General features: G+C 54.9%; 3 protein-coding genes across 4 annotated transcripts in view; 2 read left to right on the top strand and 1 right to left on the bottom strand.

The window, feature by feature from the left end:
• LOC144952016 (suppressor of tumorigenicity 14 protein homolog) overlaps positions 1 to 34,976 on the top strand; it is a 79,248-nt gene extending 44,272 nt beyond the window's left edge. The window contains 16 exon segments of the mRNA XM_078882406.1: positions 1,364 to 1,542; positions 1,983 to 2,018; positions 2,651 to 2,882; positions 7,243 to 7,373; positions 7,737 to 7,846; positions 8,349 to 8,458; positions 11,320 to 11,450; positions 13,592 to 13,696; positions 14,304 to 14,411; positions 17,511 to 17,643; positions 20,515 to 20,636; positions 22,256 to 22,439; positions 28,600 to 28,663; positions 28,665 to 28,824; positions 30,280 to 30,416; positions 32,431 to 34,976. Coding sequence (XP_078738532.1) covers positions 1,364 to 1,542; positions 1,983 to 2,018; positions 2,651 to 2,882; positions 7,243 to 7,373; positions 7,737 to 7,846; positions 8,349 to 8,458; positions 11,320 to 11,450; positions 13,592 to 13,696; positions 14,304 to 14,411; positions 17,511 to 17,643; positions 20,515 to 20,636; positions 22,256 to 22,439; positions 28,600 to 28,663; positions 28,665 to 28,824; positions 30,280 to 30,416; positions 32,431 to 32,592 — 2,104 coding nt within the window. The 3' untranslated portion in view covers positions 32,593 to 34,976.
• Positions 34,977 to 54,281: 19,305 nt separating this feature from the next.
• Positions 54,282 to 127,652, top strand: LOC144951996 (amyloid beta precursor like protein 2-like). Of its 2 annotated transcripts, XM_078882380.1 has the most exons (15): positions 54,282 to 54,861; positions 91,480 to 91,644; positions 93,078 to 93,207; positions 94,487 to 94,635; positions 97,664 to 98,265; positions 99,293 to 99,531; positions 101,236 to 101,396; positions 103,995 to 104,075; positions 105,679 to 105,837; positions 106,399 to 106,530; positions 107,603 to 107,702; positions 109,594 to 109,743; positions 111,560 to 111,606; positions 117,174 to 117,314; positions 121,934 to 127,652. In XM_078882380.1, exons 1-15 carry the CDS (start codon positions 54,796 to 54,798, stop codon positions 122,033 to 122,035), a joined length of 2,424 nt encoding a protein of 807 aa, XP_078738506.1. In that variant the 5' UTR covers positions 54,282 to 54,795; the 3' UTR covers positions 122,036 to 127,652. The 2 variants fall into 2 exon arrangements, with proteins under 2 accessions (XP_078738506.1, XP_078738505.1); XM_078882379.1 differs by lacking the exons at positions 54,282 to 54,861; positions 91,480 to 91,644 and having other exon boundaries at positions 93,052 to 93,207; positions 97,664 to 97,843; positions 97,886 to 98,265.
• Positions 127,653 to 131,240: 3,588 nt separating this feature from the next.
• LOC144951987 (uncharacterized) overlaps positions 131,241 to 143,214 on the bottom strand; it is a 62,726-nt gene continuing 50,752 nt past the window's right edge. Inside the window, exon 9 of the mRNA XM_078882363.1 lies at positions 131,241 to 131,405. Within this exon, the coding sequence (XP_078738489.1) occupies positions 131,241 to 131,405 (165 nt within the window). The remainder of the gene's footprint in view (positions 131,406 to 143,214) is intronic.

Here is a 143,214-nt window from a genome sequence, read left to right as displayed (position 1 = left end):
ACTCACACAGAGACCCGTAGACTTGTACAGAGACCCATAGACTCACCCAGAGACCCATAGACTCACTCACACAGAGATGCGTAGCCTCACACAGAGACCCATAGACACACACAGAGACCCATAGACTCACACAGAGATACTCACACAGAGACCCGTAGACTCACACAGAGACCCATAGACTCACACAGAGATACTCACACAAAGACCCTTAGACTCCCACAGAGACCCGTAGACTCCCACAGAGACCCATAGACTCACACAGAGACCCGTAGACTCACACAGAGACCCATAGACACACTCAGAGACCCATAGACTCACATAGAGATACTCACACAGAGACCCATAGACTCACATAGAGATACTCACACAGAGACCCGTAGACTCGCACAGAGACCCATAGACTCACGCAGAGACCAATAGACTCACATAGAGATACTCACACAGAGACCCATAGACTCACACAGAGACACATAGACCCATAGACTCACACAGAGACCCGTAGACTCACACAGAGACCCATAGACTCGCTCACACAGAGACCCATAGACTCACACAGAGACCCGTAGACTCACACAGAGACCCATAGACTCACACAGAGACCCTTAGACTCACACAGAGACCCTTAGACTCACACAGAGACCCTTAGACTCACACAGAGACCCTTAGACTCACACAGAGACCCTTAGACTCACACAGAGACCCTTAGACTCACACAGAGACCCTTAGACTCACACAGAGACCCTTAGACTCACACAGAGACCCTTAGACTCACACAGAGACGCGTAGACTCTGAGGCCCGTAGACTCCCACAGAGACGCGTAGACTCCCACAGAGACGCGTAGACACACACAGAGACCCATAGACCACACACAGAGACCCGTAGACTCACACAGAGATACTCACACAGAGACCCGTGGACTTACACAGAGACCCATAGACTCGCTCACACAGAGACCCGTAGACTCACACAGAGACCCGTAGACTCACACAGACGCGTAGACTCCCACAGAGACCCATAGACTTGTACAGAGACCCATAGACTCACTCACACAGAGACGCGTAGACTCGCACAGAGACCCATAGACTCGCACAGAGACGCGTAGACTCACACAGAGACGCGTAGACTCCCACAGAGACGCGTAGACTCCCACAGAGACGCGTAGACTCCCACAGAGACGCGTAGACTCCCACAGAGACGCATAGACTCCCACAGAGACCCATAGACTCACTCGCACAGAGACGCGTAGACTCCCACAGAGACCCATAGACTTGTACAGAGACCCATGGACTCACTCACACAGAGGCCCGTAGACTCCCACAGGGACGCGTAGACTCCCACAGGGCTCGTTGTGTTTGTCTGCAGTGAGGGCAGCGTCAAGGCCTACTACCTGATTCGCTTCGCCATCCCGGAAAAGGAGGAGGCGGTGCTGAGCTCCGTCGTGTCGGAGGAGGTGGTCAAGGGGGTGCTGCGCCAGCGCCTCGGCCTGTCGCGCATGCAGCCCGGACAGGGGCAGATCGACGTCGCCTCGCTCACTGTCTTCCGTAGGTCGCGGTCACGGTGGCGGTGATGGTGACGGTGACGGTGGCGGTCGCGGTGATGGTGACGGTGATGGGTGGTGGTGGCGGTGACGTTGACGGTGATGGTGACGGTGGCGGTCGCGGTGATGGTGACGGTGACGGCTGATGGGTGACGGTGACGGTGACGGTGATGGGTGATGGTGACGGTGACGGTGACGGGTGGCGGTGACGGTGACGGCTGATGGGTGACGGTGACGGTGGTGGTGGCAGTGGCGTCTGTGTTCACGTGTGTGTGTCTGTGTGTTCACGTGTGTGTGTGTCTGTGTGTGTGTGTCTGTGTTGACGTGTGTGTGTTCACGTGTGTCTGTGTTGACGTGTGTGTGTCTGTGTGTGTGTGTCTGTGTGTGTGTCTGTGTTGACGTGTGTGTGTCTGTGTGTGTGTCTGTGTGCGTGTCTCCTCACAGCCGCCAACCCCCTAAACGTCGTCCCCTTGAACTCGCGTGAGTATGGGAGCTGGGGTGGAGCTGGGGGGGGGGGAGCTGGGGGGGGGCTGGGGGGGCGGGCTGGGGGGGGCTGAGGGGGGGGGAGCTGGGGGGGGGGGGTGGCTGGGGGGGAGCGGTCGTGTCGTGGTTATCGCGCTGCGCTATGAACCCGTGTGTGGGGGTGTGGGTGGGGGTGTGGGTGGGGGTGTGGGTGGGGGTGTGGGTGGGGGTGTGGGTGGGGGTCTGGGTGTGGGTGGGGGTGTGGGTGGGGGTCTGGGTGGGGGTGGGTATGGGTGGGGTGGTGGTGTGGGTGGGGGTGGGGGTGTGGATGGGTATAGGTGGTAGGGGTATGCGAGTGTATATGGATGGTTATGGCTATGGTTGTGCGTAGACCCCCCAGTAGACCCCCCGCTAGACCCCCCTAGACCCCCCTAGACCCCCCTAGACCCCCCTAGACCCCCCTAGACCCCCCTAGACCCCCCTAGACCCCCTGCTAGACCCCCCGCTAGACCCCCCGCTAGACCCCCCTAGACACCCCCCTAGACCCCCTGCTAGACCCCCCTAGACACCCCCCTAGACCCCCCTAGACCCCCTGCTAGACCCCCGCATAGACGAGCATCGCGCCTGACCTCCCCCCCCGCCCCCCCCAGCGTGCTCCTTCCAGCTGCACGCCGTGGGCTCGACGGAGCGCTTCTTCCGTAGCCCCAACTTCGAGAACGGCGAGTACCCCTTCAACTCGCGCTGCCAGTGGCTGCTGCGTGCCGACGCGGGGAAGGTGCTGCTACTCACCTTCGTCTCCTTCATGGTGGAGGACGACTGCCGCTTCGACGCAGTCACCGTCTACGACTTCCTGAGCCCCGCCGAGAACCGCACCCTGCTGCGGTGAGTTGGTGGCGGTGTGAGTTGGTGGTGGGTGGGTGAGTTGGCGGGTGAGTTGGTGGGTGAGTTGGTGGTGGGTGGGTGGGTGACTTGGCGGGTGAGTTGGTGGGTGAGTTGGTGGGTGAGTTGGTGGGTGAGTTGGTGGGTGAGTTGGTTGGTGAGTTGGTTGGTGAGTTGGTTGGTGAGTTGGTGGGTGAGTTGGTGGGTGAGTTGGTGGTGAAGCTGGTGGGTGAGTTGATGGGTGAGTTGGTGGGTGAGTTGGTGGGTGAACCTGAGGGGTGAGTTGGCGGGTGACTTGGTGGGTGGGTGGGTGAGTTGGTGGGTGACTTGGTGGGTGAGTTGGCGGGTGAGTTGGCGGGTGAGTTGGCGGGTGAGTTGGCGGGTGACTTGGTGGGTGAGTTGGTGGGTGAGTTGGTGGGTGAGTTGGTGGGTGACCTGGTGGTGAACCTGAGGGTGACCTGGTGTGTGAGTTGGTGGGTGAGTTGGTGGGTGAGTTGGTGGTGGGTGGGTGACTTGGTGGGTGAGTTGGTGGGTGAGTTGGTGGGTGAGTTGGTGGGTGAGTTGGTGGTGGATGGGTGGGTGAGTTGGTGGGTAAGTTGGTGGGTGAGTTGTTGGTGAGTTGGTGGGTGAGTTGGTGGGTGAGTTGGTGGTGAAGCTGGTGGGTGAGTTGATGGGTGAGTTGGTGGGTGAGTTGGTGGGTGAACCTGAGGGGTGAGTTGGTGGGTGAGTTGGCGGGTGACTTGGTGGGTGGGTGGGTGAGTTGGTGGGTGACTTGGTGGGTGAGTTGGCGGGTGAGTTGGCGGGTGAGTTGGCGGGTGAGTTGGCGGGTGAGTTGTTGGTGAGTTGGTGGGTGACTTGGTGGGTGAGTTGGTGGGTGAGTTGGTTGGTGAGTTGGTGGGTGAGTTGGTGGGTGAGTTGGTGGTGAAGCTGGTGGGTGAGTTGGTGGGTGAGTTGGTGGGTGAACCTGAGGGGTGAGTTGGTGGGTGAGTTGGCGGGTGACTTGGTGGGTGGGTGGGTGAGTTGGTGGGTGAGTTGGCGGGTGAGTTGGCGGGTGAGTTGGCGGGTGACTTGGCGGGTGACTTGGCGGGTGACTTGGTGGGTGAGTTGGTGGGTGAGTTGGTGGGTGACCTGGTGGTGAACCTGAGGGTGACCTGGTGTGTGAGTTGGTGGGTGAGTTGGTGGGTGAACCTGAGGGGTGACCTGGTGGGTGACTTGGTGGGTGACTTGGTGGGTGAGTTGGTGGGTGACTTGGTGGGTGAGTTGGTGGTGAGTTGGTGGTGAGTTGGTGGGTGACCTGGTGGGTGAGTTGGTGGGTGACTTGGTGGGTGAGTTGGTGGGTGACCTGGTGGTGAACCTGAGCGTGACTTGGTGGGTGAGTTGGTGGGTGACCTGGTGTGTGAGTTGGTGGGTGAGTTGGTGGGTGAGTTGGTGGGTGAACCTGAGGGGTGAGTTGGTGGGTGAGTGGGTGGGTGAGTTGGCGGGAGAGTTGGTGGTGGGTGGGTGGGTGAGTTGGTGGGTGAGTTGGCGGGTGAGTTTGCGGGTGAGTTTGCGGGTGAGTTGGCGGGTGACTTGGCGGGTGACTTGGCGGGTGACTTGGCGGGTGACTTGGCGGGTGACTTGGCGGGTGACTTGGCGGGTGAGTTGGCGGGTGACCTGGTGGGTGACCTGGTGGGTGACTTGGTGGGTGACTTGGTGGGTGACTTGGTGGGTGAGTTGGTGGGTGAGTTGGTGGGTGACTTGGTGGGTGACTTGGTGGGTGACTTGGTGGGTGACTTGGTGGGTGACTTGGTGGGTGACTTGGTGGGTGACTTGGTGGGTGAGTTGGCGGGTGAGTTGGCGAGTGAGTTGGGTGGGTGAGTTGGTGGGTGAGTTTGTGGGTGACTTGGTGGGTGACTTGGTGGGTGACTTGGTGGGTGACTTGGTGGGTGACCTGGTGGGTGAACTTGTGGGTGAGTTGGTGGGTGAGTTTGTGGGTGACTTGGTGGGTGACTTGGTGGGTGAGTTGGTGGGTGACCTGGTGGGTGACTTGGTGGGTGACCTGGTGGGTGACTTGGTGGGTGACTTGGTGGGTGAGTTGGTGGGTGAGTTGGTGGGTGAGTTGGTGGGTGAGTTGGTGGGTGAGTGGGTGGGTGAGTGGGTAGGTGAGTTGGCAGGAGAGTTGGTGGTGGGTGGGTGGGTGAGTTGGCGGGTGAGTTTGCGGGTGAGTTGGCGGGTGAGTTGGCGGGTGACTTTGTGGGTGACTTGGTGGGTGACTTGGTGGGTGAGTTGTTGGGTGACTTGGTGGGTGAGTTGGTGGGTGAGTTGGTGGGTGAGTTGGTGGGTGAATTGGTGGGTGAGTTGTTGGGTGAGTTGTTGGGTGAGTTGGTGGGTGAGTTGGTGGGTGAGTTGGTGTGTGAGTTGGTGGGTGAGTTGGTGGGTGAGTTGGTGGGTGAACCTGAGGGGTGAGTTGGTGGGTGACTTGGTGGGTGAGTTGGTGGGTGACTTGGTGGGTGACCTGGTGGGTGAGTTGGTGGGTGAGTTGGTGGGTGACTTGGTGGGTGACTTGGTGAGTGACTTGGTGGGTGACTTGGTGGGTGACTTGGTGGGTGACTTGGTGGGTGACTTGGTGGGTGACCTGGTGAGTGACTTGGTGGGTGACTTGGTGAGTGACTTGGTGGGTGAGTTGGGTGAGTTGGTGGGTGAGTTTGTGGGTGACTTGGTGGGTGAGTTGGTGGCTGAGTTGGTGGGTGACTTGGTGGGTGACCTGGTGGGTGAACTTGTGGGTGAGTTGGTGGGTGAGTTTGTGGGTGACTTGGTGGGTGACTTGGTGGGTGACTTGGTGGGTGACCTGGTGGGTGACTTGGTGGGTGACCTGGTGAGTGACTTGGTGGGTGACTTGGTGGGTGACCTGGTGGGTGACTTGGTGGATGAGTTGGTGGGTGACTTGGTGGGTGACCTGGTGGGTGACTTGGTGGGTGAGTTGGTGGGTGACCTGGTGAGTGACTTGGTGGGTGACTTGGTGGGTGACCTGGTGGGTGACTTGGTGGGTGACCTGGTGGGTGACTTGGTGGGTGACTTGGTGGGTGACTTGGTGGGTGACTTGGTGGGTGACTTGGTGGGTGACTTGGTGGGTGACCTGGTGGGTGACCTGGTGGGTGACTTGGTGGGTGAGTTGGTGAGTGACTTGGTGGGTGACTTGGTGGGTGACCTGGTGGGTGACTTGGTGGGTGACTTGGTGGGTGACTTGGTGGGTGACCAGGTGGGTGAACCTGAGGGTGACTTGGTGGGTTAGTTGGTGGGTGAGTTGGTGGGTGAGTTGGTGGGTGAGTTGGTGGGTGACCTGGTGGGTGAGTTGGTGGGTGACCTGGTGGGTGAGTTGGTGGGTGAGTTGGTGGGTGAGTTGGTGGGTGAACCTGTGGGTGACCTGCTGAGTTGGTGGTTGAGTTGGTGGGTGAGTTGGTGGGTGAGTTGGTGGGTGACCTGGTGAGTTGGTGGGTGACTTGGTGGGTGACTCGGTGGGTGACTCGGTGGGTGACTCGGTGGGTGACTTGGTGGGTGACTTGGTGGGTGACCAGGTGGGTGAACCTGAGGGTGACTTGGTGGGAGAGTTGGTGGGTGACTTGGTGGGTGACTTGGTGGGTGAGTTGGTGGGTGAGTTGGTGGGTGAGTTGGTGGGTGAACCTGTGGGTGACCTGGTGAGTTGGTGGGTGAGTTGGTGGGTGAACCTGTGGGTGACCTGGTGAGTTGGTGGGTGAGTTGGTGGGTGAGTTGGTGGGTGACTTGGTGGGTGACTCGGTGGGTGACTCGGTCGGTGACTCGGTGGGTGACTTGGTGGGTGACTTGGTGGGTGACTTGGTGAGTGACCTGGTGCGTGATCTGGGGGTGACCCTGGTGGGGGACCTGACGGTGTTCCTGTCGGTGACGTCATGTCGTTGATGACGTCATGTCACTGAGGCGATGTCGCAGGTGATGTCACCGATGACGTTGGTAACGTTGCCGATGCCACGTCACAGTGACGCGACGTCGCTGATGATGTCGTGTTGATGATGTCACGCCGCCTGTGATGATGTTACGCCGCCTGTGATGATGTCACGCCACCTGTGATGATGTCACGCCACCTGTGATGATGTCACGCCGCCTGTGATGATGTCACGCCGCCTGTGATGATGTCACGCCGCCTGTGATGATGTCACGCCGCCTGTGATGATGTCACGCCGCCTGTGATGATGTCACGCCGCCTGTGATGATGTCACGTGGCTGATGATGATGTCACGCCGCCGGTGACGCCGCCGATGACGCCGCCGATCGTAAATTCGCCCCCCCCCTCCCCAACCATCGCCCCCCACCCTCACCCTCACCGCCGCCCCTCCCTCCCTCACCGCAGGAAGTGTGGCGTGGCCCCCGTGGCGTTCAGCCTGCTGTCGTCGGGGAACGTGATGCTCGTCACGTTCACGTCCAATGACGTGCAGAACGAGCCGGGCTTCAACGCCAAGTTCGTGCAGATCGACAAGCCCGGTAGGGGGGCCACACGGGGTGGGGGGGGGGGGTTGGGGGAGGAGGAGGATGGAGTAGGAGGGGGGAAGGAGGGGGAGGAGGAAGGGGAAGGGGGAGAGGGAGGAAGGGGAAGAAGGGGAAGGAGGGGGAGGAGGAGGGAGGGGGAGGAGGAGGGGGAGGAGGAGGAGGGGGAGGGAGGAAAATCCACTGCTGTCTCGCTGGGCAGTTTGCGGGCCGGGTGCCTCGTCACCTCGCATGGGGGGGGGGGGGGGGTGGGAGTGGGGGGGGTGGGGAGGTGGAGTTGCCCCCCCCCCCTTGTCGCGTTACGTGACATGCTCACGTCACACGTGACGTGAGCATGTTGCGTGCTGCGTGCTGCGCCAGTCTTTGGGGCCGTGACGCTGCAAGCGAGGGAGAAGGTGATGCAGAACTTCACGTCGCCAGCCTACCCCACCTACTACCCCCCCAACACGGACGCCAGCTGGGTCATCCAGGTGAGCACACGCACTCTCACACACACGCACGTGCACACGCACTCCCGCACGCTCGCACACACACGCTCACACACACGCTCGCACACACGTTCACGGGCGCACACATGCACTCGTGCACACGCTCACACACGCACTCCCACGCACTCCCACGCACACTCACACACACGCTCGCACTCGCACACACGTTCACGGGCGCACACACGCGTGCACTCGCACGTGCACACAAACACTCCCACATGCACGCAACTGCCCCTAGTCTCACAGCATACCCTTAAACCTCAACAAATCACATACCCTAGTGGTGTGGTGGAGGAAGTGCGGTGGGGAAGGTGGTCGTGGATGTGTTGGTAGTGGTGGAGGCGGTGGTGGAGGTTGTGCAGTGGTAGAGGTGGAGGTGGTGTTGGTGCAGTGGAGGTGGAGGTGGCGGCCGCGGTGACCTCTCGGGCCCAGTCGTAACGACCCCTCTCCCCGTCCCCCCTCCCCTCGTGTTCCCGCTGTGCAGACGGACGCCAACAAGCAGGTGCGTGTGACCTTCACGAGGTTCAAGATGCGCGAGCCGGGCATCCAGGAGTCCAGCTGCCTCAAGGACTACATGGAAGTCAACAAGAAGAGGTGCCGCCACTGCGGGCAGGGCGGCCATGACACCCAAGTTGACCAGGGTGGCCATGACACCCAAGTTGACCAGGGCGGCCATGACACCCAAGTTGACCAGGGCGGCCATGACACCCAAGTTGACCAGGGCGGCCATGACACCCAAGTTGACCAGGGCGGCCATGACACCCAAGTTGACCAGGGCGGCCATGACACCCAAGTTGACCAGGGCGGCCATGACACCAAGTTGACCAGGGCGGCCATGACACCCAAGTTGACCAGGGCGGCCGTGACGCCCAAGTTGACCAGGGCGGCCATGACGCCCAAGTTGACCAGGGCGGCCATGACACCCAAGTTGACCAGGGCGGCCATGACGCCCAAGTTGACCAGGGCGGCCATGACACCCAAGTTGACCAGGGCGGCCATGACACCCAAGTTGACCAGGGCGGCCGTGAAGCCCAAGTTGACCAGGGCGGCCATGACACCCAAGTTGACCAGGGCGGCCATGACACCCAAGTTGACCAGGGCGGCCATGACACCCAAGTTGACCAGGGCGGCCATGACACCAAGTTGACCAGGGCGGCCGTGACGCCCAAGTTGACCAGGGCGGCCATGACACCCAAGTTGACCAGGGCGGCCATGACACCCAAGTTGACCAGGGCGGCCATGACACCAAGTTGACCAGGGTGGCCATGACACCCAAGTTGACCAGGGCGGCCATGACACCCAAGTTGACCAGGGCGGCCATGACACCAAGTTGACCAGGGCGGCCGTGACGCCCAAGTTGACCAGGGCGGCCATGACACCCAAGTTGACCAGGGCGGCCATGACACCAAGTTGACCAGGGCGGCCATGACACCCAAGTTGACCAGGGCGGCCATGACACCCAAGTTGACCAGGGCGGCCATGACACCAAGTTGACCAGGGCGGCCATGACACCCAAGTTGACCAGGGCGGCCGTGACGCCCAAGTTGACCAGGGCGGCCATGACACCCAAGTTGACCAGGGCGGCCATGACACCCAAGTTGACCAGGGTGGCCGTGACGCCCAAGTTGACCAGGGCGGCCATGACACCCAAGTTGACCAGGGTGGCCGTGACGCCCAAGTTGACCAGGGCGGCCATGACACCCAAGTTGACCAGGGCGGCCGTGACGCCCAAGTTGACCAGGGCGGCCATGACACCCAAGTTGACCAGGGTGGCCGTGACGCCCAAGTTGACCAGGGCGGCCATGACACCCAAGTTGACCAGGGTGGCCGTGACACCCAAGTTGACCAGGGTGGCCATGACACCCAAGTTGACCAGGGCGGCCATGACGCCCAAGTTGACCAGGGTGGCCATGACACCCAAGTTGACCAGGGCGGCCATGACACCCAAGTTGACCAGGGCGGCCATGACACCCAAGTTTACCAGGGCGGCCATGACACCCAAGTTTACCAGGGCGGCCATGACACCCAAGTTTACCAGGGCGGCCATGACACCCAAGTTGACCAGGGCGGCCATGACACCCAAGTTGACCAGGGCGGCCATGACACCCAAGTTCACCAGGGCGGCCATGACACCCAAGTTGACCAGGGCGGCCATGACACCCAAGTTGACCAGGGCGGCCATGACACCCAAGTTGACCAGGGCGGCCATGACACCCAAGTTGACCAGGGCGGCCATGACACCCAAGTTGACCAGGGCGGCCATGACACCCAAGTTCACCAGGGCGGCCATGACACCCAAGTTGACCAGGGCGGCCATGACACCCAAGTTGACCAGGGCGGCCATGACACCCAAGTTGACCAGGGTGGCCGTGACGCCCAAGTTGACCAGGGCGGCCATGACACCCAAGTTGACCAGGGCGGCCGTGACGCCCAAGTTAACCAGGGCAGCCATGACACCCAAGTTGACCAGGGCAGCCATGACACCCAAGTTAACCAGGGCAGCCATGACACCCAAGTTAACCAGGGCGGCCATGACACCAAGTTGACCAGGGCGGCCATGACACCCAAGTTGACCAGGGTGGCCGTGACGCCCAAGTTGACCAGGGCGGCCATGACACCCAAGTTGACCAGGGCAGCCATGACACCCAAGTTGACCAGGGTGGCCGTGACGCCCAAGTTGACCAGGGCGGCCATGACACCCAAGTTGACCAGGGCAGCCATGACACCCAAGTTAACCAGGGCGGCCATGACACCAAGTTAACCAGGGCGGCCATGACACCCAAGTTGACCAGGGTGGCCGTGACGCCCAAGTTGACCAGTGCGGCCATGACAGCCAAGTTAACCAGGTCAGCCATGACACCTAAGTTAAACAGGGCGGCCATGATACCCAAGTTGACCAAGGCGGCCATGACACCCAAGTTAACCAGGGCGGCCGTGACGCCCAAGTTGACCAGGGCGGCCATGACACCCAAGTTAACCAGGGCGGCCGTGACGCCAAGTTGACCAGGGCGGCCCGCCAACGTCATCGTCGTTGTCATCGTCATCGGCTGATCACGATGATGATTACGATGTTGATGATGATGATCACGATGATGATCACGATGATGATCACGATGATGATCACGATGATGATGATGACGATGATGATGACGAGGATGATGATGATGATGACGACGACGATGATGACGATGATGATGCTGATGACGATGACGACGATGACGACGACGATGGTGATGCTGACGATGATGATGCTGACGATGATGATGATGACGATGATGATGCTGATGACGATGACGACAATGATGACGACGATGATGATGCTGATGATGATGATGCTGACAATGATGATGCGGACGATGATGCTGACGATGATGCTGACGATGATGACGATAATGACGATAACGACGATGATGATGATGCTGACCCTGCGTGTGTGTGTGCGCATGCGTTGCCAGGTACTGCAGCGACCAGCCCACGTTTGTGGCCATCAGCAGTGGCCCCTCGCTGGAGGTGAAGTTCCACTCGGACGAATCCTACTCGGACCGCGGCTTCGTCGCCGAGTACACGGCCTACCAGCCCGACAACCGTGAGTCCTGCCTCGCCTAGTCAGTGTGTGTGTGTGGTGTCTGTGCGTGTGTGGTGTCCGTTTGTGTGTGCATGGTGTGTGTGTATGTGCGTGGTGTGTGTGTGTGTGTATGTGCAGTGCTTGGTGTGTGTGTGCGGTGCGTGGTGTGTGTGTGTGTGTGTGGTGTCCGTATCTGGCAAAAACAAACCCCTACCACCTCGTTGGTGCCGAACGACAACGCTGTGGTGGTCAATGCCGTGGGGGGAGGGTCAATTTTAATTGGCCATTCCCCCTCATGGTGTTGTCACCACCACAGCAGCCAAATGGGGGCTCTGGACGGGTGCAAGGGGCTGGTAACCCCTCCACCTTCAATTAATTACCACAAAACCACGATTTTTAAATGTTATAAAGCTTGTGCCGGAGGCACCGGGAGGACAGGCGATTATGACGTCTCCTGGCCAAACCCCATTTGGCGGAGCCAGGAGACTGAATCCTTACTCTCGGGGCTCCTCCAGAAACAACAAAAAACCACTTTGTGTGGCCACGTGCAATGTTCGAACGCTCACTGTAGAGGAGAGGCTGCCACTCCTCCGTCGGGAGCTGGACTGGTATTGCCTGGATCTCTGTGGTTTTCAGGAGGTCCGGTGGACCGGCTCTGGCTCCTGCCACCATGTGTTGGAGAGCCAGGCCACAACAATTGCTGTCGCCTGATGAAGCTAGTCAGAATTACTGGCAAAACGTCGTGCTTAGATTGTAAATGTTGTGGCTTGGCTCTCCAGCGCACCGGTTAGTGCTGTACTAGTATACTACACTATACACTACACTATACACTACACTATACACTACACTATACACTACACTATACACTACACTATACACTACACTATACACTACACTATACACTACACTATACACTACTATACTATACACTCCACTATACACTACACTATACACTCCACTATACACTCCACTATACACTACACTATACACGACACTATACACTACACTATACACTACACTATACACTACACTATACACTACACTATACACTACACTATACACGACACTATACACGACACTATACACTACACTACTATACACTACACTATACACTACACTAAACACTACACTATACACTGCTATACACTACACTATACACTAGTGCTGTACTAGTACAGTACACTATACACGACACTATACACTCCACTATACACTACATTATACACTACACTATACACTACACTACTATACACTACACTACTATACACTACACTACACTTTACACTACGCTATACACTATACAATACACTATACACTACACTACTATACACTACACTATACACTACACTACTATACACTACACTGTACACTACACTATACACTACACTATACACTACACTATACACTGTACACTACACTATACACTACACTATACACTACACTACTATACACTACACTACTATACACTACACTACTATACACTACACTACTATACACTACACTATACACTACACTATACACTACACTATACACTACACTATACACTACACTATACACTACACTATACACTACACTATACACTACACTATACACTACACTATACACTAGTGCTGTACTAGTAACGAATTGGCATCTTCTGTTGACGTGACAACCCTTACTAGTTGGATGTGTCGGGTGGTGGTGGGTTTTAACGACACATTTAGATATTCACGCGATCTAACCCCAAAAAACGTCTATTATGGATGATATTCGTCGTGAAAGCCTACGTGTTAAACTGTGTTTGGTGTCTGTGTGTGTGTCTGTGTGTGTCTGTGTGTGTGTGTCTGTGTGTGTGGTGTCTGTGTGTGTGTTTGTGGTGTCTGTGTGTGTGTGTGGGTTGTGTGTGTGGGTTGTGTGTGTGGGTTGTGTGTGTTTGTGGTGTCTGTGTGTGTCTGTGTGTGGGTGTGTGTGTCTGTGTGTGGGTGTGTGTCTGTGTGTGGTGTCTGTGTGTGTCGTGTCTGTGTGTGTGTGTGTCTGTGTCTGTGTGTGTGTGGTGTCCGTGCCACCCACCTCCTCGTGCGCCACAGTGCCGGCCTTCATAGGTGCTACTCGCTAACAGCACTTGCCCCAACAGTCTGTTCAGGCTATAACGGGGACCTTTATCTGTTTGTGTCTGTGTGTAGCGTGTCCCGGGATGTTCACGTGCAACTCGGGACTCTGCCTGGTGCAGAGCCGCCAGTGCGACGGTTGGAACGACTGCGGAGACCTCAGCGATGAGAACAACTGCGGTGAATCATCACCTCCCCTCCCTCCCCCGCTCCCTCCCCTCCCCTCCCTCCGCTTCCTCCACTCCCTCCTTGCCTCCCTCCCCTCATCCCTCCCCTCATCCCTCCCTCCCCTCCTCCCTCCCCTCCCTCCCCTCCCTCCCTCCGCTTCCTACACTCCCTGCTTGCTTGCCTCCCTCCCCTCCTCCCTCCCTCCCGTTCTCCTTCTCGCCACTCCCTCTGCTCTCTCCACTCCCTCTTTGCCTCCCTCCCACCTCCCCTCTCTCCTTCCCCTACTCCCTCCCTCCCCTCTGCTTCCTACACTCCCTCCTTGCCTCCCTCCTCTCCTCCCTCCTCTCCTCCCTCCTCTCCTCCCTCCCCTCCTCCCTCCCTCCCCTCCTCCCTCCTTGCGCTCCCCTCCGTGTGCTTGACCGTGCGTGTGTGTCTGCGTGTGCGTGTCTGCGTGTGCGTCTGCGTGTGTCTGCGTGTCTGCATCTGCGTGTCTGCGTGTGTCTGCCTGCGTGTTTGCGTGTGTGTCTGCGTGTCTGCGTGTCTGCGTGTCTGCGTGTCTGCGTGTGCGTGTGTGCGTGTCTGCGTGTGCCCGCCCGCCTGCCTGCCGGCGCTGGCTCAGAGTGCGGGGCTGACCAGTTCTCCTGCGCCAACGGCCTGTGCAAGCCCAAGATGTGGATGTGCGACCGCGTCAACGACTGCGGAGACTTCAGCGACGAGAAAGAATGCCGTGAGCAGGGGGCCCAGGGTGGAGGGGGGGGGTCACACGTGGAGGGGGTCACGGGAGGGGGGGGGGGTCATGCAGGGGGGGGGAAGGGGACGGGGGGGGTCGCCTGGTTTACAGGAGGTCGTGGGTTCGATCCCGACTCTGACGACGCATGCTGTATAATTTGGAGTTTTCGTGTCTCTTTCTCTCTCCCCGTGGTCGCGTGGATTTTTCTCCGGGTCCTCCGGTTTTTCCCTCCACGTTTAGAATCGACGTCATCATGCGTTGAGAGTATTTGATGATGACGATGATGAAGCCGCCACTTCGTTGAACTATCATTTGTGATGACCAGGTCTCTTCTGAAAAAGGGCTGCATAGCTCAGTGAGGCTTACCTGGTAACATAAAAATGGTGGTAGTGGTGTGGCGGTGGTGGTAGTGCTGGAGGTATCATTTTGTTTGTGTGTGTGTGTTAAGCGTGTGTTGATAACCTCGCTGTGTCTGTATGTTAAGCGTGTATTGATAGGATCCCCATCTCTGCGTGTGTCTGTGCGTCTCTGTGCCTATCTCGTGGTGCCAGACAGGCAACGCTGTCGTGGGCAGTGCTGTGGGGGGAGGGCCAATTTCGATTGGCCTTTCCCCTCATGACGTTTGTGACCACCACAGCGGCCAAAAGGTTGCTCTGGACGGGTGCGAGGGGCTGGGAACCCCTCCACATTCAATTAATTACCGCTAAACCACGACAGAAAATGTTAATTAATAAGCTTGTGCCGGAGGCCCTGGGGGGACAGGCGTCTATGACGTCTCCTGGCCAAACCCCATTTGGCGGAGCCAGGAGATTGAATCCTTACCCTCGGGGCTCCTCCAGAAACAACAAAAAACCACTACGGTTGGCCACGTGGAATGTTCGAACCCTCACTGTGGAGGAGAGGCTGCCACTCTATCGGGAGCTGGACTGGTACCGCCTGGATCTCCGTGGTATTCAGGAGGTCCGGAGAACAAAAGAATGAAGGGGGCGTGGGAGCGCGGTGGTGAGGTGTGGGAAGCTGTAAGCCCCAGGCTACTTTTGGCTCGCCTTCCCATCAACTAGAGGCGAGGAGTGGTGGTTGTGGTTACTTATGCCTCCACTGAAGATGAACATCCGTGGAGGGATGCAGGCAAGGCCGATGAGTCGGATGCCTTTTATGACCTCCTATCACAGGTGCTAGCTAAAGTGGCCCCTCGTGATAGAGTAATCTTGATGGGTGACTTCAATGCCCGAGTTGGTCATGATGCTGGCACCTGGTCTGGAATGATTGGAAGGCATGGGCCAGATTAGCACAATAACAACGGCAGGAGGCTGCTAGATTTTTGTGCAGCCCATGGGCTTGTAATTACCAACACGCTGTTCTGGCATCGGTGCGTCCACACAACATCATGGATGCATGCCGGGTCCAAGCAAGAACATCAGATGGACTATATAGTGACGTAACAGTGGATGCGGGCCCATGTCGGTCCTGCACAGATGCCATATATTCTGTCCATCTGCTACAGCAGAGGTGTAGGGAATTCCAACAAGACCTACATCTCTGCTTTATTGACCTGGTCAAGGCCTATGATACCATCAGTAGGCCTGGGCTCTGGATTGTTTTTCGTGCTTTCGGAGTCCCTGACCCTCTGCTCACGGTCATTAAGGACCTTCATGATGGTGAGGGGCCCGGGTAAAACTACGTGGCCGGGAGTCGAAGCCATTCCCTGTTCACCTTGGGGTGCGACAGGGATGTCCTCTGGCTCCCACATTATTTAACATCTATTTTGACCACGTAGTTTGTGAAGCCTTCAATCGCTGTACCGGAGGAATTTCCATCTGGTACAGATACAATGGGAGACTGATCGATGCCCGGGTGCAGTCAAGGGATGGCTCCTTATTGCTCAACCACGTTATGTATGCCGATGATTTGGTAATTGCTGCTCACTCAGAGGAGGAGTTGGAGGCGCTGCTGCTGAACTTGGAGCTTGGCACCAAGAGGTGGGGCCTTACCATCAGCCCCACCAAAACTAAGCAACTGCCTGGGTATATTGTACCATCAGACACTCCACCCCCACAACTCCCATTCGGCGATGGGGCAGTAGTGGAGAGAGTGGAGAGTTTCCATTACCTGGGCATTGTGCTCATGTCCAGCTCTGGTTTAACAGCAGAGGTCTCACTCCAAATCAATCGAGTGGCATTATATTTTCATCGGTTGCATAACTCTTTGTGGAAGCTACCTGGTCTGTCGCTCCGCACGAAGCTTCAGGTCTTCTCGGCCACAGCCATTCCCTCCCTTCTCTACGCTTGTGAAACGTGGACCCCCCTAATGGAACATCTTCGCTGGTTGGAAACATTTAGGCTGGCCTGCCTACGATCCATCCTGGGTTTAACCTGCAGGCTGGATTGTGTGAGGAGCTCAAAAATCCTTGAAAGATCTGGGCAAAGTACCATCATTGAGCTCCTCCGGCAGGCAAGGCTGCGGTGGCTAGGTCATGTAGCCCGCATGCCCAGCCACCGCATGCCTAAACAGCTTTTGTTCGGCTGGATCAAGGGGGCTAAACGGGCGCGGCATGGGCTGGAGAAGAGATGGAGTGATGTGGTACAGGAGGACGTGGAGCTGAGTGGACTATCCAATGACTGGTACCAGCGGTGTTAGGATCGACCTTTTTGGAGGAGGCTCGTGAAGGACGCTACTGGCCAGTTGGAGGCAGTCGCCCTCCAACAACAACGGAGGGTGGAGGAGCGATGCTCACAACAACAAGCGGAGAGCCGGGTGGCTAAAGCACAGCAAGTTGGCACCGTAGGGGGCACAGGTGGTGCATCAGCCACTCGTCTCAGTCAGTTGACCCGTGGCATCTGGGTCTGCCCCGTGACCTCCTGCCAGCAGGTGTTTGACACTTCACGTGGCCTCAATGTGTACATAGCCTGGCACAAGCGTCGTGGTGACATCACCGCCACTTAGTGGCGAATGGCGGTATTGATGGCATCGCCGTCTCTGCGTGTGTCTGTGCGTGTCTGCGTGTGCATGCGTGTCTGCGTGTGCGTGCGTGTCTGCGTGTGTCTGTGCGTGTCTGCGTGTGCGTGCGTGTCTGCGTGTGCGTGTGTGCGTGCTCAGGATGCAACGCGACCGACTTCAAGTGCAACAACGGCAAGTGCGTGGCCAACGCGCTCAAGTGCAACAACAAGAACGACTGCGGTGACAGCAGCGATGAGGCCTCCTGCCCAGGCTGTGAGTGCCGGAGGGAGCCGTAGACTCAGCACTGCACAGTAGACTCAACGCTGCCCATAGACTCAGCACTGCACCATAGACTCAGCACTGAGACTCAGCAATGCACCATAGACTCCACACTGCCCCATAGACTCAACACTGAGACTCAGCACTGCACCATAGACTCAACACTGTACCATAGACTTAGCACTGCCCATAGACTCAGCACTGCACCGTAGACTCAACACTGCACCGTAGACTTAGCACTGCCCATAGACTCAGCACTGCACCATAGACTCAGCACTGCACCATAGACTCAGCACTGCACCATAGACTCAACACTGCACCGTAGACTCAGCGCTGCACCATAGACTCAACGCTGCACCATAGACTCAACACTGTACCATAGACTCAGCACTGCACCGTAGACTCAACACTGTACCATAGACTTAACACTGCACCATAGACTCAGCACTGCACCATAGACTCAGCACTGCACCATAGACTCAGCACTGCCAATAGACTCAATACTGCACCATAGACTCAACACTGCACCATAGACTCAACACTGCACCATAGACTCAACACTGCCCATAGCCTCAGCACTGCACCATAGACTCAACACTGCACCATAGACTCAACACTGCCCATAGACTCAGCACTGCACCATAGACTCAACACTGCCCATAGACTCAACACTGCACCATAGACTCAACACTGCCCCATAGACTCAACACTGAGACTCAGCACTGCACCATAGACTCAACACTGCACCATAGACTCAGCACTGCCCATAGACTCAGCACTGCCCATAGACTCAACACTGCCCGGAGACTCAACACTGCCCATAGACTCAACACTGCACCATAGACTCAACACTGCACCATAGACTCAGCACTGCCCATAGACTCAGCACTGCCCATAGACTCAACACTGCACCATAGACTCAAAACTGCACCATAGACTCAACACTGCACCATCGGCTCAACACTGCCCGTAGACTCAACACTGCACCATAGACTCAGCCCTGCCCATAGACTCAGCACTGCCCATAGACTCAACACTGCACCATAGACTCAGCACTGCCCATAGACTCAACACTGCACCATAGACTCAACACTGCACCATAGACTCAGCACTGCCCATAGACTCAGCACTGCCCATAGACTCAACACTGCACCATAGACTCAAAACTGCACCATAGACTCAGCACTGCCCATAGACTCAACACTGCACCATAGACTCAACACTGCACCATAGACTCAACACTGCACCATCGGCTCAACACTGCCCGTAGACTCAACACTGCCCGTAGACTCAACACGGCACCATAGACTCAACACTGCCCGGAGACTCAACACTGCCCATAGACTCAACACTGCCTATAGACTCAACACTGCACCGTAGACTCAGCACTGCCCATAGACTCAACACTGCACCATAGACTCAACACTGCACCATAGACTCAACACTGCACCATAGACTCAACACTGCACCATAGACTCAACACTGCCTATAGACTCAGCACTGCACCGTAGACTCAGCACTGCACCATAGACTCAACACTGTCCATAGACTCAACACTGTCCATAGACTCGACACTGCAGTAGTTTAGCGTACAGGAGTGTAGTGTCTAGTAGAGTATATAGTAGTGTACAGTAGTGTAGTGTACAGTAGTGTAGTGTACAGCAGTGTATAGTAGTGTACAGTAGTGTAGTGTATAGTGTAGTGTACAGTAGTGTATAGTAGTGTATAGTAGTGTACAGTAGTGTACAGTAGTGTATAGTAGTGTAAAGTAGTGTAGTGTATAGTAGTGTATAGTAGTGTGCAGTAGCGTAGTGTATAGTAGTGTACAGTAGTGTAGTGTACAGTGGTGTACAGTAGTGTAGTGTATAGTGGTGTACAGTAGTGTATAGTGGTGTACAGTAGTGTACAGTAGTGTACAGTGGTGTATAGTGGTGTACAGTAGTGTACAGTAGTGTAGTGTACAGCAGTGTATAGTAGTGTACAGTAGTGTAGTGTATAGTGTAGTGTATAGTGTAGTGTATAGTGGTGTACAGTAGTGTAGTGTATAGTGTAGTGTATAGTGGTGTACAGTAGTGTAGTGTATAGTAGTGTACAGTAGTGTAGTGTATAGTAGTGTAGTGTATAGTGTAGTGTGTAGTGTAGTGTGTAGTAGTGTAGTGCCTCCCACTTACCGACCATTCTCCTATATCCTCGTCTGATGATGATTGCTTGTGTTGCAATTGAAACGTCGTGGTTTGTTTTATCTTATTTCTACCCACGTGAATTTACTGAAAGAACCAAAGAGTATGGATTCCTGCAGTCATTGAAAGCTTCAAATCAAGATTTGACCATTCGCCTGTTAACATCAGACTGTCATAGGCACATTAAATATTAATGCATTGATTTACTGTGTTTCTCCTAATATGACGTGTTTATAATGCGGTAAGTATATTCATCGATTAATATCCACCATTTAAATATGATCAAGTACGTTTTTTTGGGCTGAAAAAAAATGGGGGGGGGGGGGGGGTGGTGGTGGTGGTTGCTTCCGATACCATTCCGATACCATCGGAACGAATGAAACCCCTCCGCTCCGTGTAACCACAATCACCGTCGTTGTGAGAAGGGCGTTCTCCTGTGCCCCACCACAATATTCTACACATGCCCAGGAGGGGGGTGGGGGGGGGGGCGGTGGCCGCAGCAGTTTCGTGGAACCAATCGTCGTCATTAAGAGGAGGAGATGGAGGAGAGGAAGATTCTCCGGAATTTTGTTGGCAGGAGTGAAGACCGCTTTGGGTTTGTCTGTCCCCCCATCCGCGCCCCCCTCCCCTGCCCCCCCTCCCCTGCACCCCTCCCCTGCCCCCCTCCCCTGCCCCCCTCACCCTGCCCCTCCGCCCGAGGGCAGCCGGGACCAGCAGTGCACGGCCTTCAACTACAAGTGCACGGACGGCAAGTGCCCCAGCAAGCTGAACCTGGAGTGTGACGGGGAGAAGGACTGCGCCGACGGCGGGGACGAAGCCAACTGCCGTGGGTCACCCCACCACAACTCACCAGCACAACCAGCACCACCAGCACCACCACCCACCACTACCACCACCGCCACCGCCACCACCACCACCATCATCCCCACCACCACCACAACCCACCAGCACCACAACCCACCGCCATCACCAGCACCACCACCACCACAACCCACCGCCATCACCAGCACCACCACCATCACCACAACCCACCGCACGACCACCGCACCACCACCACTGCCACCAGCACCCATCACCACCACCACCACTATCACCACCACCACCCGCCAGACTCGCACAGAGACGCGTAGACACACGCAGAGACCCAGAGACACACAGAGACCCATAGACACACACAGAGACCCACAGGCTCACATAGAGACCCACAGACTTGCGTAGACACACATGGACCCACAGATGCACACAGATCCAGAGACACACAGAGACCCATAGAGACACACAGAGACCCATAGAGAAACACAGAGACCCATAGAGACACACATAAACCCTCAGACACACACAGAGACCCACAGACACACACAGAGACCCACAGACTCGCACAGAGACCCACAGGACACACACAGAGACCCACAGACTTGCGTAGACACACATGGACCCACAGGTGCACACAGATCCAGAGACACACAGAGACCGACAGACACGCACAGAGACCCAGAGACCCAAAGAGACCCACAGACTCGCTCAGACACGCACAAACGACAAAGATTCCCCGTATGTCCTTGGCAGACTGTAGGGGCAAGTGCTGTTAGCGAGCACCTATGAAGGCCGGAATGGTACACGAGGGGGTGGGTGGCCAGCACCACGCCCGACCGCCTTTGTCTCCCCAATGGCGATGTTCACACATCGCACCAGGTACTCATTTGTGGCTGAGTCGACCTAGGGGAGGCCCAGGATCGGTTCAGATAATCGTCACCGGTGTTGGTCATGAGCGGGAATCGAACCCGGATCGCCGGGTTCATAGCGCAGCGTAGCGCTAACCGCTACAATACAGACACGTACAGAGACCCACAGACACACACAGACACGCACAGACACGCACAGACACGCACAGAGACCCACAGACACGCACAGACACGCACAGACACGCACAGAGACCCACAGACACCCACAGACACCCACAGACACCCACAGACACGCACAAACACCCACAGACACACCCACAGACACACCCACAGAGACCCACAGACACACAGACACACAGAGACCCACAGACACACAGAGACCCACAGACACACAGAGACCCACAGACACACAGAGACCCACAGACACACAGAGACCCACAGACACACAGAGACCCACAGACACACAGAGACCCACAGACACACAGAGACCCACAGACACACAGAGACCCACAGACACACACAGACACACAGAGACCCACAGACACACAGAGACCCACAGACACACAGAGACCCACAGACACACAGAGACCCACAGACACACAGAGACCCACAGACACACACAGACACACAGAGACCCACAGACACACACAGACATGCACAGACTCACACAGAGACCCACAGACACACACAGACTCACGCAGACTCACGCAGACTCACACAGACTCACAGCTCTCTCTCTCTCTCTCTCCGCGTGCACCTCCAGAGTGCGGCAACCGGCCGTACAAGCCGACGCGCATCGTGGGCGGCATGGACGCGGAGCTGGGCGAGTGGCCGTGGCAGGTGAGCCTGCACCTGCGGCGGCCCAACGCGGCGCCGGAGCACAGCTGCGGGGCCTCGCTCATCTCCAACCAGTGGCTCGTGTCGGCCGCTCACTGCTTCCAGGGACGGTGAGACACGCAGCGGCGCTCGCGATTCAGCCCAATGCACAACCAACACACCCCGCCGACACAACGACACTATACCTAGACACGACCACACTACCACGCACCCGCACCACCCCCCTCCACTATACCCACACCACTATACCCACACCACTACCGCACTACCACCCACGTACACGCGTACACGCGTACATGCGTACACACGCACACGCACACGTACACACACACACGTACACACACGTACACACGCACACGCACACGCACACGCACACACACGTACACACACGTACACACGTACACACACACGCACACGTACACACACACACGTACACACACGTACACACACACACGTACACACAACAACCGCCATTCGCCACTAAGTGGCGGTGACGTCACCACGACGCTTGTGCCAGGCCATGTGCACCCTGAGGCCACGTGAAGTGTCGAACGCCCGCTGGCAGGAGGTCACGGGGCAGACCCAGGCGCCACGGGTCGACTGACCGAGATGACCGAGACGACTGGCTGATGCACCACCTGTGCCCCCTACTGTGCCAACTTGCTGTGCTTTAGCCACCCGGCGCTCCGCTCGTTGTTGTGAGCGTCGCTCCTCCGCCCTCCGTTGTTGTTGGAGGGCGACTGCCTCCAACTGCCCAGTAGCGTCCTTCACGAGCCTCCTCTACTGAGGCCGATCTTGACACCGCTGGTACCAGTCATCGGCAAGTCCACTCAGCTCCACGTCCTCCTGTACCACATCACTCCATCTCTTCTCTAGCCCGTGCCGCGCCCGTTTAGCCCCCTCGATCCGGCCGAACAAAAGCTGTTTAGGCATGCGGTGGCTGGGCATGCGGGCTACATGACCCAGCCAACGCAGCCTTGCCTGCCGGAGGAGCTCACTGATGGGACTTTGCCCAGATCTTTCAAGGACTTGTGAGCTCCTCACACAATCCAGCCTGGTTAAACCCAGGATGGATCGTAGGCAGGCCAGCCTAAATGTTTCCAACCGGCGAAGATGCTCCACTAGGGGGGTCCACGTTTCGCAAGCGTAGAGAAGGGAGGGAATGACCGTGGCCGAGAAGACCTGAAGCTTCGTGCGGAGCGACAGACCAGGTAGCTTCCACACAGCGTTACGCAACCGACGAAAAGATATTGCCGCTCGACTGATTCGGAGTGAGACCTCTGCTGATAAACTGGAGCCGGTCATAAGCACACTGCCCAGGTATGGGAAACTCTCCACTCTCTCCACAACTGCCCCATCACCGATTGGGAGTTGGGGGGGTGGAGTGCCCGATGGTACAAAATACCCAGGCAGGTGCTTAGTTTTGGTGGGGCTGATGGTAAGGCCCCACCTCTTAGTGGCACGCTCCAGTCTCAGCAGCAGCGTCTCCAACTCCTCTTCTGAATGAGCAGCTATTACCAAATCATCGGCATACATAACGTGGTTGACCAATAGGGAGCCATCCCTTGATCGCACCCGGGCGTCGATCAGCCTCCCATTATATCTGTACCAAATGGTAATTCCCCCGGTACAGCTATTGAAGGCTTCACGAACTACGCAGTCGAAATAGATGTTAAATAATGTGGGAGCCAGAGGACATCCCTGTCGCACCCCAAGGTGTACAGGGAAAGGCTCCGACTCCCGGCCACGTAGTTTTACCCGGGCCCGCTCACCATCATGAAGGTCCTTAATGATCGTGAGCAGAGGGTCAGGGACTCCGAAAGCACGAAGAACAACCCAGAGCCCAGTCCGACTGATGGTATCATAGGCCTTGACCAGGTCAATAAAGCAGAGATGTAGGTCTTTTTGGAATTCCCTACACCTCTGCTGTAGCAGACGGACAGAAAATATGGCATCTGTGCAGGACCGCCCTTTCCTGAAACCGCATTGGGGCTCCGCAAGCCTCTCCTCAGCGTGCCTAGCAAGGCGATGTTGAATAATCCTTGCCAGGACCTTACCCGGCACACTGAGGAGTGAGATGCCCCTGTAGTTGTTACAGTCGGTACGGTCCCCCTTCTTAAAGAGGGTGACCACCAGGGCATCCTTCCAGTCCCTGCGGAACCCGTCCAGTGGTCCATACTGTTGTTATGATGTCATAATAGGGCAGTCTGTGCACAAACGCCACCCTCCCTCAGCATTTCGCTTGGGAGATCATCTCTGCCCGGTGCCTTCCCTGGTCTCAGACTCCGGATCGCCCTCAGTACTTCCTCAAACAGCTGGTACCTCAGCCAGCCACTCACAGGGGGTGACCTCTTCCAATATTTGAGGCACCGCAGCCTCAGCAGGGTTATCCCCCACTTTGTGCCATGATGTTTTCCTGGCGGAGAGATTTTCCCTCCCCCAGGACCTCACAGAAATGCTCAGCAAATCTGCAAACCAGTTCCTGGGGGTCGGAGATTGGATCACCGTTTTTTTCCTCTAATGATGGTAATAGGTGTGGCGCTGTAGGTTACTTTTTTGATGGAGTTAAATAGTGATTTGTGATCGCGGGCCCACTGAGGCAGACTCCATCTCCTCAGCAACCCGCGACCACCACCCATCCTTACAGCGCCTTACGGCTCTCCGAACCTCCGAGCGAAGGGCTGCGGTAAACCTCCTCATTCTCTGACGTGCGATGCTGTAGGCGATGAGAGTGGGCCCTGTCGCTTTTTCTCAATTAACCTGAACACCTCCTCCGTCAGCCAGGGTTCCCGGGGAGGTCTGGACCGCGTACCCAAAGCAGCCATTGCAGCTGCATGAGTCACAGTCTTAAACCTCGCCCATTTACCCTCGACATCAGGTGGAGTGGGGGACGATGCCAACCCCAGCTGCAAGCGATGATGAAAATTCTCGCTTGCAACTTTCATCAGTTAACTTAGACCAGGCCACTTTTGGTTGGAATGGGATCCTGGGTGTACACCCACCACCGGAGTGGAAGAATGGCAGGCGCATCTTACAGATGACTAGTCGATGGTCAGAGGGCAGATCAGCTCCACGGTAGGTCCTGGTGTCAAGGACATGGGCTCGCATCCGCTGGTCCGTCACTATGTAGTCCAGCAGATGTTCTTGCTTGGACCCGGCATGCATCCATGATGTTGTGTGGATGCGCCGATGCCGGAAGAGCGTGTTGGTAATTACAAGCCCATGGGCTGCACAAAAAATCTAGCAGCCTCCTACCGTTATTATTGAGCTGATCTGGCCCATGCCTTCCAATCACTCCAGACCAGGTGCCAGCATTCATGACCAACTCGGGCATTGAAGTCACCCAACAAGATGACTCTGTCCCGAGTGGCCACTTTAGCCAGCACCTGTGACAGGAGGTCATAGAAAGCGTCCGACTCATCGGCTTTGCCTGCATCCCTCCACGGATGTTCGTCTTCGGTGGGGGCATAAGTAACCACGACCACCACTTCCTCGCCTCTGGTTGATGGGAAGGCGAGCCCAAAGTATCCTGGGGCTTACAGCTTCCCACACCTCACCGCCACGCTCCCACGCCCCCTTCATTCTTTTGTTCAGAAGAAGAGCCACACCCTGTTGTTTGGCAGTCTCCTGCCCCGAGTAGAGGACTGTCCACCCCTCATAGTGGCAGGAGCCAGAACCGGTCCACCGGACCTCCTGAATGCCACAGAGATCCAGGCGGTACCGGTCCAGCTCCCGACAGAGGAGTGGCAGCCTCTCCTCCGCAGTGAGCGTTCAAACATTCCACGTGGCCATCCGCAATGGTTTTCGTTGTTTCTGGAGAAGCCACGGGGTTAAAATTCAATCTCCTGGCTCCGCCAAATGGGGTTTGGCCAGGAGACGTCATAAAAGCCTGACCCCCCGGGGCCTCCGGCACAAGCTTATTAATTACAGGTTTATGTTTAATTCGTAGTTTAGTGGTGGTTAATTGAAGGTGGAGGGGTTACCAGCCCCTCGCACCCGTCCAGAGCCCCCGTTTAGCCCACTGTGGTGGTCACAGACGCCATGAGGGGAGAGGCCAATGGGCATTGGCCCTCCCCCCCACAGCACTGCCCACGACAGTGTTGCCCGTCCGGCACCGCGAGGAGGTAGGAGGTTGTTTTGCCGTACACACACACACACGCACACACGTACACACACGTACACAACACGTACACACACACATGTACACACGTACACACACACACGTACACACACACATGTACACACACACACGTACACACACGCACACGCACACGTACACACACACGTACACACACACACACACGTACACACACGTACACACGTACACACACGTACACGCACACACACGTACACACACGTACACACACGTACACACACACACGTACACACACACATGTACACACACACACACGTACACACACGTACACACACACACGTACACACACACAGTTGACCGCGCGCAACCCGCCTCGTCCGTGGCAGTCGCGTTCACTCCATCCCTCACCCCCCCTAACTCCCCCCTCTCCCCCCCTCACCCCCCCTAACTCCCCCCTCTCCCCCCTCACCCCCCCTCACCCCCCCTAACTCCCCCCTCTCCCCCCCCTCACCCCCCCTAACTCCCCCCTCTCCCCCCTCACCCCCCCCTCACCCCCCCTTACCCCCCCTAACTCCCCCCTCACCCCCCCCTCACCCCCCCTCACCCCCCCTAACTCCCCCCTCACCCCCCCTCACCCCCCCCTCTCCCCCCCTCACCCCCCCTAACTCCCCCCTCACCCCCCCTAACTCCCCCTAACTCCCCCCCTCTCCCCCCCTCTCCCCCCCTCACCCGCCCTAACTCCCCCCTCACCCCCCCCTCACCCCCCTCACCCCCCTCACCCCCCCCTAACTCCCCCCCTCTCCCCCCCTCACCCCCCTCACCCCCCCTCACCCCCCGTAACTCCCCCCTCTCCCCCCCTCTCCCCCCCTCACCCCCCCTAACTCCCCCCTCTCCCCCCCCTCACCCCCCCCTCACCCCCCCTAACTCCCCCCTCTCCCCCCCTCACCCCCCCCTCACCCCCCCTCACCCCCCTAACTCCCCCCCTCTCCGCCCCTCACCCCCCCTCACCCCCCCCTTACCCCCCCTAACTCCCCCCTCACCCCCCCCCTCACCCCCCCTCACCCCCCCTAACTCCCCCCTCACCCCCCCTCACCCCCCCTCTCCCCCCCTCACCCCCCCCTAACTCCCCCCCTCACCCCCCCCTAACTCCCCCCTAACTCCCCCCTCTCCCCCCCTCTCCCCCCCTCACCCGCCCTAACTCCCCCCTCACCCCCCCTCACCCCCCCTCACCCCCCTCACCCCCCCTAACTCCCCCCCTCTCCCCCCCCTCACCCCCCTCACCCCCCCTCACCCCCCGTAACTCCCCCCTCTCCCCCCCTCTCCCCCCCTCACCCCCCCTAACTCCCCCCTCTCCCCCCCTCACCCCCCCTCACCCCCCCTAACTCCCCCCTCTCCTCCCCCTCTCCCCCCCTCACCCCCCCTCACACCCCCTAACTCCCCCCTCACCCCCCCTCACCCCCCCTCACCCCCCCTCACCCCCCCTCACCCCCCCTAACTCCCCCCTTTCCCCCCCCTCTCCCACCCCTCACTCCCCCCTCACCCCCCCTCACCCCCCCTAACTCCCCCCCTCTCCCCCCCCTCTCCCCCCCTCACCCCCCCCTAACCCCCCCTAACCCCCCCTCACCCCCCCCTAACTCCCCCCTCTCCCCCCCCTCACCCCCCTCACCCCCCCCTCACCCCCCCTCACCCCCCCCTAACTCCCCCCTCTCTCCCCCTCACCCCCCCCTCACCCCCCCTAACTCCCCCTAACTCCCCCCTCACCCCCCCTCACCCCCCCTCACCCCCCCTCACCCCCCCTAACTCCCCCCTCTCCCCCCCTCACCCCCCCTCACCCCCCCTAACTCCCCCTAACTCCCCCCTCTCCCCCCCTCACCCCCCCTCACCCCCCCCTCATCCCCCCTCACCCCCCCTCACCCCCCCTCACCCCCCCTAACTCCCCCCCTCTCCCCCCCCTCACCCCCCCTCTCCCCCCCCTCTCCCCCCCTCTCTCCCCCCTCACCCCCCCTCACCCCCCCTAACTCCCCCCTCTCCCCCCCCTCACCCCCCCTCATCCCCCCCTCACCCCCCCTAACTCCCCCCTCTCCCCCCCCTCTCCCCCCCTCACCCCCCCCTCACACCCACAGCATCAACTCGCTTCCCGAGAGCTGGTGGTGAAGCTGGGCCTGCACACGCAGAGCCGCACCGCTGGCGAGCACGGTGACGTCGTCGCTGCGCCGCGTGGTGGTGCACGACAAGTACAAACGACAACAACTACGACCACGACATCGCCGTGCTGCAGCTGGAGCAGCCCGTCGCGTTCAGCGACGTGGTGCGCCCCATCTGCCTGCCCGCCGCCACCCACGTCTTCCCCGTGGGCAAGGAGTGCTGGATCACCGGATGGGGGGCCATCACGCAGGGCGGTGAGAGGCTGGCACGTGTGTGGTGGGGGGGTGGGGGGGGAGGGGGGGTGGGGGTGTAGGGGGGGTCGGGTGAGTGGGGGAGGGTGGGTGAGTGGGGGTGGGTGGTGGGTGGTGGGGGGGAGGGGGGGGTGGGGTGTAGGGGTGTAGGGGGGGTCGGGTGAGTGGGGGAGGGTGGGTGAGTGGGGGTGGGTGGGTGGGAGGGGAGGGGGGGTGGGGGTGTAGGGGGGGGTCGGGGTGGGTGGGGGAGGGGGGGTGAGTGGGGGAGGGTGGGTGGTGGAGGGTGGGTGGGAGGGGGGGTGGGGGTGTAGGGGTTGTAGGGGGTGGTCGGGTGGGTGGGGGAGGGTGGGTGGGGAGGGTGGGTGGGGGAGGGTTGGTGGGTGGGAGTGGAGGAGGGTGGGTGGGGGAGGGGGGGGCGGAGGAGGGTGGAAGCAGGGGGAGGGTTGGGTGAGTGGGAGAGGAAGGGGGGGGTGGGGGAGGTTGGGTGGGGGAGGGAGGTTGGAGGAGGGTGGGAGCATGGTGGAGGGAGGGTGGGGGCAGGTATGGGGGAGGAGGGGGTGAAGGGGGAGGAGCGGAGGGGAGTTTGTGGGGGGGGGACAGAGGGTGGGGGAGGAAGAGGGGGGGGGGGGTTAACCTGCAGGCTGGATTGTGTGAGGAGCTCACAAATCCTTGAAAGATCTGGGCAAAGTCCCATCGGTGAGCTCCTCCGGCAGGCAAGGCTGCGTTGGCTGGGTCATGTAGCCCGCATGCCCAGCCACCGCATACCTAAACAGCTTTTGTTCGGCCGGATCGAGGGGGCTAGACGGGCGCGGCACGGGCTAGAGAAGAGATGGAGTGATGTGGTACAGGAGGACGTGGAGCTGAGTGGACTTGCCGATGACTGGTACCAGCGGTGTCAAGATCGGTCTCTGTGGAGGAGGCTCGTGAAGGACGCTACTGGGCAGTTGGAGGCAGTCGCCCTCCAATAACAATGGATGGTGGAGGAGCGACGCTCACAACAACGAGCGGCGCGCCGGGTGGCTAAAACGCAGCGAGTTGACACAGTTGGGGGGGTCTGTGCCCTCCTGCCAGTAGCGGGCGGGTGCTCCACACTTCACGCGGCACCTAGCCTGGCACGACAAGCGCCATGGTGACGTCACCGCCACTTCCTGGCGCGTGGCGGGTGTCGGTGCCCACACAGCGATTGTTCCCCTGCTCCAAGCCCCCTTCACCCTCCCTTCCCTCCCTCCCTCCCCTCACTCCCTCACTCCCTCACTCCCTCCCTCACTCCCTTCCCTCCCTCCCTCACTCCCTTTCCTTCCCTCACTCCCTCCCCTCCCTCCCCCCCTCACTCCCTCCCCCCGCTCCCTTCCCTCCCCTCCCCTCCCCTCCCCTCCCCTCCCCTCCCCCCCCTCCCTCCCTCCCTCCCCTCCCCTCCCCTCCCTCCCCTCACTCCCTCCCTCCCTCCCTCCTCCGCAGGCTCCGGCTCGAACGTGCTGCAGAAGGCGGAGGTGAAGCTCATCAACCAGACGGTGTGTAACGGGCTGCTGGACGGCAGCATCACGGCGCGCATGCTGTGCGCCGGCTTCCTCACGGGCGGCATCGACGCCTGCCAGGTGTGACCTACCCCCTCCCCCTCCGTCGCACCCGCACCCGCCCCCCCCCAACCGCGGGGACGCAGGCAGACGCCCACCGCACCGGCCAGCCGGCACGTAGACTCGCGCAGAGACACGTAGACTCGCACGTAGACTCGCGCAGAGACACGTAGACTCACACAGAGACACGTAGACTCACACAGAGACACGTAGACTCACACAGAGACATGTAGACTCACACGTAGACTCGCTCAGAGACACGTAGACTCGCGCAGAGACACGTAGACTCACACGTAGACTCACACGTAGACTCGCACAGAGACTCGCAGAGACACGATGACTCACACAGACTCACACGTTGACTCGCACAGAGACTCACACGTAGACTCACACAGAGACACGTAGACTCATGCAGACTCACACAGACTCGCACAGAGACTCGCACAGAGACTCACACGTAGACTCACACAGAGACACGTAGACTCACACAGACTCACACGTAGACTCGCACAGAGACACGTAGACTCGCACAGAGACTCACACGTAGACTCACACAGAGACACGTAGACTCGCACAGAGACACGTAGACTCATACAGACTCACACGTAGACTCGCACAGAGACACGTAGACTCGCACAGAGACTCACACGTAGACTCACACAGAGACACGTAGACTCGCGCAGAGACACGTAGACTCACACAGACTCACACGTAGACTCACACAGAGACACGTAGACTCGCACAGAGACACGTAGACTCATACAGACTCACACGTAGACTCGCACAGAAACACACAGAAACTCCATAGACTTTCACAGACTCACGTAGAAACCCTTGTCGCCAAAAACTACGTCGATCCTGTACCGTCGTGGTTATCGTCGTTATCGTTTTGTGCTTGTTGTGGTTGTTGTTGTTGTGGTGGTTGTTGTTGTTGTGGTTGTTGTTGTGGTGGTTGTTGTTGTTGTGGTGGTTGTTGTTGTTGTGGTTGTTGTTGTTGTTGTGGTTGTTGTTGTTGTTGTGGTGGTTGTTGTTGTTGTGGTGGTTGTTGTTGTTGTGGTGGTTGTTGTTGTTGTGGTGGTTGTTGTTGTTGTTGTGGTTGTTGTGGTGGTGGTTGTTGTTGTTGTTGTGGTGGTTGTTGTTGTTGTGGTTGTTGTTGTTGTGGTGGTTGTTGTTGTTGTGGTGGTGGTTGTTGTTGGTGTGGTGGTTGTTGTTGTTGTGGTGGTGGTTGTTGTTGTTGTGGTGGCGGTGATCGTTGTTGTTATTGCTGCTGGGAAGGATGACTGCGTCTTAGTTGGAACCATCGAGTTGACGAAAGTGCATGGTAAGAAAGATGTTGCACCATCGAAGAAGATGGTGACGATGGCGTAGGATGGCAAAGGATGGCAGGCCGCCATTCACTGACACAGCTAACGGTGGCGGTGTTAGTGCAGCTGTGGGGGTGGCCATTGTATTGTGAGAGATTAGCATGTCAATGTCAGAGATTTGCATATCGTAGTGTACAGTTGTGTAGTGTATCTTATATCAATGTATGTCATAGCGTATAGTAGTGTATTGTATATCAATGTATGTCGTAGTGTATAGTAGTGTAGTATATAGTTGTGTAGTGTATATCAATGTATGTCGTAGTGTATAGTAGTGTAGTGTATAGTTGTGTAGTGTATATCAATGTATGTCGTAGCGTATAGTAGTGTATTGTATATCAGTGTATAGTGTAGTGTATAGCAGTGTAGTGTATAGCTGTGTATTGTATATCAATGTATATCGTAGTGTATAGTAGTGTATTGTATATCAGTGCATAGTGTAGTGTATAGCAGTGTAGTGTATAGCTGTGTATTGTATATCAATGTATATCGTAGTGCATAGTAGTGTAGTGTATAGTAGTGTATCTTATATCAATGTATGTCGTAGCGTATGCTAGCGGAGCGTATAGCGCTACGTACGTTAGAACCCCCCGACAGCACCGTTCGTGCGCAGCCCCAGCGCGCCGCCCCCCTCTTATCGTGAGGGTCACCGTCTGCTCCCCGCCGGTCCCCAGGGCGACTCGGGCGGGCCCCTCACCTGCATGGAGAACAACGGCAAGTGGTTCCTGACGGGCGTCGTGAGCTGGGGCGAGGGCTGCGCCCAGCGCAACAAGCCGGGCGTCTACTCGCGCGTCACCGTCTTCCGCTCGTGGATCAAGGAGAAGACCGGCATCTGAGCCGGGACCCGGCAAACGGGGGGAGGGGAGCGGCCATGCCGGTGTTGGCACGGGGCAGTGCCACGTCAGTCTACGCTTAGGCCCCTGCTGGGCGCTGCTTGGCTCTGCTGGTACCTACTGGGCCCAGCTGGGCCCTGCTTGCCCCTGATTGGTCACACGCACATGCGTGTCTACACCGAATCACACCGGGAACCCAATTCACACCCCCCTCCCGCCCCGCCCTGCCCACCCCCCCCCCCACCCACCCCCCCCCCCCACTCCACCCCCTCATTGATTAGTGAAATTAACGCGTTTTTGTTTTTGGGGATGCCATTCGATTCGAGAGTCGATGTTTTATTTTTGGGTCTAATTCTCTAGCGTTCGGCCTGCGCGCGCTGTACAATTTTAGAGTTTAGTTCGTATCCCCCCTGCCCCGCCCCCCTCCGGTCCCTCCTCCCCCCCACTTTGTATCCGATAGCTCGTCAATGTGACCCGGTGGTCTCGTTGGCAAACTTTTAAACTTCGGTTGTTCGCTAAGCGTGGTCGCGATCCCACCCCATCTCCACCACCTCCACCAGTACCACCACCACCTGCATCACCATGTCAACCACCACCTCCACCGCCATCTCTGCCACCTCCACCACGTCCACCAGTACCACCACCACCTCCACCAACACCATCAGTATCACCTCCACCTCCATCACCACCTTAACCACCACCACCTCCGCCATCTCCGCCACCTCCACCATCTCCACCACGTCCACCAGTACCACTGCCACCTCCACCACCTCCACCAGTACCACCACCACCAGTATCACCACCACCTGCATCACCACCTCAACCACCACCACCTTCACCACATCCACCACATCCACCTCCACCACCTCCATCACCTCCACCAGCAGCAGTGTGGAGGGCGTACAGTGGTGGCGGGGTGGGGGTGTTGCTGGGTGTGTGGTGGATTCAATGTTCTGTGTCTAAACATCTGCATGGGTCTGCACATTTACCACGGTCGTCATCATCGTTCACGTTCATCGTCGTCATCGTCGTCGTCAGCGGTTGTTGCTTGTTGAATCTTGCCGAATGGGTCCGCGCGCACAAATGGAGGTGGAGGAAAGCGGCCGCAGGCGTTATTATTTTCGCTGCTTTGTTGCGATGGCGTTTTAAGAAAAACGGTTTTTCGAGTCGTCTCGGGTCGTCTCGCGTAGTCGTGCAAGAGAGCGAGAGAATTATCTCTCGCCCAAGCCGATCCGTGTGAATCTCGCGGAGCCTCCTGTTGCCTCTGCGCGTGGTTTATTTTATTTTTTCTTGGAGCAAGACGAACCCCCCCCCCTTACCCCCCACGTCCCCCGCCCCCCTTTTTGTTAAACGCGCTGTTTTAGTTTTAAGTCGCTCGCTGCCCCGATCCCACCTTCCACTTTTAACGGTGAGTCGATTTTTATTTTTTTATTTTTGCCACTTTCATTTTTGTTTCAACGGCTCGCGATTCCCCCCGTTGCAAGGAGGCGAAGATCGGCCGGCGAATTTTCGTTCGTTTTTTTTTTTGCCATCGCCAAGAGGTGCTGCAGCCGCCGTGCCGAAATTGTAGGCCGGGAAATTAACATCTTGGCCAAATACAGGCGTCATCAGGGTCAGGATCGAACCCACGACCTCCTGCATACCAGGCGAGGGAGTTAACATCTCGCCCAAATACAGGCATCGTCAGGATCGGGATCGAACCCACGACCTCCTGCATACCAGGCGAGGGAGTTAACATCTCCTAGCCACCGTGACGATGATGACAGAGAGGGACTAAAACTCCAAATATACAGCAGCAGGCGTCAGGTTCGGGATCGAACTCACGACCTCCTGCATACCAGGCGAGGGAGTTAACATCTCCTAGCCACTGGTGCGTGTGACTAAGTCAAGCCTTGGGATGTCCTGTTGCCACTTTTTTTGTTAACCCCTCCCCCGCAGAGACGAAAATCCAGATGCGCATCTCTAGAGTTCCTAACGATCAAACTCCAACACCAAACACCCGCCGCGCCGGTGCCAGAGAGACATCCATCATGTTTTTACGAGTCGATTTTCTTGCCCGCCACCAGATGAATTGCCAATTCTCTCAGCGGGTGCTGACAAAACCCAATTTGCCCCCTTCGGTCCTGCATCTGCAGTTGTGGTGGTGGTGGTGGAGGGTGAGTGGCTTGGTGGGTGGGTGTAGAGGGAGAGAGAGAAAGCATTTCTGCCACTGATCTCTTCCCCCCCCCCCCCCGTCACTTTCCTGCTTTTGGGAGCAGTCTGGGCAAATAATGGGGGTGGGGTGGGTGGTTGTATATAGAGAATTACTGAACGCGTGGTGATTTTTTTTATCTTGTCTTTGCTCAAGTACATTTTGTATTTTACACGAATAAAAGAAATAATATTTCCTACGTCGCCTTCTTTTGTAAAGCCGGCCGGTGACTGACGGCGGACTGCGGGGTTTGGAAGTGTTTATTTTTGGAGGATCTTTGGCAAGGGGCTCTCAACCAGCATTGGATTCAGAATAGTCATCTTTATTTAATTCTGCAGGAGGAAATCCGATGAGCTACACCGCTCGTTTTAAACAGATCTCCAGTTAAGGGGGCACGGGGTAACAACGTTACAACACAATCACAAATCGCCCAACACACACACGCACACGCGCAGACAACAACAATTCAACCATCCCCATCCTACGAGGCAAAGCGCCACTGAGGGTTGATGGCGAGGGGGCTGTGCGGGTCGGTGGAGATGATTGATTGGCATGGAGCCTTCCAAATTTCACGTGATCACCTCATGGGTGCACCTAGCCTGGCACCGGCGCCGTGTTGACGTCACCGCTACTTGGTTGCGAACTTTGTGAAAGAGCCGATGCAGAATGATCCCCCCTGGGGGTTCACGAAGCTGCTCCCAGCCCGAACACCGCATCCACTGCTGCACAAACCCTGGCAGCAGATGCTGATGATAGCTGATGATAGCTGATGATGCACACACGTGTACCGACATTCGAGTCAACCTACGGTGTGAGTGGACGAGTGGCCACGGGAGGTAATGACAGGGGAGTCAGCCTGCAGAGCGAATGGATTGGTGGCCACGGGAGGTAATAACAGTGGAGTCAGCCTGCAGTGTGAGTGGACTAGTGGCCACGGGAGGTAATAACAGTGGAGTCGGCCTGCAGAGCGAATGGACTAGTGGCCACGGGAGGTAATGACAGGGGAGTCGGCCTGCAGTGTGAGTGGACTAGTGACAACGGGAGGTAAAGACAGGGGAGTCAGCCTGCAGAGTGAATGGACTGGTGGCCACGGGAGGTAATAACAGTGGAGTCGGCCTGCAGTGTGAGTGGACTAGTGACAACGGGAGGTAATGACAGGGGAGTCAGCCTGCAGAGTGAATGGACTGGTGGCCACGGGAGGTAATAACAGTGGAGTCGGCCTGCAGTGTGAGTGGACTAGTGACAACGGGAGGTAAAGACAGGGGAGTCAGCCTGCAGAGTGAATGGACTGGTGGCCACGGGAGGTAATAACAGTGGAGTCGGCCTGCAGAGCGAATGGACTAGTGACCACGGGAGGTAATGACGGGAGTCAGCCTGCAGAGCGAATGGACTAGTGGCCACAGTAGGTATTGACAGGGGAGTCAGCCTGCAGTGCGAATGGACTGGTGGCCACGGGAGGTAATGACAGGGGAGTCAGCCTAGGCCTCGGCAAGGTAAGGTAAAAGGTAAAAAGCAACGAGCCGACCTTTACCCTACCTTTTACCCTTACCCCATACAAATTACCCGATTACAGGGTAATTACTGGGGTACTACACATGAAAAAGGTTTATAATGGTAAATGCTAGGTAGAGCGCTTTATTCATATAGAATACTCTCGATTATTCCAATTTTACACGCTTTCTTTTAACTGTTGTTGTTGTTGTTGTGTCCTCAAATCCTGTAACTTAATTTTAACCCACTTCCCAATGTGGTATCGACTGCAAACTTGCTATACTTATGTCATACTGATGACAATAGTATATTCTATCATAAAAATTGAAAACATTTTAAAACATTATTTTTCATGTTATGTTTTGGCTTGGGTCTAATTATCCACAATCAACTGGCGTTGGCTGTAATTGGCCACGGTCCCTTACGTTATGGCAAGCTTCGGGCCACTTTTTTGTTTTTAAAAAGTTTTTTTAATATTACTTATTAAATGGAGGCCACGGACTGCACCACAGAGCTTTCAGCGGTAAACAAGGCACAGTATTTACCGGGTAATACTTCGCGCTTCCTTTACCCTACTGGATAATTCTTCCGAGCTACCTTTACCCTACCCTTTACCTTACTCCTTGGCATGTCGACACCTTTTTACCCGGTAAAAAGGGTAAATTACCTTACCTTGCCGAGGCCTAAGTCAGCCTATAGAGCGAATGGACTAGTGGTCACGGGAGGTAATGACAGGGGAGTCAGCCTACAGAGCGAATGGACTAGTGGCCACGGGAGGTAATGACAGGGGAGTCGGCTTGCAATAGGAATGGACTAGTGGCCACGGGAGGTAATGACAGGGGAGTCGGCTTGCAATAAGAATGGACTGGTGGCTGCGGGAATGATCGAGAATAGGAGCGTGGCCAGGTGACGGAAGAGGACGTTGGAGTCTGCTGGTAGAGCGATCGTCGAGACCCAGCGAGAAGGTTCGGGAATGGGGGCGTGGCCTCTGACCGTATATAAAAGGGAGATGTGTGGGGGGCTCAGGGCTGTTGCAGTGGGGGTCTCCGCCTGTTCGAGTGTGAGCACGTAGCTCCTTAATAAAAGAAACGATCTCAAGACAAGTGCGTTGAAGTCGTCATGAGACGTGTAGAATTAACAACGCTCCAGTGGCAGTGGTGCGACTGTGGTTATCCAGAGCCGGGCCGTAGTACAGCGTTTAGCGACGTAATACCACGATCCACGGATACGAAGAAGGAGACATCACAGCGATGATGGTGATGATGCTGCTATCCACCACTCCGCTACTGCTCCTGCTGACGCTTGATCACGTGAATGTGACATTGTAGTCATCTCTGTAGCATCTACATCATCAGCCGTATGAAAGAAAGAGACTACTCCTATTACTACCCCTACAACTACCCCAACCCTGATCACTACCCCAATCTCTATCACTACCCCAACCCCTATCACTACCCCAACCTCTATCACTACCCCAACCCCTACCACTACCCCTATCACTACCCCAACCTCTATCACTATCCCTACCACTACACCTATCACTACACTAACTCCTACCACCACCCCTATTTTTACCCCTACCACTATCCCTATCACTACTCCTACCACCACCTCTATCACTACTTCTACCACCACCCCTATCACTACTCCTAAGACCACCCCTATCACTACCCCTACCACTATCGCTACCCCACAACGGACCAACGTATAACGACGCAACGCTCCGGATCCACAAATCACCGGAGCGGTGACGCGGTTATCCTGCACGTTGACCACGTGGAGATGCAGAGAGCAGTCTCCAGCATCGTCGGCAGCCAGTGCGAAAGCGAGAAGGAGCATGAGGGAGGAGGGAAGGAAGGAAGGAGGAAAGAAGGAAGATGGAAGGAAGGAAAGAAAGGTAAGGAGAGCAGAACGAAAAATCTTTGTTAAATCTTTCATTTAAAAAGGGGGGGGAGGTTACGTAAAGCAAAGCATTAAAAAAACCGACATGATTAACGAAACAAAGTGCCGAATACACCGAGCATCTTCTTGTTTCCTCTGATCGTAAAAGAAAGAGAGAGAGAGAGGCCTCGCTGGAGGCAACTCTACTCCAGCCCGACGCACAACCGCATCGGTGACCTCGGCTGGAGCATCGCCCACGGCACCGTCACCACCAACGCCTCCCTGGCACCCTTCACTGACACGTCCCCAGAGTGCCGGTTCTGCGGTAAAGTGGAGACGGTGGCGCACCAATACGCGGAGTGCAAGAGCCTGGACTTGTTGTTCAAGGTCCTCAAAAACATCCTCTTAAGGTTCAGCCTCCACTTCTCCCCGACGGTCCTCATCTTTGGATACCAAAAGGGCGACGGATCCCAACATCTTCAGGGGCTGGTCAACGTGCTCGTCGGCTACGCCAAGCTCGCCATACACAGGGCGAGGAAGGTGGCTCTGGAGGGGAAACGTCCGGCCAGCAGCCTGGGCATCTTCCGCGCTCTGGTCGGAGCCAGGGTATGTGGGCTGGAGTTCCGCCATGTGACGCGGCTGACCCACGCCGTGCCGGCCTTCAAGGAGCAGTGGGCGATGGAGGAGGCCGTGTGCTCGGTGGCAGATGACGGGGAGCTCTGCATGCTGATGCGAGCTACCGTCGGAGGCCGTTGGACTGCGAGAAGGGCTGCGTGCAGATGCAGCACGTGTCGTTGGTTAAAACAAAATATGAAACAAAAATAGAACGAGAGAGAGCGAGAGGGGGGGCAGAGAGGGGGGTTACATAAAGCAATGAGTGAGCGAGAGGGGGGGGGCACATTAAGCAATGCATTTAAAAAAACTAAATGACAATCGAAGCAAAGTACCGACTACACCGAGCATCTTCTTGTTTCTTCTGATCGTAAAAAATGAGAGAGAGTGAGTATTGTGCATTCCTAGATCATTCTACGTAGACTTCGAGTCTTGTCCTGACATACAACTTGCTGCGTGAGTTGCAACAGTCTGAAAACTCGTTCAAATTCCCTGTACATTTCATTTCTCTGCTTGTTTTGTACGCAGACCAGAATTTGTCGTTATTTGTTTTTACTTGCCTTAAAACTATTTAACTTCCATTGCTGGTGAAGTTGAAGATGAACAGTGACGTTTAAAATCGTTTCGCCTGTTTCACACGTTGACTTTATTGGTTGTACAAATTAATAAAGGACCATGTCTGGAAGAAAACAAGAGAGAAAGCGTGGAGAAGAGTGGAGTGAGATGAGAGGGGAGAGGCAGGAGAGAGCGTGGAGGGGAGTGGAGTGAGATGAGAGGGGAGAGATGCAGGAGAGAGCGTGGAGAAGAGTGGAGTGAGATGAGAGGGGAGAGGCAGTAGAGAGCGTGGAGGGGAGTGGAGTGAGATGAGAGGCAGGAGAGAGCGTGGAGGGGAGTGGAGTGAGATGAGAGGGGAGAGGCAGGAGAGATGCAGGAGAGAGCGTGGAGGGGAGTGGGGAGTGGAGTGAGATGAGAGAGAGATGCAGGAGAGTGTGTGGATGGAGGTGGCTCTGGGCGAGTTCACGTGAGTCATTGCGAGTCGCAGTTCGCTTTGTGCCACCTGTGACTCACATCCGTGCAGAAAAGGCCACGTCAACGCCTCCGTCATTCACCCCCCACCCCTTCACGTGCCGACTCGTCTGTGCACAGCGCTCCACTTCATTGCATCAGACTTTGTGTCAAGCCTCACTCACCTGTCACTGGCAGCGCGGTGGCTAGGAGATGTTGACTACCTCGTCTGGTGTGCAGGAGGTCGTGGGTTCGATCCAGACCCTAACGCTTGCTGCTGTGTATTTGGAGTTTGCGTGTCTCTCATCATCATCATCACGGTGGCTAGGAGATGTTAACTACCTCGCCTGGTATACAGGAGGTCGTGGGTTCGATACAGACCCTGTCGCCTGCTGCTGCTGTATATTTGTAGTTTGCGTGTCTCTCATCGTCATCATCACGGTGGCTAGGAGATGTTAACTACCTCGCCTGGTGTACAGGAGGTCGTGGGTTCGATCCAGACCCTGTCGCCTGCAGTATATTTGGAGTTTGCAGGTTCCCCCAGTTTTTCCCATTTAGAATCGACATCACGCGTTTCAGACTATTTGGATGCTACCGCTCTGAACATTTCCACGCGATCACGATGACGGTGATGACGATGATGAGCCGCAATCAATTTGTGATGGGAAGGTCCGCGAGTGATAAATAGTTGCCGCATCACAGGCGCGGTTCGTTCACTAGGGGGCGTTGGGGCACTGCCCCCACCAAACAGCTGGAGATGAGAACCGATTTGTCTAACAAGTATAACCCGTAAAAAAAAGTTTTTCACTATAAATCCTTTATATGCGTGGCGGCTAGAGTCCTCTCGTCCTCTGGCTTGAGATGGCTGCCACCTATGGGTCAGATGATTGCCTGCCACCATTAAGCAATTGGTAATTAAATATAATATTTTTGTGCTAAAAAGTGTAACATTTTGGAATTTTTTTTCACGAACATTGTCACGCACAACGAGTCTGTGTGGAAAATGTCAGCTCGATTGGATCACGGGAAGTGGGTTAAAAAACGACCGAAAGATGTGCACGGTCGTAAGCGCGCAAGCAAGCGCGCCAGTGAACTTAATATAACGGATTCAAAAATAAGTAATATTTAAAAATACTTTTTTTAAACACGCTTTAATGAAATGTACCGTACGGGTAATGGCAGAACTCCACGACTCCAGGAAGTGGCCCCGAGGTTTGCCACAACGTAAGGGACCGTGGTGATTGACAGCCAACGTGAGTTGAGCGTGGACAATTAGACCCAAGCCGAAACATAACATGTAAAAAAGATTGTTCAAAATATTTTAATTTTATTTTTTATGATAGAATATAGTATTGTCATCAGTATGACATAAGTATACCAACTTTGCAGTCGATACACATTGGGAAGTGGGTTAAAATTGAGTTACAAGATTTGAGGATACGACAACAACAGACAGTGAGTTAAATAAAATCGTCTAATAAAAATTTTTTTCTGTGAACAGGTGTCTTTTATACAGGTGTAGTGACATAGAATGGTCACTACTGTGTCGGCCTGTACGAAGGCTGGGGGCCCCAAGGGGGTGCCTGGGGGGTCACGTGCTGGAGGGATCCGGACCTTCCCAGAGGTGGGGGAAGTGAGGCGTGGCCTGGGAAGGGAGGCGTGGCCTGAAGAGAGCCAGCCACGCCGGGGCGGAGCCAGCCACGCCAAACGAGATATAAGCGTGGTGTGAATGCAGAGCAAGGCTGTTGTACTGTACTCCGAAGTGAAGACATCATCGGTCGTCAAGTCCCGAGTCGTCGTCCTGGGCCAGGCAAGCCGTTGCCTGCCTGGTCCAGTCTGTGTCGCGTTCCAGAGTGTTAGTGAGTTGAGGAAGGTGGTCACCACCTTATGTACCGTGTTATGTTACGTACCGTTTAATAAATAGTGTTGCCTCCAAGCTGCGTGTGTGTGCACCTAATTCGGTCTTACTACACAGGTAACAAGCGGAGATTAGGAGCACCCCATTTAAGAGTGTACTCCTAATCTCAGCTCGTTACCTGTATAAAAGACACCTGGGAGCCAGAAATGTTTCTGATTGAGAGGGGGTCAAATACTTATTTCCCTCATTAAAATGCAAATCAATTTATAACATTTTTGACATGCGTTTTTCTGAATTGTGTTGTTGTTATTCTGTCTCTCACTGTTCAAATAAACCTACCATTAAAATTATAGACTGATCATTTCTTTGTCAGTGGACCCCACCTCCGCCTCTGATCTCGAAACGTGATGGGGTTCAGTTTCAGTTTCATGTATTAGGTATAGCCCTGTGAGCCATTCGGCTCTTGACTCGGGTGCAACCGCAACAAACAAAAACATGAACAAAGAACATCTTAAAGTGACTACACGCAACAGAAAATCCATGAAAAAACAGCAAAGTCTTCCAGGTAAAACACCGCATTTCAACGCTGTGTGCAAAAATCTCAGTGGGATGCAAGTCAAACAATAACAACCACAAGACAATTTAGATTAAAGTTATCAGGTTAACTCTGTACTGCAACAAACAAACATGGCTAAACCAAAACGTTTTACAAAATCACCAAAATAAAGCTATAAAAACAATGTAACAGTGATCATAGGAACCGTTATTCAAAATTTACAATAAACGATATACATAACATGTACGACCATAGCTGGCAGCGTGACCCCCCCCCCCAACTCCCTCTGGAGAACAACAAAGATGACGTCACCCTGCTGCACTATTTAAGACCGGGAACAGGAGGAAAGCCTCAATATTCTGGCAAATCGGCCGAAGATGCTGGTTGTAATTTCCAGTGAAACGTGGAACTAAAATTTGGTCCCGTAATGAGCCAAGGATGTCTGTGTGTCCCGCGCGTGACGTCACTCCACGTCGGCCAGCCCCCCTCATTAATATTCATGAGCGGGTGACGTCACTCCACGTGGAACAGCCCCCCTCATTAATATTCATGAGCGGGTGACGTCACTCCACGTGGGCCATCCCCCCTCATTAATATTCATGAACAGGTGACGTCCTCCACATGGACCCCCCCCTCCCTCATTAATAACCATGAGCAGGTGACGTCACTCCACATCGAACAGCCCCCCACATTAATAATCATGAACAGGTGACGTCTTCCAAATGGACACCCCCCCCTCATTAATAATAATTAGCGGGTGACGTCACTCCACATGGGGGGGGCGAGGCGCCTCCTCCCCCCTCCTCCCCCCTCCTCGGCGTCAACTTACAACCCTCACTACAAAGGCAGAACCCTCACGTCACGTGATCTCCGTCACGCCGTTGAGACATCGAAGTGCAGTGAGTGGGTCCAAGGAGACCGGAGACTGAGCGCTTGAGGCAACACGTTGATTAGCTGTGTGTGAGCTACACGGCTCCCTGACACATAGAGGGGTAGCGGCCCCTCTACCCGGCACACAAGGAGGTACAGCCTCCGGGCGAGCGTGTCCTCATCACTGGGACTACACTCACGTTCCTGCGGCTAAGGGGACCTAGGGGGAGGCTGTCTGACCCGACCCAGCCAAGGCCCACGGGTCCCGATCACTGGCCCACTACAGCCCCGACCCTTAGAAGGACGGCGGGTTTGGGGGTTCCCAGGGTCTGACCACTGGCCCACTCAGTCCCGGCCCTTAGAAGGATGGCGGGTTTCGGGGTTCCCAGGGTTTGACCACTGGCCCACCCGGCCCTTAGAATGACAGCGGGTCTGGGGGTTCCCAGGATCTGCCCACTGGCCCACTACAGTCCCGACCCTTAGAAAGACGGCGGGTCTGGGGGTTCCCAGGGTCTGATCACTGGCCCACTACAGTCCCGACCCTTAGAATGACGGCAGGTCTGGGGGTTCCCAAGGTCTGACCACTGACTCACCCGGCCCTTAGAAGGATGGCGGGTCTGGGGGTTCCCAGGGTCCAAGCCGAGCTGGTCTTCATCTTCAGCTCGAAGAAGACTGCCAGACTTGTCCCGAGGTCCGGCTTTTATACTCGTGCCAGGGTCTCTCCACCGCTGGCCACGCCCTCCTTCTGGAACTCTCTCCGGGGCTCTGGAATAACCCCCCCCACAACCCCTCTATCTTGGGGCTGGGAAAACCTCGTGTCCCAACGGCCCCGTTCATCCTACTCATCCCGGGTTACCACCCCCAATGGACACGTGTCTACAGGTAAGTAAACGTAACAAGACGCTATACACAATGCCTGTCAACGACGCTACATCAGTAAAAAGGACGTCATGATAAACACGTTCCTTCGGAGTGGGCAGGTAGGAACTTGGTTGGACGGCGCATTCGTGCGATACATGTCACGCGGCGTAAGCTGCGTGGGGCGGTGCGTCACGTGGTGCTGAGTACAAATTGAAGGCATGGCTATGCACGACAGACAAATAATCCCTGGTGGGCAGAGTGGAACTGTTGTTCCTACCTGTATAAATAAGGGATTATACTGGTAGGAACGAAGTGGACCAGCCTACAATAGATTATATCGTCCGTCCGTCCGACCGTCCGTCCGACCGTGTAGCAACATCGCCCCCTACTGCAAACACTTGGGATGACCCTACAAAAACCTTTAGACTCAGTGACGCTTTCCTGGCTAAACAAGTGTAACATTCCCTTATAATTCCCTGAGATAGCTTTTAATTAAAACATTTAAATTAATGAGGCTTTCCTGGCTACACAAGTGTAACATTCCCTTATAATTCCCTGAGATAGCTTTTAATTAAAACTTTTAAATTCAAATTTTATAATTTAAACTTTTAAATTCAAATTTAACTCACAGAGCCCTAAAGCCTACAGCTAGGCCTAAAGCCTCGTACTACGCCTATCACTCTCCCTTCGTATCGTACCCCCGCGTGTGTGCAAGGGAGTTAATGTTTAACAATGTTACATTCCCTGATGCTTTTAAATAGAAACATTTAAATTTAAAGCTTTTACATAAATAATAAAAACATTTAATTATAAAATTAACTCACGGCGGCCTAAAGCCTACAGCTAGGCCTAAAGCCTAGAACTAGGCCTCAAACTCTCCCTTCCTATCGTACCCCCGTGTGTGTGAAAGGGAGTTAATGTTTTACAATGTTACATTCCCTGATGTTTTTAAATAGAAACATTTACATTTAAAGCTTTTACATAAATAATTAAAACATTTAAATTACAAATTAACTCACAACGGCCTAACGCCTACAGCTAGGCCTAAAGCCTAGAACTAGGCCTCACACTCTCCCTTCGTATCGTCCGATTCGGTGTAGCAACATCGCCCCCTACTGCAAACACTTGGCAGGACCCTACAAAAACCTTTAGACTCAGTGGGGCTTTCCTGGCTAAACAAGTGTAATAATACATTATGTTTATATTCTTTGGATTTTCGTTCCTACCAGCCCACCCCGCAGGGTCCTGTTAACCTTTCAATAAAATAAGTCTGTGTCACCACGGCCTTACAAGTTGCACACGAATTGATGCAATAGTAATGCGGGCGTAAACGGCCTCGCGGATATGACGTCACGGGGGGAGGGGTTATGTCACGTGGGGGAGAGGAGTAAGCTCTTAAGAGCGGAAACCGGAAGAGACGGGAGGAGAGTGTGGGAATAAAGACAGGGTGAGGCCACGCAGGGCAGAGGGTGGAGAGTGGCGAGATCGCCACGCGGTGAGACTCGGCACCGTCGGCCAGCGGTGTCCGGGCACGGGAGGAACAGAGAGCAGCGGTGGAGCTGCAGCGAGAGCAGCTGGAAGACTGCACAAGGGCGGAGAGACTGAGAGGGAAGCCTGCAGCGGAGCTGCATCGGAGTGGAGAAAAGGCTACGTGAGCGACGGCAGCTGTTAAGCTGCCAAGCGGGAAGGCTCTGAGCGAGGGCCGTGTGGGACAAGTTGTAAGAACCCAAATAAAGGACAACGGAGACAGACACAGTGAAAGAGTCCTTTATTACACTGGTGTCAGAAGTGAAACTGCATGTCAAAACAGCTCAGAAGAAAGAATATTCCAGCGCCATCATCTGCTACATCATCCGACGACGACGACCTTCCTCAGGCGGTGGACCTGCCTGCGATGGAGGAGGAGATCCGTGCGTGAACGAGTACGGGTCCGGGAGTACAAGATGTCGCCGAGTCGGTGGACCCGTCCGCGCCGGAGGACGCGGACTTACGATGGAGACAGATGGCGGCGCAGCTGGAGACCTTGAAAATCGTGCTGGCGCAACTGTGCGAGCTCGTCACGCCGAGGACGGCGTCGGGGAGGCCCGGTGGTGATCCGCAGGCCGCCGCCTTGCCTGCGCTGTCAGCGCCATCTGCCACGCGGCACGAAGACGCCATCTTGGACGTGTCAGGGGAAGAACGGCGGGAAGCCGCCATCTTGCGCTCTCCGCGGCGGGGGGCCGCCATCTTGGACACGTTGCGATGCGACATCATTTTGAATATGCCACGTGATGAGTCATCTGCTGAGGATGGCGCAGCAAGGAGTCGCAGTCGTCATCTGACAACCGTTAAAGAATTCTCCATCGGTGGCGATTCGAGTGCTTTCGCCTGCAGATTTTTGGCGGCGGTGAGCTCCACCAGGTGTACTGACGCAGAGGCATTGGAGGTTCTACCAACTCTTCTCGACGACGAGTCGGTGCGATTCTTCTGTTCTATAAAGGCCGAGAAAAAGAAAACGTTGAGAGGAGTTTTCGACGAGATGGCGGATGCATACGAGCCGCCGGATGATGCTCACCACTGGTTCATTCAATGCCAGCGAGCACCCGAGGAGTCGCCGGTGGCATACAGGGGTGCTGTCTTGGAGTTAGCCATGGCCGCATACCCGGAGACGGAGCCTGACCTACTCGAACCCCTCATTTTGGGAAAAATGCTCGAGCTGTCCCGGGATTTGGGGATCCCTATGCCGGTGTGTGGCCACAAAAAGCTGACATCCCGGGCGGCCGCAAAGTGTCTGGATGCCCAGTTTAACCGGCGCCGCTGGAAGCAAGTCACGGCGTGGACGGGGGGGCCCATCATCGAGGGAGGTACCGTGGGTTGGGATCCCAAGAAGGCGGTATACGTTCCTGACGGGGGGGGCCCGCAGGAGCTGACAGCCGCCTCTGCTCAGTGGTCGGCCCGCGGTGGACCGGGGCCGCGATCTGCGCCGCCGACGCGGGAGCGTCGGGATGGGGGGCCTGCGGCGCGGCGCAATGACATCGACTGCTTCCGCTGCGGTCGTAAGGGCCATTACGCCAGGGACTGCTGGGCCCGTATCCCAGGTCCGCCCCAGCAGAAGGCCTCAACAGCGGACGTGCCACGGAAGGATCCTCCAGGACAGGCAAGTCGGTGCGCACCAGACACCCGGCAAGGCTTGACACCTCATTCATCACCATTGTCGCGTGATCCGGGTGTTGTTAATAACGGGGGGAGGCCATCGACTGGGCCATGTCGCTCAGTAACGCAGTGGCGTAAATTGGCATGGCGGGTCGTCGCGGCCGCTACTGGTTCGTCCACTGTACCGGGTTCTATACAGGGGGTTGACGTGCGCATTTTAGTGGACTCCGGGGCGTCCGCGACCATTATATCGGATGTAATTTTCCATCTGTTGGGCATCCCACCAGAGGCCGTGCGTCCGGTTTACGATTCCTGCGTTGCGGCGAACGGGGGTAGTATGGGCATTGTGGGCCAGGTGGACGCCAATATATCTATCGGGGGAGTGTCGGCCTCGGGAATTGTGTTAATTTCGAGGACCCTTGCGGTTCCATGTTTGTTGGGAACTGATTTTCTGGCCAAAATGCCCATTCTAATTAGAATCAATGAAAACTGTATCGAATCACCGGGGGGGCGTAAAATTACATTTCTGCCGTCGCCCTGGGGACGACCTGCTCCGGTCGGCCAGGTGCAGGCGCTGTCCGAGGTATCTGTTGACATTCCACCGGGCTCACAGATGCTTATCCCCTTGCGATATCGGAAACCTCTACCTGGTCGGGAGGGAGCAACTGGGGTTTTGTTATCGCCGTCCGCTACTATAACGGGCGGATCGGCGCTCGTCGGGGCACAGACTATTATCCGGCCGGACCAGCAGCCATTTTTGCAAGTGCTTAATGGGAGTATGGAAAATGTGTGTGTGCCGGCTGGAACGGTTGTGGCACACGCCACCACAGCGTTTACGGCCCAGGACTATCTGGGCCGATGGGAAATGGTTGCCGGTGTTTCGGCCTGTGCGGCCCCAGATAATCGCTGGATAGCCGAATTGTGCAGGGAAAATTCTTCCCTTTCCGGGGAGCAATGGTTCGCGCTTCGCGCGCTATTGTTGAATTATTCGGATGTGTTTAGCTCCGACGATCTGGACATGGGACGCACCTCCTTGCTTTCTCATCATATTGACACGGGGGACGCTGCTCCTATTCGGTTGAACTCGCATCGGATGAGTCCGGCGGAGCGAGATCATGTTCGAGGGGCAGTGAACGACATGTTGGCCGCGGACATAATCTCTCCATCTAATAGCCCATGGGGTGCGCCTGTTGTCTTGGTTAAGAAGACAGGATATTGCGATTTTGTGTGGATTTTCGGAAATTGAATAAAGTGTCCAAGACAGATGCGTACCCCCTGCCGCGTATGGACGATTCCCTCGACGCCTTGTCGGGGGCCAAGTTCTTTTTGACGCTGGATCTCTCTTCGGGATTCTGGCAGCTTCCCCTCGATGAGTCCTCGCGGGAAAAGACTGCTTTCTGTACGCCGCAGGGGTTATTTCAATTTAATTGTCTCCCGATGGGATTGAATGCTGCCCCCGTCACATTTCAGAGGTTGATGGAACTGGTATTGACGGGGTTGCAGTGGGAGACATGTCTGATATATTTGGACGATATTATCGTCTTCAGCCGCACATTTGATGAACATTTACTGAGGTTGGAGGCGGTGTTCGCCAGGATGCGTTCCGCAAAATTGAAATTTAAACCTAAGAAATGTCACCTACTGCAACGGTCCGTGCGCTATTTGGGACATATCGTTAGTGCGGACGGGGTTGCCACGGATCCGGACAAGACGGCGTGCGTCCGTGACTGGCCAACCCCGGCCACGGTGGGGGATGTGCGTTGGTTTTTGGGGTTTGCCTCATATTATCGTAGGTTTGTTCCAAATTTTGCAACGATCGCGAGGCCTCAGCACCTCCTTACGGGTAAAGGACGGAAATTTGATTGTGGACCACCGGAGGAGGCGGCGTTTCAAGGCCTGCGCGATCGGTTGGCTATGGCGCCTACGTTGGATTATCCAGATTTTGATCACCCCTTCATTCTGGATACGGACGCGAGTGACACGGGCATTGGGGCCGTGTTGTCGCAGTCCAAGGGCGGTGTGGAGCGCGTGGTGGCGTACGGTAGCCGGGTTTTGTCTCCCGCCGAAACCCGCTACTGCGTCACTCGCCGGGAACTTTTGGCCATTGTTTACTTTCTCCGCCAATTTTGACCGTATCTCTACGGCCGTTCGTTTATTGTGTGCACGGATCATGCGGCCTTGCAGTATGCCCTGAAGGTCGACCAACCATCCGGCCAGCTGGCGTGGTGGTTGGACACGCTGCAGGAATTTTCATTCCAAATTCATCATCGGAAGGGGGTGCGTCACGCGAATGCGGATGCGCTCTCTAGGTTGCCACAGCGATCCCCTTGCGCGTGCGCGTCGGGGACGCATAGGTGCGCGCCGATCCATCAGCCCCCTCAGCCTGTTGCGTTGGCGGTCGAGGTGCCTGAGGCTCCAATGGGGCCGGGACCGGCTGATGGGGTTTTGAACCTTCCAAGGGCTGTATGGATTCGTGAACAAATGCTGGACGATTCATTGGGGACCCTGCGGAATCGGGCTGCGAAGGAGAGTGGGGGACCGGGGTCTGGGGGAACGCCGGGAACCGCTCTCCGCGATGGACTGCTGATGTGGAGGGAAGGGTTACAGGAACGCTGGCGTCTTGTTGTACCGGCATCCTTGCAGTACGAATTGATTAGGACTCTGCATTGTGACACGCTGTTACATCTGGGGGTGCAGAAGACCCTATTGACGTTGCAGCGAGATTACTTTTGGCACGGCATGACAACGGATGTCGTCGGGCACGATCGCGCGTGTCCCGATTGTGCCCGGCGGAAGCCGCCTAAACACCCATATGTGCCGCCGATACAGTCTATTCGGGTGTCTCGAGTTAATGAGCTGGTGGCGTTAGATATTTTGGGACCCTTCCTGCCATCCGCTAAAGGTAATAAATACTTGCTAGTTGGGGTGGAGTACCTCTCCCGCTGGCCGATGGCCTGGCCCTTGCCCGACCAGTCGGCGGCGTCCATTACAGACGCCTTTCTATTCGGGTACGTTATGGACAAGGGGGCGCCGGAGAGGCTCCTCACGGATCAGGGCAGAAATTTTTCTTCTAAATTGTTGGGGGAAGTGTGCGCGGCTCTGGGAACTAAAAAGATCTGGACATCTCCCTACCACCCGCAGACGGATGGTATGGTCGAACGGCTGAATCGGACTTTGTCCGCCATGCTGTGTCACACGGTGAGTGAAAAACAAGCAGATTGGGATTTGCATATCCCTGGGGTACTCTCGGCATACCGTATGACGCCACATGCGTCTACAGGATATTCGCCGTTTTTCCTTATGTACGGTCGCGAAAACGTGCTGCCGATGGATGTGCAGTTGGGAACAGGAGTGAGGGGACCTACCAAGCCTCTTCCTGATTACATTCAGGACACCGTTCGCCACGTCACTGAGGCGCGGGAAGGGGCCCACATGGCTACGGCCAAAGCCCAGGCCCGGAACGAACGGTGCGCTCTATGCTCTATGGGGAAGTGCCCCTGGAAGGTGGGGGACATGGCCTGGCTGCATTGCCCACAGGTGCGGCCAGGGACCTCCCCTAAATTACATAAACCATGGCAAGGGCCTGTTCGGCTCATCGAGGTTCCCAACCCACAGTCTGCACGCGTTCGGTTCGGATCTCGGCGTTGGTACGTTCACACGTCTCGCTTGAAACCATATGTGGCCCCTCGAACGGATGCGTCATCTCCTGATGTTGCCTTGCCGGGGTCTGTTGCTGCCGATGCACCCTTGCCTGTGCCTGTTGACCCTGCAAGAGCGCCTGTCGTGCCTTTTACAGACAAGCCGGTCGTGACACTGCAGGAGACAGGGGACTCTGCTCGGGGTGGGCCTACCACGGCTGCGGGGACGCCGAGCCCCGCCGCCCTTCCGACCCTGCCGCGGACACAATTGCGGGACACCCCGGACTCTGGCCCTTCGGGGATACGGGACCGTGACATTGGCGGGCCTCCAATGGCGACAGGAAGTCTTGATCCTGTCGCTCTTAAAACCCCGTCGCGTTCTCGGTCTGCAGGGGGGCCGCCGCCCGTCCGGGACGGGCCGGCGACCCGCACGCGGTCGAAGTCCCTTACGTTTGGTTGATTTATACTGTTCTTGTTCTTGTTGTTATTGTTATATTTATTGTATGCTTCGTTGTCCTTGCATGTCTGATGGTTGTTGGTCGCTCGCATTACTTGTTGTTGTTGTTGTTCAGCCGAGGACGGCTGGAATTTTCTCCACGGGGGAGGGTGGTGTAATGCGGGCGTAAACGGCCTCGAGGATATGACGTCACGGGGGGAGGGGTTAGGTCACGTGGGGGAGAGGAGTAAGCTCTTAAGGGCGGAAACCGGAAGAGACGGGAGGAGAGTGTGGGAATAAAGACAGGGTGAGGCCACGCAGGGCAGAGGGTGGAGAGTGGCGAGATCGCCACGCGGTGAGACTCGGCACCGTCGGCCAGCGGTGTCCGGGCACGGGAGGAACAGAGAGCAGCGGTGGAGCTGCAGCGAGAGCAGCTGGAAGACTGCACAAGGGCGGAGAGACTGAGAGGGAAGCCTGCAGCGGAGCTGCATCGGAGTGGAGAAAAGGCTACGTGAGCGACGGCAGCTGTCAAGCTGCCAAGCGGGAAGGCTCTGAGCGAGGGCCGTGTGGGACAAGTTGTAAGAACCCAAATAAAGGACAACGGAGACAGACACAGTGAAAGAGTCCTTTATTACACAATGACTATCAATGCCGCGGTCGGCTTGTCGCTTGCAAGTTTCAGATTTACTGAAATACACCCGGTCCTTGGACGGGCAAAAGGCTGGTTGTGAATGTTGTGGATTCACTCTTCAACACACCGGCGGGCTAAAGTAGTGAACTATTTTGTCTTTTGTCAACGTGACACTTTTTTTTACTGATTGGCCGTGTCGGGTGGTGGAGGGGTTGCGACACATTTATAAATAATAACGCGATCTCACCCAAACACCTCTATATCGATAACTAGCTTGACTACCCGGCTTCGCCCGGGACTTGGATTCACTACGCCAGGCCGCCTTTGTCCCCCCAGTGGCGATGTTGACACACCACAGCAGTTACTCGTTTGAGGCTGAGTCGACCTAGGGGAGGCCCAGGACCGGTTCAAATAATCGTCACCGGTGGTGGCCGTGAGCGGGAATCGAACTCAGGTCGCCGGGTTCGTAGCGCAGCGCGCTAACCACTACACCACCGCTCCCCCCCCCCCACACACACAGACACACAGACAGACACACATAGACACACACACAGACAGCGCGCTAACCACTACACCACCGCTCCTCCCCCCACACACACAGACACACAGACAGACACACACAGACACACAGACAGACACACACACACACAGACAGCGCGCTAACCACTACACCACCGCTCCCCCCACATACACACACATACACGCGCAGCAACGCTGCGTGAAGAACGCCTGAGACCTGCAACACGTTTGTATGGCACTTTACTCGCGCGTGACGTCACAGGCACACTGCGTGACGTCACAGGCACACTGCGTGACGCTTCCGCACACGGGTCACATGACAGATGTGACGTCACAGCTCACTTGCCGTGTAAAATAAATGCATAATTGCGCCCCCCCCCCAAAAAAAAATTACAATACAAAAGTATGTTTTAATATAATGTCTGCATGGTGTACAATCTGGAAAGAACCCACATGGCAAATTTCAAGTTTGTTGCATGTCGGGAAGTACGCTAAACATTTTGACCAGACACACATATTCACAACTTTGCCTTTTATATACATAGATAACAAAAAATATATAGTGATCGCGAAAGCCAACGTGTTAAACTGAATATAAATAGAGTACGATGACGTCGTCACTGAAGCCACCAGTTGATTGTAATTATTTTTGATTTAAAGCTTTCGTGACTGCAGGGATTCATCTTCTTGGTTCTTTCTTTAAAGTCACGAAAGCTTTAAATCGAAATTTAACCGCCACTACGGGGTGGGATTCCACAAAACTTTAAGATCCTTCAACAAACTCCGGGATACGAAGGCTCAGCTAATCAAGTCTCTCACCTTTCTGAAGAGATGCCGCGACTCTAAGGTAATACCAATCGCATTTATTATTTCCATTCTACGTGACTTTACCGAAAGAACCAAGAAGATGTTATTATTTTTGTTATTATTATTATTGACATGTAGCGTTGTCTCTTGGTTGTGTGACTCGTATTGTCGCGTGGCTCTCTCCCCCCACCCCCCACCGCTCCCCCCATATCGTAAAAAGAGCTTATCAGATTTTCGGATTGAGAGAATTTGGAGGGGAAAAAAACCTCTGACCTGGCACCGGTGGTGGGGTGGGGGGGGGGTGCTCTAGGCAGGGGGGGGGGAACCGGGTCCACCCGGTTACCAAGGGCAACACTTGAGCGGAGGAATCGATTCCTCTATTATTTAAATAAAGTTTTGGTTCGATTCTTCGATTATAATTTAGTGATTGGATCTTTAAATTTGTTGAGAGTCGAGAAAGCGCAACGAGAGGAGAGCGGACAGCCCAAGGGGGGGTGAGGGGGGGGTGAGGGGGGGGTGAGGGGGGGGGTGAGGGGGGGGTGAGGGGGGGGTGAGGGGGGGGGTGAGGGGGGGGTGAGGGGGGGGGTGAGGGGGGGGGTGAGGGGGGGGTGAGGGGGGGGGTGAGGGGGGGGGTGAGGGGGGGGGGTGAGTTTCCAGCTGGAATCGGAATGGGTCGTAAATCAGCGGAAGTCGATTCTCGCTCAAGCAAAGGGGAAAAATCGATTCCAACCACTCAAACAGAATCGATTCCAATTGTACTTTGAACTTCGATTCCGATTGTGCTCTGTACAGCGATTCCGATTGTGCTCTGTGCTTCGATTCCAATTGTACTCTGTACATCGATTCCGATTGTACTCTGTGCTTCGATTCCAATTGTACTTTGTACTTCGATTCTAATTGTACTGAGTACATCGATTCCAAATAACTCTTTGATTCGAATTGTGCATCGATTCCAATCGTATTCGGTACATCGATTCCAAATCTAAACCTTTACATTGATTCCAATCATAAACCTTTACATCGATTCCCACAGTCCTCCATATTTCGCCGAATCGAATCACCCCCCCCCCTACCTTCTCCCCCCACAGCCTCACAACTCAACGCTCCGAATCGCCACCACCATTTGCGAAAGAATCGATTCAGACCCCACCCCGTATCAACTCAGTATCGATTCCGAGTATCGACACTTGGAATCGATTCCCTCCCGCTCACACATTCCTTGGTGACGCCCCACCCGCCTCAGCCGCCTCAGAACTCCGCGAGCTGCGGACGAGGAAACTTCGTCTCCATTCTCCCTCCCTCCTCCTCGACGACTCCATCTCCTCACGCCGACTCCATCTCGCTCATCGCGACAGTCGACAGCCTCCATTCAACGTCTCTCCGTCTCTCTCTGTGTCTCTCTCTCTCCGTCTTTGACCCTCTCTCCATCTCACCTCCCCCCCTCCCTCCCTTCCCCTCGTCTCTCTCCATCCCAACTCACTCACAACTTCCATCTCTCCTCACGCCTCCCTCCCCCTCGCCTCTCTCCGTCTCTGTGTCTCTCTCCATCTCTGTGTCTCTCTCCGTCTCTCCGTCTCTGTGTGTCTCTCTCACCGTCTCTGTGTGTCTCTCTCACCGTCTCTGTCTCTCTGTGTGTCTCTCTCCGTCTCTGTGTGTCTCTCTCACCGTCTCTGTGTGTCTCTCTCCGTCTCTGTCTCTCTGTGTGTCTCTCTCTCCCGATGGCTGCCGCGGTCGTGTCGATGCGACTGCTGGCGGTGATGATGGCGGTGGTCGTCGCGGTGATGGTGAGTTTGCAAGTTTCAACTTTCTTATTATACTTGGTGGTGGTGGTGTTGTTGGTTGTGGTGGTGGTGTTGTTGGTGGTGGTGGTTGTGGTGGTGGTGGTTGTGGTGGTGGTGGTTGTGGTGGTGGTGGTTGTGGTGGTTGTGTTTAACAAGTGTAACAGGTGGGAGCACAGTCTTCATCTCTCTGTCTGTGTCTCTGTGTCTCTCTGTTTCTCTGTGTGTCTCTGTGTGTCTCTGTGTGTCTCTCTGTGTCTCTCTGTCTGTGGCTCTCTCTGTGTCTCTCTCTCTGTGTCTCTCTCTGTCTCTCTGTGTGTCTCTCTCTGTGTGTCTCTGTGTGTCTTTGTGTCTCAGTCTCTCTGTGTCTCTCTCTGTGTCTCTCTCTCTGTGTCTCTCTCTGTCTCTCTGTGTGTCTCTCTCTGTGTGTCTCTGTGTGTCTTTGTGTCTCAGTCTCTCTGTGTCTCTCTCTGTGTCTCTCTGTGTGTCTCTCTCTGTGTGTCTCTGTGTGTCTCTGTGTCTGTCTGTGTCTCAGTCTCTCTGTGGCTCTCTCTGTGTCTCTCTCTCTGTGTCTCTGTGTCTCTCTGTCTCAGTCTCTCAGTGTCTCTCTGTCTCTGTGTCTCTCTCTGTGTCTCTTTCTGTGTCTCTTTCTGTGTGTCTGCGCCTTCCCGTCACATTCAAAAATGTCGTGAGACCTTCACACGTTGCACATTTGTAGTATCAGTACTATTGTTATCACTTGTACACATTTATAGTATCAGTACTATTGTTATCACTTGTACACATTTATAGTATCAGTACTATTGTTATCACTTGTACACATTTATAGTATCAGTACTATTGTTGTGACTTGAACAAATTCATAGTATCAGTACTATTGTTATCACTTGTACACATTTATAGTATCAGTACTATTGTTGTTAAATCTTATTAACATCTACCATATTTCCATTTTACAATTGCCTCTCTTGATTTATATTTTCTTAGCTCCTATTTGTTGTTGCACAAATAACTTCAAAGCTTTGGCCTCCTCCTGCGTAAATTCTAAATAAAGATTCTTAGTTTGATTTAAACACAAAATTGCGACGTAGCTTAGTGGCGTCTTGGTTTAGTTGAGAGTTCAATGCGTTCGATGGCTGCCTCCAGAGGTGGTGATGGGGGGTGAGGGGTGAGTGGGGGGTGAGCGTGGTGAGGGGAGGGGTGAGCGTGGGGAGGGAGAGGGGTGAGCGTGGGGAGTGAGAGGGGTGAGCGTGGGGAGGAAGAGGGGTGAGCGTGGGGAGGGGTGAGCGTGGGGAGGGAGAGGGGTGAGCGTGGGGAGGGAGAGGGGTGAGCGTGGGGAGGAAGAGGGGTGAGCGTGGGGAGGAAGAGGGGTGAGCGTGGGGAGGAAGAGGGGTGAGCGTGGGGAGGAAGAGGGGTGAGCGTGGGGAGGAAGAGGGGTGAGCGTGGGGAGGAAGAGGGGTGAGCGTGGGGAGGAAGAGGGGTGAGCGTGGGGAGGAAGAGGGGTGAGCGTGGGGAGGAAGAGGGGTGAGCGTGGGGAGGAAGAGGGGTGAGCGTGGGGAGGAAGAGGGGTGAGCGTGGGGAGGAAGAGGGGTGAGCGTGGGGAGGAAGAGGGGTGAGCGTGGGGAGGAAAAGGGGTGAGCGTGGGGAGGGGAGAGCGTGGTGAGGGAGGGGTGAGCGTGGGGAGGTAGGGGTCAAGACATCTGCTTGGGGTCATGACCCCCCTTTAGGGAGGCCCTGATTGGCCGGGACGGTGTCGTGTATGTTGAACTTAATTCGCACCGAACGTATCCGACCGTGCTGATTGGAGGTGCCAACCAGGCTAATGAGAGATGCCAACCTCCAACCGTGCTAATTAGAGATGTGTCAACCGGGCTTTGAGATGCGCCAACCTCTAACCGTGCTATTCGGATGTGTCAACCTGGCTTTGAGATGTGTCAACCTCTAACCGTGCTAATCGGAGGTGCGTCACTCTACGACAGCCCGAGCCAAACTGGTGCCACGCACGCCCCTCCGCCCGCCGCGCGGCATTGTGGGAGCCGCGGGGTTCGTCTTTCCCACCCGACTAAGTCCCGGTGAAGTTATTTTTATTTCGTTTAGTTGCCCTTGCGTACGTCATCGGAACGGCATCGGACGAAAAGCTGACGATTGAACCTCGGGTGGGACTGGAGTGGGTTGGAATGCGGTGATCTTCACTCGGGTGTGTGTGGGTGCCCCCCGCCACACCACCCTGAACCATTGCGGCGGGGGTAGTGGCAGCAGAGCGATGGAGTTTTCAACGCGAGATGTCAAAGTTGCAACGGCTTCCCAACATGCGGGAGGAACGAGCGCGTTCCAGACGGCCGGGGAAGCTGTGGGAGCAGCCGGAGAGAACGACGCATCGTGTGAGTGGGGAGGGAGGGAGGGAGGGGGAAACGCTCGATCCCCTTGCGGATTGGGGATCATCCAACTTGCTGAACTGCCTTCATCTCACTGGCTACGAGCCGGATGGGATGGTGACCTCGGGCCGGTGATCTTCACTCATTTCCAGAGGGGGTTTCACGTTTCGCCGATAACACTGGTCAACAAAAAAAACATGTTTTTTCTGGCCTGGACTTTTGCAGCTGTTTTAAACTAATTTCAGGGTGCTGATTCCAAATCTGATCGCAGATTTGCTCTATCACATCTCATTTTTATGCTATACCCCATTTTCATTGATTTTACCCGAAATTAACTCTGTCACTTATGATTGCAAGTTGTTGCGAGTCAGTGACTGCTTTAGTGTTAAAATATGGTGCTGTATTTTTAGGATAGTGTGTTTATAATATCATTTTATGTAGATATCCACATTTATTTCATATTTTTCTTCCGCAGTTTTTATTGAAAATGCAATATTTGACATCTCAAATACCTGATGTGATAGACAAAAACTGATGCCACATTGGAATCGGCACCCCAAAATTACCTTAAAACCGTTGGAATACCTCGTGCCAGAAAAGTGTGTTGACCAGTGTAAGCCATCACCGGTGTGAGTGAGGGTGCTCGCCACGCCGTGTGAAACCACCGGGGGGGTGGGTTTGTGACAGCAGCACAATGACGATGAGGTGTGGAGCTTGTTCAGCATTAGTGTATTGGTGGTGTGGCGAGAGTGGGGGGCTTGTTCACCATTAGTGTATTGGTGGTGTGGCGAGAGTGGGGGGCTTGTTCAGCATTAGTGTATTGGTGGTGTGGTGAGAGTGGGGGGCTTGTTCACCATTAGTGTATTGGTGGTGCGGTGAGAGTGGGGGGGCTTGTTCACCATTAGTGTATTGGTGGTGCGGTGAGAGTGGGGGGGCTTGTTCACCATTAGTGTATTGGTGGTGCGGTGAGAGTGGGGGGCTTGTTCACCATTATTGTATTGGCGGTGTGGCGAGAGTGGGGGGCTTGTTCAGCATTAGTGTATTGGTGGTGCGGTGAGTGTTGGGGGCTTGTTCACCATTAGTGTATTGGTGGTGTGGCGAGAGTGGGGGGCTTGTTCAGCATTAGTGTATTGGTGGTGTGGTGAGAGTGGGGGGCTTGTTCACCATTAGTGTATTGGTGGTGCGGTGAGAGTGGGGGCGCTTGTTCACCATTAGTGTATTGGTGGTGCGGTGAGAGTGGGGGGGCTTGTTCACCATTAGTGTATTGGTGGTGCGGTGAGAGTGGGGGGCTTGTTCACCATTAGTGTATTGGCGGTGTGGCGAGAGTGGGGGGCTTGTTCAGCATTGGTGTATTGGTGGTGCGGTGAGAGTGGGGGGCTTGTTCAGCATTAGTGTATTGGCGGTGCGGTGAGAGTGGGGGGCTTGTTCACCATTAGTGTATTGGCGGTGAGAGTGGGGGGCTTGTTCAGCATTAGTGTATTGGTGGTGTGTTGAGAGTGGGGGGGCTTGTTCACCATTAGTGAATTGGCGGTGTGGGGGGCTTGTTCAGCGTTAGTGTATTGGCGGTGCGGTGAGAGTGGGGGGCTTGTTCACCATTAGTGTATTGGCGGTGCGGTGAGAGTGGGGGGCTTGTTCACCATTAGTGTATTGGTGGTGCGGTGAGAGTGGGGGGGCTTTTTCACCATTATTGTATTGGCGGTGTGGGGGGCTTGTTCAGCATTAGTGTATTGGCGGTATGGCGAGAGTGGGGGGGCTTGTTCACCATTAGTGTATTGGTGGTGTGGCGAGAGTGGGGGGGCTTGTTCACCATTAGTGTATTGGTGGTGCGGTGAGAGTGGGGGGCTTGTTCACCATTAGTGTATTGGTGGTGTGGTGAGAGTGGGGGGGCTTGTTCACCATTAGTGTATTGGCGGTGTGGGGGGCTTGTTCACCATTAGTGTATTGGCGGTGCGGTGAGAGTGGGGGGCTTGTTCACCATTAGTGTATTGGCGGTGTGGGGGGCTTGTTCACCATTAGTGTATTGGCGGTGCGGTGAGAGTGGGGGGCTTGTTCACCATTAGTGTATTGGTGGTGCGGTGAGAGTGGGGGGCTTGTTCACCATTAGTGTATTGGCGGTGCGGTGAGAGTGGGGGGCTTGTTCACCATTAGTGTATTGGTGGTGTGGTGAGAGTGGGGGGCTTGTTCACCATTAGTGTATTGGTGGTGTGGTGAGAGTGGGGGGGCTTGTTCACCATTAGTGTATTGGCGGTGTGGGGGGCTTGTTCACCATTAGTGTATTGGCGGTGCGGTGAGAGTGGGGGGCTTGTTCACCATTAGTGTATTGGCGGTGTGGGGGGCTTGTTCACCATTAGTGTATTGGCGGTGCGGTGAGAGTGGGGGGCTTGTTCACCATTAGTGTATTGGCGGTGTGGGGGGCTTGTTCACCATTAGTGTATTGGCGGTGCGGTGAGAGTGGGGGGCTTGTTCACCATTAGTGTATTGGTGGTGTGGTGAGAGTGGGGGGCTTGTTCACCATTAGTGTATTGGTGGTTCGGTGAGAGTGGGGGGCTTGTTCACCATTAGTGTATTGGCGGTGCGGTGAGAGTGGGGGGCTTGTTCACCATTAGTGTATTGGTGGTGTGGTGAGAGTGGGGGGCTTGTTCACCATTAGTGTATTGGCGGTGCGGTGAGAGTGGGGGGCTTGTTCACCATTAGTGTATTGGTGGTGTGGTGAGAGTGGGGGGCTTGTTCACCATTAGTGTATTGGCGGTGTGGGGAGAGTGGGGGGCTTGTTCACCATTAGTGTATTGGTGGTGTGGTGAGAGTGGGGGGCTTGTTCACCATTAGTGTATTGGCGGTGTGGTGAGAGTGGGGGGCTTGTTCACCATTAGTGTATTGGTGGTGTGGGGAGAGTGGGGGGCTTGTTCACCATTAGTGTATTGGTGGTGTGGGGAGAGTGGGGGGCTTGTTCACCATTAGTGTATTGGCGGTGTGGTGAGAGTGGGGGGCTTGTTCACCATTAGTGTATTGGCGGTGTGGTGAGAGTGGGGGGCTTGTTCACCATTAGTGTATTGGCGGTGTGGTGAGAGTGGGGGGCTTGTTCACCATTAGTGTATTGGCGGTGTGGTGAGAGTGGGGGGCCCACGGTGAGCCTTGCTCACGAAGAACGCCGGCGGTTAACAGGCGCTCGCTGACGACGCTTTGCCTCCAGCGGCCGTCTAAGCGACACGCCAGGGACGGAGACGGAGGGCGGCGAGGAGTGGGGGTGCGTGGGGGTGGGTGGTCTTTGGTCCCCAGGTGACGTGGAGGGGCCGTCCTCCCGAGGTGATCTCGAGGCCGTCGGCTCTTTGAGGCGTCGCGGTTCTTGTTCCGTGAGCGTGCGGCTCGTGCGGCTCTGCGCGGCGACCTTCTGCGGCGTAGACAAGAGGCGACCTTCTGCGGCGTAGAAGGTCGCCACGCCGCACGGACGGCTCTGCGGCTGTACCGCTGCCTTCCACGGTGGCTTAGGGGAGATGTTGACTACCTCGCCTGGTCTACAGGAGGTCGTGGGTTCGATCCCGACCCTGACGCTTGTAGTACATTTTGAGTTTGCGTGTCTCTCTCCTCGTGGTCGCGTAGATTTTGCCTCGGTTTTTCCCTTCCACGTTTAGAATCGACGTCACGCCTTCAGAGTATTTGCCCGCCGCTGTAAACATTTCCACCTGATGCTGATGATAAGCCACCTCGTGTGATCTGTGATGGCCACGTCCATTCCGAAAAGGAGCGACATTGCTCAGTGGGGCCGTGCCTGGTAACAATAAAAACTAATTTAGTTTCGCACGAGTGGAGTTTGCTTGTCTCTCTCTCTCCCCGTGGTCGCGTGGATTTTTCTCCAGGTCCTCCGGTTTTTTCCCCGTCCCACATTTACAATCGACGCCACGCGCGTTTAGAGCGTCTGGCTGCGTCACATTTCCTTGCGACGATCACGACGACGATGATGATGAGGAGCGACTTGGTGTGAGCTGCCGTCATTTGTGATGGGCAGGCCACTTATTGAAAGAGAGTTACGCAGAAGTTTTTCAGTTTCAGTTTCATTTATTAGGATTTGCCCTGTGAGCCATTCGGTGCCTCACCCGGTCAAATAGCAGTCGCACAGTTTGTCGTTCATGCGGACCCCTCAAGAGGCTTCCAGCCACGGGGAGCGAAACGTCGGACATCGTTGCCGAACAATATGCCGTGGTGGTGGTGGCGGTGGTGCTGGCGGTGGTGCTGGTGGTGGTGATGGTGGTGGTGATGGTGGTGGTGATGGTGGTGGTGAGGGAAGGTGGTGATGGTGGTGGTGATAGCGGCGGTGGTGATGGTGGTGGTGATGGTGGTGAGGGAAGGTGGTGGTGGCGGTGATGGTGGCGGTGATGGTGGCGGTGGTCGCCTGGTGGTGGTGATGGTGCTGGTGGTGGTGAGGGAAGGTGGTGGTGGCTGTGGTGGTGGCTGTGGTGGTGGCTGTGGTGGCGGTGGTGGCGTTTGTGGTGGTGGTTGTGGTGGTGGTTGTGGTGGTGAGGGAAGGTGGTGAGGGAAGGTGATGCCCACCCGCCTCACCCCCCCCCACTCGCCCCCCCCTCCACCCCAAGCCCAGCACAATGGCTCAATTGTTGCCCAATGCAAACTGTCAGGTGCTGTCAAGGCAGCTGCTTAGAGCTCCACTCGTTACCCCCCCCCGCGTCCCCCCCCACCTGATCCCCCCCCCCTCATCCCCCCCCCTCACCCCCCCCCTCATCCCCCCCCCATCCCCTCCCCCCACACCACCCAACACCTCCGCCCCTTCACCTGCTCACTCATGCGCGGCAGTGTCGTGGGTCAGGTGACGCGTGACGTCACGGCTCAGGTGAGCCGACCGGTTTACACCTTGAGAGCCTCGCCCCGTGCGTGGCCGCGACACACGGGGGGTGGGTAGGGGTGGTGGGTGGAGGTGGGTGGAGGTGGGTGGAGGTGGGTGGAGGTTGGTGGTTGGAGGTGGGTGGACGTTGGTGGGTGCAGGTGGGTGGTGGGTGGAGGTTGGTGGGTGGAGGTGGGTGCAGGTGGGTGGTGGGTGGAGCTGGGTGGAGGTTGGTGGGTGCAGGTTGGTGGGTGGAGGTGGGTGGAGGTGGGTGGAGGTGGGTGGAGGTGGGTGGGTGGAGGTGGGTGGAGGTGGGTGGTGGGTGGATGGAGGTGGATGGAGGTTGGTGGAGGTTGGTGGGTGCAGGTTGGTGGGTGGAGGTGGGTGGAGGTGGGTGGAGGTGGGTGGAGGTGGGTGGAGGTGGGTGGAGGTGGGTGGTGGGTGGATGGAGGTGGATGGAGGTTGGTGGAGGTTGGTGGGTGCAGGTTGGTGAGTGGAGGTGGGTGGAGGTGGGTGGAGGTTGGTGGGTGCAGGTTGGTGGGTGCAGGTTGGTGGGTGCAGGTTGGTGGGTGGAGGTTAGTGGGTGGAGGTGGGTGGGTGGAGGTGGGTGGAGGTGGGTGGAGGTTGGTGGGTGCAGGTTGGTGGGTGCAGGTTGGTGGGTGGAGGTTAGTGGGTGGAGGTGGGTGGGTGGAGGTGGGTGGAGGTGGGTGGAGGTGGGTGGAGGTGGGTGGAGGTGGGTGGAGGTTGGTGGGTGCAGGTTGGTGAGTGGAGGTGGGTGGAGGTTGGTGGGTGCAGGTTGGTGGGTGCAGGTTGGTGGGTGGAGGTTAGTGGGTGGGTGGAGGTGGGTGGAGGTGGGTGGAGGTGGGTGGATGGAGGTGGATGGAGGTGGATGGAGGTGGATGGAGGTTGGTGGGTGCAGGTTGGTGGGTGGAGGTGGGTGGAGGTGTGTGTAGGTGGGTGGGTTGGTGGGTGTTGGTGGGTAGGTGGTGGGTGTAGGTGGGTGGGTTGGTGGGTGTTGGTGGGTTGGTGGGTAGGTGGTGGGTGTAGGTGGGTGGGTTGGTGGGTTGGTGGGCAGGTGGTGGGTGTAGTTGGGCGTTGTGTACGGAGGATGTAGAAGTGCCTGGAGACACTGGTGCCTCTGGCTGTTGTCGAGAATTGCTGATGAGGCCGCTGCCAAGCGGAAAGGGCGGCTCGTGTGGCTCACGTGGCTCGTGTGGGTCACGTGGGTCACGTCGCTCACGTGGGTCACGTGGCTCGCGTCACCACCCCGCGTGTGTGTACAGTGTGTACAGTGTGCGCCCGCCGCACAGTGGGAGCTGACGTCTTTTATTTTCGTTTTTCTTCCGATGCCGCTACCGATGACGTACGTGGTACGCTGGTGACGTACACGTACGTCAGAGCAGTGGGAATAGGTTAATACAGTGGTGGGTGGGTGGTGGTGGGTGGTGGTGGGTAGTGGTGAGTAGTGGTGGGTTTGTGGTGGATTGTGGTGGATGGTGGGGAGTGGTGGATAGTGGTGGGTGGTGGGTAGTGGTGGGTGGTGGGTAGTGGTGGGTGGTGGGTAGTGGTGGTGGCTGGTGGGTGGTGGTGGGTGGTGGTGGGTAGTGGTGGTAGGTGGTGGGTAGTGGTGGGTGGTGGGTAGTGGTGGGTAGTGCTGGGTAGTGGTGGGTAGTGGTGTTGGGTAGTGGTGGTGGATTGTGGGTAGTGCTGGGTGGTGGTGGTAGGTGGTGGTGGTGGTGGTGAGTAGTGGTGGGTAGTGATAGTGGTGGGTAGTGGTGGTGGTGAGTAGTGGTGGGTAGTGGTGGTGGTGAGTAGTGGTGGGTAGTGGTGGTGGTGGGTAGTGGTGGTGGTGAGTAGTGGTGGGTAGTGGTGGTGGTGAGTAGTGGTGGGTAGTGGTGGTGGGTGGTGGTAGGTAGTGGTGGTGGGTGGTGGTAGGTAGTGGTGGGTAGTGGTAGTGGTGGTGGTGAGTAGTGGTGGTGGTGGGTAGTGGTGGGTGGTGGTAGGTAGTGGTGGTGGTGGGTGGTGGTAGGTAGTGGTGGTGGTGGGTGGTGGTAGGTAGTGGTGGTGGTGGGTGGTGGTAGGTAGTGGTGGTGGTGGGTGGTGGTAGGTAGGTAGTGGTGGTGGTGGGTAGTGGTGGTGGTGGGTAGTGGTGGGTAGTGGTAGTGGTGGGTAGTGGTGGTGGTGAGTAGTGGTGGTGGTGGGTAGTGGTGGTGGGTGGTGGTGGGTAGTGGTGGTGGTGGGTAGTGGTGGTGGTGGGTAGTGGTGGTGGTGAGTAGTGGTGGGTAGTGGTGGTCGTGGGTAGTGGTGGTGGTGAGTAGTGGTGGGTAGTGGTGGTGGTGAGTAGTGGTGGGTAGTGGTAGTGGTGGGTAGTGGTGGTGGTGAGTAGTGGTGGGTAGTGGTGGTAGTGGGTAGTGGTGGTGGTGAGTAGTGGTGGGTAGTGGTGGTGGTGGGTAGTGGTGGTGGTGAGTAGTGGTGGGTAGTGGTAGTGTTGGTGGTGAGTAGTGGTGGTTAGTGGTGGTGGGTGGTGGTAGGTAGTGGTGGTGGTGGGTGGTGGTAGGTAGTGGTGGTGGTGGGTAGTGGTGGTAATTGTGGGTGACTGTTGTAGTCTCCGTGTCCAACAAACAACAACAACAAGAAGCTAGAGCGGAACAACTTGAACTGAAGTTTTATTGTGGCCGGTAAATCCCCCCGTGAGCCGTGAGCGCTTTCTTTTGGAGGCGACCTGACCTCGCACACAAGACAAAGATCCCCCGTGTAGCCTTAACAGCCTGTAGGGGCAAGTGCTGTTAGCGAGCAGCACCTATGAAGGCCGGCACAGCGCACGAGGGGGTGGGTGGCCAGCACCACGCCCGGCCGCCTTTGTCTCCCCCAGTGGCGATGTTTACACACCGCACCAGGTACTCATTTGAGGCAGAGTCGACCTAGGGGAGTCCCAGGAGCGCAGTTCAGATAATCGTCAGCGGTGTTGGTGGCCGTGAGCGGGAATCGAACTCGGGTCGCCGGGTTCGTAGCGCAGCGTTGCATAAACCGCTGCACGCCGCTCCCCTTGCACGCATCACACACTCAGTGTGTGATGATAGCTCGTGTGTGCGTGTGTGATGATAGATCATTGTCGAAAGCGGCTGATCAGCCATCGCCACGTGTGGCAATTTATAGTTTGTGGCGCTAAAAAAAAATCTGTGTGACCACCACGGGGCGAAAGAGAGAGACGGAGAGAGCGAGAGACTGAGAGAGAGACTGGGAGAGAGACAGACGGAGAGAGACAGACAGAGAGAGAGAAACAGAGAGAGATAGACAGAGAGAGACAGAGACAGAGAGAGACAGAGGCAGAGAGAGACAAAGACAGAGAGAGACAAAGACAGAGAGACAAAGACAGAGAGAGACAAAGACAGAGAGAGACAAAGACAGAGAGAGACAAAGACAGAGAGACAAAGACAGAGAGAGACAAAGACAGAGAGAGACAAAGACAGAGAGAGACAAAGACAGAGAGAGACAAAGACAGAGAGAGACAAAGACAGAGAGAGACAAAGACAGAGAGAGACAAAGACAGAGAGAGACAAAGACAGAGAGAGACAAAGACAGAGAGAGACAGAGACAGAGAGAGAGAGAGACAGAGAGAGGCAGAGAGCGAGACAGAGAGAGACAGAGACACACAGAGAGAGACAGAGAGAGAGCGAGACAGAGAGAGAGCGAGACAGAGAGAGAGCGAGACAGAGAGAGAGCGAGACAGAGAGAGACACAGACAGAGAGAGAGAGACACAGACAGACAGAGAGAGAGACAGAGAGAGACAGAGAGAGACAGAGAGAGACAGAGAGAGACAGAGAGAGACAGAGAGAGACAGAGACAGAGACAGAGAGAGACAGAGAGAGACAGAGAGAGACAGAGAGAGACAGAGAGAGACAGAGAGAGACAGAGAGAGACAGAGAGAGACACAGAGAGACAGAGACAGAGAGAGACAGAGAGAGACAGAGAGAGACAGAGAGAGACAGAGAGAGACAGAGAGAGACAGAGAGAGACAGAGAGAGACAGAGAGAGACAGAGAGAGACAGAGAGAGACAGAGAGAGAGACAGAGAGAGACACCGTCTCCTCTGCACTGAGGGAGAGGTGATACATGAGGAGGAGGGGGGGGGTCGCTTGAGTAGCATCGTCTCCAGATGATCTGAAGTTGACTGCTGGAGCTGTGTGGGGGGGAGGGGCTGGTGGGGGGTGGTGGGGGGCTGGTGGGGGGGGGTGTTGGACAATGGACAAAGAGTGAGGGAGGTGGGGGGAGACGAGGCAGGAAACGAATCAGCTGGTGGGACGGTGAGAGGGCAGGTGGGCAACTGGTTCTCGGAATGGCGTGGGTGGACAATGTACCGTGGCCCCCATATACTGGGGAGTGGGTGGAGAGGTGGACAATGTACCGTGGCCCCCATATACTGGGGGAGGGGTGGAGGGGTGGACAATGTACCGTGACCCCCATATACTGGGGAGTGGGTGGAGGGGTGGGTGGAGAGGTGTGTGGAGGGGTGGGTGGGGGGAGTTGTTGAGGAGGGGTGGGTGGGTAAATGGGGTGGAGGGGTGTGTGGAGGGGTGTGTGGAGGGGTGAGGGGGTTTTTGGGTTGTTGAGGGGGGATGGGTGGGTGGGTGAGTGAGTGGGGTGGAGAGGTGGGTGGGTGAGTGGGGTGGAGGGGTGGGTGGGTGAGTGGGGTGGAGCGGTGGGTGGGCGAGTTGGGAGGAGGGGTGGGTGGGTGAGTGGGGTGGAGGGGTGGGTGGGGTGGGAGGGGTGGGTGGGTGAGTGGGGTGGAGGGGTGGGTGGGTGAGTGGGGTGGAGGGGTGGGTGAGTGAGTAGGGTGGAGGGGTGGGTGGGTGAGTGGGGTGGAGGGGTGGGTGGGTAAATGGGGTGGAGGGGTGTGTGGAGGGGTGTGTGGAGGGGTGAGGGGGTTTTTGGGTTGTTGAGGGGGGGTGGGTGGGTGGGTGAGTGGGGTGGAGAGGTGGGTGGGTGAGTGGGGTGGAGGGGTGGGTGGGGTGGAGGGGTGGGTGGGTGAGTGAGTAGGGTGGAGGGGTGGGTGGGTGAGTGGGGTGGAGGGGTGGGTGGGTGAGTGGGGTGGAGGGGTGGGTGGGGTGGAGGGGTGGGTGGGTGAGTGAGTAGGGTGGAGGGGTGGGTGGGTGAGTGGGGTGGACGGGTGGGTGGGTGAGTGGGGTGGAGGGGTGGGTGGGTGAGTGAGTAGGGTGGAGGGGTGGGTGGGTGAGTAGGGTGGAGGGGTGGGTGGGTGAGTGGGGTGGAGGGGTGGGTGGGTGAGTGAGTGGGGTGGAGGGGTGGGTGGGTGAGTGGGGTGGAGGGGTGGGTGGGTGAGTGGGGTGGAGGGGTGGGTGAGTGAGTAGGGTGAAGGGGTGAGGTGGAGGGGTTTGGGGCAACCCCTAATAGTTAGCGAAAGAATACTGTTTACGGAACTAAACTATTTATATTTTACCGGGAGGGGTCAGGCCCACTCAGCTACTCCATAGCCCTTTGTTTTCTTCCCAGAAGCGACCTGTCCACCGTGCGGGAATATCTAGCAGTGGCCAAATCCCCTAGACCACGTGGCGATGTCCATTCCTGAATGTGGCCACGGGGAGCACACATGCAGACTCCGGGCATCGTCAGGCTCAGGATCGAAGCCACGACCTCCCGTAAACCAGGCGAGGTAGTTAACATCTCATAGCCACTGTGATGGTGATGTAGTAGACCAGGCGAGGTAGTTAACATCTCATAGCCACCGTGATGTTGATGTGTAGACCAGGCGAGGTAGTTAACATCTCATAGCCACTGTGATGGTGATGTAGTAGACCAGGCGAGGTAGTTAACATCTCATAGCCACCGTGATGTTGATGTGTAGACCAGGCGAGGTAGTTAACATCTCACAGCCACCGTGATGATGATGTAGTAGACCAGGCGAGGTAGTTAACATCTCATAGCCACCGTGATGATGATGTAGTAGACCAGGCGAGGTAGTTAACATCTCATAGCCACCGTGATGGTGATGTAGTAGACCAGGCGAGGTAGTTAACATCTCATAGCCACCGTGATGATAATGTAGTATACCAGGCGAGGTAGTTAACATCTCATAGCCACCGTGATGATGATGTAGTAGACCAGGCGAGGTAGTTAACATATCATAGCCACCGTGATGGTGATGTAGTAGACCAGGCGAGGTAGTTAACATCTCTTAGCCACCGTGATGATGATGTAGTAGACCAGGCGAGGTAGTTAACATCTCATAGCCACCGTGATGGTGATGCAGTAGACCAGGCGAGGTAGTTCACATCTCATAGCCACGGTGATGATGATGTAGTAGACCAGGCGAGGTAGTTAACATCTCATAGCCACCGTGATGGTGATGTAGTAGACCAGGCGAGGTAGTTAACATCTCATAGCCACTGTAATGGTGATGTAGTAGACCAGGCGAGGTAGTTAACATCTCATAGCCACCGTGATGGTGATGTAGTAGACCAGGCGAGGTAGTGAACATCTCATAGCCACCGTGATGGTGATGTAGTAGACCAGGCGAGGTAGTGAACATCTCATAGCCACTGTAATGGTGATGTAATAGACCAGGCGAGGTAGTTAACATCTCATAGCCACCGTGATGGTGATGTAGTAGACCAGGCGAGGTAGTTAACATCTCATAGCCACTGTGATGATGATGTAGTAGACCAGGCGAGGTAGTTAACATCTCATAGCCACTGTGATGGTGATGTAGTAGACCAGGCGAGGTAGTTAACATCTCATAGCCACTGTGATGATGATGTAGTAGACCAGGCGAGGTAGTTAACATCTCACAGCCACCATGATGGTGATGTAGTAGACCAGGCGAGGTAGTTAACATCTCATAGCCACTGTGATGATGATGTAGTAGACCAGGCGAGGTAGTTAACATCTCACAGCCACCGTGATGATGATGTAGTAGACCAGGCGAGGTAGTGAACATCTCACAGCCACCGTGATGGTGATGTAGTAGACCAGGCGAGGTAGTTAACATCTCACAGCCACCGTGATGATGATGTAGTAGACCAGGCGAGGTAGTTAACGTCTTGCCACCGTGATGGTGATGTAGTAGACCAGGCGAGGTGGTTAACATCTCATAGCCACTGTAATGTTGATGTAGTAGACCAGGCGAGGTAGTTAACATCTCACAGCCACCGTGATGATGATGTAGTAGACCAGGCGAGGTAGTGAACATCTCACAGCCACCGTGATGGTGATGTAGTAGACCAGGCGAGGTAGTTAACATCTCACAGCCACCGTGATGATGATGTAGTAGACCAGGCGAGGTAGTTAACGTCTTGCCACCGTGATGGTGATGTAGTAGACCAGGCGAGGTGGTTAACATCTCATAGCCACTGTAATGTTGATGTAGTAGACCAGGCGAGGTAGTTAACATCTCACAGCCACCGTGATGGTGATGTAGTAGACCAGGCGAGGTAGTTAACATCTCATAGCCACCGCGATGGTGATGTAGTAGACCAGGCGAGGTAGTTAACATCTCATAGCCACTGTGATGGTGATGTAGTAGACCAGGCGAGGTAGTTAACATCTCATAGCCACCGTGATGGTGATGTAGTAGACCAGGCGATGTTGTTAACGTCTCATAGCCACCGTGATGGTGATGTAGTAGACCAGGCGAGGTAGTTAACGTCTTGCCACCGTAATGGGGGGTGTTGGGGGGGCCGTTGGGGGGGGGGGGGCACGGGGAGTGTTTCTCAAACTTGGTTTGGCCCGCGGTGCCACTCAACCGGCCAATGCAAACGATTCAGCAGACTGCCAACCCTTCACCCCCCCCCCTACCCCCCTTACCCCCCAACACCCCTTGTGACAAAACTCAACTCTCTCTCTCTCTCCGAATACCAAAAGTTATTCCAAAATGACGATTCGTGCTACCGCAAGCATACAACAATAACTCGTTTGTGTGGGTTTCTGTTTTTAATACGCACGCAGCTAATAAGGTTGTTTTTTGTTTTTTTTTGCGGTGAGGTGGGCGGGCGGGCGGGGAGGTATTCATAGCTTCGGGCCGGTTGCGATGCCTCCTGAAAAAGAGCTACACAGCTGAGTTGGGGGCCTTACGTGGTGTCAACAAATACAATAATAAGTAATATCCATATTTAAAATACAATCTGACTTCTTAATGTAGTTGTTTTTTTTTGGGTTGGGTTAGGTCGCGTCAATATAAATGTCACGTTAAACCCGCCACCACTCGACGCGACCAACTAGTCCGGTGTTTGTCACGTACACAAAACGCGCCGATTCGTTACGAGCGCAGCGCTTACGCCGGTTGTGTGTCGGAGAGCAAATCGGCAACGTTTACAAATCTGAGTTACCGTGACGTGTCGCCAGTAATTACATCGACAGGCCGATGTGTGGAGAAATCCTCCTGCTGTTTCGTCTCATAAATAGACGGGGGGGGGGGGGTAGATGTGATGGCATCACTCGTGAGCTCTTCGCTTTTGCGAAAGGGCTCGGTGGGTACTGGTACGGGTAGGCCGTGAGTCACTGGTGAGTCACCGTTTGTCACTCATTTCCCAACGTCTTGTCTCTTCTCACAATTCAAGTTCCTAGAATCAACCCACCCGCGCCTGCAACATGGCTACATCGCAGAGGTCGCAATCGGGTACTCGTACCCGTACCCTACCCGATACCCTTCCTGGCTTGCACGGATGTGCCCAACGCACTCCACCTTCAGCGATGCGAGTTCGACCGCCTACCGATGAAGTCTGTAGAGCGAGAGGATGCTGGGGTTCAGAGGAAACTCACAAACATCACTACTGACATTGCCAACACATTGTTGGCATGTTGCATAGTTGGGTCTCACCTTGACTATTGCAACTCCGTCCTAGTCCGGACCTCTGCTGGCAACCTAAAGAAACTCCAAAGACTACAAAACAACCTCCTAGCACGCGTCGTCATTGCCCATACTCATCCCCGTCTCGACTCACTCGCCTGTCTCCGTGCTCTCAACTGGCTACCCATCACCAGTAGGGTCACATACAAGACCGCCTGCCTCTGCCACAACGCCTTCATATCGCCTGCCCGCCGTACCTTTCTTCATTATTGACAACTTGCAGCTCAGCACACGGCAGATGCCTGCGCAGCGCGACTCACGACCTCATCTCGATACCAAGATCCAGGATGGTCATGTCTATGCGCCGCTTCTCGGTGGCAGCCCCAACAGTCTGGAACGATATCCCTCTGCACATTCGCAGCATCACCTCAATCGCCTCCTTCAAGAGACACTTAAAAACTCACCTCTATAACCACGTGCTTTCGAGCGACTCTGAGCTCGGCTCCGCGCCTCCGAGTTGCGGCCATTACGTCCGCAAAGTTGCGCGCGTTACAAACTGAACTATTATTATAATTATAAACAACGCAGAAGAACTCCTTCCTCTGGGGGTTTGCGATCGTCCACGAAGCTGCTGCTCGTGGTCCCCACCCCTGAACCGCATCCACTGCACAAATCGTGGCAAGCAGCAGCAGCAGCAGCATGCGACTCTACGTGACTCGCACGGGTGTACCCAAAGCGCTTCAGCGATGCGAGTTCAATTCCCGATGAAGTTTGGAGAGAGCGGGAGCCGAGTGGAGTTCAGAAGAAACTCGCCAACACCCCGCGCCGTCATCGCCGTTGTTACAGAGCCAACGCAGAAGATCCCACCCTGGGGGTTTGCGACCTTCCGCGAAGCTGCTGCTCGTTTTCCCCGCCCCGAACGCCGCATCTCTTGCTGCACAAACCTTGGCAAGCAGCAGATGCCGATGTTAGCTGATGATGCACAAATGAACCTTATGGCGTGACCCCGAGGTCCTATAAGTCCCCGGCTCTCGCGTAAACCGCGTTGCGACGTCATTTTATGTCAGTTGATGAAGACGAACGATACGGCAATCTATTCCTACTCTTTGGTTCTTTCGGTAAAGTCACGGAGGTAGAAATAAAACAAAAGAAATGGCGACGTTTCGAACGCAACAGAAGTGTTCGTCTTCAGGTGAAAATCGCGGTAGCCGCGATGTCTGCTGCCTTGTCGACGAGCTCCCCACGATGCGCTAATCAAAGTTTCAAAGTTTATCTTCTTGGTTCTTTCGGTAAAGTCACGTAGAAGGAAAATAATAAAATCATAAAAATAAAACATAATAAAATAATTCTCACGACGTTTCGGCCACAACGCAAGCAGCCGTCTTCAGGTGGAGAACAGGTCTGTCGAGAGAGCTGGAGAACAGGTCTGTCGACAGACCTGTTCTCCACCTGAAGACGGCTGCTTGTGTTGTGGCCGAAACGTCGTGAGAATTATTTTATTATGTTTTATTTTTATTATTTTATTATTTTCCTTCTACGTGACTTTACCGAAAGAACCAAGAAGATGAATCCCTGCAGCCACGAAAGCTTTAAATCGAAATTTCAAAGTTTAGTTTCTTCTGCGCATTCGTCCTCGCTGCTGCGCTTGGACGACACGACAACAGAACGATCCGCGTCAAGTGGGTCGAGGCGTTTATGTGCGCGGTGGGACGCAGTCGCCAAAAATAAATAAATTACCATTTTGACTTCCGTTTATTCCCGCCATGAGGTTCAAATGTAAAAACGAAAAATGTTCCACCATTTGAACCTCCTTTGCCAGTAGCAAAATATGAAAATAGTTTTTTTACCCCTTTTATCTGGCAACAAAACTGACACCTTTGGACGCCAAAAGGCGTCATCTGGTCCAACACCATGTGAGACTAGGCTCTAAGAAAAGCCGTCTCGGGTGTGGACCAATCAACTTCAAGGACAGCGCATACATTATCAGAGTTGTGTTTTTTGTTTGCATTCCGACCGCAGGTATTGTGGTCAATGCAAACATGACTCCTTGTAAAAAAAGGTGTCAGTTTTGTTGCCAGATAAAAAGGGTAAAAAAACTATTTTCATTAAAAACGTTCTCCAGTGAGTGTGCGGACTGTGGTCATCCAGAAGCGTAGAGCGTGTAGTGACGCAATGCACCGATCCGCAAATACAAAGGAGACATCGCAGCGACGACGACGATGATGATGACGACGATGGTGCTGCTACACCACCACTCTACTACTGCTCCTGCTGACGCGGATATCTAGACTTGACCACCTGCACGTGACGTTGCAGTTTTGGTCGTTGTCTCTGCGTCGACAAGAAGACGAAGGGGGGAAGACTTGTAACAGATAAGGAGGAGGAGGAGGAGGCGAAGGGGGTTATTTAAGCACGCACAAACATTGTGGTCACCGACAATAGGAAGCGAAAGCAAATCTCAACACTTTCTTTCGGAGAAGGGTGGAGAGACGCAGCACGCAAATTACCCAGAGGCACTCGATGGAGGAAGGGGGGAGGTGGGGGAGGGAGGGAAGGCGTAGGTCGCCTGCTGTATATTTTTATATTTTGCGGGTCTCTTTCTCATCATGATCATCACAGTGACGAGATGTTAACTACTTTGCTTGGTATACAGGGGATTATGGGTTCGATCCCGACCCTGATGCCTGCTGTATATTTATATTTTGCGGGTCTCTTTCTCATCATGATCATCACAGTGACGAGATGTTAACTACTTTGCTTGGTATACAGGGGATTATGGGTTCGATCCCGACCCTGATGCCTGCTGTATATTTATATTTTGCGGGTCTCTTTCTCATCATGATCATCACAGTGACGAGATGTTAACTACTTTGCTTGGTATACAGGGGATTATGGGTTCGATCCCGACCCTGATGCCTGCTGTATATTTATATTTTGCGGGTCTCTTTCTCATCATGATCATCACAGTGACGAGATGTTAACTACTTTGCTTGGTATACAGGGGATTATGGGTTCGATCCCGACCCTGATGCCTGCTGTATATTTATATTTTGCATGTCTCTTTCTCATCATGATCATCACAGTGACGAGATGTTAACTACTTTGCTTGGTATACAGGGGATTATGGGTTCGATCCCGACCCTGATGCCTGCTGTATATTTATATTTTGCATGTCTCTTTCTCATCATGATCATCACAGTGACGAGATGTTAACTCCCTTGCTTGGTATACAAGCGGTTGTGGGTTCCAATCCGACCGTGACGCCTGCTGTAGATTTGGAGTTTGCACGTCTCTTTCCCATCAATATCATTATCACGGTGATGGGATGTTGACTACCTCGCCAGGTGTACAGGAGGTCGTTGGTTCCAATCCGACCCTGACGCCGGCTGTATATTTGGAGTTTGCATTTCTCTTTCTCATCATCATCATCACAGCGACGAGATGTTAACTACTTTGCCTGGTATGCAGGGGATCGTGCGTTCGATACCGACCCTGGTGCCTGCTGTATATTTGGAGTTTGCGTGTCTCCACATTTATAATCGCCGTGCGTATTTGGCTGCTATAAATGTCCACGTGACAAGCCACTTTGTTGGGCTGTCATTTGTGGCCAGGTCGCTTCTGAAAGAATAGCCACGTAGCTCAGTGGGGCCCTGACCTGGTCAAATAAACACGTTGTCCTGCGGAGGGAGCTGGTAGGAACGTTGGGTTGCTCGGTCAATGGCCTGCAGGGTCAACGGCAGCGTGGTGTATTCCGCAAATATGCCCGACTGTGAGGGCGGGCACAAGCCGGCGTGAGTAGGTTAAACGTTGAGTTTTATAAGGGCACCACGGGGTGACCAGCCCCTCCCCACCCAGCCCCACCCCTCCCACCCCCCCACCCAGCCCCTCCCCACCCAGCCCCTCCCCACCCAGCCCCACCCTCCCCACCCAGCCCCTCCCCTCCCCACCCTCCCCTCCCCACCCAGCCCCTCCCTCCCCGCCCAGCCCCACCCTGCACGACGGACGGACACAATAATCCCCTGTGGGCTGGTGTAACCAGGAGGTTCCTACCAGTATAAATAGAAGTAGGGGTGGATATATACCATTGCACGATGTGTGCACGTTGAACTTCTTTCGCGCCGTACGTAGCCAAGCGTGGCGATGGGAGGTGCAGGGGAGGAAGGACAACAAACTAAACACACACCAAAAAAATCGGTTCTTAAATAAACGAGTTTCCAAATCTCGATTTTAAAAGTGCACAGCTCTGGGCGGCTATAATAATATTAACCAAGTAAATAATTATTCTGTGTACATAGCGGCTTTTCATCAATTATCTCAAGGCGCTGTACAGGACACAGCAGGAGCAGCAACCAGGACACTCGGCATGCCAATAATTATATTATCATCCATTTATTCAGTTAACCAAAAGTTTAATAATCTCGTCACGTGAGCGGGCGGAGTGAATCGCATGTTGAGGTTGAACGTCGTGAGGGCGGAGGGACGAATGGGGCTCTCGTCCGTCTTGCTGCCTGTGGAAGTCGGGGGGGGGTCGGGGGAGAGATGGTTGGGGGGGGGTTGGGATGGATTGTGGGTTGGGGTGTGTTGGGGTGTGTTGTGGGTTGGGGTGGAGGGTGGGGTGGGGTGGGGTGGTTGGGGTGGGTTGGGGGGGATTGGGGTGGGTTGGGGGGGTGGTTGGGTGGGTGGGTTGGGGTGGTGGTTGTGGTGGGTGGGGGGGTGGTTGTGGATGGCTGTTCGCGGGGCTCCGTGTGCATTCCCGATGGCGGCGGCAGCAGCAGCAGGAGCTGTGCTTGGTTTTCCCAAGCTTAGCGTTGGCGCCACTGCCGGGGTGGAGGATGATCCGGGATGATGTTCTGCGTGCGTGGCTGAGCTGACGCTCTCGTAACCTTGGGCCCTCTGAGCCTGAGGGGGTTAATCCCGGGAGTGGAATCATCCGCCGTCGCTGTCATGATTCCCGTGAGTTTTTTTTCCCGCTGGGTTGCAAGCCTTTTTTAAAATATGGGACTTTTTTTTTAATATGGGACTTTTTTTTACATGGGATTTTTTTTTAATATGGACTTTTTTATATTGGACTTTTTTTACATGGGACTTTTTTTTTATAATGGACTTGTTTTAATATGGGACTTTTTAAAATATGGGACTTTTTTAATATTGGACTTTTTTTTATATGGGACTTTTTTAATATGGGACTTTTTTAAATATGGGACTTTTTTATATGGAACCTTTTTTTTATATGGAATCTTTTTTTTTACGGAACTTTTTTAATATTGGACTTTTTTAATATGGGACTTTTTTTAATGTGGGACTTTTTTTAATATGGGACTTTTTTTTTATATGGGACTTTTTTAAATATGGACTTTTTTTAATATGGAACCTTTTTTTTTAATATGGGACTTTTTTTTATTTGGGCCTTTTTAAATGTGGGACTTTTTTAATATGGGACTTTTTTTGTTATTAGGTGACTTTTTGGTACATAGTACTTTTTTTTAATATGGGACTTTTTTAATATGGGACTTTTTTTTACATGGCACTTTTATTCCACAAGTACGCATGGTTAATGTGGACAAGATTCCTTGAATAAGGATTCTGAATGGTGTTTTAACATCTTGACACCTAATCTCGATTTGAAGCTTTCGTGACTGCAGGAATCCATATTCTTTGGTTCTTTCGGTAAAATAAATAAATCACGTCGAGATTTATTTTATTTTCTACCTACGTGGACTTTACCGAAAGAACCACAGAGTATGTCTTGACACAACTGTTTAATTGCCAGAAAGGGTAAAACCTATTGTTATACTTAGTTTGTATTTAAACTATAAAACTAAATAATGTTTAGATTACCAGGTAAGGTGGTCGCTGAGCTACGAAGCCCTCTTGCTCAGAAGCGACCTGTCCATCGCAAGTGATCGCCCGCACGCAGTGGCAGCTTACACTCGTGTGGGGGGATTCACAGCGGCCAATTACCCTGAACGCGTGATTCTAAATGGGGAGGGAAAAGCCGGAGGACCTGGAGAAAAATCCACCCCAACACGGCGAGAGAGAGAGAGACACACACGCAGACTCCAAATGTACAATGGGCGTCAGGGTCGGGATCGAACCCATGTCCTCCTGCTTACCCAGCGAGGTAGTTAACATCTCCTCGCCACCGTGATGATGACGCTGAGAGAGAGACGCAAACTCCAAATATACAGCAGCATGCATCGTCAGGATTGGGATTGAACCCACGACCTCCTGTATACCAGGCGAGGTAGTTAACATCTAGCAACCGTGATGATGATGATGATGAGAGAGACACAAACTCCAAACATACAGCAGCAGGCATCGTCAGGGTTGTGATCGATCCCACGACCTCCTGCGTACCAGGCGAGGTAGTTAACATCTCGCAATCTGCTCGCCACGAGACGCACATAGACAAACTCTCACTGCCGCGATGGAATTCGTGGCCCAACAGCGACCAAGCGGCGTTCAAGAGTTGTCGTTGCCGCTGTGAATTTGCACGCGGCGACGGCGACAAGCCGGTTCGTCGTCAAGCTGTGGGGTTCTTTTTTTCGATGACCAGGTCGCTCTGAGAAAGAAGAGTTCCCTAGCTCAGCGGGGGGGGGGGGGGGCTTACCTGGCCAGGAGGGTCCTGCCAGATACGATGAAGGGTGTGGACCACGTTGCTCGCGCGCAATCCCAATCAAGTCATTTTCTCGGGATTTATTGAAGCACCAGAGTGTTTTGGAGAGATCCGCAACTCCGCACACGCAGAGACAGAGAGACAGAGGAGGAGTCCGAGCTGGGGGGGGGCGGGGAGTCGAACCCAGGCTCTTGTTGGTAACGCGACGTTACAGTGGTGGGGGGTGGTGGGGGGTGGTGGGGGGTGGTGGGGGGTGGGCAGTTCAATTTTGAAGTCGCATCATGGAACGTTTTCACCCCGGCGTGTCGGCGATGCGTGGAGACAATCCGGCTGGGGTGGGGGAGGTCTCTGTGCACACACACGGACACACACACAGACACACACAGACACACACGGACACACACGGACACACACGGACGGACACACACAGACACACACGGACACACACGGACGGACACACACAGACACACACGGACACACACAGACACACACGGACACACACGCACACACACGCACACACACGGACACACACACGGACGGACACACACAGACACACACGGACACGGACACACACGGACACACACGGACACACACGGACACACACGGACACACACGGACGGACACACACAGACACACACGGACACACACGGACGGACACACACAGACACACACGGACACACACAGACACACACGCACACACACGGACACACACACGGACGGACATACACGGACGGACACACAGACGGACACACACGGTCGGACACACAGACACACACGGATAGACACACACGGACGCGGGTGTACGGACACACACGGACAACAACAACAACCGCCATTCGCCACTAAGTGACAGTGACGTCACCACGACGCTCATGCCAGGCCATGTGCACCTTGAGGCCACGTGAAGTGTCGAACGCCCGCTGGCAGGAGGTCACGGGGCAGACCCAGCAGGTGCCACGGGTCGACTGACTGAGATGACTGCATGGACGGACAAAGCAGACAAAGATCCCCCGTATAGCCTTAACAGATAGGGGCAAGTGCTGTTAGCGAGCACCTGTGAAGGCCGGAACGGGGGGGGGGGCAGCATCATGCACGGGGCCGCCTTTGTCTCCCCATTGGCACTGTTAAGACGTTGCAAACGGTGTACTTGTTTGAGGCTGAGTCAACCTCGTTGGGGGGGGGGGGGTCACAAGTTGTCGGCGGTGTTGGCCGTGAGCAGGAATCGAACGGAGCAACACATCTGTCCTGTCTGTAAAGACAAAGGTCTCCCGTGTAGCCTCAACAGACTGTTGGGGCAAGTGCTGTTAGCACACGAGGGAAGGCTACGTGGCCAACACCACGCCCGACCGCCTTTGTCTCCACAACGACGATTATGTTACACACCGCACCAGGTACTCATTTGAGGCCGAGCCGACCTAGGGGAGGCCCTCGACTGGTTTAGATAATCGTCACTGGCGTTGGCCGTGAGCGGGAATCGAACTCGGTCGCCGGGTTCGTAGCGCTGCGTAGCGCTGACCGCTACACTACCGCTCCCCGCACACACACACTCATACAAAGACAAAGATCCCCGTGTAGCCTGTAACAGACTGTTGGGGCAAGTGCTGTGAGCGAGTAGCACCTATGAAGGCCGGCACTGTGACGCACGAGGGGGTGGGTGGCCAACACGCACACAACAACAACAACACGCACACAACAACAACAACACGCACACAACAACAACAACACGCACACAACAACAACAACACGCACACAACAACAACAACACGCACACAACAACAACAACACGCACACAACAACAACAACACGCACACAACAACAACACGCACACAACAACAACAACACGCACAACAACAATAACAACCGCCATTCGCCACCTAAGTGGCGGTGACGCCACCACTGCGCTCGTGCCAGGCTACGTGCACGCTCAGGCCACGCCACACCGCACATCGTCAGCCTACAACCGCCCAGTCTCAGGGTGACTTTGACTGCTGCTGACTGACTCTCAGTTGTGTGGGGGGTGGGGGGGTGGACTCTGCCCTTCTGAGGGCAGCCGTGCGATGGGCAGCATCATTCAGGGGCAGCGATTGCCCTGCTGGACTAGAGGCTTTTGAGCCAAGGTGGGTGGTTGGGGGGGGGCAGCAAGGTGGGGGGTTGGGGGGGGGCAGCCCCACCCTCCCTGAAGGTGGTTGGAAGATGTTGACGACCTCACCTGGTATACAGGAGGTCGTGGGTTCCATCCCGACCCTGACGATGCCTGCTGCTGTCGATATGGAGTTGTGTGTGTGGTTGGGGGGGAGGTGGGGTGGGGAGGTGGGGGGGATGTGGGGGGGGGGGCAACCCCCACCCCGTTTAGCTTTGCTCCCATTGGCTGCGCCTGCAGGTCCCACGCTCAGCGGTCGTGGCCGCACCTTTAGCCTGGCAAAGTGCGGCTCAGCAAAATAACCCTCGCACCCCCCAGAACCCTCACTCCCACCCCTCACTCCCACCCCAACTCTCACTCCCACCCCAACCCACACTCCCACCCCAACCCTCACTCCCACCCCAACCCTCACTCCCACTCCAACCCTCACTCCCACCCCAACCCACAACCACCCCAACCCTCACTCCCACCCCAACCCTCACTCCCCAGAATCCCCACACCCCAATCCTCACTCCCACCCTAACCCACAACCACCCCAACCCTCACTCCCACCCCAACCCTCACTCCCACCCCAACCCATGCCAACCCCTACCCACCCCAACCCACAACCACCCCAACCCTCACTCACTCCCACCCCCCCACCTCCCACCCCAACCCCCCCCCCCTCTTCAACGCAAGAGACCCCGAGTCCGTCATGAACCTCATTTTTTATTTACAAACTTTAGCAAAATCAACGTCTGTGTGTGTGTCTGTCTGTGTTTGTGTCTGTGTGTGTTTGTCTGTGTGTGTGTGTCTGTGTGTGTTTGTGTCTGTGTGTGTGTGTCTCTGTGTTTGTGTCTGTGTGTGTGTCTGTGTCTGTATGTCTGTGTGTGTGTTTGTGTGTGTTTGTCTGTGTGTGTTTGTCTGTGTGTATGTGTCTGTGTGTGTGTGGCGGTTGTTGTGTCTGTGTGTGTGTCTGTGTGTGTGTGTCTGTGTGTGTTTGTGTCTGTGTGTGTGTGTGTCTCTGTGTGTGTGTGTGTCTGTGTGTGTGTCTGTGTCTGTATGTCTGTGTGTGTGTTTGTGTGTGTGTGTCTGTGTGTGTGTCTGTGTATGTGTCTGTGTGTGTGTGGCGGTTGTTGTGTCTGTGTGTGTCTGTGTGTGTGTGTCTGTGTGTGTGTGTCTGTGTGTGTGTGTCTGTGTGTGTGTGTGTGTCTGTGTGTGTGTCTGTGTGTGTGTGTCTGTCTGTGTGTCTGTGTGTGTGGCGGTTGTTGTGTGTCTGTGTGTCCCCACCCCCTTTTTTTCTATTGCGGCCCTGGAAAGCAACCAGTGCCACTCCCGCCGCCCTGTGCCCCCCTCCCGTGCCCCCCTCCCGTGCCCCCCTCCCCATGCCCCTCACTCCGTGCGTGTTCCGTGGTCTCTCACTCGCTCCAGCTTCTGGTTACATTGCAGGGGGCTAAGGTGGTGCGAGTGGCGGTGGTGGTGGTGGCGGTGGCGGTGGTGGTGGTGGTGATGATGGTGGTGGCGGTGGTGGTGGCGGTGGTGGCGGCGGTGGTGGCGGTGGTGGTGGCGGTGGCGGTGGTGGCGGTGGCGGTGGTGGCGGTGGCGGTGGCGGCGGTGGCGGTGGCGGTGGTGGTGGTGGCGGTGGTGGCGGTGGTGGGGCTCACAATGGGAATAGTGTTTCGGAGTCCGGGCAGGAGCACGACCGCCACCGCCGCCAGACGATTATAATTTTAATGAGGGCGACGGTGCAAACCCTCGGCCGGGCGGAGAGGATTGGTGAGCAGAGAGAGAGGGAGAGTGGGGAGAGGGTGGGTGGGTGAGGGGAGAGGGTGGGTCACGTGACTTCCTCTGGCACCACCGCCAATGTTATCAGAAGTTAATCCGCGCGTGTTTTATTTAGGCCGCCTCCCGTGCCTCATCATCATCATCCTCCTCCTCATCATCCTCCTCCATTCGCGGCCTGCGTCCAGCCTCCGCCGCCGGCCCGTTTGCCCGTCCACCCGCCCGCTGGCATCCGCGGCCTTGCGCGCCCCCCCACCAGCGTCTATTTTTACGGCAGGGCCCTGAATAGGAAGAGGTGGAGTTGGGAGGAGGGAGAGACGGGGGGAGGGCATTGAGCGGGTTAAAAACGGCTTCCGTCGTCGTCAAAACTGAGAATGAAACTTGAAAATAATAGGGAAATAATAAAATAATAAAAATAAAACATAATGAAATACAATTCTCACGACGTTTCGGCCACAGCACAAGCAGCCGTCCTCAGGTGAAGAACAGGTCTGTCGGAAATACAGCGTCTGTCTTTCCGACAGACCTGTTCTTCACCTGAGGTCTGTCGGAAAGACAGAGTAACAAATTAAGACAGAGTAACATCCTCAGGTAAAGAACAGGTCTGTCGGAAAGACAGCTGTCTGAAGAACAGGTCTGTCGGAAAGACAGCATCTCATTCAGACAGACAGCGTCTCATTCAGACGCCGTCTTTCCGACAGACCTCTTCTTCACCTGAGGACGGCTGTTTACGTTGTGGCCGAAACGTCGTGAGAATAGTATTTTATTATATTTTATTATTTCCCTTCTACGCGACGACTTTACCGAAAGAACCAAGAAGATGAATCCCTGCAGTCACGAAAGCTTTAAATCGAAACTTAAAAACAATAATGTTGGTTGCGCTCCCGTGCCCGCGGGTCTCATCATCGTCCCCTTTCTCCCTTTAACCCCGAACCTCCGTGCGTCACCGAGCTTCGGGATTTTCTTTTTGGGTCCGTGGAATTCCTGCGGTGGGCGGTGGTGGCCCCCACCCCGCCTCCCGCACCGGATTCTTGTGAAAATGAAAACGAATAATTATACAAGCGAAGCAATGTTTGTATTATTCTGGAGAGAGGGATAAGCCGGAGGAGCCAGAGAAAATTCAGCGGGCCACGGGGAGAGCATGCACACTCCATAATGTACTAGACTACACATCTTTTTTGTTAATGCCTCCTTAAAGTATTAGAAAAGTTTGTACCCTCTTTGACAATAAACCTGGTGTGTTAAGATGCAGAAGGTTGCAAAAGGTGTTTAAACATCTTCAGTTTCAGTTGAATTTATTAGGATTTACGCTGTGAGCCATTCGGCTCTTGATTTGGGTTCAACCGCAACAAACAATAAAATTACCAGATGCACATAAAATTCATTGTACACAAATCTGAACATCGCCTACGTGAACAATAAAATCCGACAGAAAAAGCACAACCCGTCCATGCTGCGGACAGAAAGTGCTAAAAATTCCATGTCGATGTTTGATCCCAATAACAATCATAATACAATACGGATAAAAGTTTTAAGTATAAATCTATACTAAATAAAAAAATCGGGCCAAACCAAGACCCTCTAAAACTTACTAAAACAATGCTATATAAACAACGCAACAGTTTTCCCAACAATCTTGATCAAAAGTTTACAATCTTAACGCAGCTGTTTCATTGCCAGAGAGAGAGTAGAGCCCATTTTAAAATCCTTTATATTAAGTTCAGTTGCTTGCTTGCTTGCGCGCTTACGACCGTGCAAATCTTTCGGTCGTTTTTTAACCCACTTCCCGTGATCCAATCGAGCTGACATTTTTGCACACAGACTTGTTGTGCGTGACAATTTATTTTCGTGAAAATTTTTTTCCAAAATTTTCCACTTTTTAGGAAAAAAAACATTTCATATTTAATTTAAAATACCAATGTGATACAAATGAAACTCTTACTCAAGAAAAACAGAAATGAAAAATAAAATAAAACCGATGCCACGCATATAAAGGATTTATAGTGAAAAACTTTGTTTTTACGGGTTAATTTTTATATTGTGATATCGTGGCAAGAGAGATCCCGTCATGTAGCTGCTCACACGGAACTTATCGCCTTTTTGGCGTCCTCTGGTCTGACCGTGTTCGACACTGTGATCTCAAGAACGCGGTCTCTGGCGTGGACCAATCAGTTTCATGCATCATATACTACCAGGGCATGTGTTTATTTTGCATGTCCGCCACAAGTATATGTGGTGAATGCGGTACATGGTTCCTTGCAGAGGGTTTCTGTTTGGTGTTTTAACATCTTAACACAACTATTTTATTGCCAGAAAGGGTAAAACCGATTCTTATGCAACTATATTTTTTATATTACCACTTGCAAGGCTCACCTGATCATCGCAAATGATAGCTCAACGCAGCGGCTCATCGTCGTCGGCATCGTTTGGGAATTCATAGCAGCAGCCAAACACTCTAAATGTGGGGTGTTGATTCTAAATGTGGAGGGGACAAAACCAGAGGGCCCGGAGAGAAACATCCACGCGGCCACAGCGAGAGAGAGAGAGACACGCAAACTCCAAATATACAGCTGCAGGCATCGTCAGGGTCGGGATCGAACCCACCACCTCCTGTATACCAGGCGAGGTAGTCAACATCTCCTAGCCACCGTGATGATGATGAGAGAGAGAGACACGCAAACTCCAAATATACAGCAGCAGGCATCGTCAGGGTCAGGATTGAACCCACGACCTCCTGTATACCAGGCGAGGTAGTTAACGTCTCCTAGCCACCGTGATGATGATGAGAGAGAGAGACACGCAAACTCCAAATATACAGCAGCAGGCATCGTCAGGGTCGGGTTTGAACCCACGTCCTCCTGTGTCCCAGGCGAGGTAGTCAACATCTCATAGCCACCGTGATGATGATGATGATGAGAGAGAGACACAAACTCGCCTAGGAATATCTCGTTTCTCTCAAGTGTGGTCCCCCTGGGTGTTGTGGCCGAAACGTCGTGAGAATTGTATTTTATTATGTTTTATTATTTTATTATTTCCCTTCTACGTGACTTTACCGAAAGAACCAAGAAGATGAATCCCTGCAGTCATGAAAGCTTTAAATCGAAATATCAGAATAGGTTTTATACCCTTGCTGGCAATCAAACAGGAGGCGTGTTGGGATGTTAGAACGCTCAACAGAAACCTCTTGCAAGGAACCCGTCTGCATTAACCACACACGGTGCTGGCGGTGGTGAACACGCAAGCATGGCGACACGCACGTTCACCAAACATAACACGAACAAAGGATGTTGAACGCAAGTTCTGTGCTGTGCGGTTAATGCAGTGACACGAATCTCTGCCAAAGCTTCCTGTTTGGTGTTTTAACAACCCCTGTTTTATTGGCAGAAAGGGTGAAACCTCCACCTTAGATGATGATGTCCGCGTACGTCATCGGTACCCGTACGTCATCGGTACGCCGTCGGGAAGGAAGAGAAACTGAAACGAAACAACTTATCCGGGACGTCTCCAGGTCGAAAGGCGTTAACCGAGGCTCCCACAATGCCGTGCGGCAGCGGGCACGCCGCAGGTTTTAGCTCCGGCTAGCGTAGAGTGCCGTGGGTGTACGTACACCCGCTAGCGTAGAGTGCCGTGGGTGTACGTACACCCACTAGCGTAGAGTGCCGTGGGTGTACGTACACCCACTAGCGTAGAGTGCCGTGGGTGTACGTACACCCACTAGCGTAGAGTGCCGTGGGTGTACGTACACCCACTAGCGTAGAGTGCCGTGGGTGTACGTACACCCACTAGCGTAGAGTGCCGTGGGTGTACGTACACCCACTAGCGTAGAGTGCCGTGGGTGTACGTACACCCACTAGCGTAGAGTGCCGTGGGTGTACGTACACCCACGGTACCGGTCCGATGGTTCTCCGAGCGAGCGCGCGCGTGCGTGTGTACATCACGGGAAGAAAACCCAAACTAAAATAACTTCACCGGACGTGTCCGAGGCTCCCACAAGGCCGTGCTGCGGGCGGAAGGGGGGGCGAGTGCGGCCACCGGTTTTGGCTCCTCCGGCTGTCGTAGAGAGCGGCGGTGTCGCTGCTGCCTCTCTCTCTCTCTCGCTCGCGAGCCGCTCACGTTCCGCCCGCAACCTGCAACTTGCAGGTGTCTCTTGGGGGGGCGGAGGGGGAATGTGGTCGACTCAGGGGGCGGCCGGGCGGTTTCGAACCGCGCGCCACGACCACAACGGACGATGCGGGCGGTGCTGTGATTTGTGTCGCCGCCCACGCCGCCTTGACCCCCGTAAGCCCCCCCCACCCCCCCCATCGTGGAGAGAGCCGGCCAGCCCCGGCCAGCCAGCACAGTGGCCGGCTTCAACCCGGGGCCACCTGTAACCAAACTCTTAGGTTCGTTTTCGGTAAAGTCACGTAGGTAAAAATAAAAAATAAAAATAATAGAAATAAAATAATAAATCACGACGTTTCGGAGGCAGCACAAGCTTCCTTCATCAGGTGTAAAACGGCACAGCAAAATAACTGTGTCACCGATCGAGATTTGAAGTTTTCGTGACTGCAGGAGTCCATTCTCTTTGGTTATTTAGGTAAAGTGACGTGGGTAGAAAATAAATAGAGTCACGACGTTTCGATTGCAACACGAGCAATCATCATCAGGTGGGGAAACCACAGCAAGAACATGTTCTTGCTCAAGTGGGAGAGAGAGTTGCCGTGGTAAGAGGTTATATAGGTGAGGAAGGGGGAGGGGCAAGGGGGGAGAGGGAGGGGTGGAGGGTAGGGGGAGGGGCGAGCGAGCGAGCGTGGTGTAGTGGTACCCGGCAGATATGATAGACAACCAATAACCAGGCTCACACCCCCCTCTCCCCTCCCCGCTTAGCCGCCACCCGAGGTCCGATGGGATTTGTGGAGAGCGATTTGCGGGTGATTTGGTCCCCAGGCCTACTGAGTAGAATGTTCATAATCCCCCCTCCCCCCACTGCTAATCTCATCCCTCGCCCGTTGTGGGGGCGGGCGGTGTGCATTTGGGTCTGTACGCTGGGGGGGAGGGAGGGGGTGGATGGGGGGTGGTGGAGGGGAGGGGGTGGTGGGGGGTGGTGGAGGGTGGTGGAGGGGAGGGGGTGGTGGAGGTTTCGGCTGGAAATATTTCCAACACTGGGAGCCCCTCTGTTTCTTCACGTTTGAATGTTTTAAGCGCGTGCGTGTGAGTGCGTACGTGCGTGTGTGTGCGTGCGTGCGTGCGTGTGAGTGAGTGTGTGAGTGCGTGCGTGTGTGTGTGAGTGCATGCATGCATGCGTGTGAGTGAGTGAGTGCGTGTGTGTGTGTGTGTGAGTGCGTGCGTGTGTGTGCGCGTGTGTGCGCGTGAGTGTGCGTGTGTGTGCGTGAGTGTGCGTGCGTGAGTGTGCGTGAGTGCGCGTGTGTGTGTGCGTGAGTGAGTGCGTGAGTGTGCGTGTGTGTACGTGATTGAGTGCGTGTGAGTGAGTGCGTGTGTGTGTGTGCGTGAGTGAGGGCGTGAGTGTGCGTGTGTGTACGTGATTGAGTGCGTGAGTGTGTGTGTGAATGTGCGTGTGAGTGCGTGCGTGCGTGTGAGCGCGTGTGAGCGCGTGAGTGCGTGGGTGCGTGCGTGAGTGCGTGCGTGTGTGTGTGTGCGTGAGTGAGTGTGAGTGTGTGTGAGTGCGTGTGAGTGCGTGTGAGTGCGTGTGTGTGCGTGTGTGTGCGTGTGTGTGCGTGTGAGTGTGTGTGCGTGTGTGTGCGTGCGTGACTGAGTGCGTGCGTGTGAGTGTGTGTGAGTGCGTGTGAGTGCGTGTGAGTGTGAATGTGTGTGCATGCGTGTGCGGAGCGGTAGCGCCCGCCAGTCGACGCGTGCCGCACTACGAACCCGGCGACCCGAGTTCAGTTCGATTCCCGCCCGCGGCCGCCAACCTCCTGGCGACGATGACAATTACCCAAACCGGTCACGTGGCCCCCCGCCAGGTCGGCTCGGCCTCGGATGAGCGCAGCGAACCGAGAACGTCGCCAATGGAGCATGACCCCCGCAAAGTGGTGGCGTGGCGCTGACGGTGGCGTCCAAAGTTCACTCGGTGGTGATGATGATGATGATGGCGGCGATGATGATGATGATGAGGGCAGATGCAGCGACGACTGCAGCGTCACGTTCAGGGGGTCAAGCCCAGGCAGCAGCCGCGTCGGCAGCCGTGGCGAAGCGTCGTCGTCGCTGTGATGTCTCCTTCGTGTTCGTTGATTGGGGCGTTGCGTCGTTGCATTTTGTGCTGCGGTCTGTTTTGGGGTAGTGGTAGGTGAAGTGATAGGGGTAGTGGTAGTGATTGGGGTAGTGGTAGGTGAAGTGATAGGGGTAGTGGTAGCGATTGGGGTAGTGGTAGGGGCAGTGGTAGGGGTAGTGGTAGTGATTGGGGGTAGTGGTAGGTGAAGTGATAGGGGTAGTGGAAGCGATTGGGGTAGTGGTAGGGGCAGTGGTAGGTGTAGTGGTAGTGATTGGGGTAGTGGTAGTGATGGTGATAGGGGTAGTGATAGGGGTAGTGATAGTGATAGGGGTAATGATAGTAGTAGGGGTAGTGGTAGTGATTGGGGTAGTGGTAGTGATGGTGGTAGGGGTAGTGATAGGGGTAGTGATAGTGATAGGGGTAATGATAGTAGTAGGGGTAGTGGTAGTGATTGATAGGGGTAGTGATGGTGGTAGGGGTAGTAGTAGTGATTGTGATAGGGGTAGTGATAGTGATGGTGGTAGTGGTAGTGATGGTGGTAGGGGTCGTGCACCGTCCCTGGTTCCGGGTGGGCCGTGGATCTTTGCGTTGCCCCAACTGCGCTGCCGTAACCCCCCAGAGTGCGTGACCCGCGTGACCCACGTGACCCGCGTGACCCACGTGACCCACGTGACGTTCCGACACCCCCCCTGCCCCCCGCTGCCCCCCCCCGCCCCCCCCCCCCTCTTGAGTTGCGAGCCCTGGAGCCGTAAACCCCGCGGCGTCGCGTCTCGGCGAGCGGCTTCACAGGTGAACTTTACACGGGCGCCCAAAGCTAAAGACAAAGATCCCCCGTGTAGCCTCTGAGCAGACTGGGGGCAAGTGCTGTTAGTGAGCGGCAGCAGCAACCGTCCATAAATGACGTCATTCACCTAGGGGGGGGGTCAGACATTTGTGACGATGTGTGACGAGGGGGGGTGGTTGAGAAATGTGACGTCACGTAAAAATGCGCAACTTTAAATAAATGTAGACAACACGTTCTACTTAATTAAATAGACTTTTTAATAAATGTTTTCTCCTACAACATCAGAGTGCAGCGACACATTAAATACGCACTACAATGACAATAGTTTAAAGCGATTTGAAGCATCTTTGATATTTTTTTTTGGGGGGGGGGGGCAGAGCTTTGTGACGTCATATTTGAGGGGGGGGGGGTCTGACTTTTTGTGACGCCGTGTGACGAGGGGGGGGGAGTCAAAAATCGTCCAAAATCGTGTGACGTCATTTATGGACGGTCCCAAAGGGTCCCAAAGTCGTCTTAGGCGCAGCCGCCGCCCTCTTCAAGGCGATGAGGTCACGTGGGTCGTGAATTAGTTTATTTATTATTATTATTAATCTGCGTCATTAAATCGCTCCGGGAGGGTGTGGGAGTGAGGGGGGGAGGGGTGGGGGGGGGTGAGGGAGGGGGCGGGGGGAGGAGGGGAGAAGTGAGGGAGGGGAGTGGATGGGGGGGAGGGGTGAGGGGGGGAGGGGAGGAGTGAGGGAGTGGAGGGGGGGGAGGAGTGAGGGAGGGGGGGGAGTGAGGGTGGGGAGTGAGGGGGAGGGAGTGGACGGGGGGAGGGGGGAGGAGTGAGTGAGGGGGGGGAGTGAGGGGGGGAGTGGATGGGGGGGGAGGGGGGGTGAGGGGAGGGGGAGTTGCGGTGACGTTGCCTGAACAACCAAAGTACAAGTTGAGTTGCTTTTTTACGTGCGTACGTGTGAGTGTGGGTGTTTGGGTGTGAGTGTGGGTATTTGTGAGTGTGTGTTTGTGTGTGTGTTTGTGTGTGTTTGTGTGTTTGTGTGTGTTTGTGTGTTTGTGTGTGTTTGTGTGTTTGTGTGTGTGTGTTTGTGTGCGGATTTGTGGTGCAGCGGGGTTATCGCGCTGCGCTACGAACTCAACGACACCGACACCAGTGACGAATATCCGAACCGGTACCTGTGCCTCCCCTACCGAGTCCCCGGTACGGTGTGGAGTAGACATCGCTCCTGGCCGCAGCACTTGCCCCGACGGGCGGTGAAGGCTACGCTAGGTGGGGGGGGATCTTTGGCTTTGTTTGGAGAGGCGGCGTGGGGGGGGGAAGTGGGGGTGACGTCACGCGGGGAAACTCGTGCGTGCGGAGCGCAGCGAAAAATATGTTTTATGCCAGGGGGTCAGGGGTCGAGAACACCCCCCCCACCCCCAGAATCGTGTTATTTTAAAGGCACATACAGGGCAAAGATGTGCTTCAGTGGTGCCACGGTGGCTAGGAGATGTTAACTACCTCGCCTGGTATGCAGGAGGTCGTGGGTTTTTATCCCAACCCTGACGCCTGCTGCTGTATATTTGGAGTTTGCGTGTCTCTCTCATCATCATCATCACGGTGGCTAGGAGATGTTGACAGAAGGTCGTGGGTTCGATCCAGACCCTGACAACGCCTGCTGCTGTATATTTGGAGTCTGCGTGTCTCTCTGTCATCATCATCACGGTGGCTAGGAGATGTTAACTACCTCGCCTGGTATACAGGAGGTCGTGGGTTCGATACCGACCCTGACGACGCCTGCCGCATATTCTCTGCACGTTCAGAATCGTTTGGCTACTGGCTATAAATGTCCACGCGATGACGATGATGACGACGACGATGACGACGACGATGACGACGACGATGACGACGACGATGACGACGACGATGACGACGACGACGACGATGACGACGACGATGACGACGACGATGACGACGACGATGACGACGACGATGACGACGACGATGACGACGACGACGATGATGACGACGATGAGTCACTTCGTTGAGCTGACATTTGCGATGACCAGGTCGCTTTTGAAGAATGAGAACTACACGGCTTAGTGGAGCATTTTCTGGTCAAATATAAAATAGTTTAGATTCCTTGTTCGGGGCCTTTTAATAATTAACAAAAAGAAAGAAGTTGACACTGAGTGTGTGTGTGTATGCACAGGGCGGTCCCCCCATTTAATTCTCCAAAGCGTGTTGTTATTTTTTTTTACCTGGACAGATAAAATAGTTCAATCTTGATTTGAAGCTTTTGTGACTGAACTTTACACGGGCGCACTACGTGACTTTACCGAAATAACCAAAGAGTATAGAATAGTTCCTTCCGAGATGTTCCAGTTTTCCTGACACCCCCCCCCTCACTCCCCCCCCGTGCCCCCCCCCCCCCGCCCCCTTACCGGGAGGGGTAGCATCTGTGAAAAAAGTGGGGGGGGGGGGGAGCCTTCGCATTCTCATCGGATTTTCTCCGGGATGAACCGGGGTGCCCGATGCCGCCGGGCAAAAGGAAAAACCCGGTGGCTGGAACCGCCGCCGGCTGTGCCCGTCGTGATCTCGCACCGCGACGGACGAGCTGGGCGGCAGTGGGTCGACCCCCCTCCTAGTCCACCTTGGGAACTCACGTCCCGCAACGGGACGATGAAGGCGTCTAATCAATTTAAATTAACCAAGCGAAACTAAAGAAACGAAACTAAACAAACCAACCAAACTAAACTAAAGTAAACTATACTCAACAAACTAAACTCAAGTAAACTATACTGAACTAAATTATCCAAACGAAAGTAACCAAACTAAACGAAACTAACCAAACCCGACTTTCCAAACCAAAATGAGGTAAACTGACACCGACGCTCCACGTGTCTCCCCGTGTCTCCCCATCTCCCCGTGTCCCCGTGTCCCCGTGTTCCCGTGTCTCCCCCCCCGTCTCTCCCCCGTCTCCCCCTCACCCCGTTTCCCCCCTCACCCCGTCTCCCCCCCCGTCTCCCCCTCACCCTGTCTCCCCCCTCACCCCGTCTCCCCCTCACCCCGTCTCCCCCTCACCCCGTCCTCCCCGTCTCCCCCTCTCCCCCCCGTCTCCCGCCCTGTCCGCAGGCCGCCCCCCCTCCGAGCTCCGCCCGCCCCCAGGTGGCCATGTTCTGCGGGAAGCTGAACATGCACGTGGACCTGCAGACGGGCGTCTGGGTGCCCGACCCGTCCGGCACCACGTCCTGCCTGAGCAGCAGCCTCGACATCCTCCAGTTACTGCCCAGCAGGCAAGCAGCAGCCACCACCACCACCACCATCCACCACCGCCGCCACCACCACCACCATCATCATCACCACCTCCACCATCATCATCATCACCACCACCACCATCATCATCATCATCGTCACCACCATCATCATCATCGTCACCACCATCATCATCATCATCGTCACCACCATCATCATCATCGTCACCACCATCATCATCATCGTCACCACCATCATCATCGTCACCACCATCATCATCATCATCGTCACCACCATCATCATCATCATCATCACCACCTCCACCGCCACCATCACCACCATCATCACCACCACCATCATCACCACCACCGTCCACTGTCACCACCACCACCATCATCACCACCACCGTCACTGTCACCACCACCACCACCATCATCACCACCACCGTCACTGTCACCACCATCACCGCCACCACCACCGCCACCACCATCATCACCACCGCCACCACCACCACCATCATCATCATCACCACCACCACCACCACCGCCACCACCACCACCACGCCCCAAGATGCGTGTCTCTCTCCCTCCCCCCTCTTACCTCCCATGCGTCTCTCTCTCACCCCCTCACCCCCCATGCGTCTCCCTCCCTCCTCACCCCCCCCCCTCACCCCCCACGCGTCTCCCTCTCTCCTCACCCCCCGCCCTCACCCCCCACGCGTCCCGCGGCTTCCTGTCCCGTCCGATTTGGCTCGCGACGCGACCGCAGCCACCACCACGGCGGCGACGGCGGTGGCGGTGGTGGCGGCGGTGGCGGCGGTGGCGGCGGTGGCGGCGGTGGCGGTGGTGGCGGTGGTGGCGGCGGTGGTGGCGGCGGTGGTGGCGGCGGTGGTGGGGGTGGTGGTGGTGGTGATGGTGGTGGTGCTTGCGGTTCAACTCTCTCTGGAGCGAGCCGCCCCCACCAGCACCTGCAGCAGCAGCTGCTTAAGAGACGCTCGCTCGTCATAGAGGAGCTTCCTGCTGGCGTTCGACCGCGCGGACCTGTAATCGTGCGTTGTTGACCCCGGCCACCCCCGCCACCGCCCGACCCACGGCCAGTCACTAAGCGGTTTGTCACGTGAACACAAACGTGGCCAACCGCTTCTGCGCTGGAGAGTTCAACCCACGGCAGCCATTTACACAATCGGGCACCGGTGACGTTTCGCCGGCAGTTGCAACCGGGAGCGGCCGCGGCGAGCGCCACGGACCCGGCGACCCGGGTTCGGTTCCCGCTCGCGGCCAACGCCGGTGACGGTCGTCTGAACCGGTCCTGGGCGTCCTCCCCTAGGTCGACTCGGCCTCAAACGAGTTACCCGGCGCGACGTGTGGTCACCATCGCCGCCGGGTGACGCTCCGGCCTCCGTAGGCGCTACTGCTGCTCCGCTACCAGCACTTGCCCCAGGCTACACGGGGGATCTTTGCCTTTGTGCGCGCGTGCAGGTCTACCCCGACATGCGCGTGACGGGCGTCGAAGAGGCGACGCAGGCCGTGTCGGTGGACAACTGGTGCCGGAGGGGCAAGACTCGCTGCCACGCCAACTCGCACATCGTGCTGCCCTACCACTGCCTGGGTGCGGCGGGAGGGGGGGGAGGGGAGGGGGAAGGGGGGGGGGGAGTGGGGGGGAGGGGAGGGGGAAGGGGGGGGGGAGGAGGGAGGGGGTGCGAGGAGTTGGAGGGGGGGAGGAGGGTGGAAGGAGGGGGTTGTATAACGTCTACATTACCTTATGGGTATCTGTGTGAGCACCTTTTTGGGAGTATGGTTTTCTGTGTGAGCCTATGGGTTTGTGTAAAGCCTAGGGCAGTGGAGTGAGATGAGAGAGGAGAGGCAGGAGAGTGCGTGGAGGTGAGTGGAGTGAGATGAGAGGGGAGAGGCAGGAGAGAGCGTGGAGGGGAGTGGAGTGAGATGAGAGGGGAGAGGCAGGAGAGTGCGTGGAGGGGAGTGGAGTGAGATGAGAGGGGAGAGGCAGGAGAGAGCGTGGAGGGGAGTGGAGTGAGATGAGAGGGGAGAGGCAGGAGAGAGCGTGGAGGGGAGTGGAGTGAGATGAGAGGGGAGTGGAGTGAGACGAGATTGGAGAGGCAGGAGAGAGCGTGGAGGGGAGTGGAGTGAGATGATAGGAGAGAGGTGGGAGAGTGCGTGGAGGTGAGTGGAGTGAGATGAGAGGGGAGAGGTAGGAGAGAGCGTGGAGGGGGGTGGAGTGAGATGAGAGGGGAGAGGTAGGAGAGAGCGTGGAGGGGAGTGGAGTGAGATGAGAGGGGAGAGGTAGGAGAGAGCGTGGAGGGGGGTGGAGTGAGATGAGAGGGGAGAGGTAGGAGAGAGCGTGGAGGGGAGTGGAGTGAGATGAGAGGGGAGAGGTAGGAGAGAGCGTGGAGGGGGGTGGAGTGAGATGAGAGGGGAGAGGTAGGAGAGAGCGTGGAGGGGAGTGGAGTGAGATGAGAGGGGAGAGGTAGGAGAGAGCGTGGAGGGGGGTGGAGTGAGATGAGAGGGGAGAGGTAGGAGAGAGCGTGGAGGGGAGTGGAGTGAGATGAGAGGGGAGAGGTAGGAGAGAGCGTGGAGGGGGGTGGAGTGAGATGAGAGGGGAGAGGTAGGAGAGAGCGTGGAGGGGAGTGGAGTGAGATGAGAGGGGAGAGGCAGGAGAGAGCGTGGAGGGGGGTGGAGTGAGATGAGAGGGGAGAGGTAGGAGAGAGCGTGGAGGGGAGTGGAGTGAGATGAGAGGGGAGAGGTAGGAGAGAGCGTGGAGGGGAGTGGAGTGAGATGAGAGGGGAGAGGCAGGAGAGGGTGTGGAGCGGAGCGGAGCGAGATGAGCTGAGGGGGAGGAGCTCTGCGATGACGCGGCTTCTCTCTCGGTGCAGTGGCGGTGCAGCAGGAGGTGGACGTGGAGGAGGCGGCGGTTGCCGACGGCGACGCCGACAACTCGCAGCTGGGCGACTGCGTCCAGATGGGCCAGATGAAGCTGGATGAGTGCCACCCGGCCAGGTTCTGGAAGCGTCTCGCTCGCCAGGTGCCCACCACCACCACCTCCACCACCACCACCTCCACCACCACCACCCTGCTCCTGTCCCTAGCTGTGGCTGTGTGTCTCTCTCTCTGCCCGTGTCTCTCTGCCCGTGTCTCTCTCTGCCCGTGTCTCTCTCCTCGTGTCTCTCTCCGCCCGTGTCTCTCTCTGCCCGTGTCTCTCTCCTCGTGTCTCTCTCCGCCCGTGTCTCTCTCTGCCCGTGTCTCTCTCTGCCGGTGTCTCTCTCTGCCGGTGTCTCTCTCTGCCTGTGTCTCTCTCCCTGTGTCTCTCTCTCCCCGTGTCTCTCTCACCCCGTGTCTCTCTCTGCCCGTGTCTCTCTGCCCGTGTCTCTCTCTCCCCGTGTCTCTCTCCGCCCGTGTCTCTCTCATCGTGTCTCTCTCCGCCCGTGTCTCTCTCTGTCCGTGTATCTCTCCGCCCGTGTCTCTCTCTGCCCGTGTCTCTCTCTGCCTGTGTCTCTCTCCCTGTGTCTCTCTCTCCCCGTGTCTCTCTCACCCCGTGTCTCTCTCTGCCCGTGTCTCTCTGCCCGTATCTCTCTCTCCCCGTGTCTCTCTCCGCCCGTGTCTCTCTCCGCCCGTGTCTCTCTCTGCCCGTGTCTCTCCGCCCATGTCTCTCCCCGTGTCTCCCTACCCATGTCTCTCTCCGCCCGTGTCTCTCTCTGCCCGTGTCTCTCTCTGCCCGTGTCTCTCTCTGCCCGTGTCTCTCTTTGCCCGTGTCTCTCTCCTCGTGTCTCTCTCCGCCCGTGTCTCTCTCTGCCCGTGTCTTTCTCTCTCTGTCCGTGTCTCTCTCTGTCCGTGTCTCTCTCCGCCCGTGTCTCTCTCTGCCCGTGTCTCTCTCTGCCCGTGTCTCTCTCTGCCTGTGTCTCTCTCCCTGTGTCTCTCTCTCCCCGTGTCTCTCTCACCCCGTGTCTCTCTCTGCCCGTGTCTCTCTGCCCGTGTCTCTCTCTCCCCGTGTCTCTCTCCGCCTGTGTCTCTCTCCGCCCGTGTCTCTCTCTGCCCGTGTCTCTCCGCCCGTGTCTCTCCCCGTGTCTCCCTACCCATGTCTCTCTCCGCCCGTGTCTCTCTCTGCCCGTATCTCTTTCTGCCCGTGTCTCTCTCCTCGTGTCTCTCTCCGCCCGTGTCTCTCTCTGCCCGTGTCTCTCTCCTCGTGTCTCTCTCCGCCCGTGTCTCTCTCTGCCCGTGTCTCTCTCTGCCCGTGTCTCTCTCTGCCCGTGTCTCTCTCTGCCCGTGTCTCTCTCCGTCCGTGTCTCTCTCCGCCCGTGTCTCTCTCTGCCCGTGTCTCTCTCTGCCCGTGTCTCTCTCCTCGTGTCTCTCTCCGCCCGTGTCTCTCTCTGCCCGTGTCTCTCTCCTCGTGTCTCTCTCCGCCCGTGTCTCTCTCTGCCCGTGTCTCTCTCTGCCGGTGTCTCTCTCTGCCGGTGTCTCTCTCTGCCTGTGTCTCTCTCCCTGTGTCTCTCTCTCCCCGTGTCTCTCTCACCCCGTGTCTCTCTCTGCCCGTGTCTCTCTGCCCGTGTCTCTCTCTCCCCGTGTCTCTCTCCGCCCGTGTCTCTCTCATCGTGTCTCTCTCCGCCCGTGTCTCTCTCTGTCCGTGTATCTCTCCGCCCGTGTCTCTCTCTGCCCGTGTCTCTCTCTGCCTGTGTCTCTCTCCCTGTGTCTCTCTCTCCCCGTGTCTCTCTCACCCCGTGTCTCTCTCTGCCCGTGTCTCTCTGCCCGTATCTCTCTCTCCCCGTGTCTCTCTCCGCCCGTGTCTCTCTCCGCCCGTGTCTCTCTCTGCCCGTGTCTCTCCGCCCATGTCTCTCCCCGTGTCTCCCTACCCATGTCTCTCTCCGCCCGTGTCTCTCTCTGCCCGTGTCTCTCTCTGCCCGTGTCTCTCTCTGCCCGTGTCTCTCTTTGCCCGTGTCTCTCTCCTCGTGTCTCTCTCCGCCCGTGTCTCTCTCTGCCCGTGTCTTTCTCTCTCTGTCCGTGTCTCTCTCTGTCCGTGTCTCTCTCCGCCCGTGTCTCTCTCTGCCCGTGTCTCTCTCTGCCCGTGTCTCTCTCTGCCTGTGTCTCTCTCCCTGTGTCTCTCTCTCCCCGTGTCTCTCTCACCCCGTGTCTCTCTCTGCCCGTGTCTCTCTGCCCGTGTCTCTCTCTCCCCGTGTCTCTCTCCGCCTGTGTCTCTCTCCACCCGTGTCTCTCTCTGCCCGTGTCTCTCCGCCCGTGTCTCTCCCCGTGTCTCCCTACCCATGTCTCTCTCCGCCCGTGTCTCTCTCTGCCCGTATCTCTTTCTGCCCGTGTCTCTCTCCTCGTGTCTCTCTCCGCCCGTGTCTCTCTCTGCCCGTGTCTCTCTCCTCGTGTCTCTCTCCGCCCGTGTCTCTCTCTGCCCGTGTCTCTCTCTGCCCGTGTCTCTCTCTGCCCGTGTCTCTCTCTGCCCGTGTCTCTCTCCGTCCGTGTCTCTCTCCGCCCGTGTCTCTCTCTGCCCGTGTCTCTCTCTGCCTGTGTCTCTCTCCCTGTGTCTCTCTCTCCCCGTGTCTCTCTCACCCCGTGTCTCTCTCTGCCCGTGTCTCTCTGCCCGTGTCTCTCTCTCCCCGTGTCTCTCTCCGCCCGTGTCTCTCTCCGCCCGTGTCTCTCTCTGCCCGTGTCTCTCCGCCCGTGTCTCTCCCCGTGTCTCCCTACCCATGTCTCTCTCCGCCCGCGTGTCTCTCTCTCCCCGTGTCTCTCTCCCTGTGTCTCTCTCTGCCCGTGTCTCTCCCTACCCGTGTCTCCCTCCACCCGTGTCTTTCTCTGCCAGGGTCTCTCTCCCCGTGTCTCCCTACCCGTGTCTCTCTCTCCCCGTGTCTCTCCCTACCCGTGTCTCTCTCCGCCCGTGTCTCCCTACCCGTGTCTCTCTCTCCCCGTGTCTCTCTCCCCGTGTCTCTCTCTCCCCGTGTCTCTCTCTCCCCGTGTCTCTCTCTCCGCCCGTGTCTCTCTCTCCGCCCGTGTCTCTCTCTACCCGTGTCTCCACGTAACTCCCCCCGCGCGCTGCTCACCTCCCCCGCCCCCAGATGTGCCTGGAGTACACCCTGTGGGACTACACTCCCAGAAGGCCGTGCGGCACGGACGGCTTCCGCGGCATCCGCTACACCTGCTGCCCGTCTCCCGCCGGCGACTCCGAGGAGGAGACACGATCGCGGGAGGTCTCCTTCGACGAGGATGAGGAGGAGGAGGAGACGCGATCGCGGGAGGTCTCCTTCGACGAGGATGAGGAGGAGACGCGATCGCGGGAGGTCTCTTACAGCGACTACGGCGGCGGCGACGACGATGACGATGAGGAGGAGGAGGTGGCGGAGGAGGAGGAGGATGATGATGAGGAGGAGGAGGTCCCCGAGGTGGAGGAGGAGGAGGATGAAGACGTGGTGGACGATGAGGAGGAGGAGGAGGAGGAGGTCGACGCTCCGGAAGAGGAGTTTCCCCAGGACGAGGTGGAGGACGAGATGGAGGAGCAGCAGCAGCAGGAGCAGGAGGAGGAGGAGGTGGAGGAGCAGGAGGGGTCCGACTTGAGAAATGACGAGGACGAGGCGGCTGGCGACAAGCCCCGGAGCAGCAGCAGCAGCCCCTACGAGGACGACCTGCAGCTGTGGTTCGACATGAACGACGCGCAGTCCAGGTGGGTGCTGCCCCCCCACCACCCAGCCCACCACCACCACCCAGCCCACCACCACACTGCCCACCACCACCCAGCCCACCACCACCACCCAGCCCACCACCACCCAGCCCCCCCACCACACTGCCCCCCCCACCCAGCCCCCCACAACCCACCACCCACCACCCAGCCCCCCACCACCCAGCCCCCCCACCACCCAGCCCCCCCACCACACTGGCCCCCCCCACCCAGCCCCCCACCACCCACCACCCAGCCCCCCACCACACTGCCCCCCCCACCCAGCCCCCCACCACCCACCACCCAGCCCCCCACCACCCAGCCCCCCACCACCCCCAGCGACAGACGAGTGACAGGGAGGGTGGCTAACTGGCAATGAGCGAGCGACTTGGAGAGTGATTTAGTGACTGAAGTTCACGGGCAGAGTAACCGCAGCAGCAGCAGTAGCAGCAGTAGCAGCAGTAGCAGCAGCAGCAGTAGTAGCAGCAGCAGCAGTAGTAGCAGCAGCAGCAGTAGCAGCAGTAGTAGTAGTAGCAGTAGTAGCAGTAGCAGCAGCAGTAGCAGCAGTAGCAGTAGCAGCAGTAGCAGCAAGTAGCAGTAGCAGCAGCAGCAGCAGCAGCAGCAGTAGCAGCAGCAGCAGTAGCAGCGGGTGACGAGTGGGTGACTGACCGCAGGTGACGATGATGACGATGATGACGACGACGATGACGATGATGGCGGTTGTGGGTCCCACCAGCGGAGCGGTGGGTGTAGCGGCCAGCGCTACGCCGCGCTACCAACCCGGCCAACACCGGGCGTACCGTTATCTCAACCGGTGCTGGACCTCCCATAGGTCGACTCGGCCTCAAATAAGTACCCGGCGCGGCGTGTTTGCTGGCCATCCACCCCATCGCGCCGTGCCGGGCGGCGTCCGCGGGTGCCGCTCGACCGACGGAACTTTCCCCGACGATCCGTTACAGGCGGTCGCGTGGTGGTGGTGGTGGTGGGTGGGGGGGCGATCTTTGTCTCTGTTGGTTGCTGGTGACCCACCAAGCGAGGAGGCCGACACGGAGGCGGCCGCCCCCGTCGGGGAGGACCAGGCGGACGAAGACTACCCGGCCGTCGTGGTGGGCGGCGGCGACGAGGAGGAGGAGGAGGAGGTGGAGGAGGTGGAGGAGCCTGACTACGAGACGCGGGAAGGGAGCGACCCCGGCGTGGACGACTACAACGTGGAGTACGACTGGCCCAGTGCACCGGGCCACAGCGACTACGAGGAGGAGGAGGAGGAGGCCGGTGAGCGCTGCTCGCAGAATTCCCACGCCGTGTCGACGCCTCACGGTTTGCTCCCCTCCTCGCCTTGTGCGCGGGAAACGGAGTTTGCAGGTCCATGCGGCGTTTCAATGACGGGCAAAACATATTTAGATTTTGTCTGTTTGTGTTTCTTCCTTGCAATAACACTATACACTACAATTTAAAGCTTTCGTGACTGCAGGGATTCATCTTCTTGGTTCTTTTGGTAAAGTCACGTAGAAGGGAAGTCATAAAATAATAAAAATAAAACGTAATAAAATAATTCTCACGACGTTTCGGCCACAACGCAAGCAGCCGTCCTCAGGTGAAGAACAGGTCTGTCGGGGAGACATTCAGACGCTGTCTCCCCGACAGACCTGTTCTTCACCTGAGGACGGCTGCTTGCGTTGTGGCCGAAACGTCGTGAGAATAATTTTATTACGTTTTATTTTTATTATTTTATTAATTCCCTTCTACGTGACTCTACCGAAAAAACCAAGAAGATATTTAGATTTGTCTGTTTGTGTTTCTTCCTTGCGATAACACTACACACTACTCCACTACTATACACTACTGCACTACTATAGACTAATACACTACATGGCTGTCAAACCATCTGGTGTACCCTTGATTCCTATACAGGCACATTTAGGTTTTCGGGTCCGTACGGCGTACGGCCGTTTCAATACGGGGGGGCACACACAAAGATGATGTCGCGTCTGTGTGTGTTTGTGTTTCTCCCTTGTGATGACGATGAGACTTTGCGGGATTAACGTTGAGCTTCATAAGGGGGCACGGGGTGACCGATGAGGTCTGAGTTGGTCTGTGATAAGGTAGCGGCACTGGTCCCCCCCCCCCCCCCCCGCATCTCTCTATGGGGTTCCAAGCCCCTCCCCTCCACCCCCCGGTTTGGGGAGAGTTGAATGGACGCGGCTTGGGGCAGACTTTGCCGGCACGTCGCTCGCTGTGGGTGAAACACCGCGGGCCACGACATTGTCAGTGGTTGCGGGGAGCGCGGTGTGTGTGTGTGCGTGTGCGTGTGCGTGAGCGTGTGTGTGCGCGTGTGTGCGTGCGTGTGTGAGCGTGTGTGTGAGCGTGTGTGTGCGCGTGTGTGCGTGCGTGTGTGAGCGTGTGAGTGCGCCTGTGCGTGCGCGTGCGTGCGCGTGCTTTCGTATGTGTGCGTGTGTGTGCGCGTGTGTGTGCGTGTGTGTGTGCGCGTATGTGTGTGCGCGCGTGTGTGTGCATGCGTGTGTGCGTGTGTGCCTGTGTGCGTGCGTTTGCTTCGCCGCTTTATTAACCCAGAGGATGGGGGGGGGGGTCGCTTGAGAGAGTCTCACCGCACGCTGCCCAATGCCGCCGCCGTGGTGGTGGTGGTGGCTGCGGTCACGTCGCGAGCCAAACCAGACGCGACAGGAAGCCGCGGGACGCGTGGGGGATGGGGGGGGGGGTTGCGGGGGGGGGGGGGGGCGCCCGGCTGGGACCGTGAACCTCCGGCAAGAACGTCATCAAGACCCAGCGACGGTGTCTGGGGGGGGATGAGGAGGGAGGAGGAGGTGGTGGAGGAGGAGGTGGAGGAGGAGGTGGAGGTAGAGGAGGAGGTGGAGGAGGAGAAGGTGGAGGAGGAGAAGGTGGTGGAGGAGGAGGAGGAGGTGGAGGAGGAGGTGGAGGAGGAGGGCTCACCCCCACCCGCCCACCCCACCCACTCAGGCGAGACTGGCGCTGACGACGATAGCGATGACCAGCAGCAGGAGCAGCAGGACGTGGTGAAGTTGTACTTCGACTCGCCGGCGGGCGACGAGCTGGAACACGACCGCTTCCTCAAGGCCAAGGATCAGCTGGAGGTGCATCATCACCTCCGGCTCATCCAGGTAGCAACCTCACACCCCAGTGAACTCAAACTGCGAGTTAGATCGCGTAAATATATAAATGTGTCGTTAACCCCGCCACCACCCGACACAGCCAACTAGTAAGGGTTGTCATGTAAACAGAACGTGGTCAACTCGTTACTAATGTAGTGTTATAAAGGACGGACTTATAAACTTCTTTATGGCACACACTGTTTATTGTCTTAATACACAGTCCCTATCACACTAAGGGGTATACAGTCCCCTCACCCGTTACCCTGAGGAGGTACAGCCTCCAGACCTTGTACAGCTCACACTCAGCTCCTGTTCTAAGGAGGTACAGCCTCCAGACCTTGTACAGCTCACACTCAGCTCCTGTTCTAAGGAGACGCAGCATGCGGACCTTGTACAGCTCACACTCAGCTCCTGTTCTAAGGAGGTACAGCATGCGGACCTTGTACAGCTCACACTCACACTCAGCTCCTGTTCTAAGGAGGTACAGCATGCGGACCTAGTACAGCTCACACTCACACTCAGCTCCTGTTCTAAGGAGGTACAGCATGCGGACCTTGTACAGCTCACACTCACACTCAGCTCCTGTTCTACGGAGGTACAGCATGCGGACCTAGTACAGCTCACACTCACACTCAGCTCCTGTTCTAAGGAGGTACAGCATGCGGACCTTGTACAGCTCACACTCACACTCAGCTCCTGTTCTAAGGAGACACAGCATGCGGACCTTGTACAGCTCACAACTCACACTCAGCTCCTGTTCTAAGGAGGTACAGCCTCCTGAACTTGTACAGCTCACACTCACACTCAGCTCCTGTTCTAAGGAGGTACAGCATGCGGACCTTGTACAGCTCACAACTCACACTCAGCTCCTGTTCTAAGGAGGTACAGCCTCCTGAACTTGTACAGCTCACACTCACACTCAGCTCCTGTTCTAAGGAGACGCAGCATGCGGACCTTGTACTGCTCACACTCAGCTCCTGTTCTAAGGAGGTACAGCATGCGGACCTAGTACAGCTCACACTCACACTCAGCTCCTGTTCTAAGGAGGTACAGCCTCCTGACCCTGCACAGCTCACACTCACACTCAGCTCCTGTTCTATGGAGGTACAGCATGCGGACCTTGTACAGCTCCACCCTCACGATTAGCTCCTGTTCTAAGGAGGTACAGCAAGCGGACCTAGTACAGCTCACACTCACACTCAGCTCCTGTTCTAAGGAGGTACAGCATGCGGATCTTGTACAGCTCACACTCAGCTCCTGTTCTAAGGAGGTACAGCATGCGGACCTTGTACTGCTCACACTCAGCTCCTGTTCTGAGGAGGTACAGCATGCGGACCTTGTACAGCTCACACTCACACTCAGCTCCTGTTCTAAGGAGGTACAGCCTGCGGACCTTGTACAGCTCACACTCAGCTCCTGTTCTACGGAGGTACAGCATGCTGAACTTGTACAGCTCACACTCACACTCATCTCCTGTTCTAAGGAGGTACAGCATGCGGACCTTGCACAGCTCACACTCACACTCAGCTCCTGTTCTAAGGAGGTACAGCATGCGGACCTTGTACAACTCACACTCACACTCAGCTCCTGTTCTAAGGAGGTACAGCCTGCGGACCTTGCAGGCTATCTAATCTCCCTGCTATCCCAGCGTCCTCTGGCTGGACCTAGGGGATCTCTCCCCGACCACTGGTGACACTGAGTCCTAGCCCTGATAAGGGCTGGAGGGCTTGGTCCAGGGTCCTAGATGTCTTCGGCCGACTTGGGTCTTCGTGTAGCAGAACTCACCAAGAGCTCTCAGCGCTCTGGCTTTTATACCGTTTCGTGGCCGGGTTGTCCAATCCCCGGCCACCTTGTGAGACCCTCTGATTGGTCCTTCCCAATCTGGCGTTTGGATCCTACCTCACCCCATTTGACCCTGACCGTTTGATTGAGCGGGAAAACCTTGTTTACGATCCGCTCTCCCACAGCTTGCGAACAGCGAGTAGTTATCACCACTACACTAAGTACAGCACTAGTGTGTAGTGTATAGTGTAGTGTATAGTAGTGTATAGTGTAGTGTATAGTGTAGTGTACAGTGTATAGTGTAGTAATGTATAGTGTTGTAGTGTTTGGTGTAGTGTATAGTGTAGTGTATAGTGTAGTATACTAGTACAGCACTAGTGTAGTGTATAGTGTAGTGTTTAGTAGTGTATAGTGTAGTGTGTATAGTGTGTATAGTGTAGGGTATAGTGTGTGTACTGTAGTGTGCATAGTAGTGTATAGTGTGTATAGTGTAGTATGTAGAGTGTTGTGTATAGTGTGCATAGTAGTGTATAGTGTAGTAGTGTAGTGTGTAGTGTATAGTAGTGTATAGTAGTGTATAGTGTAGTGTATAGTGTAGTGTATAGTGTAGTGTATAGTGTAGTGTATAGTGTAGTGTATAATTATGTATAGTGTAGTAGTGTATAGTGTAGTAGTGTATAGTGTAGTGTATAGTGTAGTGTATAGTGTAGTAGATGTGGCTCCACCGCGCTGACGCCCGAGCCACTGCCGGTCCACACGCCCCCGGCCAGCTCCACGTGGCCGCTGACTTGCCACCTCCTCCGGTCCCCCCTCCCCCCTCGGCAGATCATGAAGGCGTGGGAGGAAGCGAAGATCAACGCCGAGAACAGACCCAACAGCGACCGGCAGGCAGCCGCCCTCATTAAGGTAGGAAGTCAGTGAGTCTCTGTGTGAGTCTCTCTGTGTGAGTCTATGTGTGAGTCTACGGGTCTCTGTGTGAGTCTCTCTGTGTGAGTCTACGGGTCTCTGTGTGAGTCTCTCTGTGTGAGTCTACGGGTCTCTGTGTGAGTCTACGGGTCTCTGTGTGAGTCAGTGAGTCTCTGTGTGAGTCTGCGGGTCTCTGTGTGAGTCAGTGAGTCTCTGTGTGAGTCTACGGGTCTCTGTGTGAGTCAGTGGGTCTCTGTGTGAGTCTACGGGTCTCTGTGTGAGTCTATAGGTCTCTGTGTGAGTCTATGGGTCTCTGTGTGAGTCTCTTTGTGTGAGTCTACGGGTCTCTGTGTGAGTCTGTGGGTCTCTGTGTGAGTCTGTGGGTCTCTGTGTGAGTCTACGGGTCTCTGTGTGAGTCTACGGGTCTCTGTGTGAGTCTCTCTGTGTGAGTCTATGGGTCTCTGTGTGAGTCTATGGGTCTCTGTGTGAGTCTACGGGTCTCTATGTGAATCTACGGGTCTCTGTGTGAGTTTACGGGTCTCTGTGTGAGTCTCTCTGTGTGAGTCTATGGGTTTCTGTGTGAGTCTATGGGTCTCTGCTTGAGTCTATGGGTCTCTGCGTGAGTCTACGGGTCTCTGTGTGAGTCTCTCTGTGTGAGTCTGTGGGTCTCTGTGTGAGTCTGAGTCTGTGTGAGTCTGAGTCTGTGTGAGTCTATGGGTCTCTGTGTGAGTCTATGGGTCTCTGTGCGAGTCTACGGGTCTCTGTGTGAGTCTACAGGTCTCTGTGTGAGTCTATGGATCTCTGTGTGAGTTTATGGGTCTCTGTGTGAGTCTGTGAGTCTTTGTGTGAGTCAGTGGGTCTCTGTGTGAGTCTCTGTGTGAGTCTACGGGTCTCTGTGTGAGTCTATGGATCTCTGTGTGAGTTTATGGGTCTCTGTGTGAGTCTACGGGTCTGTGTGAGTCTACGGGTCTCTGTGTGAGTCCACGGGTCTCTGTGTGAGTCCACGGGTCTCTGTGTGAGTCTATGGATCTGTGTGAGTCTATGGATCTCTGTGTGAGTTTATGGGTCTCTGTGTGATTCTACGGGTCTCTGTGTGAGTCAGTGGGTCTCTGTGTGAGTCAGTGAGTCTCTGTGTGAGTCTGTGGGTCTCTGTGTGAGTCTACGGGTCTCTGTGTGAGTCTCTGTGTGAGTCTACGGGTCTCTGTGTGAGTCTCTCTGTGTGAGTCTATAGGTCTCTGTGTGAGTCTATAGGTCTCTGTGTGAGTCTACGAGTCTCTGTGTGAGTCTACGGGTCTCTGTGTGAGTCTACGGGTCTCTGTGCGAGTCTACGGGTCTCTGTGCGAGTCTACGGGTCTCTGTGCGAGTCTACGGGTCTCTGTGTGAGTCTTACAGGTCTCTGTGCGAGTCTGTGGGTCTCTGTGATTCTACGGGTCTCTGTGTGAGTCAGTGGGTCTCTGTGCGAGTCGACGGGTCTCTGTGCAAGTCTACGGGTCTCTGTGCGAGTCTACAGGTCTCTGTGCGAGTCTGTGGGTCTCTGTGTGAGTCTGTGGGTCTCTGTGCGAGTCGATGATTCGGCATGTCCGCCTATCCGCCGATCCGCCAGCGGTTCCAGCGTCTGGTGAACCAGCTGGACACGGCGCTGGCGGGAGCCAAGCAGCGACTGAGCGACACTCACCAGTCTCGCGTGGAGGCGGCTCTCAACATGCAACGGCGCTCCGCCCTGGAGGATTATCTGTCGCAGCTGCAGGCACAGCCACCCAAGGTACGTGCAGACGCCCGTCAGTGGAGCTCGCTAACAACACTTGCCCAAACAGTCTGCCGTGCCAACCTTCATGTGCTCGCTAACAGCACTTGCCCCAACAGTCTGTTAAGGCTACACGGGGGATCTTTGTCTTTGAGTGGGTCGTGTAGCGGTCAGCGTGCTGCGCTACAAACTCCGGTGACCCCAGTTCAATTCCCGATCATGGCCACCACCAGCGACGATCACAGGCCTTCCCCTAGGCCGACTCGGCCTCAAATGATCATCCGGTGCGGGGTGCAGTAAACATCGCCACTGGGGGTGGGGGGGGGTCACGAATGTGGCCATGGCGTGGTGCTGGCCACCCACCCCCCCTCGTGTGCCGTGCCGGCCTTCACAGCTGCTACTCGCGAACAGCACTTGCCTGTGTGTGCGAGGGCATCTCGCCTTCTGTGTGGGTTTCGATTTGGTCAATCGGAATTATCTTTTTAATATGTGCGTGCATGTGTCTCTTCCTCTGTGTGGCCCCTCCCTCCCTCCCTCTCTCCCTCCCTCCCCACCTCCCTCCTACTGCTGCTGCTGCAGCGTGAGCGCCTGCTGCAAGCGCTCAAGCGCTACGTGTGGACGGAGCAGCGTGACCAGGTCCACTCCGTGAGACACTTCCAGCACGAGCAGCGCAGCAGTGATCCTCCTCCTCCTCCCACCGCCCTCCTCATGGTGAGCGGAGACCCCCTCACCTCCACGCACTCTCCTGCCTCTCATCTCACTCCACTCCCCTCCACGCACTCTCCTGCCTCTCCCCTCTCATCTCACTCCACTCCCCTCCACGCACTCTCCTGCCTCTCCCCTCTCATCTCACTCGACTCCCCTCCACGCACTCTCCTGCCTCTCATCTCGCTCCACTCCCCTCCACGCACTCTCCTGCCTCTCCCCTCTCATCTCACTCCACTCCCCTCCACGCTCTCTCCTGCCTCTCCCCTCTCATCTCGCTCCACTCCCCTCCACGCTCTCTCCTGCCTCTCCCCTCTCATCTCACTCCACTCCCCTCCACGCACTCTCCTGCCTCTCCCCTCTCATCTCACTCCACTCCCCTCCACGCACTCTCCTGCCTCTCCCCTCTCATCTCACTCCACTCCCCTCCACGCTCTCTCCTGCCTCCCATCTAACTCCGCAGTCAACATCAGTGCCAAATATCTGAGCTGGTTTCTGAACCTTCCCTCGGCCAACTCACCGCGGTTTGTTAAGATCTGGTCACTGCGGAGGCCCCACGCTGGCCGTACGTGTTTGTTTCCCCGGCCGCACCAGCCCCGTCGTGTCCCCTGGTGCCGGCCGTGGTAGGTGCTACCCGCTAACAGCACTTGCCCCCACATTCTGCCAAGGCTATTCAGTTGGGAGGAATCTTTATATTTGTGTGTGTGGGAAGCGGTGGTGCAGCGGTTAGCGCACCGCTACAAACCCGGCGACCCGAGTTCGATTCCCGCTCACGGCCAACACCGGCGACGGTTTTCCGAACCGGTCCTGGGCCTTCCATAGGTCGACTCGGCCTCAAATGAGTACCCGGTGCGGTGTGTTAGTAAACATCGCCACTGGGGAGACAAAGGCGGTCGGGCGTGGTCGCTGCCCCGGTGCCGGCCGTGGTAGGTGCTACTCGCTAACAGCACTTGCCCCCACAGTTTGTTGAGGCTACACGGGGGATCTTTGTGCTTGTGTGTGTGTTGCTGGTTCGCTAACAGCACTTGCCCCCACAGTCCCCCAAGGCTATTCGGTTGATCTTTGCCTTTGTGTCCAGGTCCAGGCACACCTGACGGTGATCAAGAAGCGCCTCAACGAGAGCCTCTCGCTTCTCAGCCAAGTGCCCAGGCTGGGCCCCGGCATCCAGGCCCAGATCAGTGAGTGGTGCCCTCCTCCTCCTCCCTGCCCGATCGATCCCACGACCTCCTGTATACCAGGCGAGGTCGTTAACATCTCCTAGCCACCGTGATGATGATGATGATGGAACCCACGACCTCCTGTGTACCAGGCGAGGTAGTTAACATCTCCTAGTCACCGTGATGATGATATTGATGGAACCCACGACCTCCTGTAGACCAGGCGAGGTCGTTAACATCTCCTAGCCACCGTGATGATGATGATGAGAGAACCCACGACCTCCTGTATACCAGGCGAGGTCGTTAACATCTCCTAGTCACCGTGATGATGATATTGATGGAACCCACGACCTCCTGTAGACCAGGCGAGGTCGTTAACATCTCCTAGCCACCGGGATGATGATGATGGAACCCACGACCTCCTGTACACCAGGCGAGGTCATTAACATCTCGTAGCCACCGTGATGATGATAAGAGAGAGAGAGACACGCAAACTCCAAATATACAGCAGGCGTGAGGGTCGGGATCGGAACCCACGACCTCCTGCGTACCAGGCGAGGTAGTTAACATCGTTATCCTGGCTCCGTGCCAGGAGGTGGTAGTGGCGTGCGTGCATGGTCCATGTCTGCGTGATCCACCACCAACCCTCGCTGGCTGCACAGTGCCGCGCCGGAGGGCCGTGCTGTAGCCCGGGTCACCCGGGGCGCATCCGTGGCGAAGGGATCGTCACCTGTGTGCGTGTCTGTGTGTCTCTGTGTGCGTGCGTGTCTGTGTGTGCGTGCGTGTCTGTGTGTTTCTGTGTGTGCGTGCATGCCTGTGTGTGCGTGCGTGTCTGTGTGTGTCTGTGTGTGTCTGTGTGTGCGTGCGTGTGTGTGTGTGTGTGCGTGTGTGTGTGCGTGCGTGTCTGTGCGTGCGTGTCTATGTGTGTGTGCGTGTCTCTGTGTGCGTGCATGTCTGTGTGTGCGCGCGTGTCTTTGTGTGCGTGTTTGCGCAGCATAAACAAATGGTGCTTTTTCTGGAAGATTTGATTGTTTTTGTAGGGGATGTTTCAATTTGCGTACAGTAAATATCAAATGTATCTTGCAATTTTATTGTTTGATGCGGTTGGACCCGAATCAAGAGCCGAATGGCTCACAGGGTTACGCCAAATAAATGAAACTGAAATTGACGGTGACGTCACCACGGCACCTTTGCCAGGCCAGGTAGTTGGCGCAGTAGGGGGCACAGGTGGTGGTGCATCGGCCAATCATCTCAGTCAGTCGACCCGCGGCACCTGGGTCTGTCCCGTGACCTCCTGCCAGTAGCGGGCGTTCGACACTTGACGTGGCCTTAAAGTGCACATGGCCTGGCACAAGTGCCGTGATGACGTCACCGCCACTCGGTTGCGAATCGCGGTTGTGTGTGTGTGTATCTGGTGTGTTGTGTAAACATCGCCACTGGGGAGACAAAGGCGGTCGGGCGTGGTGCTGGCCACCCACCCCCTCGTGTGCCGTTCCGGCCTTCATAGGTGCTCGCTAACAGCACTTGCCCCTACAGTCTGTTAAGGCTATACGGGGCATCTTTGTGTGTGTGTACGCGTTGTGTAGCGGGTAGCGCTACGCTGCGCTACGAACCCAGTGACCCGAGTTCGATTCCCGCTCACGGCCAACACCAGTGACGATTATATGAACTGGTCCTGGCTCTCCCCTATATCGACTCAGCCTCAAATGAGTACCCGGTGCGGTGTGTAAACATCGCCGCTGGGGAGACAGACTGCCTGGGGTGGTGTTAGCCGCTTGACAGTGTGGCCGGCCTTGACATCGGCCTTGACATCGGCCTTGACATCGGCGCGCCGCTGCTACCCGCTAACAGCACTGGCCCCTACAGTCTGTTAAGGCTACACGGGGGATCTCTGTGTTTGTGCGCCTTGCAGGTGGCCTGGCGGCCTACGTGCAGAGCTACGGGCAGGGCCTGCTCAGCGTGGGCCAGAGCTACGGCTCGGACGGCCTCGTGCCGCCCAGCGACACGCCGCCCGTCCTGTGGCCCGAACGGGCACGCGGCGGGTCCCCGGGGGAGTCTGACGGTGCGGCGTCACCCCCTCTTCTGTCTCGTCTCTATTGTCTCGTTTGTAGTGTCTCGTCTCTATTGTCTCGTTTCTAGTGTCTCGTTTCAATTGTCTAGTTTCAATTGTCTCGTTTCTATTGTCTCGTTTATAGTGTCTTGTTTCTATTGTCTCGTTTCTATTGTCTCGTTTCTATTGTCTCGTTTCTATTGTCTCGTTTCTATTGTCTCGTTTGTTTTGTCTCGTTTCTTCTGTCTCGTTTCTATTGTCTCGTTTGTTCTGTCTGTTTCTTTTGTCTCGTTTGTTCTGTCTCGTTTCTATTGTCTCGTTTCTAGTGTCTCGTCTCTAGTGTCTCGTTTCTATTGTCTCGTTTTTAGTGTTTCGTTTCTATTGTCTAGTTTCTATTGTCTCGTTTCTAGTGTCTCGTTTCTAGTGTCTCGTTTCTAGTGTCTCGTTTCTATTGTCTCGTTTCTATTGTCTCGTTTCTATTGTCTCGTTTCTAGTGTCTCGTTTCTAGTGTCTCGTTTCTATTGTCTCGTTTCTATTGTCTCGTTTCTATTGTCTCGTTTCTAGTGTCTCGTTTCTAGTGTCTCGTTTCTAGTGTCTCGTTTCTAGTGTCTCGTTTCTATTGTCTCGTTTCTATTGTCTCGTTTCTATTGTCTCGTTTCTAGTGTCTCGTTTCTATTGTCTCGTTTCTATTGTCTCGTTTCTAGTGTCTCGTTTCTAGTGTCTCGTTTCTAGTGTCTCGTTTCTAGTGTCTCGTTTCTATTGTCTCGTTTCTATTGTCTCGTTTCTATTGTCTCGTTTCTAGTGTCTCGTTTCTAGTGTCTCGTTTCTATTGTCTCGTTTCTAGTGTCTCGTTTCTAGTGTCTCGTTTCTAGTGTCTCGTTTCTATTGTCTCGTTTCTATTGTCTCGTTTCTAGTGTCTCGTTTCTATTGTCTCGTTTCTATTGTCTCGTTTATATTGTCTCGTTTCTAGTGTCTCGTTTTTAGTGTCTCGTTTCTATTGTCTCGTTTCTATTGTCTCGTTTGTTCTGTCTGTTTCTATTGTCTCGTTTCTATTGTCTCGTTTGTTCTGTCTCGTTTGTTCTGTCTGTTTCTATTGTCTCGTTTCTATTGTCTCGTTTGTTCTGTCTCGTTTCTTTTGTCTCGTTTCTATTGTCTCGTTTATTTCGTCTCATTTCTATTGTCTCGTTTGTTCTGTCTCGTTTGTTCTGTCTGTTTCTATTGTCTCATTTCTATTGTCTTGTTTCTTTGTCTTGTTTGTTCTGTCTGTTTCTATTGTTTCGTTTGTTCTGTCGCGTCTCTATTGTCTCGTCTCCATTGTCTCGTGTGTATTGTCTGTCTTGTGAGCCCTGTCCCGTGTGCCCCGCCACGCTCGGCGTGTGTGTGTGCACCTCGCACTGCGAGCTCCACACTCCCCGTGTCTCCACAAGCGGCCATCCACAGCCCGCGTGGGCCACAGTGACGGCCTTCCGTAGGTGCTGCTCGCTAACGGCACTTGCCCCAACGCTCTGCGGAGGCTATACTGGGGATCTTTGCCTACGCTGCGCTACGAACCCTGCGACCCGAGTTCGATTCCCGCTCACCGCCAACCCCGGCGACGATTATCTTAACCGGTCCTGGGCCTCGCCTAGGTCGACTCGGCCTCAAATGAGTACCTGGTGCAGTGTGTGAACATCGCCACTGGGGAGACAAAGGCGGCCGGGCGTGGTGCTGGCCACCCACCGCCTCGTGTGCCACAGGGCCGGCCTTCGTAGGTGCTCGCTAACGGCACTTGCCCCGACGGTCTGTTAGGCTATCTGGAGGACCTTTGTCTTTGTGCGCGTGTGTGCAGAGAGCGGGACTGCTACCAACGAGGACCTCGCCTCCGACCTCTTCCAGGTGAGTTCATGCTCGAGACATTACGCGTGAGTGAGAGTGGTGAGTGTGTGTGGTGAGTGTGGTGAGTGAGTAGAGTGAGTGTGGTGAGTGAGTAGAGTGAGTGTGGTGAGTGGTGAGTGAGTAGAGTGAGTGTGGTGAGTGTGGTGAGTGAGTAGAGTGAGTGTGGTGAGTGAGTAGAGTGAGTGTGGTGAGTGAGTAGAGTGAGTGTGGTGAGTGGTGAGTGAGTGTGGTGAGTGAGTAGAGTGAGTGTGGTGAGTGGTGAGTGAGTGTGGTGAGTGTGGTGAGTGAGTAGAGTGAGTGTGGTGAGTGAGTAGAGTGAGTGTGGTGAGTGGTGAGTGAATAGAGTGAGTGTGGTGAGTGTGGTGAGTGAGTAGAGTGAGTGTGGTGAGTGTGGTGAGTGAGTAGAGTGAGTGTGGTGAGTGTGGTGAGTGTGGTGAGTGAGTAGAGTGAGTGTGGTGAGTGAGTAGAGTGAGTGTGGTGAGTGAGTGAGTGAGTGTGGTGAGTGAGTAGAGTGAGTTGGGTGGGTGAGTGAGTGAGTGTGGTGAGTGAGTAGAGTGAGTGTGGTGGGTGAGTGAGTGAGTGTGGTGAGTGTGGTGAGTGAGTAGAGTGAGTGTGGTGAGTGTGGTGAGTGAGTAGAGTGAGTGTGGTGAGTGTGGTGTGTGAGTAGAGTGAGTGTGGTGAGTGTGGTGAGTGAGTAGAGTGAGTGTGGTGAGTGTGGTGAGTGTGGTGAGTGAGTAGAGTGAGTGTGGTGAGTGAGTAGAGTGAGTGTGGTGAGTGAGTGAGTGAGTGTGGTGAGTGAGTAGAGTGAGTGTGGTGGGTGAGTGAGTGAGTGTGGTGAGTGAGTAGAGTGAGTGTGGTGGGTGAGTGAGTGAGTGTGGTGAGTGTGGTGAGTGAGTGGAGTGAGTGTGGTGAGTGTGGTGAGTGAGTAGAGTGAGTGTGGTGAGTGAGTAGAGTGAGTGTGGTGAGTGTGGTGTGTGAGTAGAGTGAGTGTGGTGAGTGAGTAGAGTGAGTGTGGTGAGTGTGGTGAGTGAGTAGAGTGAGTGTGGTGAGTGAGTGGAGTGAGTGTGGTGAGTGAGTGTGGTGAGTGTGATGAGTGAGTAGAGTGAGTGTGGTGAGTGAGTAGAGTGAGTGTGGTGAGTGAGTAGAGTGAGTGAGTAGAGTGAGTGTGGTGAGTGTGATGAGTGAGTAGAGTGAGTGTGGTGAGTGAGTGGAGTGAGTGTGGTGAGTGAGTAGAGTGAGTGTGGTGAGTGAGTAGAGTAAGTGTGGTGAGTGAGTGAGTAGAGTGAGTCTGGTGAGTGTGGTGAGTGAGTGTGGTGAGTGGAGTGAGTGAGTGGAGGGAGTGAGTGGGGTGAGTGTGGTGAGTGAGTGTGGTGAGTGGAGTGAGTGAGTGGAGTGGGTGAGTGTGGTGAGTGTGGTGAGTGTGGTGAGTGGAGTGAGTGAGTGGGGTGAGTGTGGTGAGTGAGTAGAGTGAGTGTGGTGAGTGAGTAGAGTGAGTGTGGTGAGTGAGTGAAGTGAGTGTGGTGAGTGAGTGGAGTGAGTGTGGTGAGTGAGTAGAGTGAGTGTGGTGAGTGTGGTGAGTGAGTGTGGTGAGTGAGTGAAGTGAGTGTGGTGAGTGAGTGGAGTGAGTGTGGTGAGTGAGTAGAGTGAGTGTGGTGAGTGTGGTGAGTGAGTAGAGTGAGTGTGGTGAGTGAGTAGAGTGAGTAGAGTGAGTGTGGTGAGTGTGGTGAGTGAGTGTGGTGAGTGAGTAGAGTGAGTGTGGTGAGTGTGGTGAGTGAGTAGAGTGAGTGTGGTGAGTGAGTAGAGTGAGTGTGGTGAGTGAGTAGAGTGAGTGTGGTGAGTGTGGTGAGTGAGTGTGGTGAGTGAGTAGAGTGAGTGTGGTGAGTGTGGTGAGTGAGTAGAGTGAGTGTGGTGAGTGAGTAGAGTGAGTGTGGTGAGTGAGTAGAGTGAGTGTGGTGAGTGAGTAGAGTGAGTGTGGTGAGTGAGTAGAGTGAGTGTGGTGAGTGTGGTGAGTGAGTGTGGTGAGTGAGTAGAGTGAGTGTGGTGAGTGAGTAGAGTGAGTGTGGTGAGTGAGTAGAGTGAGTGTGGTGAGTGAGTAGAGTGAGTGTGGTGAGTGAGTGGAGTGAGTGTGGTGAGTGAGTGTGGTGAGTGTGATGAGTGAGTAGAGTGAGTGGAGTGAGTGTGGTGAGTGAGTAGAGTGAGTGTGGTGAGTGAGTAGAGTGAGTGTGGTGAGTGAGTAGAGTGAGTGTGGTGAGTGAGTGGAGTGAGTGTGGTGAGTGAGTAGAGTGAGTGTGGTGAGTGAGTAGAGTAAGTGTGGTGAGTGAGTAGAGTGAGTGTGGTGAGTGAGTGAGTAGAGTGAGTGTGGTGAGTGAGTAGAGTAAGTGTGGTGAGTGAGTAGAGTGAGTGTGGTGAGTGTGATGAGTGAGTAGAGTGAGTGTGGTGAGTGAGTAGAGTGAGTGTGGTGAGTGAGTAGAGTAAGTGTGGTGAGTGAGTAGAGTGAGTGTGGTGAGTGTGATGAGTGAGTAGAGTGAGTGTGGTGAGTGAGTGGAGTGAGTGTGGTGAGTGAGTAGAGTGAGTGTGGTGAGTGAGTAGAGTGAGTGTGGTGAGTGAGTGGAGTGAGTGTGGTGAGTGAGTGTGGTGAGTGAGTAGAGTGAGTGTGGTGAGTGAGTAGAGTGAGTGTGGTGAGTGAGTAGAGTGAGTGTGGTGAGTGAGTAGAGTGAGTGTGGTGAGTGAGTAGAGTGAGTGTGGTGAGTGAGTAGAGTAAGTGTGGTGAGTGAGTGAGTAGAGTGAGTCTGGTGAGTGTGGTGAGTGAGTGTGGTGAGTGTGGTGAGTGGAGGGAGTGAGTGGGGTGAGTGTGGTGAGTGAGTAGAGTGAGTCTGGTGAGTGTGGTGAGTGAGTGTGGTGAGTGAGTGTGGTGAGTGGAGTGAGTGAGTGGAGTGGGTGAGTGTGGTGAGTGTGGTGAGTGTGGTGAGTGGAGTGAGTGAGTGGGGTGAGTGTGGTGAGTGAGTAGAGTGAGTGTGGTGAGTGAGTAGAGTGAGTGTGGTGAGTGAGTAGAGTGAGTGTGGTGAGTGAGTAGAGTGAGTGTGGTGAGTGAGTAGAGTGAGTGTGGTGAGTGAGTAGAGTGAGTGTGGTGAGTGAGTAGAGTGAGTGTGGTGAGTGTGGTGAGTGAGTAGAGTGAGTGTGGTGAGTGAGTAGAGTGAGTGTGGTGAGTGAGTAGAGTGAGTGTGGTGAGTGTGGTGAGTGAGTGTGGTGAGTGAGTAGAGTGAGTGTGGTGAGTGTGGTGAGTGAGTAGAGTGAGTGTGGTGAGTGAGTAGAGTGAGTGTGGTGAGTGAGTAGAGTGAGTGTGGTGAGTGAGTGGAGTGAGTGAGTAGAGTGAGTCTGGTGAGTGTGGTGAGTGAGTGTGGTGAGTGTGGTGAGTGGAGTGAGTGAGTGGAGTGAGTGAGTGGGGTGAGTGTGGTGAGTGAGTAGAGTGAGTCTGGTGAGTGTGGTGAGTGGAGTGAGTGAGTGAGTGGAGTGAGTGAGTGGGGTGAGTGTGGTGAGTGAGTAGAGTGAGTGTGATGAGTGAGTAGAGTGAGTGTGGTGAGTGTGGTGAGTGAGTAGAGTGAGTGTGGTGAGTGAGTAGAGTGAGTGTGGTGAGTGAGTAGAGTGAGTGTGGTGAGTGTGGTGAGTGAGTAGAGTGAGTGTGGTGAGTGAGTAGAGTGAGTGTGGTGAGTGAGTAGAGTGAGTGTGGTGAGTGAGTAGAGTGAGTCTGGTGAGTGAGTAGAGTGAGTCTGGTGAGTGTGGTGAGTGAGTGTGGTGAGTGTGGTGAGTGGAGTGAGTGAGTGGGGTGAGTGTGGTGAGTGAGTAGAGTGAGTGTGGTGAGTATAGTGAGTGTGGTGAGTGAGTAGAGTGAGTGTGGTGAGTGAGTAGAGTGAGTGTGGTGAGTGAGTGGAGTGAGTGTGGTGAGTGTGGTGAGTGAGTAGAGTGAGTGTGGTGAGTGAGTGGAGTGAGTGAGTAGAGTGAGTCTGGTGAGTGTGGTGAGTGAGTGTGGTGAGTGTGGTGAGTGGAGTGAGTGAGTGGAGTGAGTGAGTGGGGTGAGTGTGGTGAGTGAGTAGAGTGAGTGTGGTGAGTGTATTGAGTGTGGTGAGTGAGTGTGGTTAGTGTGGTGAGTGAGTAGAGTGAGTGTGGTGAGTGAGTAGAGTGAGTGTGGTGAGTGAGTAGAGTGAGTGTGGTGAGTGAGTAGAGTGAGTGTGGTGAGTGAGTAGAGTGAGTGTGGTGAGTGAGTAGAGTGAGTGTGGTGAGTGAGTAGAGTGAGTGTGGTGAGTGTGGTGAGTGAGTAGAGTGAGTGTGGTGAGTGAGTAGAGTGAGTGTGGTGAGTGAGTAGAGTGAGTGTGGTGAGTGAGTAGAGTGAGTGTGGTGAGTGAGTAGAGTGAGTGTGGTGAGTGAGTAGAGTGAGTGTGGTGAGTGTGGTGAGTGAGTAGAGTGAGTGTGGTGAGTGAGTAGAGTGAGTGTGGTGAGTGAGTAGAGTGAGTGAGTGGAGTGAGTGAGTGGGGTGAGTGTGGTGAGTGAGTAGAGTGAGTGAGTAGAGTGAGTGTGGTGAGTGAGTAGAGTGAGTGTGGTGAGTGTGGTGAGTGAGTGTGGTGAGTGTGGTGAGTGGAGTGAGTGAGTGTGGTGAGTGAGTAGAGTGAGTGTGGTGAGTGAGTGTATTGAGTGGGGTGAATGAGTGTATTGAGTGGGGTGTGGTGAGTGGTTGGTGAGTGTGGTGAGTGTGGTTGGTGAGTGTGGTTGATGTGTGGTGAGTGTGGTGAGTGTGGTTGGTGAGTTTAGTGAGTGAGTGTAGTGAGTGAGTGTAGTGAGTGAGTGTGGTGAGTGTAGTGAGTGGTTGGTGAGTGTGGTGAGTGTGGTTGGTGAGTGTGGTTAGTGAGTGTGGTTGGTGAGTGTGGTTGATGTGTGGTGAGTGTGGTGAGTGTGGTTGGTGAGTTTAGTGAGTGAGTGTAGTGAGTGAGTGTGGTGAGTGTAGTGAGTGGTTGGTGAGTGTGGTGAGTTTGGTGAGTGGTTGGTGAGTGTAGTGAGTATAAATCTCGACTTAAAGCTTTACCTGTGAGTGAGTAAAGTATAGTTAGTATAGTGAGTAGAGTGAGTATAGAATAGTCAGTATGGTATAGTATAGTTAGTATAATATAGTCAGTATTGTATAGTATAGTATAGTTCGTATAGTGAATATCGCATAGTGAGTGAGTATAGTGTAAATCTCGACTTAAAGCATTCGTGACTGCAGGAATTCATATTCTTTGGGTCTTTCGGTAAAGTCACGTCGCTAGGTTCAAAGAAAATAACAACAAACCACGACGTTTCCATCGCAACACAAACAGCCGTCGTCAGGAAAAGGCGGTTAGCTTCTAAAGGCAAACTTTATAAAGAATTCCCTCATCAAACCTCTACACCACAGAGCTCGATGTATTTCCGACCAGTGAACTGCAACACGTACCCCAAGCCCTCAAGATGAATGCATATTCAGACTACACAATCGGTAAAGCTATCGCCACGCGCGCTGCGATCGTGTTGAACCTCCCGCCCGCCCGCCGTTCCAGATGGATGCTCGCAAGGCGGAGCAGTTCAACGTGTGGGCCGTGATCGCCCTGCTCGTGGGCATCGTCGTGGTGACCACCGTGGTGGTCGGGAGCCTGGTGCTGCTACGCCGCAAGGCTTACCGCCCCGTCAGCACCAGCGAGGTGAGGGCTGCTGCTGCTGCTGCTGATGACGTCTGTTGGCATTTCTTGATGATGTTGAGATTTTTGACGAGAGAGAAAAGCAAACTGCAAATATACAGCAAGGAGGGGTCAGGGTCGGGATCGAACCCACGACCTCCTGTACACCAGGCGAGGTAGTCAACATCTCCTAGCCACCGTGATGATGATGATGATGAGAGAACCCACGACCTCCTGTACACCAGGCGAGGTAGTTAACATCTCCTGGCCACCGTGTAGCCACCGTACAAGGAGTTCCACGTGTGTGGCACCTTGGGTGTGTGTCACCGTGTGTGTCATTGTCTGTGTGTGTCACTGTGTGTCACTGGGTGTCACCGTGTGTGTGTCACCGTGTGTGTCACTGTGTGTGTGTCACTGTGTGTGTGTCACCGTGTGTGTCTCTGTGTGTCACTGTCACTGTGTGTGTCACTGTGTGTGTGTGTGTCAGGCAAAACAACCTCCTACCTCCTCGCGGTGCCGGACGGGCAACACTGTCGTGGGCAGTGCTGTGGGGGGAGGGCCAATGCCCATTGGCCTCTCCCCTCATGGCGTCTGTGACCACCACAGTGGCTAAACGGGGGCTCTGGACGGGTGCGAGGGGCTGGTAACCCCTCCACCTTCAATTAACCACCACTAAACTACGAATTAAACATAAACCTGTAATTAATAAGCTTGTGCCGGAGGCCCCGGGGGGTCAGGCTTTTATGACGTCTCCTGGCCAAACCCCATTTGGCGGAGCCAGGAGATTGAATTTTAACCCTCGGGGCTCCTCCAGAAACAACGAAAAACCATTGCGGATGGCCACGTGGAATGTTCGAACGCTCACTGCGGAGGAGAGGCTGCCACTCCTCTGTCGGGAGCTGGACAGGTACCGCCTGGATCTCTGTGGCATTCAGGAGGTCCGGTGGACCGGTTCTGGCTCCTGCCACCATGAGGGGTGGACAGTCCTCTACTCGGGGCAGGAGACTGCCAAACAACAGGGTGTGGCTCTTCTTCTGAACAAAAGAATGAAGGGGGCGTGGGAGCGTGGCGGTGAGGTGTGGGAAGCTGTAAGCCCCAGGATACTTTGGGCTCGCCTTCCCATCAACCAGAGGCGAGGAGTGGTGGTCGTGGTTACTTATGCCCCCACCGAAGACGAACATCCGTGGAGGGATGCAGGCAAAGCCGATGAGTCAGACGCTTTCTATGACCTCCTGTCACAGGTGCTGGCTAAAGTGGCCACTCGGGACAGAGTCATCTTGTTGGGTGACTTCAATGCCCGAGTTGGTCATGATGCTGGCACCTGGTCTGGAGTGATTGGAAGGCATGGGCCAGATCAGCTCAATAATAACGGTAGGAGGCTGCTAGATTTTTGTGCAGCCCATGGGCTTGTAATTACCAACATGCTCTTCCGGCATCGGCGCATCCACACAACATCATGGATACATGCCGGGTCCAAGCAAGAACATCTGCTGGACTACATAGTGACGGACCAGCAGATGCGAGCCCATGTCCTTGACACCAGGACCTACCGTGGAGCTGATCTGACCTCTGACCATCGACTAGTCATCTGTAAGATGCGCCTGCCATTCTTCCACTCCGGTGGTGGGTGTACACCCAGGATCCCATTCCAACCAAAAGTGGCCTGGTCTAAGTTAGCTGATGAAAGTTGCAAGCGAGAATTTCATCATCGCTTGCAGCTGGGGTTGGCATCGTCCCCCACTCCACCTGATGTCGAGGGTAAATGGGCGAGGTTTAAGACTGTGACTCATGCAGCTGCAATGGCTGCTTTGGGTACGCGGTCCAGACCTCCCCGGGAACCCTGGCTGACGGAGGAGGTGTTCAGGTTAATTGAGAAAAAGCGACAGGCCCACTCTCATCGCCTACAGCATCCCACGTCAGAGAATGAGGAGGTTTACCGCAGTCTTCGCTCGGAGGTTCGGAGAGCCGTGAGGCGCTGCAAGGATGGGTGGTGGTCGCGGGTAGCTGAGGAGATGGAGTCTGCCTCAGTAGCCCGCGATCACAAATCACTATTTAACTCCATCAAAAAAGTAACCTGTAGCGCCACACCTATTACCATCATTAGAGGAAAAAACGGTGATCCAATCTCCGACCCCCAGGAACAGGTTTGCAGATTTGCTGAGCATTTCTGTGAGGTCCTGGGGGAGGGAAAATCTCTCAGCCAGGAAAACATCATGGCACAAAGTGGGGATAACCCTGCTGAGGCTGCGGTGCCTCAAATATTGGAAGAGGTCACCCCCTGTGAGTGGCTGGCTGAGGTGCCATCTGTTGAGGAAGTACTGAGGGCGATCTGGAGTCTGAGACCAGGGAAGGCACCGGGCAGAGATGATCTCCCAAGCGAAATGCTGAGGGAGGGTGGCGTTTGTGCACAGACTGCCCTATATGACATCATAACAACAGTCTGGACCACTGGACGGGTTCCGCAGGACTGGAAGGATGCCCTGGTGGTCCCCCTCTTTAAGAAGGGGGACCGTACCGACTGTAACAACTACAGGGGCATCTCACTCCTCAGTGTGCCGGGTAAGGTCCTGGCAAGGATTATTCAACATCGCCTTGCTAGGCACGCTGAGGAGAGGCTTGCGGAGCCCCAATGTGGTTTCAGGAAAGGACGGTCCTGCACAGATGCCATATTTTCTGTCCGTCTGCTACAGCAGAGGTGTAGGGAATTCCAAAAAGACCTACATCTCTGCTTTATTGACCTGGTCAAGGCCTATGATACCATCAGTAGGACTGGGCTCTGGGTTGTTCTTCGTGCTTTCGGAGTCCCTGACCCTCTGCTCACGATCATTAAGGACCTTCATGATGGTGAGCGGGCCCGGGTAAAACTACGTGGCCGGGAGTCGGAGCCTTTCCCTTTACACCTTGGGGTGCGACAGGGATGTCCTCTGGCTCCCACATTATTTAACATCTATTTCGACTGCGTAGTTCGTGAAGCCTTCAATAGCTGTACCGGGGGAATTACCATTTGGTACAGATATAATGGGAGGCTGATCGACGCCCGGGTGCGATCAAGGGATGGCTCCCTATTGGTCAACCACGTTATGTATGCCGATGATTTGGTAATAGCTGCTCATTCAGAAGAGGAGTTGGAGACGCTGCTGCCGAGACTGGAGCGTGCCACTAAGAGGTGGGGCCTTACCATCAGCCCCACCAAAACTAAGCATATGCCTGGGTATTTTGTACCATCGGGCACTCCACCCCCACAACTCCCAATCGGTGATAGGGCAGTTGTGGAGAGAGTGGAGAGTTTCCCATACCTGGGCAGTGTGCTTATGACCGGCTCCAGTTTATCAGCAGAGGTCTCACTCCGAATCAGTCGAGCGGCAATATCTTTTCATCGGTTGCGTAACGCTGTGTGGAAGCTACCTGGTCTGTCGCTCCGCACGAAGCTTCAGGTCTTCTCGGCCACGGTCATTCCCTCCCTTCTCTACGCTTGCGAAACGTGGACCCCCCTAGTGGAGCATCTTCGCCGGTTGGAAACATTTAGGCTGGCCTGCCTACGATCCATCCTGGGTTTAACCAGGCTGGATTGTGTGAGGAGCTCACAAGTCCTTGAAAGATCTGGGCAAAGTCCCATCAGTGAGCTCCTCCGGCAGGCAAGGCTGCGTTGGCTGGGTCATGTAGCCCGCATGCCCAGCCACCGCATGCCTAAACAGCTTTTGTTCGGCCGGATCGAGGGGGCTAAACGGGCGCGGCACGGGCTAGAGAAGAGATGGAGTGATGTGGTACAGGAGGACGTGGAGCTGAGTGGACTTGCCGATGACTGGTACCAGCGGTGTCAAGATCGGCCTCTGTGGAGGAGGCTCGTGAAGGACGCTACTGGGCAGTTGGAGGCAGTCGCCCTCCAACAACAACGGAGGGCGGAGGAGCGACGCTCACAACAACGAGCGGAGCGCCGGGTGGCTAAAGCACAGCAAGTTGGCACAGTAGGGGGCACAGGTGGTGCATCAGCCAGTCATCTCGGTCATCTCAGTCAGTCGACCCGTGGCACCTGGGTCTGCCCCGTGACCTCCTGCCAGCGGGCGTTCGACACTTCACGTGGCCTCAGGGTGCACATGGCCTGGCACAAGCGTCGTGGTGACGTCACCGCCACTTAGTGGCGAATGGCGGTTGTTGTTGTTGTTGTGTGTGTCACTGTGTGTGTGTCACTGTGTGTGTCACCGTGTGTGTGTGTCACTGTGTGTGTCACCGTGTGTGTCACTGTGTGTGTCACTGTGTGTGTGTGTCACTGTGTGTGTCACCGTGTGTGTCACCGTGTGTGTCACCGTGTGTGTCACTGTGTGTGTCACTGTGTGTGTCACTGTGTGTGTGTCACTGTGTGTGTGTCACTGTGTGTGTGTGTCACCGTGTGTGTCACCGTGTGTGTCACTGTGTGTGTGTCACTGTGTGTGTCACCGTGTGTGTGTCACCGTGTGTGTGTCACCGTGTGTGTGTCACCGTGTGTGTCACCGTGTGTGTCACTGTGTGTCACCGTGTGTGTCACTGTGTGTGTGTCACCGTGTGTGTCACCGTGTGTGTGTGTCACCGTGTGTGTGTGTCACCGTGTGTGTCACCGTGTGTGTCACCTTGTGTGTCACCGTGTGTGTCACCGTGTGTGTCACCAGGTGGACGAGGAGCTCTCCCACGAGGAGCGCCACCTGACCAAGATGCAGCAGAATGGCTACGAGAACCCCACCTACAAACTCTACGAGGCCCTGCAGCACTGAGGAGCACACCACAGCACCACGCAGCGTGACGCACCACACCATACAGCACGACACGGCACCACACAGCATGACACAGCACGACACAGCATGACACAGCATGACACGGCACGCACCACACAGCACGACACAGCACCACACAGCACCACACAGCACGACACAGCACCACACAGCACCACACAGCACGACACTGCACCACACAGCACCACACAGCACAACACAGCATGACATGGCACCATACAGCACACCACATAGCACCACACAGCACACCACACAGCACACCACACAGCACACCACACGGCACGACACGGCACCACACGGCACCACACGGCACGACACGGCACCACACGGCATCACACGGCACCACACGGCACCACACAGCATGACACGGCACCACACGGCACCACACAGCACCACACGGCACGCACCACACAGCGCCGCTCAGCCCTGCTATGGTACGGGGAGGCACAGCGCGCCATGCAGCACAGGGGCGCAGCGTCTTAACTGCAGCGGAGTGACGTCGCGATGCAAGGCCCATCGTACTGCGACACGAACACACACGCAGACACGTACACACACGTACACACACGCAGACACGTACACACACACGCAGACACGTACACACACACACGTACACACACACACGTACACACACACACAGACACGTACACACACGTACACACACGCAGACACGTACACACACACGCAGACACGTACACACACACACACGTACACACACACACACGTACACACAGACACGTACACACACGTACACACGCAGACACACACGCAGACACGAACACACACGCAGACACTTACACACACGTACACGCAGACACGTACACACACGCAGACACGCACACACACGCAGACACGCACACACAACAACAACAACAACCGCCATTCGCCACTAAGTGGCGGTGACGTCACCACGACGCTTGTGCCAGGCCATGTGCACCTTGAGGCCACGTGAAGTGTCGAACGCCCGCTGGCAGGAGGTCACGGGGCAGACCCAGGTGCCACGGGTCGACTGACCGAGATGACCGAGATGACTGGCTGATGCACCACCTGTGCCCCCTACTGTGCCAACTTGCTGTGCTTTAGCCACCCGGCGCTCCGCTCGTTGTTGTGAGCGTCGCTCCTCCGCCCTCCGTTGTTGTTGGAGGGCGACTGCCTCCAACTGCCCAGTAGCGTCCTTCACGAGCCTCCTCCACTGAGGCCGATCTTGACACCGCTGGTACCAGTCATCGGCAAGTCCACTCAGCTCCACGTCCTCCTGTACCACATCACTCCATCTCTTCTCTAGCCCGTGCCGCGCCCGTTTAGCCCCCTCGATCCGGCCGAACAAAAGCTGTTTAGGCATGCGGTGGCTGGGCATGCGGGCTACATGACCCAGCCAACGCAGCCTTGCCTGCCGGAGGAGCTCACTGATGGGACTTTGCCCAGATCTTTCAAGGACTTGTGAGCTCCTCACACAATCCAGCCTGGTCAAACCCAGGATGGATCGTAGGCAGGCCAGCCTAAATGTTTCCAACCGGCGAAGATGCTCCACTAGGGGGGTCCACGTTTCGCAAGCGTAGAGAAGGGAGGGAATGACCGTGGCCGAGAAGACCTGAAGCTTCGTGCGGAGCGACAGACCAGGTAGCTTCCACACAGCGTTACGCAACCGATGAAAAGATATTGCCGCTCGACTGATTCGGAGTGAGACCTCTGCTGATAAACTGGAGCTGGTCATGAGCACACTGCCCAGGTATGGGAAACTCTCTACTCTCTCCACAACTGCCCCATCACCGATTGGGAGTTGTGGGGGCGGAGTGCCCGATGGTACAAAATACCCAGGCAGGTGCTTAGTTTTGGTGGGGCTGATGGTAAGGCCCCACCTCTTAGTGGCACACTCCAGCCTCAGCAGCAGCGTCTCCAACTCCTCTTCTGAATGAGCAGCTATTACCAAATCATCGGCATACATAACGTGGTTGACCAATAGGGAGCCATCCCTTGATCGCACCCGGGCGTCGATCAGCCTCCCATTATATCTGTACCAAATGGTAATTCCCCCGGTACAGCTATTGAAGGCTTCACGAACTACGCAGTCGAAATAGATGTTAAATAATGTGGGAGCCAGAGGACATCCCTGTCGCACACACGCACACGCACACACACGCAGACACGCACACACACGCAGACACGCACACACACGCAGACACGCACACACACGCAGACACGCACACACACACGCAACACGTACACACACGCAGACACGTACACACGTACACACACACGCAGACACGTACACACGCTCACACACACACACGCTCACACGCTCAGGTGTGACGCAGCCTTCGCGTGGTGGTCAGTTTTCGTGCCTCCCTTCCGACAACATTGGCATTTCTTACCCGTTCATCGACGGGGCTCTTCCTTTGTGCCTACATCACACGAAACCTCTTCAATCTTCGCACCTCGCACTCCTCTTCCCCCGCCTACCTGCACCACCCTCCCACTGTTGTACGTGCGTCCAACTTCTTTCGCACCGTACGTGGGAGAGGGGGTGGGGGTGGCGAGGGAAGGGCAACAAACTGAAGACGCACGCGGACACGCGCCCACACAAAGAGCAGTTTCTAAAGACAAAATGAATTTTATGGACGTTAAGATTTGTGCCTTGCTCGCGGTTTTGATCGATACGGACGGACGCCTTCCCCCCCCTCCCCCCGTCCCCCCCGTCCCCCCCTTGCCCCCCCCCCTCGCCGTGCCAGTCGCGGTGCGTCGCCTTCCCGGAGCCGAGGCTCGGGGTGTCGGTCCCACGGCCTCCCGCGTACCGGGCGTCGGAGTTAACATCTCCCAGCCACCGCGTTGGCCCCCTGTCTGATTGGTGATGGCAACTCTCCCCCCCCTCCTCCTCAACCCCCCAGCCCCGCCCCTCCCTAGCGCGGGGGGGGGCTGTCTCCGGCCGCTACGGCACGGGGGGGGGGGCCCCCCTTGTTGAGCCAGCGGACGAGCGTGTGGGAGCCGCGGGGGTGTGGGGGGGTTGCCGCTGGCTGTCGTGCGAGGCTCACGGGCTGCCGAGCCGGCGAAGCGCAGCGCTTCAAGCGTGGTTAACTTGGTTAACGTGGTTAACGTGGTTAATGTGGTTAACGTAGTTAACCGTCGGGTCGGACGTCGGCACGGACGTCGTCGCCGCGACTTTCGGCGGAAGGGCGGCAAGTTGCTCTCCGACATCCCCCTACCCACCCCCCCCCACTGCCCCACGTGTGGGGAGCGGAACGTCGGACATCGCGACGAGCGGCACAGCCTGGGAAGAACTGCGGGTGGTGGCGGTGGCGGTGGTGGTGATGGTGTTGGCGGCGGCGGTGATGGCGGTAGTGATGGCGGTGGCGTTGCTGGTGGTGATGGTGGTGGCGGTGGCGGTAGTGGTGGCGGTGGTGGTGCTGGTTGCCAGTGGTGATGGTGGTGGCGGTGGCGGTGATCGTGGCGGCGGCGCTGGTGGCAGCACAACCTGCGATAACCTTCCGCAGGCGTAGCGATGAGTCGGTGTCGTCGTCGTGGTGTTGGTGGTTCGCGCTCTCACTCTGCCTGAGATGTGCCACGGGGCAGGCCTTGTGGCTTCACGAATGAACAAATATGGAGGGCGGTGGTGGTAGCGGTATTGGTGGTGGTGGTGGTGGTATTCGTGACGGTGACAATGGCGTCTGCCGGTGAGCGGTGGTGCAGCGATTAGCGGCCGCTGCCCTACGACCCCGACGGCCAGGGTCCGTTTGCCGCCCTCTCGGCCAACATCGGTGACTTATCTGGACCGGTCCCGGGCCCTCCCCTAGGTCGACTCGGCCTCAAGTCGGTGCCTGGTGCGATGTGTAACAATAAAACAACATCGCCACCGGGGTAGACATTGGCGGTGTGGGTGGGCATGGTGCTGGCCACCAACCGCCTCGTGGGCCACCGTCCGTGCCGGCCTCTTCACCGCTACTCGCTAAGCAGCACTTGCCCCAACAGTCTGGTCAGGCTACACGGCCGGGGAAGGGGGGGGGGGGTTTGTCTGACCCCCCCCCCTCCTTCCCCAGGTGCCCCCCCACACACCCCAGTCTCGGATCCCGTGGTTCAACTTCCAATGACAACACTCGGTTATCCATCTTCGACTTTCTCCTTTCACCGGCTTGAGTGGGCGACGATCGAAATTCCTCAATTTGCGTGTCTCCGTGTGTCTCCGTGTGTCTGTGTGTCTATGTATGTCTGTGTGTCTGCGCGTGAGTCTGCGTGCGTGTCTGTGTGTGTCTGCGCGTGAGTCTGCATGCGTGTCTGTGTGTGTCTTTGTGTGTCTGCGTGTGTCTCTGTGTGTCTGTGTCTATGTATGTCTGCGCGTGAGTCTGCGCGTGCGTCTCTGTGTCTGCGTGTGTCTGTGTGTCTATGTATGTCTCTATGTATGTCTCTGTGTCTGCGTGTGTCTGTGTATGTCTGCGTTCGTCTCTGTGTCTGCGTGTGGGTTCTTATTCTTTCGTCGAACAAAGGGGCTGAAAGTTGCGTTGAATTTTATGATCGGGATTTTAGAAACACGAGGGGGGGGGTCTAACCCCATCAATAGCTGCCCCGCCCGCTGCCGCCAGTTTAACATGGAGGCAATATTTGGCGTAACTATGAATGCGTCGATAAAATGTCACGGGTTTCACTCTCCCGACACACACAGCCAGGGTGAGTGCTCAACGAGTAACGAATTGGCCACGTTTCATCGACGTGACGAACCATCCTCCTCAATCGGCCATGGTCGGGTGGCAGTTGGCAGGGTTTAAACAAACGCAACATTTATAATAACGCGATCTCACCCAACGAAATAAAACCCAAAACCTCCGTCACGAATATCTGACGTTTCGGGCATGCGGCCCTTTATTATGGCAACGACATCCGATGTCTTTACCCTCCACCCCGGGGCCGCCGTGCTCTGGAGAGGTCGAAAGGTCGAACCGCAAATCCCGGTCACCACGCCACGAGAACATTCCGGACGAATACCACCGTTCACCGTTTGCTGTGACCCTTTGGAATGAGGGCGAGAGGGGATTGCTCGCGGCTCGGAGACCTCGTGTCCTGGACACCGCCGGTTCATCATCGAGACGTCGGCTTTGACAGCAACAAGCTCACCGACGCCGCTGCCACCAGCGATCGCCGTCATCCTGACGCGAACTTTAACTCCCCACGTGTCTCACGAATCGAGAGCTTCCCTTCCCCCCCCCCCCCCCAATTATATGCAAAGTTAGCAAAGCAATCACTTTAAGTAGTCGGCGTAAGGGCACCTTCGAGTAGAGGCACTAGGTTGATATACTGTATCCGCTGCAGCCTGTTTAGATTCCTTTCGATTTCTGTCCTTTTTCATTTTTGTCCCCCCCCCCTCGTTTTAGCGTGGCTTTTTTTCCCCTTTTTAAAAAAATCTCGTATACTTTAAAGGTATGACGGTAAAATGTGTCTGTTTTATTTTCTGTCTCCCCAGCAGCGGGGAGGGGGGGTTACTATTAGTGCGAATCGGCGCAGTGGAGGTGGCTGGCTCTTGCCACCGTTGTTGATTTTTTGACGGTGAGGTTATATTCGTGCGGAGGTGATGATGGGTTGCAGTCCGATTTGAAAATACACTGTTTGGATTGGGCTCATGCCTGGCGCGGTGGTTACATTAGTGGTGGTGGTGGTGGGGGGGGGGTGGTGGTGGTGGGGGGGGGGGGCTGCTGGGGGAGGGGCGGCACTTTTGAGGTGGCCGGGCAGATCGGAGGTCACAGAGACGCTGAGCTGACACCGCTGATCCTGGGATCCTGGGTTCGAATCGAGGCTCCAAGCCGCACAGCTTCGGCGATTACACCAGGGTCACGTGGACTCCCGTAGAAACCCGTAGACTCGTAAAGAGATCCGTAGACTCACATAGAGAAAAATCGACTCGTATAGAGAACCATAGACTCACGTAGACACCCGTAGACTCATGCAGAGACCCATAGACTCATATAGAGACCCATAGACTCACGAAGAGACCCATAGACTCGTATAGAGATCCATAGACTCACGTAGACACCCATAGACTCACGTAGACACCCATAGACTCGTGTAGAGACCCGTAAACTCACGAAGAGACCCATAGACTCATGCAGAGACCCATAGACTCATATAGAGAACCATAGACTCACAAAGAGACCCATAGACCCATAGAGAACCATAGACTCACAAAGAGACCCATAGACTCACGTAGCTCGGGTTGGTACCCCGGGAACTCTGCTTGGGTTCCTGGGGACTCGGGTTGGGACCTCGGGAACTCGGCGGTGTCCGCTCACCCTCTCTGGCCTCGGAGCCCCCCCCCCCTCTCTCTCGTGGAAGTGCAAAATCTCTTCCACTTTGTTGGCTGCTGCTTAAACCACAAACACAGAGCCATCCCCATAGAAACAAAAACAACGATTGTTTATTTTTAGCAGGTAAGGTCCAATACTGAGCTGTGGAGCTCTTTTTCAGAAGTGTCCATCACAAATGATAGCCCGACGAAGTGGCTCATCATAAAGTGGAAATGTGTAGCGGCCAATTACTCTAAACGCGTGATGTTGATTCTACATGTGGGAGGGAAAAACTGGAGGACCTTGAGAAAAATACACGCGACCACGGGGAGAGAGAGACACGGAAACTCCAAATGTACAGCAGGCATTGTCAGGGTCGGGATCGAACTCACGACCTCCTGTATACCAGGGGAGGCAGTTAACATCTAGCCACCGTTGTGATGATGAGAAAGAGAGACACGCAAACTCCAAATATACCGGCGTCTGGGTCACGATCAAACTCCCGACCTTCTGTACACCAGGCGACGTAGTTAACATCTCCTAGCCACTGTTGTGATGAGAGCGAGAGACACACAAACTCCAAATGTAGAGCAGGCGTCATGGGTCGGGATCGAACCCACGACCTCCTGTATACCAGGTGAGGTAGTTAACATCTCCTGGCCACCGTGATGATGATGATGAGAGAGACACGCAAACTTCAAATATAACGGTGTCTGGGTTGCGATCGAACTCCCGACCTCCTGTATACCAGGGGAGGTAGTTAACATCTCTTGGCCACCGTGATGCCCTAGCCCGCCGTTACCTCGTGTCGGGAACACGAAAAACAAAAACACGGAGAGAGCCGCTGCTTTATTTGTTTTAAATTTATTAATAACGATAAAAGGCAGTCGAAGACGTGAATAAGAGGACATTTAACGGAATTATTACAATAAATAGGTGCACGAGTTGAGCGGCGTAATGGGGTCACATCACAGCTGAGCCGGGTGGTGCTGCCCGGGCCGTGGAGCTGCACCACCCCCCTCCCCCCCTCCAACTTGAATCACATTTGGACGTGGACCAGAACTGGGCCAGACCTGGGCCAGATCTGGACCAGAATCGACCTGGGCCAGGCCTGGACCAGACCTCACTTAGACCTGACCTGGACCAAACCAGACCTGGACCAGGCCTAGACCAGACCAGACCTGGACCAGAATCAGACCTGGGCCAGAATCAGACCTGGGCCAGGCCTAGACCAGACCAGACCAGACCTAGACCAGACCAGGCTTGGACCAGAAGAGACCTGGACCAGACCTCACTTGGACCAGACCTGACCTGGACCAAACCAGACCTGGACCAGGCCTAGACCAGACCAGACCAGGCTTGGACCAGAAGAGACCTGGACCAGACCTCACTTGGACCAGACCAGACCCTGGACCAGACCTCACTTAGACCAGACCAGACCTGAACCAGACCTCACTTAGACCAGACCAGACCCTGGACCAGACCTCACTTGGACCAGACCAGACCCTGGACCAGACCTCACTTGGACCAAACCAGACCCTGGACCAGACCTCACTTGGACCAGACCAGACCCTGGACCAGACCTAGACCAGATCTCACTTAGACCAGACCAGACCCTGTACCAGACCTCACTTGGACCAGACCAGACCCTGGACCAGACCTAGACCAGACCTCACTTAGACCAGACCAGACCCTGGACCAGACCTGGACCAGACCTCACTTGGACCAGACCTGGACCAGGCCCGGACCAGACCTCACTTGGACCAGACCAGACCTGGGCCAGGCCTGGCAGGAGACGCCTGCGGTGAAGCAGCCGTAGAGGTGAAGGTTCCGGATGAGTGGAGCGAGACGCGAAGCGAAGCGAGGTCAACCGAGTGGATGAGTGAGCGAGGTAAATTGAGTGGATAAGTGAGCGAGTGAGTGAATGAGAAAGCGAGGTAAATAGAGTGGATGAGTGAGGTGAATTGATTTGATGAGTGAGTGAGTGCGGAAATTGGTGAGTGAATGAGCGAGTAAACGAATGAGTGAGCAAGTGAATTAACGCGTGAGTAAGCAAACAAGTGAATTAGTAAGCAAGTGAGTGGATGAGTGAGCGAGTTAGTGAACGAGTGAATAAGCAAGTGAATGAATGAGCTAGCGAGTGAGTGAGGGATTGAGTGAGCAAGCGAGTGAATGAGTAAGCAAGTTAGTGCATGAGTGAGCTGAATGAGTGAGTAAGGAAGTGAACGAGTGAGTAAATGAGTGTGTGGGTGAGTGAGTGAGTGTGTGGGTGAGTGAGTGGGTGAGTGAGTGTGTGTATGCGTGTGTGGGTGAGTGAGTGAGTGTGTGCGTATGTGGGTGAGTGAGTGTGTGAGTGAGAGGGTGAGTGACCGAGTGTGTAAGCAAGTCGATGAACGAGTGAGCTATCCCATTGAGCGCGTCGCTCTCGAGACACGGAGGCCGTGGTTCCTGATTGGGCACGACCCCTGGGGTCTCCTCTCCATGTGCCGGAGGGGTTGGAGGAATGAGGTGGAGGTGGGGGGTGGGGGGGAGGCCTTCAATAGTAACGAGCGGAGAAACTCGAGACTCAGAATTTGTGAAGAGGGCCACTGATAGGCAGCCCGGCTCAGCCCAAGAGTGAGTGGAGGATAAGGGGGGGCAATAGCCGCACCCCCAAACTCAATGCGAGCCCCCCCCCCCGTCCCCCCCCCGCCGCCCCCTGCGTGGCTCAGCAAAGTCACGGCCGCTGTCTCTAGTCGACGTTGCAGATACAGAAGCTCCCCGCTACCACCACCACCACCTCCTCCTCGTCTTACCTACTCCTCCATCATCATCATCATCCTCCCCACACTCCAACACCACCCCAACCGGCTCCTCCACCTCATCCTCCCTCCTCCATCTCCACCACCCCCCAACCGGCTCCACCCCCCCCATCCCCCCCACCGCTACTCGTCGCTGAGGGGGCAGGGCCCCTTCTCCTTGAGGCGGCACTCGAGGTTCTTGAGGAAGTAGTGCACCTTGTGCATGTCGTGCTTGAGACACGACAGGAGGTCGTAGGGGCCCAGCAGGGCCGAGCGGAGCGTCACATCGGGCCAGCCGTACTTCCGTTCCTTGGGAACAACAACAAACAACAACATCGGGACATGGACTAGACCGGGGCCAGACCTGGGCCAGACCTGGGCCACACATGGACTACACATGGACCAGTCCTGGGCCAGACCTGGGCCAGAGCTCGCCTAGAACTGAACCACACATGGACCAGTCGTGGGCTAGACCTGGGCCAGACCGGGACAACACATGGACCAGACCGGGGCCAGACCTGGGCCAGACCTGGGCCAGAACTGGACCACACATGGACCACACATGGACCAGTCCTGGGCCAGACCTGGGCCAGAGCTGGCCTAGAACTGAACCACACATGGACCAGTCCTGGACCAGTTGTGGGCCAGACCTGGGCCAGACCTGGGCCAGACCTGGACAACACATGGACCAGACCTGGGCCAAATTATTTGGGGTGCACCAACCGACCGGATAATGTAGTCACTACACCACTGATGATGTAGTTACTACGCCACTGATAATGTAGTTACTACACCACTGATAACGTAGTTACTACACCACTGATAATGTAGTTACTACACCACTGATAATGTAGTTACTATGTCACTGATAATGTAGTTACTACACCACTGATAACGTAGTTACTACACCACTGATAATGTAGTTACTACACCACTGATAATGTAGTTACTATGTCACTGATAATGTAGTTACTACACCACTGATAATGTAGTTACTACACCACTGATAATGTAGTTACTATGTCACTGATAACGTAGTTACTACACCACTGATAATGTAGTTACTACACCACTGATAATGTAGTTACTACGCCACTAATAATGTAGTTACTACACCACTGATAACGTAGTTACTACACCACTGATAATGTAGTTACTACACCACTGATAATGTAGTTACTATGTCACTGATAATGTAGTTACTATACCACTGATAATGTAGTCACTACGCCACTGATAATGTAGTTACTACACCACTGATAATGTAGTCACTACACTACTGATAATGTAGTTACTATGCCACTGATAATGTAGTTACTACACCACTGATAATGTAGTTACTACACAACTGATAATGTAGTCACTACACTACTGATAATGTAGTTACTATGCCACTGATGATATAGTTACTACACCACTGATAATGTAGTTACTACACCACTGATAATGTAGTCACTACACCACTGGTGATGTAGTTACTACACCACTGATAATGTAGTCACTACACCACTGGTGATGTAGTTACTACACAACTGATAATGTAGTTACTACACCACTGATAATGTAGTTACTACACCACTGATAATGTAGTTACTACACCACTGATAATGTAGTCACTACACCACTGGTGATGTAGTTACTACACAACTGATAATGTAGTTACTACACCACTGATAATGTAGTTACTACACCACTGATAATGTAGTTACTACACCACTGATAATGTAGTCACTACACCACTGATAATGTAGTTACTACACAACTGATAATGTAGTTACTACACCACTGATAATGTAGTTACTACACAACTGATAATGTAGTTACTACACCACTGATAATGTAGTTACTACACCACTGATAATGTAGTCACTACACCACTGATAATGTAGTTACTACACCACTGATAATGTAGTTACTACACCACTGATAATGTAGTTACTACGGCACTGATAATGTAGTTACTACACCACTGATAATGGAGTTACTACGCCACTGATAATGTAGTTACTACACCACTGATAAAGTAGTTACTACACCACTGATAATGTAGTTACTACACCACTGATAATGTAGTTACTACGTCACTGATAATGTAGTTACTACACTACTGATAATGTAGTTACTACACCACTGATAATGTAGTTACTACTCCACTGATAATGTAGTTACTACACCACTGATAATGTAGTTACTACACCACTGATAATGTAGTTACTACACCACTGATAAAGTAGTTACGACACCACTGATAATGTAGTTACTATGCCACTGATAATGTAGTTACTACACCACTGATAAAGTAGTTACGACACCACTGATAATGTAGTTACTACACCACTGATAATGTAGTCACTACACCACTGATAATGTAGTCACTACACCACTGATAATGTAGTTACTACACCACTGATAATGTAGTTATTACACCACTGATAATGTAGTTACTACAACACTGAAAATGTAGTTACTACACCACTGATAATGTAGTTACTACACCACTGATAATGTAGTTACTATACCACTGATAATGTAGTTACTACACCACTGATAATGTAGGTACTACGCCACTGATAATATAGTCACTACGCCACTGATAATGTAGTTACTACACCACTGATAATGTAGTTACTACACCACTGATAATGTTGTCACTACACCACTGATAATGTAGTTACTACACCACTGATAATGTAGGTTCTACGCCACTGATAATATAGTCACTACGCCACTGATAATGTAGTTACTACACCACTGATAATGTAGTTACTACACCACTGATAATGTAGTTACTACGCCACTGATAATGTAATTACTACACCACTGATAATGTAGTTACTACACCACTGATAAAGTAGTTACTACACCACTGATAATGGAGTTACAACGCCACTGATAATGTAGTTACTACACCACTGATAAATTAGTTACTACACCACTGATAATGTAGTTACTACACCACTGATAATGTAGTTACTACACCACTGATAATGTAGTTACTACGTCACTGATAATGTAGTTACTACACTACTGATAATGTAGTTACTACACCACTGATAATGTAGTTACTACTCCACTGATAATGTAGTTACTACACCACTGATAATGTAGTTACTACACCACTGATAATGGAGTTACTACGCCACTGATAATGTAGTTACTACACCAATGATAAAGTAGTTACTACACCACAGATAATGTAGTTACTACACCACTGATAATGTATTTACTACACCACTGATAATGTAGCTACTACACCACTGATAATGTAGTTACTACGTCACTGATAATGTAGTTACTACACCACTGATAATGTAGTTACTACGTCACTGATAATGTAGTTACTACGTCACTGATAATGTAGTTACTACGTCACTGATAATGTAGTTACTACACCACTGATAATGTAGTTACTACACCACTGATGATGTAGTTTCTACTCCACTGATAATGTAGTTACTGCACCACTGATAATGTAGTCACGACGCCACTGATAATGTAGTTACTACGCCACTGATAATGTAGTTTCTACTCCACTGATAATGTAGTTACTGCACCACTGATAATGTAGTCACGACGCCACTAATAATGTAGTTACTTCACCACTGATAATGTAGTTACTGCACCACTGATAATGTAGTTACTACGCCACTGATAATGTAGTTACTACACCACTGATAATGTAGTTACTACGCCACTGATAATGTAGTCACTACACCACTGAAAATGTAGTTACTACGCCACTGATAATGTAGTTACTACACCACTGATAATGTAGTCACTACACCACTGGTAATGTAGTCACTACACCACTGATAATGTAGTTACTACACCACTGATAATGTAGTCACTACACCACGGATGTAGTTTCTACAACACTGATAATGTAGTTACTACACCACTGATAATGTAGTTACTACTCCACTGATAATGTAGTTACTACACCACTGATAATGTAGGTACTACGCCACTGATAATATAGTCACTACACCACGGATGTAGTTTCTACGCCACTGACAATGTAGTCACAACGCCACTGATAATGTAGTTACTACACCACTGATAATGTAGGTACTACGCCACTGATAATATAGTCACTACGCCACTGATAATGTAGTTACTACACCACTGATAATGTAGTCACTACACCACGGATGTAGTTTCTACAACACTGATAATGTAGTTACTACACCACTGATAATGTAGTTACTACTCCACTGATAATGTAGTTACTACACCACTGATAATGTAGGTACTACGCCACTGATAATATAGTCACTACACCACGGATGTAGTTTCTACGCCACTGACAATGTAGTCACAACGCCACTGATAATGTAGTTACTACACCACTGATAATGTAGTTACTACGTCACTGATAATGTAGTTACTACACCACTGATAATGTAGTTACTACACCACTGATAATGTAGTTACTACTCCACTGATAATGTAGTTACTACACCACTGATAATGTAGTTACTACACCACTGATAATGGAGTTACAACGCCACTGATAATGTAGTTACTAAACCACTGATAATGTAGTTACTACACCACTGATAAAGTAGTTACTACACCACTGATAATGTAGTTACTACACCACTGATAATGTAGTTACTACACCACTGATAATGTAGTTACTACGTCACTGATAATGTAGTTACTACACCACTGATAATGTAGTTACTACACCACTGATAATGTAGTTACTACTCCACTGATAATGTAGTTACTACACCACTGATAATGTAGTTACTACACCACTGATAATGTAGTTACTACTCCACTGATAATGTAGTTACTACACCACTGATAATATAGTTACTACTCCACTGATAATGTAGTTACTACTCCACAGATAATGTAGATACTACACCACTGATAATGTAGTTACTACACCACTGATAATGTAATTACTACACCACTGATATTGTAGTTACTACACCACTGATAATGTAGTTACTACTCCACTGATAATGTAGTTACTACACCACTGATAATGTAGTTACTACACCACTGATAATGGAGTTACTACGCCACTGATAATGTAGTTACTACACCAATGATAAAGTAGTTACTACACCACAGATAATGTAGTTACTAAACCACTGATAATGTAGTTACTACACCACTGATAAAGTAGTTACTACACCACTGATAATGTAGTTACTACACCACTGATAATGTAGTTACTACACCACTGATAATGTAGTTACTACGTCACTGATAATGTAGTTACTACACCACTGATAATGTAGTTACTACACCACTGATAATGTAGTTACTACTCCACTGATAATGTAGTTACTACACCACTGATAATGTAGTTACTACACCACTGATAATGTAGTTACTACTCCACTGATAATGTAGTTACTACACCACTGATAATATAGTTACTACTCCACTGATAATGTAGTTACTACTCCACAGATAATGTAGATACTACACCACTGATAATGTAGTTACTACACCACTGATAATGTAATTACTACACCACTGATATTGTAGTTACTACACCACTGATAATGTAGTTACTACTCCACTGATAATGTAGTTACTACACCACTGATAATGTAGTTACTACACCACTGATAATGGAGTTACTACGCCACTGATAATGTAGTTACTACACCAATGATAAAGTAGTTACTACACCACAGATAATGTAGTTACTACACCACTGATAATGTAGTTACTACACCACTGATAATGTAGTTACTACACCACTGATAATGTAGTTACTACGTCACTGATAATGTAGTTACTACACCACTGATAATTTAGTTACTACTCCACTGATAATGTAGTTACTGCACCACTGATAATGTAGTTACTGCACCACTGATAATGTAGTCACGACGCCACTGATAATGTAGTTACTACACCACTGATAATGTAGTTACTACACCACTGATAATGTAGTTACTACACCACTGATAATGTAGTTACTACGCCACTGACGATGTAGTTACTACACCACTGATAATGTAGTTACTACGCCACTGATAATGTAGTTACTACACCACTGATAATGTAGTCACTACTCCACTGATAATGTAGTTACTACACCACTGATAATGTAGTTATTACACCACTGATAATGTAGTTACTACGCCACTGATAATGTAGTTACTACACCACTGATAATGTAGTTATTACACCACTGATAATGTAGTTACTACAACACTGAAAATGTAGTTACTACACCACTGATAATGTAGTTACTACACCACTGATAATGTAGTTACTACACCACTGATAATGTAGTTACTACACCACTGATAATGTAGTTACTACACCACTGATAATGTAGTTTCTACACCACTGATAATGTAGTCACTACACCACTGATAATGTAGTTACTACACCACTGATACTGTAGTTACTACGCCACTGATAATGCAGTTACTACACCACTGATAATGTAGGTACTACGCCACTGATAATGTAGTCACTACACCACGGATGTAGTTTCTACACCACTGATAATGTAGTCACTACAACACTGATAATGTAGTTACTATGCCACTGACAATGTAGTTACTACACCACTGATAATGTAGTTACTACGCCACTGATAATGTAGTTACTATGCCACTGACAATGTAGTTACTACACCACTGATAATGTAGTTACTACGCCACTGATAATGTAGTTACTACACCACTGATAATGTGGTTGCTACGCCACTGATAATTTAGTTACTACGCCACTGATAATGTAGTTATTACGCCACTGATAATGAAGTTACTACGCCACTGATAATGTAGTCACGATGTAGTGGTGGTATTGACGTGCGCCGACTGTGACAGTGATGGATCACGGGGCGGCGCGGGGTGCGGGGTTGGGCACGCGTTGTGGGCGTGGTGTGGACGCGCGCCGGGAGTGACAGATGACGGGGCGGCGCGGCGTGAGTGGTGAGGCACGATGAGATGTGGGAAAAGAGGATCGTAGCCAGCGCCCGGCGATTGGTCGAATAAGTGGGTGCTCGCAGCGACGTCCGCAGGTGGGGTATAAAGGGGGACGCGCGAGAGCACTCGAGGAGAGTTACCCAGTTGAAGACCCGAAGACGGAGCTGAAGACCTAGTGCATCCGAGTAGCTCAGGGGCGTTAGTCGCCGAGTAGCTAAGTGGATGTTGGTCATCCGAGTAGCTCAGTGGCGTTAGTCGCCGAGTAGCTAAGTGGATGTTGGTCATCCGAGTAGCTCAGTGGGCGTTAGTCGCCAAGTAGCTAAGTGGGTGTTTGTCACCCGAGTACTAAGTGGATGTTGGTCATCCGAGTAGCTCAGGGGCGTTAGTCGCCGAGTAGCTAAGTGGATGTTGGTCATCCGAGTAGCTCAGTGGGCGTTAGTCGCCAAGTAGCTAAGTGGGTGTTTGTCACCCGAGTACTAAGTGGATGTTGGTCATCCGAGTAGCTCAGTGGGCGTTAGTCGCCAAGTAGCTAAGTGGGTGTTGTCACCCGGGATACTAAGTGGGTGTTTGTCACCCGAGATATAAAGTAGGTGTTAGTCACATGTAAACGAGTTTGATAAAATAAAGAGTGTGTTACCCGTGAAGTCGTCTCCCGCCGAGTTACTACATTACAACTGGCGTCAGAAGTAAACCTGTCTTCAAGAAGTATGGACACAAGGAAGACTACCCGTACCCACGAGCGAGGTCGGGATGACGACGGCGTACCGGGGACACCGACCTCGGGAGTAGAGGACGAGGAGTTGCCGCCGATGCAGCACTTCGCGGTGATGGCCGACGCTCCGCTTGCCTCCGACACCAGCCTCCAGGACGCGCACTCCCGGTTGGCGGAGTTGCTACTCGCCGCCGCCGCTGTCTTGGCCGACATCTCCGTTCCGGCGAGCGGAAAAACGGCTGCGGGGGTCGTGGAGGAAGCGACGTTGGAGGATTCCCGCCAAAAGGCGCTTCGCGCCAAAAGTCTGGAAGTTGCCGCCGTTTTTGGGGGGCCGCCACCGATTGGCGGGAAAGACGGACGCCACGTGGCCGGACACCTCCGCGCAGCGCAGCCCACGTCATCAGCGCGCGCCGGAGCCCTCCATTTTGCGCCTGACAACCGAGCCGACATTTTACACAACTCCAGCGGAGCGCGGGAAAATCTCTCCGACGTCGACGACGATCGGGTCCTCCAGCAAAGATTGCCCGCGCTGTCGGCGTTCAAGGCGGATGGGGGCGACTGGGGAGCCTTCCAACGAAGGTTCCTCGCTCATCAGGTGATGTCGGGGTGGTCCGACACCACTGCCCTGCGTGCGTTGCCAGCGATGCTAGACGACGACGCGCTTGCAGCCTTCACATCTGCTGCAAGGTCGTCCCGCTCTACGCTCCAGGCCGCACTACACCTGATGGCGAAGGTGTTCGGGCCGCCCTCCACGTGTCGCCACCAGTTCTACGATCGGCGGAAGGTGGCTGGGGAAACGACGCTAGCCTACCGCACGGCACTACTCGCCTTGGCGGACGCAGCTTTTCCCCGCATGGATAAGGAGGGGAGGGACGCCATGGTGACGGAGCAGCTGCTGGTGTTGGCCCACGAGTTGGGGGTCCCCATCAACGTGGCAGACGAGATGGATATCTGCTCCCTGGCGATCGCCACGAGCATTCACGCGTACGAGGTCCTCAAACGCAAGCCGGGGGTCGTCTGCAAATGGCCGGGGAACGCGGCACTGGCCGCCACGATCGCCGAACCTCAGCCAGCTGCGGTGCAGGAGCAGGCCTTCGCTGCATCGCGTCCGGGGGAGTGGAGAACGGGAGGTCGTTCGCCCACACGTTCGCCCCGCAAGCTGGAGCAACCGAAACCTACGACGTCCGTCGTCTGCTACAACTGCGGCCTTCGGGGTCACGTCGCAGCCGGGTGCCGGGCCCCGCGTCAGCGCGCCGCAGGACCACGTCGGGACGACGACCAGGGCCACAAGTCATCCCAACAAAACCCGGCAAGTCGCGGCACCTCACACGTTCGGTCCACAAACACGGCACATTCGGGTCGCCGCTTCGCGGTGGGGGGTTCGCGGCTGGGTGCCGGGGGTTCAATTCGGCGAGGGGGGTCCGTACGCGGCCCGCAAGCAGTCGAGTGGTCCGAATTGGCCCACAGGATCGTGGCTGCGTCGGCCGGGTCGTCCGTGGTAACGGGGTTCATTGACGGGGTTGAGGTCCGGGTGCTTGTTGACACGGGTGCGTCGGCCACCATCATCTCGGACCTTATTTATAACATTCTTCCCGTCCAAAGTAGACCCCTTCTGCCAGTAGACGTGCCATTTTATGCGGCGAATGGGGGATCCCTGGGGATCATCGGCCAGATTCGGGCGACTATTTGCATTGGTGACATTAAATTAGCGGGCCCTATTTTTGTATCATCATCGCTGGCCGTTCCCTGTTTGCTAGGTACGGACTTTTTGTCAAAAATGCCCATCAAAATTCTTATAGATCAGGCCTGCATAGAGCTTCCGTCAGGTCGGCGGGTTGCCTTCTTGTCGAGCCCTACCAAAGTGCGCACGGTTTGTGCGACGGTGCAGGCGCTGGCGACTCACACTGTACGGGTGCCCCCGGGATCGCAAATGTTAGTACCCCTTCGGTTCAGGAAGCCACTCGAGGTGGGTGCGGAGGCACAGGGGGTGCTGTTGGGGCCGTCAAACAGAGCCAGTAAGGGCCTCGACTTAGCGGTTGCTCAAACCATGGTGAGAGGGGACAGTGAGCCGTTCGTAATGGTCCTGAATACGGGGTCGCGGCCGGCCGTAATTGCGCAGGGAACGGTGCTGGCTCACGCCGCGCCGCTACCCGTTGAGGAACGGCTCGTGGCTCAAGCAGATTTCACTGTCAAGTCGCATCCTCAAAGTGATGAGGGGACTGAGTGGTTGGACTCGCTGTGTGCGGGTTCTGCTAACTTGTCCGGGGTGCAATTGGGAGCATTGAGGGGTTTGCTCATCGAGTTTGCTGACGTGTTCAGCAAACATAAGTACGATATCGGCTGCACTGACCTGTTGCGCCACCACATAGCTACAGGGGACGCGGCCCCTATTCGTCAGAATCCCTTCCGGCTCAGCCCAGCCGAGAAGGAACATGTGCAATCGGCGGTTAATGATATGTTGGCGGCCGATATCATTTCGCCCTCTTCTAGTCCGTGGGGTGCTCCTATTGTCCTAGTAAAGAAACAGGACGGGTCCTTGCGGTTTTGTGTCGATTTCCGCCGTTTAAACAAAATCTCGATGGCGGATGCGTATCCGCTCCCCAGGATGGATGAGTCGCTGGATGCCTTGGCGGGAGCGCAGTTTTTTTCCACACTCGATCTGCTTTCTGGATTTTGGCAATTGCCACTCGATAACGAGTCTAAATCTAAAACTGCTTTCCGGACACCTGGGGGCCTATTTGAATTCAACCGTTTGCCCATGGGCTTACATTCCGCTCCCGCCACGTTCCAGAGACTCATGGAATTGGTTTTGTCGGGCCTCCAATGGGATACCTGTTTGATTTATCTTGACGATATCATCGTCTTTAGTCGGACTTTCGAGGAGCACCTCCAGCGACTGAGAGCGGTGTTCCTCAGGATGCGTTCCGCTAAGCTTAAATTTAAACCGGCTAAATGTTTTCTGCTTCGGGAATCGGTCAGGTATTTGGGCCATATCGTGAGTCGTTCAGGGATCTCGACGGACCCTGCTAAGACGCATTGCGTCAGCTCATGGCCAACGCCAACCTCGGTCACGGAGGTTCGTAGTTTCATTGGTTTTGCCTCCTATTACCGTCGTTTTGTCAAGCAATTTGCCACCATAGCCAAGCCCCTGCACGCTTTGACGGCTAAGGGTGTGAGGTTTCACTGGGGGGCGGAAGAGGAGGCTGCGTTCTGCTCCCTCCGTGACGCTTTGGTGCAGGCTCCCCCCTTGTGTTACCCCGATTTCACATAACCGTTTTTGCTTGACACGGACGCCAGCAATACGGGTATCGGGGGGGTGCTCTCACAGGTGGTCGGGGGGGTTGAACGGGTGGTCGCCTACGGTAGTAGGGTTCTTTCCCCCGCAGAACAACGCTATTGCGTAACTCTTCGTGAATTGTTAGCCATTGTGTTTTTTACACAGCAATTCAGGCCGTATCTTTACGGCCGTCATTTTACGGTCCGGACGGACCATGCGGCTCTACAATACGCTATGCGCGTGGCACAGCCATCGGGCCAATTGTCCCGATGGTTGGAGGTCCTTCAAGACTACCAATTCACGACCATTTACCGCAAGGGGTTGCGGCACTGAAACGCGGACGCCTTGTCGCGGTTGCCGCCGTGCACGGACTGCACATGTTTGTTGGGATCAGCGCGGTGCAAACCCCCGGTCGCCGGCACCCCGGGAGTTGCGCTCGCCGCCACTGACACCCCGGGAGAGGACGCCCCCACGGGGAGGGATTCGCTGTTGTCGTTGCCCCTCATTGAGTGGGGCCGCCTCCAGATGTCCGACAGCTCCCTACTGACGCTACGTCGGAAAGTTGGCGCTCCCGAAGAAGGGGAGGCGCGGGTCGGTTCCTGGGTGTGCAGACAGGGCCTTTTGATGAGGTGGGACAACATGTCCCGGCGTCACGTGCTCGTTGTGCCTGTTGCTATGCGGGGTAGGGTTGTTCTGGCAGCTCATGAACGGCTCATGCATCTGGGTTTTCACAAAACGCTCGCCCTAATCCAGCGAGACTATTATTGGCCGGGGATGGGTAACGACGTGGCGAATATTCTTAAGGGATGCGTAGGGTGCGCCAAAAGGAAACCGCCACCATTGGCAGCTAATCCACCGCTGCAATCCATTCAGGTTTCGCGTATAAACGAATTGGTAGCGTTGGGCATCTTGGGGCCCTTTCCGGTTACACCAAGGGGAAATAGGTTCCTGCTGGTTGGCGTGGAATACTTCACCCGATGGCCTATGGCATGGCCGCTCGCCAACCAGTCGGCTGCGGCGGTGGCGGACGCCTTTGTCCAGGGTTATGTGTTGGACAAGGGCGCCCCCGAACGCTTGCTGACGGATCAAGGGAAGAATTTTTCGAGCGTTTTGTTGCGCGAGGTGTGCGACCTGTTGGGTACAAAGAAAGTGCGTACTTCCCCCTACCACCCGCAGACTGACGGGATGGTTGAGCGTCTGAACAGGACGATTACG

The sequence above is a fragment of the Lampetra fluviatilis genome, chromosome 65 (assembly GCF_964198595.1).
Source record: "Lampetra fluviatilis chromosome 65, kcLamFluv1.1, whole genome shotgun sequence".
In the NCBI taxonomy this organism is placed as follows: Eukaryota; Metazoa; Chordata; class Hyperoartia; order Petromyzontiformes; family Petromyzontidae; genus Lampetra; species Lampetra fluviatilis.
This window is presented reverse-complemented; position numbering and strand designations above follow the sequence as displayed.

Bases quoted from the DNA above. Each gene is read 5' to 3' on its own strand.
- LOC144951996 (XM_078882380.1), top strand. From the start codon at position 54,796: ATGGCTGCCGCGGTCGTGTCGATGCGACTGCTGGCGGTGATGATGGCG. The intron at 54,862-91,479 runs GTGAGTTTGCAA...CCCTGTCCGCAG, and splicing joins CGGTGGTCGTCGCGGTGATG to GCCGCCCCCCCTCCGAGCTC. The intron at 99,532-101,235 runs GTGAGCGCTGCT...CCACCCACTCAG, and splicing joins GGAGGAGGAGGAGGAGGCCG to GCGAGACTGGCGCTGACGAC.